At 43.2% G+C, this 138,007-nt stretch overlaps 5 protein-coding genes and 1 pseudogene across 14 annotated transcripts; 3 read left to right on the top strand and 3 right to left on the bottom strand.

Annotated features, from left to right (window-relative positions):
• Nucleotides 1-8,397: 8,397 nt before the first annotated feature.
• ZBTB8B (zinc finger and BTB domain containing 8B) lies at nucleotides 8,398-33,727 on the top strand. 4 transcript variants are annotated; one of them, XM_079778340.1, is made up of 5 exons: nucleotides 8,409-8,443; nucleotides 9,315-9,408; nucleotides 14,076-15,082; nucleotides 20,201-20,379; nucleotides 24,379-33,727. In XM_079778340.1, the coding sequence occupies exons 3-5, from the start codon at nucleotides 14,116-14,118 to the stop codon at nucleotides 24,694-24,696; spliced, it is 1,464 nt and encodes a 487-aa protein (XP_079634466.1). In that variant the 5' UTR covers nucleotides 8,409-8,443; nucleotides 9,315-9,408; nucleotides 14,076-14,115; the 3' UTR covers nucleotides 24,697-33,727. The 4 variants fall into 4 exon arrangements, with proteins under 4 accessions (XP_079634468.1, XP_079634466.1, XP_079634467.1 ...); XM_079778341.1 differs by lacking the exon at nucleotides 8,409-8,443 and adding an exon at nucleotides 8,458-8,919; XM_079778342.1 differs by lacking the exon at nucleotides 9,315-9,408 and having other exon boundaries at nucleotides 8,398-8,443.
• Nucleotides 16,307-16,902, bottom strand: LOC307102712 (NADH dehydrogenase [ubiquinone] 1 beta subcomplex subunit 3-like; annotated as a pseudogene). The gene has a single exon. The product of its transcript is annotated as an NADH dehydrogenase [ubiquinone] 1 beta subcomplex subunit 3-like (transcript).
• Nucleotides 33,728-55,621: 21,894 nt separating the features above from the next.
• ZBTB8A (zinc finger and BTB domain containing 8A) lies at nucleotides 55,622-81,433 on the top strand. Of its 3 annotated transcripts, none has more exons than XM_079777706.1 (6): nucleotides 55,622-55,762; nucleotides 55,931-56,031; nucleotides 63,318-63,422; nucleotides 66,679-67,502; nucleotides 72,952-73,121; nucleotides 74,778-81,433. In XM_079777706.1, exons 4-6 carry the CDS (start codon nucleotides 66,680-66,682, stop codon nucleotides 75,108-75,110), a joined length of 1,326 nt encoding a protein of 441 aa, XP_079633832.1. In that variant the 5' UTR covers nucleotides 55,622-55,762; nucleotides 55,931-56,031; nucleotides 63,318-63,422; nucleotide 66,679; the 3' UTR covers nucleotides 75,111-81,433. The 3 variants fall into 3 exon arrangements, with proteins under 3 accessions (XP_079633832.1, XP_079633833.1, XP_079633834.1); XM_079777707.1 differs by having other exon boundaries at nucleotides 55,756-55,825; XM_079777708.1 differs by lacking the exons at nucleotides 55,622-55,762; nucleotides 55,931-56,031; nucleotides 63,318-63,422 and having other exon boundaries at nucleotides 66,898-67,015; nucleotides 67,135-67,502.
• Nucleotides 81,434-81,578: 145 nt separating this feature from the next.
• ZBTB8OS (zinc finger and BTB domain containing 8 opposite strand) lies at nucleotides 81,579-98,079 on the bottom strand. 2 transcript variants are annotated; one of them, XM_079777709.1, is made up of 7 exons: nucleotides 97,572-98,079; nucleotides 92,159-92,183; nucleotides 91,524-91,645; nucleotides 91,221-91,303; nucleotides 89,593-89,645; nucleotides 87,006-87,042; nucleotides 81,579-83,581 (listed from the first exon to the last, which is right to left on the bottom strand). In XM_079777709.1, exons 1-7 carry the CDS (start codon nucleotides 97,702-97,704, stop codon nucleotides 83,495-83,497), a joined length of 540 nt encoding a protein of 179 aa, XP_079633835.1. In that variant the 5' UTR covers nucleotides 97,705-98,079; the 3' UTR covers nucleotides 81,579-83,494. The 2 variants fall into 2 exon arrangements, with proteins under 2 accessions (XP_079633835.1, XP_079633836.1); XM_079777710.1 differs by having other exon boundaries at nucleotides 97,580-97,707.
• Nucleotides 98,080-98,314: 235 nt separating this feature from the next.
• On the top strand, nucleotides 98,315-123,284 carry RBBP4 (RB binding protein 4, chromatin remodeling factor). 2 transcript variants are annotated; one of them, XM_079776209.1, is made up of 12 exons: nucleotides 98,315-98,473; nucleotides 99,018-99,165; nucleotides 103,019-103,164; nucleotides 111,593-111,766; nucleotides 112,325-112,440; nucleotides 112,554-112,714; nucleotides 112,828-112,954; nucleotides 113,092-113,169; nucleotides 117,922-117,998; nucleotides 118,112-118,169; nucleotides 118,257-118,367; nucleotides 122,368-123,278. In XM_079776209.1, the coding sequence occupies exons 1-12, from the start codon at nucleotides 98,458-98,460 to the stop codon at nucleotides 122,431-122,433; spliced, it is 1,278 nt and encodes a 425-aa protein (XP_079632335.1). In that variant the 5' UTR covers nucleotides 98,315-98,457; the 3' UTR covers nucleotides 122,434-123,278. The 2 variants fall into 2 exon arrangements, with proteins under 2 accessions (XP_079632335.1, XP_079632336.1); XM_079776210.1 differs by having other exon boundaries at nucleotides 98,332-98,473; nucleotides 99,021-99,165; nucleotides 122,368-123,284.
• Nucleotides 123,285-123,332: 48 nt separating this feature from the next.
• SYNC (syncoilin, intermediate filament protein) lies at nucleotides 123,333-137,712 on the bottom strand. 2 transcript variants are annotated; one of them, XM_079776207.1, is made up of 4 exons: nucleotides 137,570-137,712; nucleotides 132,056-133,460; nucleotides 126,467-126,591; nucleotides 123,333-124,814 (listed from the first exon to the last, which is right to left on the bottom strand). In XM_079776207.1, exons 1-4 carry the CDS (start codon nucleotides 137,620-137,622, stop codon nucleotides 124,754-124,756), a joined length of 1,644 nt encoding a protein of 547 aa, XP_079632333.1. In that variant the 5' UTR covers nucleotides 137,623-137,712; the 3' UTR covers nucleotides 123,333-124,753. The 2 variants fall into 2 exon arrangements, with proteins under 2 accessions (XP_079632333.1, XP_079632334.1); XM_079776208.1 differs by lacking the exon at nucleotides 123,333-124,814 and adding an exon at nucleotides 124,827-126,297.
• Between the last annotated feature and the right edge of the window lie 295 nt (nucleotides 137,713-138,007).

The following is a 138,007-nucleotide window of genomic DNA, read 5'->3' as shown; positions in this document are numbered from 1 at the left end:
TTTTTTTTCTTCACACAACTTATCACCATCTGACATACCATACTTAAAAAAAAAAGGCCTGTCTCCCTCTGACTAGAAATGTGACCTCCATGAAGTCATGAACTTTTGTTTGTCTTATTTACCTGTCTACTCCTAGCACCTAGAACAGTGCCTGGAACATAATAGATGCTTAATATTTATAATTTATTGAGCAAATAAAATAATAAATGTAAGGAGAGTAAGGACAAAACGGGACTAATTTGGAGCAAGCTGGAGTGGCTAAAATGAAAAGAAAAGACAAGATGAAGGTGAGGCTATAAAGGTCATTAGCATCTATATTCCTGAGAGCCTTGGATGTAGGGCTAAAAATTCAAACCTAATTCATGGACAGAGAGTCACTAAAGATTTTTTTAGTAAAGAAATGACTTGTGCTGTGAAAGTGACATGACCAAGTGACCTAGTACTACTATTTTTTAAAAAATATATTTTATTGATTTTTTACAGAGAGGAAGGGAGAGGGATAGAGAGTTAGAAACATCGACGAGAGAGAAACATTGATCAGCTGCCTCCTGCACCCCCCCCCCCACTGGGGATGTGCCCACAACCAAGGTACATGCCCTTGACCGGAATTGAACCTGGGACCCTTCAGTCCGCAGGCCGACACTCTATCCACTGAGCCGAACCGGCTTCAGCTCTAGTACTACTATTAATAGGTGTAATGGGGCACTTATTAAACAGGTGAGTGTTTTACACAATGTGCCTTGTGTGATCTTCCCAATAGCCTTATGAGGTAGGAGCAATTTTTCATCTCCATCTTATAGTTGAAGAAGTTGAGATCCAGAGAGATGGATCCCAAGGTCACACAGCTAGGAAATGACAGAACTCTGATTTGAACTCAATGCTGTCTAATAAAAGCAAGTTTCTGCCTAATAAGTCTTAACTTCATCCAGCTCATGTCCTGCCTCCCCAATCAGATGATGAGCTGCAGACAGGCAAGGGCTATATCCTATTGTTTGATATATTCACCTTACGCATTCTCCCACTCCCCGACCTAGCACAGTGCTTGCCCAGGAGGGCCTCAGTGTATGTGGACTGAGTGAGACCCTCTGCTTGAATATCTTTGGTCGTCCCCATCCCTTGACCCTTGGCTCCCTTCATTGACATCAAGCAAATCTGAATTCAAATCCCAGCTTAGCCACTTCCCAGCAATGAGACCTTGGGCAAGTTAACTTTCCCTGTTTTTAGTGTCTTTTTTAAAAAGTATATATTTTATTGATTTTTTACAGAGAGGAAGGGAGAGGGATAGAGAGTTAGAAACATCGATGAGATCGATCAGCTGCCTCCTGCACACCTCCTGGGGGTGTGCCCCGCAACCAAAGTACATGCCCTTGATCAGAATCAAACCCAGGACCCTTCAGTCCGCAGTCCGATGCTCTATCCACTGAGCCAAACTGGTTAGGGCTGTTTTTAGTGTCTTTATCATTAAAATGGAAACATGACTCCTGATTGTTATGAGAATTGAGTAAAATAAGTAAAACACCCAACATATATGACCAAGTCCTCAATGAAGTAATTATTATTGTTTTAGACCCTTACCAGAGCCTAACACAATGCTAGGCACTGGTAGAGCGTTAATAAGCACCGTTTGAATTAAAAGATATGTTGAGCCCTAGCTGGTTTGGCTCAGTGGATAGAGCATCAGCCTGTGGACTGAAGGGTCCCGAGTTCAATTCTGGTCAAGGGCACATGCCCAGGTTTCGGGCTCGATCCCCCAGTAGGGGGTGTGCAGGAGGCAGCCAACCAGTAATTCTCATGGATGTTTCTATCTCTCTCCCTCTTCCTCTCTGAAATCAATAAAAATATATTTTTTAAAAACTAAATGTATTATAAAAAAGAAAAAAAAAGAAACCCAAGACAAATTAGAAAATTTTAAAAAGTTAAAATAAAAATAAATAAAAGATATGTTGAAAGAAGACTGGACTGGGAGTCAGCAGGTGTAGATTTTCATCCTGGATTTGGGCGTTGGTCACTTTTTCTCTTTGAAATTGTTTCGATGCCGTCTGGACCTCTAAGCTCTCGTGTCTTAGGCAAAGTATGAATGCATAAATTCGCCCCATCCCTGACCCTCAGGTCATCCTTTTACCCACATCCCCACTCCTGTACTACTGGACCCCTCTTGGCTGAGGATACTGGTTTCCAGGATCCTCCTGGCTTTGATGCCCAGGAAGCCCTGACACCCAGTTGCCACCAGATGGTGCTGTAGACTCATTCAGGTGAAGCTGGCTGCCAGGACTTACAGGAGTGGCCCCTGGGATGTCTTTCTGGCTCCTCTAGAGAGGCTGGGCTTCCTCAGTGAAAGGCAGAAGGCCTGGGATGATCCTGGGAGGTGACGTTCCCAAAGATCACCCTATTTCTGTGGTGGAGATTCCACCATACCCTTGGCAGCAGGACCAGCTACATAATTTATGGGGCCCATGCAAAATGAAAATGCCTAAGTTGCTGGTAGAGAAAGCACAGGGCATGCCTAAAATCCAGCAGAAAGGTTCTAGTTCAGCCTTCTAGAGCTGACTATTAACATTTCACGAATTTTACAAGCTGGCTGTTTAGCACAGCCATTATTTTTAAAAATGATATAAACTTATGCCCAGCTGGTATGATTCAGTGGTTGAGCATCAATCCATGAACCAGTAGGTCACTGTTCGATTTCTGGTCAGAGCACATGCCTGGGTTTCAAAGTGGGTCACAGTGAGGAGCGTGCAGGAGGCAGCTGATCAATGATTCCCTCTCATCATTGATGTTTCTACCTCTCTCTCCCCGTCTCCCTTCCTCTCTGAAATCAATAAAAATATATTTTTAAAAAAGAATGGACTCCCTTAATATATTTTTATTGATTTCAGAGAGGAAGGGAGAAGGAAAGAGGCAGAAACATCAATAATGTGAGAGAATTGTTCATCGGCTGCCTCATGCACACCCCACACTGGGGATCAAACTGTGACCTCCCGGTTCATAGGTCGATGCTCAACCACTGAGTCACGCCGGCTGGGCAGGAATCCATTCTTTTTTAAAAAGATAAAAAACTTACAATTAAATAGATTACATAAAAAATAAAGGTAATAAAAATCCGAAACTCACACTACATAATTATTTTTATATATTTCACTATCATCTATGCTTTTGAAGTGACAAATTTATTGTATCTATATGGTGGAAATACTGTATAATACTGTGCCTCTTCCTGTACATCTCTTCCCAACTCTGCATTCAGTGGTGTTTAAACATTGATAGTTTAAAATCGATGACAGTGGGGAGTGTTCACATCATCAAAATCTACAAACAGTGCACATCATGCCCCCCTTCTAAGACAGTTGTTGAACTTTTACCAGTACTCTCCTGGTCCTGCTCTACTAACGTGCTGTGCTGTGCAGTCTTTTTTAAAAATATATTTTTATTGATTTCAGAGAGGAAGGGAGAGGGAGAGAAGGATAGAAACATTAATGATGAGAGGGAAACATCAATCACCTGCCTCCTGCACAACCACCACGGGGGATTGAGCCTGCAATCCAGGCATGCGCCCTGACCAGGAATCGAGCCATGACCTCCTGGTTCATGGGTCGGTGCTCAACCACTGAGCCACACCACTGGGCTTAATTTTTATTTATTCACTGATTTTTAGAGGAAGAGGGCAAAGGAGAAAGAGAGAAAATCCATTTGTTTTTGCACTTATTTATGCATTCATTGGTTGATGTTTGTATGTGCCCTGTCCCTGCAACCTTGACGTATCAGGAGGATGCTCTAACCAGCTGAGTCAACTGGCCAGGGCCTATGCTGTGTGATCTTGAGCCAAGTCCTATTCATTCCAACCTCCCATATGTATTCTTTTTTAAAAAATCTTTATTTTAATTTTAATTCTTTATTGTTTAAAGTATTTCATAAGTCTCCTTCCTCCCCCCACCCCTGCCCTCCATTGACCTCTCCCCGGTCCCCTCCACCCCCCAGCACATGCCCTCCCCTCTCCCCCATCTGTGTCCACCATATGTATTTTTTTATAATTTACAAAAGGGGGAGCATCCTTTGTGTCCTGTAACTTTTAGAACCACCTGGGAGGTGGATTGTTGTGGTCCAAAGAGCAAAGGATGTTGCCAAGGAAGAGCTGAGGACTGGCTCCTGCAAGGTGGCTGTCACCAAGGTTCCCAGAAGGTGACCTGTCGACTGGCTCAGGGGAGCAAGCCACATTACCCTTCAGAGCCTCTTTCTCTGCATTGATTAGATCAGCTATTTTCAACCAACAGGCCACAAGATTGTGTAAAATATTTGATACCTGACCATTTAGTCAGGGACACTGACCTCTTTCCCTTTCCAAAAAAATGACAACAGCCAATACAACAATAGCTGACCCGTGTGAATGAATCAAAATTATATCTTTTTTTTTTGTCAGATTGGTGAAAAAGATAATATATCTTTTTGGTGTGCTGTAGAATTTTAGTAATTAGTTTATGTGTGCCATGAGATGAAAAAGATTGAAAATCACAATTATTAGATAATAATAATAACAACAACAATAGTCTTCCAATGCCTCCAGCATTATTCTTGGTACTCGTGCATCACATGCCTGCTTCTTGGCTGTATCTGAGAGTAGGTAGAGGAAAGATCTAACCCGCTCTGCTTTTGCAGAAGGACACAGCAGTGGGAGATGAGAACTGGCATTTCCTTCTTCCTGTGACAACAGACAGTGTTTTTCCAAAAGGGAGACTGGGGTTGGGTGCTTTAGGAGTTCAGGAAATGCCTGCCTCAAATATGCCATGGTTGTAGGTGTGATCCGTGGTCAGGGCATATACAAGAATCAACCAATGAATATATACGTAAGTGGAACAACAAATCGCTGTCTCTCTCTCTCTGTCTCTCTGTCTCTCTCTGTCTCTCTCCTCTCTCTCTCTCTCTTCTCCTCCCCCCTCTCTAAAAGCAATCAATTTTTTAAAATTGAATAAATTTGTATACCTTTTCTCCTATTAATCTGCCTGTTGTCAGTTTATTTCATAGACTCAAATATTGAACCTGGAAAGGTATTGCCAGCAAGTTTTTCCTTCCTTACAGTGTGGGTGGCCCAAACATCAATTGCCCTATGTACCCCACTTGCTGCCAAACACATACCCCTGTGTCCCAACTTAGATTTGCTTCCCACTTAGCAGAAAGCAGATATCAGTCCTATAATTGAGAAAGAAAACAACTTAATTCCCTAGGAAGGTAGCTCAAGGCCCTGATGTTCCTCCTCTAGCTTTCTTATATTCCTTTCTCAATAATCTGCACTTTATGACTAAATGGTGGAGTTACTCTCCTTAGATGACTACCTAGAGACAATAATAGGGGAAAGGGAAAGTATTTAAAATATGTAAATATATTGCCAAAACCGGTTTGGCTCAGTGGATAGAGCGTCGGCCTGCAGACTGAAAGGTCCCAGGTTCAGTTCCGGTCAAGGGCATGTACCTTGGTTGCAGTCACATCCCCAGTAGGGGGTGTGCAAGAGGCAGCTGATCGATGATTCTCTCTCATCGATGTTTCTAACTCTCTATCCCTCTCTCTTCCTCTCTGTAAAAAATCAATAAAATATATTTAAAAAAATAAAATAAAATATGTAAATATATATTTTGAGGAAGGAAGTTCAAATAGAGACTATCATCCTCACCTCCATAACCCATTCTAAGGCTGATCTTGTATTTATGACTTTTCTTCTTCACTCTTTTTCCAGGTTTCTTCTGCCTTCAGTCAGAACAGATGGTCAAGTTCTTGGCCCACGGAAGAGACCCAACCCTTCATCCCTGAGAGATATGTGTCCTGGGAGGTTCTCTCATACAGAATTGCAGTAGTTTTGCAGTAACTTTGATGACAGGATTTGTAGTAGGAACAGGATCCTTAGGGATACATTTGAGTCTATCACTAAGCCTCGCTAACCCTATGCTATGGGAACAACTTATTTCCTCTTTTTTTTTTTTCTTATTTCCTCTTGATAGCCAGAGTTTTTAACCCCAGATAATACCTTGATTTCTTTTTTCACTTTCTGTTCAGCGGCAGGAAGTATTCAAAATGGTTGAGTGGTAAGTTCAACAGTTCAGTTTAGTGGAAAATTTGTATCCACTTGGTGGAGGCATTCCTCTCTTCGACACTAAAACTTTTAGCATTCCTCCCCTCCCTATAGCCATGGGACCAAGAAGCAAATAATTTTTGAGTGAGTCAAAAAGTTATTGTAGCCCTAGCTGGTTTGGGTCAGTGGATAGAGTGTCGGCCTGCGGACTGCAGGGTCCTGGGTTTGATTCCGGTCAAGGGCATGTGCCTTGGTTGCAGGCACATCCCAAGTAGGAGGTGTGCAGGAGGCAGCTGATTGATGTTTCTCTCTCATGGATGTTTCTAACACTCTGTCCCTCTCCCTTCCGCTCTGTAAAAAAATCAATAAAATATATTTTTTAAAAAGTTATTGTAAGTAGAGCCACTCTCCTTACATCTAGCTCTAGCCCCTTGGTTCTTGAACTATGTAACATCTGGCTAAAGGAGAAACAGCACACTGGTTGAGAGCATTACTGCATCCTGTAGATGGCTCTCTGTCTCACAGAGGGTACCTTGTCTGGGCCATCTATCGACTTTGCCACCATTTTAGAAGGCTGGCTAATGGAGTACATGGTAAGGCCAGTGAATCCAGTGGGTGTCAGATGAGTGTCTTACTTCTTTATTGTGAAATGACTTCCATGATCAAAACAATGTTGTGTGGGATTCCAAGACGGTTGATTAAGTCCACACATGGAGGTTCTGGTGGAGGCATGCAAGGCAAGGAAAGCAAATCTAAATCCAGAGTAAGCAACTCTTCTCGTGAGACAAAATCCTGTCTCCATCATGAGGGGCATGATCCTATGCAATCAATCTGCCTCTAAATAATTGGCTGGTGCCCTCAGGGGTTCAGGGCTGGTTGCTGCTGTGGGCAAACTGGGTGTCAGTAGTGGTGTTGGCAGCTGGGCTTTGGTGAGGGGATATCCTTGTTCTTCACCCCTGTCCTCATGGTCCTTTGTCCATGAACCCACTGAACAAGTTGGGGGCCCATATTGAGCATTCAGATGGCTTACCTGCTGTCTCATGATCTAGGATCATTCTAGGGAATCCATCTTTCCCAAACCTCTTTGTTGTGAACTTCTAATCTTTCTCTCTGGGCTGCTCAAATCATTAGTCACTGTCTGTGAAATGGTATAGATCTTGACCTCAGGACAATGAGATGTACTGCTTACAGTTCTGCCTGCAGTAGTAATTAGTTAAGATGGTTTTTGTACTGGAGGAGAGTAAACCAATATGACTAATGTCCTTTAAAAAAGGGGAAATCTGAACACAGATATATATATGAAAAATGGCATGTGGACATGAAGATGACCATCTACAAACCAAGGAGAGAGGCCAGGAACAGATCCTTCATAGCCCTCAAAAGGAACGAACACTGACAACACCTTGTTTTGGACTTCTAGCCTCCAGAATTGTGAGACAATACATTTCTGTCCTTTAAGCTAGTTTGTGATGCATCCCTACAGCAAGCCCTAACAGACGAATACACCCCTCGTTAGAACTAAGCTCCCTGAGAGCAGCAACCTGGTTTGTCTTGTTCACAGACATTCCAGAACGCGCCTGTGCCATTACTTAGCACCTCGTACCACTATTTAAAAATACGTTTTTACTGATTTCAGAGAGAGGGCGAGCGTTAGAAACATCAGTGATGAGAGAGAATCATTGATTCGCTGCAGCCTGCAAGCCCCCTACTGGGGATAGAGCCGCTGCAACCCGGGGCACGCCCCCGCCGTGACCTCCTTGTTCACGGGTCAGCGCTCAACCACTGAGCACACGGCCGGGCTTGTACCACTATTTAAGTGTTTCACTAGAATATATGAACCTGAAAGCCTTTCAAGGGAAGAAAGTGTTGCTAGTATTCAATCAAAACCTGTTGAGTAGATTAAACCATTTCACTCATTTCCAAATTTTTTGTGGTGCAGGGATAAGTCATAGCTCCTACTCCCTAGGTTGCATTAATATGCATGACGCGCTTTTAGCTCTCCGGACAAAGAGATCAATACTTCGCAGGTCCCTCGAGTGGGACTCAGAAGACCGAACGAAGCTCCAGCCTTTTACAAGCGCTGGTTCTTGCCCCTTTTGGCATCTTGGTACTTGTAGTTTTGTCCACGATATCTTTCACCGGAAAACCAACGCTGAGACCACAACTCCCATCACCCCACTAGCACTGGAGCCTTCAGTGCGCAGCCTCCGGAGAGGGCGCCCCGCCATTGGCTAACTGGCTGGGCGAAGGCCCACCTTCCCGAGCCCAGCCACACCCATGATTGGTTGGCTGCCCCGCTTCTCATCGGAGGAGGCGACAAGTGAATGAAAGCGGGGGGCGTGTCTGTGTGCGTAGCTTGGTGGCGGTGCTGGTGGAACCCACTGGAAGGTGAGATCCGAGAAGCGGGGTCACGCTGCCGCTTTCATTGGCTTGGGGCACCCCGAAGGTCGGCCCTGGCCGGGGGTCAGCGGGCAAGGAAGCCCCATTTAGGTCGGCCTCCCTCCGACCGCCCGGCCCTGGCGACTACGGGGATCCCCGCCGCGCAAACCCGTGCTGGATGACCGACTCCCATCCAGCCTCCCCTTAGTGTGGGGAGGGGGGTCGTGGGGGCAGATCCCTCTCCTTCCCTAGATTTGGGCTGTCCCCCGCGTGGTCCACCGGGCGGTGGGGCGTAGGTTCATCCGGATGTTGCGGGGGCGCTAGGCAGTGCTCACCGCAGCGCTGGTCACTTTGTCCGCGGAGGCCACGGGAGGGGCCAGGCCTCGGTTCCCCACCCTCCGGGCCGAAGACAGAGTCCATTAACTAGTTCCGGTCGTCTGGCTCTGGACGGGGAGGATCCCCTGGTGCTGTGAACAATGTAGCAGGTGAACCAAAGATTCAACTGACCCTGAAATTCTTTCTGTGTAAATGGAAACTTCTTCCTTGTCGTTCTCCTCCACTCCATGCGTCGGGGAAAGGAGTGACTCCCCAAAGCCTTCTTATTGTGTGCTGGAGGGTTTGGGGAGTCAGGTTGGCATGGTTAAGAATGTCAACTCTGGGATCTAACCGATCTCAGTTCCAGTCTGAGCTTTGGGCGTGTTGTCTGTAAATCTGAACTGAAATTTTCTCTGAAAAAGAGGATGTAACGAGGTAGCTACTGCATTGGGTTATTGTAAGGTTAAAATCAATCAGTGTTTGTAAAGTACTTTGTACAGTGCCTCATGAGAAGTAGTGCTCAGAGAATGCTAACAATTGATGGGCAGGTTTTTATTATTCTCAGGTCAGAGAACCTGGAGGAGTCGTGTCAGAGTCAGTGGTTGGAATTCAAGGCTGCTTTTGGTGCCTGAATGAAGACAGTCCTGTGACCTGGCTAGGTAGGATCCCCTCAGGGGACTGTGGGGGTTTACTGCAGGCTGCAGTGTTGGCATCTGCCCTCTCCTGAAGGACTGGCCCTATGTAGTACTAGATTCATTTTAATGTTCCTGGCATCTTCCTTGTGTCAGACATTGTGTATAAGTTACTAGCTACAGTGGGAAGGTTGGGAGGGTCCCTGCCAGAGTGTGGATAAATGTACTTCTGCAAGCACTGTGCCCGAAGAGCTGCTTTCCTGGGAGAGGGGATGGTCCTCAGCATGTCCCAGGGGTGCAGAGCACCGAGGACAAGTCAGATGAATGTGAACAAATTTTTCACGTTATATGCCAAATGCAGGTCTGAGGAAAGGTTTGAAGAAAGTATGTGGATAGACTTTTGCAAAGTCAGGGAGTATTTGCATGAGCCAATAGAATTTAGAGTATTTGTAGAGAGAAAGCCAAAGGAAATGGATTTGGGGTACTGTTGTTGAAAAGGAGCATCTTCCAGTGAAAAAATGAAAGTGCCCTGGGAGGAGGCCCTGAAGATAAGACCATTCTACAAGTTCAGAAGTATTGTGCCTACTTAGATATTTATCTTTCTGGTTTGCCGACTACTTACCCCATTTGCTCCTCCTTTTTTTCTTTGTTAAGAAATAAAAACAAAAGTAATACAGGTATATAGTGGAACATACTAACAGTACAGAGGTTGCAAAGGAAAAGGGAAGGTCCCTCCACACATCTCTTAACCATAGTCCCTCTCCTCAAAGGCATCTGCTGTTAATTCTTGCTTATATAACCTTCCAGAAAAAAATTTATGCATGTATCAGCAAAACCATATACACAGATGGGATCAGACTGTACAGTTTGCATCTTGTCTTTTTCTCTTTCACTATATCTTAGTGGCCTTTTCCACATAAAAACACACAACTCTAGCTCGTTAAAAACATGGTTGCACCATGCTGGGAGGCTTGGTTAGTTGGAGTGTGTTGCGGGTTGATTCTCAGTCAGGGCACGTAGATAGGTTGCAGGTTCAATCCCCGGTTGGGGCGTGTGTGGGAGGCAGCAGATCGATGTTTCTCTCATATCTATGTCTCTCTCTCCCTCTCCCTTCCCCTCTCCAAAAAAATCAATAAGACACATCCTCGGGTGAGGATAAAAAAAAAAAAGAAAAAGATGTGTGCATTTTAAGCTGAGGTAAATACTGCTACATTCCCCTCTAAAATGGTGTTCAAAATTATATTCCCATCAATAGTGGATATTTTCACATTAAAAAATGTAATTTTACCAGTCAGACAAGTTTTTCTTTAAATTCTGAGGAAGAATACAGTGTGGTATTTAGATGTAGCATTTTCCTGTATCTTGTTTTTCCTTTTCCATTTTTTAAAATCCTCACCAGAGGAGGTGATTTTATTGATTTTTCTAGAGAGAGAGGAAGGGGAAAAGAGATACACACACACACACACACACACACACACACATTGATGTGAGAGAGAAACATGGATCGGTTGCCTTCCAGAGTCACCCCGACCAAGGATTGAACCTACAGCCCAGGTATGTGACGGGGAATAGAACCTACAACCTTTCGGTGTACCAGACAAGGCTCCAACCAACCAAGCCACCTGGCCAGGGCTCCCTTACCGTTTTTTAAAAAATAGATTTCAGAGAGGAAGGGAGAGGGAGAGAGAGATAGAAACATCAATGATGAGAGAGAGTCATTGATCAGCTGCCTCCTGCACGCCCCTACTGGGGACTGAGCCCAAAACCCGGGCATGTGCCCTTGACTGGAATCCACCCCGGGACCCTTCAGTCCATAGGTCGATGCTCTATCCACTGTGCCAAACCTGCTAGGGCTCCCTTGTCATTTTGATTGTCAAAGGCAGTGGCAGGAACTGCTGGGAAGGCTTGCTTGGAGCTATTGGAAGAGGTGAGAATGACAGGGAAACCTTCATCCTGTGAAAACTTTCAGGGTTGATTTATTTGGGAATAGTAGAACTTTTCAGATATCTGACAGTTCCCTTCCTTTTTGAACCAAAATGTTAATTTTAACTACTTTCAATGAAAATTTCCAAAATTATGACATAATTTGAGTTTAAAATAATATAAAAATATAAAAGTCTCCTTGATGACTTAGGTCCAACAATGACAGCCCTGGGCTGTAATTTAGTGCTGTCCTTAGGCCATTTTGGATACTAGGAGCCTTTAATGCCCTTAGCCAAGTGGCCTCAGGCTGACACTTTAAAAATCCCTAGGTGAAGTTTTTAGAACTGTTCTACCTTTTCCCACCTGTCAGTTCTCACTTTGAAGTTTGTCAGTTTACTTGCTTATAGAGGCTCCTCTTCATTTCTCTTCCTAATTGACTCTCTAGTTTCCAAACTTAATGCATCACTTGCTATCCATATGTGTAAGTAGGTGTAAATTGCCCTTTAATAAGGTTGTGGTGGGTCTTTTATGAATAAAGTCTGTGCCATTAGTGTGTTAGGCCTCGGGGAATCTATTTTTGCCAGTGAAAGGACCCTTTTGGGGGGGGAGAAAGTGCCTGATTTCTGGTTGGGTGAGGCATTGTTGTGCTGCGTTTGTAGAAAGGAAGCATGCTAAAGAGTTGTTAGCTATGGTTGGCAGCTCTAACTAGGCTTTTTGCGATTGTAGTAAAGGGAGATGATGTACTTGGTTATAGAAACTCCTCTGAGCTCATGGGTCAGTAAATAAAAGGGGTATTGATAGATGGCTCTGTGGTTTGTGTGATGGGAAAAGATGGAGGAGGAGCTCTGGGAAGAAGGTAACTCGTGTTTATATAACCCTCCAGAAAAAATTCATGCATATTCGTGCAAAGTCATATACACAGGTGGGATTTTAGCAGAAGGATTTGGAATTTGATTTATATCGGTTCTACTTACCAGTTATGAAAACAGTATTCCGTTGTATTTAGCACACCTACCTGTCCAAAGTATTTGCCAGGTGCTGTGGGGGATATCAAATAAATAAGACATGGGTCATGCCCTCAGAGGGCTTGTAGTCCACAGACGGACAAGGGCCAGGACATAGAAATACGGAAGAGTGAACCAAGGGTAGTTAGGAGCCTTTAGTTGCAAGAGATAGAAAACCCAACTCAGATCAGCTTAGCAAAGGGACTTAATTGGCTTCTGGCACAGCAGGAGTTAGGACTCAGCTGGGTTCTATCTGTTGCTCCTGCCTGAGCTGGGCTTTGTTGGGCTGGTTCCCCTGTTGCTGTGGCAGCAGCATCCCTCACATCCCACCTGCTCACAGAGCAGAGCAATCTTTTTTGGAAGGACTAGTAAACATTTCACTGCTTTTTACTGACTCTGACCAAGCCACGTGGCCATCTCTGAGCCAATCACTGTGGTCAGAAGGTGGAGCCTAGGGTTGGCACCAGCTAGATGCAAAGATCATTGGCCAAGATTGGGGGATGGGTGTTTACAGTCAAAGCTGAATGGTGAATGCATGCTGGCAAGCCCAAGAACTTACCAATGTTTCCACAAAGTGATAATAATAGATGTGAGCTGAGACTGGTTGCCAGTCTCTAAGTTCTGTATCAGGACGCTGTAGACCAAACTGTAATTCTTTTTTTAAAATATATTTTTATTGATTTCAGAGAGGAAGGGAGAGGGAGAGTGATAGGAACATCAATGATGAGAAAGAATCATTGATCAGCTGCCTCTCACACCCACACTGGGGACCGAGCCCGCAACCCAGGCATGTGTTCTTGACCGGAGCTGAACCCGGGATCCTTCAGTCCACAAGCCGACGCTCTATCCACTGAGCCAAACCAGCTGGCCGAACTGTAATTCTTAGATTTGGATGTTATCTGTATTTTGAGCCTTGAAGAAAAGTAAGTGTAGTGCATCAGACCATGAATTCTGGAGGTTGGTTTTGAGTCCTGGCTCTGTTACAGCTGGGTCATGTCCTATCTTCTTCTTCTTTTTTAAAAAATATATTTTTATTGATTTCAGAGAGAAAGGGAGAGGGAGAGAGAGACAGAAACATCAATGATGAGAATCATCGATCGGCTGCCTCCTGCATGCCCCCTACTGGGGATCAAGCCTGCAACCCGGGCATGTGTCCTTGACTGGAATCGAACCCGGGACCCTTCAGTCCACAGGCCAACGCTCTATCCACTGAGCCAGACCAGCTAGGGTTCCTATTTTCTTTGAGTTTCAATTTCCTTATTGGAAAAATGGGGACAATATTGGTGTCTTGTCACAGAGTTATAATAAAAATTCACTGAAAGAATCAAACACTATGTACTGTGCCCACACACAATTGTTGTTTTTCACAAATTAACTCAGTTGGACAACCTCTTATTTCTGTTAGGTCCAAAACAGCCCACATCATAAAGACACTACTGAACCAATGTTTGGGAAAGAATTTTTCTTTTTAAATCGATTTTTATTGATTTCAGCGAAGGAGGGAGAGGGGGAGAGAGAGAGAAACATCAGTGATGAGATAGAATAATTGATTGGCTGTTTTCTGCATGCCCCACACTGGGGATTGAGCCCGCAACCTGGGCGTGTGCCCTGACTGGGAATTGAACCGTGACTTCCTGGTTCATAAGTTAACGCTCAACCACTGAGCCACGCCAGCCGGGCAGGGAAAATTTTTTTAAAAATATTAAAAGTAAACATCTTATTTGTAAGGTTGAGATTTGTGAATCAACTTTTTAAAAATCTTGGCAGAGATACAGGCTACTCCGGAGCAGCAGCAGCTGGTGAAGACATGGAGATGCAATCCTATTATGCCAAGCTCTTGGGGGAGTTGAATGAACAGCGAAAGCGGGATTTTTTCTGTGACTGTAGCATCATTGTGGAAGGGCGGATCTTTAAGGCCCACAGGAATATTTTGTTTGCCAACAGCGGCTACTTCCGAGCCCTGCTCATTCACTATATCCAGGACAGCGGGCGGCACAGCACCGCCTCCTTGGACATTGTCACCTCCGATGCCTTTTCCATCATCTTAGATTTCCTGTATTCTGGGAAGTTGGATTTGTGTGGGGAAAACGTGATTGAAGTTATGTCGGCCGCCAGTTACCTACAGATGAATGATGTGGTAAACTTCTGCAAGACATATATCAGGTCATCCTTTGATATCTGCCGAAAGATGGAGAAGGAGGCTGCTGTGGCTGCAGCGGTGGCAGCGGCAACTGCAGCTGCAGCAGCTCATCAGGTTGACAGTGGGAGCCCTAGTTCAGGCACGGAAGGGGCCTCCTGTGATACCAAGAGCTTGGTCTCCTCTACAGCCAAGGAAGAAGAGTGTGGGGACTGTCCAAAGGAATCCCCTTGTGGTGACTGCCACCCCCTGGAACCGGTGGTGAAAGACAGCGAGGGCAGCGGCTCAGCTGACGGTGACCTCTCTACTCTGCCCAAGCCGATAGAGCCCAAGGTGGAGTTCGATGCTGACGAAGTGGAGCAGGTGGAGGTTGGTGAGCAGCTCCAGCAATATGCTGCTCCACTGAGCCTGGCCCACATGGAGGAGGGTTTGCCCAGTAGCCATCCCATGGACATGTCTTACGGTAACTACCACGTGAAGCAATTCTTGGAGGCCCTCTTGCGCAACGGCGCTGTCCAGAGCAAAGATGATGCGGATCATCACTTTTCTCGGAGTTTGGAGGGAAGACCAGATGGTGTAGGAGGAGCCATGAGTTCCATGATGGATGTCCAGGCTGACTGGTATGGCGAGGATTCAGGTGAGTTCCATTAGCATTCATCATCTCTGCTGGTCATTTAGCACCCGTATCTGTGCCTGATAGTCTCCCATCATCATTGTCATCATTGTCATTGTCATTACCATCATCATTACCACCATCATCATCACTAATTGCCACCACTTTCACTGCATTATCTCCACCACCATCACAACCAATAGGTATTAATTGAGTAGGGCATTGTTTCTTCATGTATGTTAGTATTTTACCTCTCCAACTAGAGTATAAGCATGTTGAGGGCAGTTTGAAGAAATGGAAAGAATCTACTGTCTTCCACTAACCAGCAGTGGGACTTTGGTTAAATCAGGGGTCCTCAAACTTTTTAAACAGGGGGCCAGTTCACTGTCCCTCAGACCATTGGAGGGCCAGACTATAGTTTAAAAAAAAACTATGAACAAATTCCTATGCACACTGCACATATCTTATTTTGAAGTAAAAAAACAAAATGGCAAAAACACCACATGTTGCCCGCGGGCCGTAGTTTGAGGACGCCTGGGTTAAATCATTAAATCTCTGTGAACTTGTTTGTTCAGGAGCTAATCATCCCTGTCTTGCCTTTTTCACAGGGTTGAGGACCAATTGAGATGGTTTTCATAATTTTTTTCTCACATATAATAGGAAATTTATTCTTTGTGTCAACTATGGTGCCTGACACATAACAGACATTCGTAACGTGTCATGGTTGATGGTATGATGTATTTGAGAATATTTTAGAATTGGCATTTGGCTTCATGTGAGTAAGTTTCTGTTTTTTTTTTTTTTTTAATATATTTTTATTTATTTCAGAGAGGAAGGGAGAGGGAGAGAGAGAAACATCGATATGAGAATGCATCATCAATCAGCGGCCTCTACCATGGATCCAGCCTGAAACACAGGCATGTGCCCTTAACCAGTAATCAAACTGGCAACCTCCCAGTGCACAGGACTACGCCCAACCAACTGAGCCACTCCAGCCATGGCTGGCATGTACTCTTTATTGAATCTTACTAGTATTTTTTTTAAAATATATTTTATTGATTTTTTACAGAGAGGAAGAGAGAGGGATAGAGAGTTAGAAACATCGATGAGAGAGAAACATCGATCAGCTGCCTCTTGCACACCCCCTACTGGGGATGTGCCCGAAACCAAGGTACATGCCCTTGACCGGAATCGAACCCAGGACCTTTGAGTCCGCAGGCCGACGCTCTATCCACTGAGCCAAACCGGTTTCGGCTTACTAGTATTTTTTAAGAGACAAACAACCAGATGAGTAGGTTACAGTGAAGAAATCTCATTATTTTTTAAAATATATTTTTATTGATTTTAGAGAAGAAGGGAGAGGGGAAGAAATAGATAGGAAATCAATGATGAGAGAGAATCATTGATTGTCTGCCTCCTGCATGCCCCCTACTGGGGATGGAGCCCTGACCGGAATCGAACAGTGACCTCTTGGTTCATAGGTTGAAATTCAACCACTGAGCAACGCTGGACCAGGGAAGAAATCTTATTTTTATAAGAGAATTAAACCACTAAGATACTTCTAGGTATTATCTCAGTGATGCTTCTTATCTTTATTCTGGGATTCCAGGTAATATTCAGGCCCTACAGCTACCACAAATGCAGAAAATCCTCATTTAAATCCTTTTAATAATGAACTAACAAAGGAAACATTGTTTGCTAAGCCACCCATGTATCTCCAAGCTTCACTGCAGTCCCCATAGCCCTCATACAGCCAGCTTTTCCTGTATAGTTTTTAATGGTAACCCTTCTATCTTCCATTGTTTATAATCTGGAAGTTCCATTTTACTATGACCATGTTCCATGTTGGACAGCAATCTAACCTCTCAGGACATTCAATATTTAATTCTTCATGTGAATACATTTCTTATATACTTTTTAAGGCTTTTTTGTTTTAAGAGAACTTGATTGTGTTCCTGAACAATTCTGAAAGATGACTTAGCTCTTTGTAATAGTGAGCTAATTGTGTTGTAAAATGTCTCATAGGAGATAGAAATACACTTGGCTGTCACCTTCCTGATAAAAGTACCCTGTAGCTTCTAGAACCTGAAGCCAAGAAATTAATGAATCAAAATTCTTATACCCCCTTCAACATGGAACAGTGAAAGTATTTTAAATAAGGAAGATCAGCTGCTTTTATTTGTTACTGGTGAGCTGTCTTTAGATTTTTTTTAATTTCATTTTTTAAAATATATATTTTTTATTGATTTCAGAGAGGAAGGGAGAGGGGGAGAGAGAGAGAAACATCCATGATGAGAGAGAATCATGCATTGGTTGCCTCCTGCACACCCCTTATTGGGGATCGAGCCCGCAACCCGGGCATGTGCCCTGATCGGGAATTGAACCCATGACCTCCTGGTTCATAGGTCGATGCTCAATCACTGAGCCACGCCAGCCGGGCTAATTTCATTTTTTTGAAGCAAGAACACTGTGTATGTCTGATTACAATTAGACTTGAAAAACTTAAAAATGCTGTTTTGGGTTCTCAGAGACACTGTCTTAACCAACATTTAGAAGGTAGCAGCTGCTTTCACGGAACACACTATGGGAACTTGTTGAAATCTCATTTCCGTGTACATAATAGCACCTCACAGATTGTAATCACTCTTTAACATTCATTGGACCTTCGTCATGTCCGTGAGTTTGGCCAAGGAAGTGTAGGGAAACTGAGACTCAGAAGGGTTTGGTGAGTTTCCTGAGAATGCAGGGCTGGTAAGTGGCACAGCTAAAACCAGAAACCTGGCCTGGCTTCACTGCACTCATTAAACAAACTGAAGGCAGCTCAAGTGGATAGAGGATTTCACTGCAGTGATTTTGTCTTTCAACACCCTCTGCCTGTATGTACAAGTATCGAAAAGTAATTCAGCTGTATGCCATCTTCATTCAAGTCCTGTCTATTAGCCTATAAAGTCAGGTTTCCAACTACAGGGTGTTGTGGCAAGGCAGCCACCCTGGCCCCTGGCCATACCTGTTGTCTGCCAGGTTTTTATTCCACTCACATAACTCCAGGCTAAACTTATTCTAAGTGCCAAGGCACAGAGTAGGACTGATTTGTTTGGTCATTCATTTTTAAAAATATATATATATTTATTGATTTCAGAGAGGAAGGAAGAGTGAGAGAGAGAGACATCAATAATGAGAGAGAATCATTGATAGGCTGCCTCCTGTATGCCCCACCCTGGGGATTGAGCCCACAACCCAGGCATGTGCCCTGACCGGGAATTGAACCATGACCTTCTGGTTCATAGGTTAACGCTCAACCACTGAGCCACGCAAGCCGGTCTGGTCATTCATTTATTTGCTCAAATATTTGAGTAGCTTCTTGATGAAGCTACAAAGATAAGTCAGACATGAATCCAGCCCTTAAAGAACTTAGAGGAGGTAAGACCTGTGTAATCACATGATCTAAAGGTACTAGGGCTGGAAGACAAATGGAAGTGTTTCATAATTGTCCAAAAGCTGGAGAACTGGCTTCCTACTGGGAGATCAGGGAGGCTTTATGAATGTGGCATCTGCGGATAAGAAGAGACATAGAAAGAAGTTGACTAGAGTCAGATCATGGAAAATCTTGAAAGCTAAGAGATGAGGTTTTTATCTGTAGGCACAGGGGAGATTTTCCATAGTTTCTGAGCTTGGGAATAGACAGGAGCTGTGCTTTAAGGAGCTTAATTTGGCCTCCGCACAAGATGGTATACAGCTGGGAGACCTGGGCAAGGAGATGGTCAATAGTTCTATGTCCATGTTGCTCATCCCAGCATTCGCAGATACTGTCAAAGCATAATGTCCTGCTATAATCAATAAAAATATATTTTAAAAAACCTTGGGGCCCTGACCGGTTTGGCTCAGTGGATAGAGCATCGGCCAGCGGACTGAAGGGTCCCAGGTTCGATTCCGGTCAAGGGCATGTACCTTGGTTGCGGGCACATCCCCAGTAGGGGGTGTGGAGGAGGCAGCTGATCGATATTTCTCTCTCATCGATGTTTCTAGCTCTCTATCCCTCTCTCTTCCTCTCTGTAAAAAATCAATAAAATACATTTTTTTAAAAAAACAAAAAACCTTGGGGTTTTAAAAATATGTATATTTTTATTGATTTTAGAGAGTGGAAGGGAGAGGGAGAGAGAGATAGAACATTGATCATCTGCCTCCTGCACACCCCATACTGGGGATTGAGCCTGCAACTTGGGCATGTGCCTGACCTGGAATCAACCACTGAGCCACACCAGCTGGGCAAGATCTTAGAGTTTTTGAGGCCAAAGGAGGGACAGTGGTCTGGAATTGACAGTGAAGCACAAAAGAGACTCTATACACCTCCAACCCAGGGGTGTGGGCTATGGGTTAAGGGAAGTAGAGTGCTCAAGAGAGAGGCAGGGCTCAGGTAAAGCAACCACTTCAATCTGCTGCCTCTCAAAACTGTGTTCTTCCCTTCTTTCCCTGAGCTCCAGATATATCTATCCTGAAGGGCATGGATAGAGGGAATAAGTCTTGCTGCAGTAAGGGTAACGCCTGTAACTTGAAAGGAACAGTTTTTTTTTTTAAAAAAAAAATATTTTTATTTATTTAAGAGAGGAAAGGAGAGGAAGAGAGAGATAGAAACATCAATGTCAAGAGGGAGTCATTGATTGGCTGCCTCCTGCACGTTGGACCGAAGCTGCAACCCAGGCATGTGCCCTCAACCGGAATCGAACCTGGGACTCTTCGGTCCGCAGGCCAACGCTCTATCCACTGAGCCAAACTGGCCAGGGCTTGAAAGGAACAGTTTCTATACATGTGTCACCTTAATGGTTGTATGAGCAAGGTAAACAAACAAATAAAAAGAGTTGGAAAGAGATTTAAGTGAATTCCTGGATATTTGATGATTTAGGATATAGAGAGTTAATGTGAATTCCAACAATTTAAGTCTGCATCATAGCAAACCTCTTCTGAACATGCCTGGAAGCTCTTCCGAGGAGCTACTGTCAAAACGTGAATCCTAGTCCAGAAGTCTGATCCACCTTCATGATCTGCGCTGGTGGCATTCTGCAGCCCCAGATCCCACCCATCAGAGGCGTGGCCAATGTTGCTGCTGCTTACAGTACAGCTAAATTAATCTATTTGGTTTCCTAGGTGATGTGCTGGTGGTCCCCATCAAGCTCCACAGATGTCCTTTCTGCCCTTACACTGCCAAACAGAAGGGCATCCTTAAGCGGCACATCCGCTCACACACGGGTGAGCGGCCCTACCCCTGTGAGATCTGTGGCAAGAGATTCACTCGACAGGAGCACCTGCGGAGCCATGCCCTGAGCGTAAGTGAGCTGGCAAATCTTTTGTGGTGTGTGTGGGGGTGGCTCCTGACATTTGTCCAACGTAGCAATTTTTAACCAGTGTGCTGCAAGAGGCACATAGGTGTGCTGCAAGAATTTTTAAAACATGCAATGCCTGACTGTGTAGTCAGGGGCACTGACCTCTTTCCCCTTAGATTGTCAAATTAAAAACTGACAACAGCCAACACAACAATAGTTGTCCCGTGTGAATGAATCAAAAGTATATCTATATTTTTGTCAGATCGGCAAATCAAAGCCATAATGAAATGCCACTTTTCACCCACTAGGATGACTATCATCAAAAAATGGATAATAGCAAAATGTTGGCAAGGATGTGGAGAAATTGGAAACTTTATACATTGCTGGTGGGAATGTAAAATGGTACAGCTGCTATAGACAACAGTTTGGCGGTTCCTCAAAAAGTTAAGCATAAAGTTACTATAGGACTCAACAATTCTACTTTTAGGTATATAACCAAGAGAATTGAACACACAATCACACAAAAACTTGCACACAAATGTTCATAGCAACATTATTCATAATAGTAAACAAGTGGAAACAACCCAAATGTCCATCAACTGATGGATGAACAAACAAAAGGTGTATCTATACAACGGAATGTTACTCAGCCATAAAATGGAATGAAGTTCTGATTCACATTACAACATGGATGAACCTTGAAAACATGCTAAGTGAAAGAAGCCAGTCACAAAGGACCACATACTGTATGATTCCATTTATTTTTATTTTTTTAAATATTTTTATTGATTTGAGAGAGGAAAGGAGAGAGATAGAGAGATAGAAACATCAATGATGAGAGAGAATCATTGATTGACTGCCTCCTGCACATCCCCTACTGGGGAGGAAATCGAGCCCGCAACCTGGGCATGTACCCTTGGCCGGAATCGAACCTGGGACCCTTTAGTCCACAGGCTGACGCTCTATCCACTGAGCCAAACCAGCCAGGGCTGTATGATTCCATTTATATGAAATGTACAAAATGGAAAGACCCATGGAGATAGAGAATAGATTAGGGGTTGCCAGAGGCTGGGGGCAGGTGGGAATGGGAAAGAGGTGAACATTAGTAGGCACACGGGTAGTGAAAATGTGAAATTAGATGGTTGCACAATCTTGTGACTACTAAAAACTACTGAATTGTACACTTTTAAAAAATATATATTTTTTATTGATTTTTCATAGAGAGGAAGAGAGAGGGACAGAGAGTTAGAAACATCGATGAGAGAGAAACATCGATCAGCTGCCTCCTGCACACCCCCCACTGGGGATGTGCCCGCAACCCAGGCACATGCCCTCAACCGGAATCGAACCTGGGACCCTTTAGTCCACAGGCCGATGCTCTATCCACTGAGCCAAACCGGTTTCGGCTGTACACTTTTTTTAAAATATATGTTTTATTGATTTTTTACAGAGAGGAAGGGAGAGGGATAGAGTTAAAAACATCGATGAGAGAGAAACATCGATCAGCTGCCTCCTGCACACCTCCTACCGGGGATGTGCCTGCAACCAAGGTACATGCCCTTGACCGGAATCGAACCTGGGACCTTTCAGTCTGCAGGCCGACGCTCTATCCACTGAGCCAAACCAGTTAGGGCTGGATACTTTCAGAACCATAATTCATACCATAAAGTTTTCCTCTTAAAGTGTACAATTCAGCCCTGGCCAGTTTGGCTCAGTGGATAGAGCGTCGGCCTGCGGACTGAGGGGTCCCAGGTTCGATTCTGGTCAAGGGCATGTACCTTGGTTGCAGGCACATCCCCAGTAGGAGGTGTGCAGGAGGCAGCTGATTTATGTTTTTAACTCTCTATACCTCTCCCTTCCTCTCTGTAAAAAAAAATCAATAAAATCTATTTTTTTAAAAAAGAAAAAAAAGAGCCCTAACCGGTTTGGCTCAGCGGATAGAGCGTCGGCCTGTGGACTGAAAGGTCCCAGTTTCGATTCCGGTCAAGGGCATGTACCTTGGTTGCAGGCACATCCCCAGTAGGAGGTGTGCAGGAGGCAGCTGATTGATGTTTCTAACTCTCTATCCCTCTCCCTTCCTCTCTGTAAAAAAAATCAATAAAATGTATTTTTTTAAAAAAGAAAAAAAAGAGCCCTAACCGGTTTGGCTCAGCAGATAGAGCATCGGCCTGTGGACTGAAAGGTCCCAGTTTCGATTCCGGTCAAGGGCATGTACCTTGGTTGCAGGCATATCCCCAGTAGGAGGTGTGCAGGAGGCAGCTGATTGATGTTTCTAACTCTCTATCCCTTTCCCTTCCTCTCTGTAAAAAAAATCAATAAAATATATATTTTTTTAAAAAGAATCCAGATTGAAGATAAGTGCAAGGTTACTGCCTTTGCTGTCAGTACGGGCCCCAGCATACTTGTGTGAGAATGGCCTTCTCCCAAGGACTTAAGTTTTTGTTTGTTTGTCCGCCCCCCCTCTCTTCAGCCCCTCCCCTCCCTGCTCCTCCCAATTTATATCTACAGTCTCTCTTGGCAGCAATAGGTCCCTGGATGCTTCTTAAGATGTTTTATTGGTTGGAATCCTCATTTCCTCTCTTTTCCACATTATATAAGCCCTGGCAGGTTGAAAGGTTATAAGATACACACTCAGGTTGGCTCAAGTGTGGGGGTTTAGCATAGGAAGCCCAGGAAACCTAATGGGAACCAGGGACATTGGTCAGAGTGTAATGGCAGCTCCAGCAACCTGGGTATCATGGTTTTGGCCCTTCTTCTGCATCAGCCTCTTTTTCTCTGCTGCTTGCATGTACCCCACATCCATAGCTCTCCAAAAGAGGCTCTGATTGGTTCACAGAGCCCTTTTTGACTGGAGTTCCTGAAGAGTGCACACATTTGAAAGATAGTTCCTTACACAGGGGACCCCCTGGGGCTGTGTGGGGTAGCAAATATAAAAGGCAAGGAAGGGTGAAGCATTGGCTAGCACATCTGGGGAATACACTGTCTAGCAAATCTGCCTCCCTAATAACTAAACACCCCAAGGTACATAGAAGCCATGCCTAACATCCTGACCAGTTCACCGAGTGCCCTGAATATGCCTGGCAATAGGAATAGAGTAACACATGTGACAGAGGACAGCCAGCTTGGAACTTACAGTTTAGTGAATTTTACCCAGGATTTGTTAAAAATACAGTAGTCTCCTCTTATCCACAGTCTAGCTTTCCACAGTTTCAGGTACCTGTGGTCAACTGTGATCTGAAAATACTAAATGGAAAATTCCATAAATAAATAGTTCGTAAGTTTTAAATTGCATGATGTTCCGAGTAGTGTGATGAAATCTCTCGCACCGTGCTCCATCCAACCCAGGATGTGAATCATCTCTTAGATGGTGTCTCCGCACTATACTAGTATATGCTTCCTGCTCATTCATTAGTCACTTAGTAGCTGTCTTGGTTATCAGGCTGACTGTTGTGGTATTGCAGTGCTTGTGCACATGTAACCCTTATTCTACTTAATAATGGCCCCAGAACACAAGACTAGCATGCTGGCAATTTGGATATGCCAAAGGAAAGCCATAAAGAGCTTCCTTTAAGTGAAAAGGTATGTATGTAAAGGAGAAAACATAGTCTATATAGGATTTGGTAGTACCTGCGGTTTTAGGCATCCACTGAGGATCTAGGAACATATCCCCCACAGATATCAAGGAAGAAGCATAGGTGAGACTATAGAGCTGGGGGGGGGGGGGTGGGCCTAACCTGGCCTGGAGCATCAGAGAAGACTTCTTTGAAAGGCATTAGTAAGGAGCAGGGGTTGGCAATGGGGAGGAGGGCACATTCCACGATGTCCAGTGGCCCTGGGGTAGAAAGGACGTTGGTGAGGCTGAGAATATGGCAGATGGGATAAGGGGAAGAGTGGAGAGAAATGAGGTTGGAGGGTCAACCAGGGCCCACATCACATGGGGCCTTGAAGGTCACAGCTCAACCCCATCTCTGTGACATTAACTATATCTACTTGTGGTTTTAGGTCCACAGATCCAACTGTCCAATCATCTGCAAGGGCTGCAGAAGAACCTTCTCGAATCACCTGTCACAGGGGCTGAGGCGCTTTGGGCTGTGTGACAGCTGCACCTGCGTTGCAGACACACATGATGATGAGTACAGTTTGATGCCCATCAACCTTAGCCTGGTGGAGGCTTCATCCGAAAGCCAAGAAAAGAGTGACACAGACAATGATTGGCCAATCTATGTGGAGTCTGGTGAGGAAAACGACCCTGCCGGAGATGATTCTGACGACAGACCACAAATTCAGCCCAACCTAACAGATCGAGAGACACTCATGTAGCAGCAGATGGGTGGGGAGAGGTTTTGGAATTTGTTATTGCTCATTCTGTGGTTGAAAGACACCATTTGTTCAGTTTTGTGGAACCCTGAGATGAACATTTTTTTCAGTGTCAATATATTTGCATTTTTGTTAGATGACCTAGTAGAGGTTGGATCTTGTGACTCAAAGGACTAATGAGTTTGTAGTTTTGTGCCCTTGATTTCTGAGGGCTTTGCTGACCTTCCCTGAATTCTGAGTGAGTCCAGGCTGGCCCTCAGGCTTCCCGTTTTTCCTGTTGTGCACCTGAACTGTGGTTAGGAGAAAGATAAGAAAACCCCCATGCTTGTTCTCATAGTGTCTCAATCTCTGCATTCCTTTGTGGTCATCCTCTTCTCCCTGAAAAGGTGGGCAAGGATGTATTAAGTTTTGAGAATAATTTTACCTCTGCCAAGCCTCTCCTAATGAATTCCATATTCTAATTTTCCGAAGTATTTAAGAGAAAGCTTTATTGTACAAGGCAGGCGGGGCTGCCTTATACATGATTGTAAAAGCTACTTTCTAAATCTAAGACTGCAACTGTAAAAGCTGGGGATGTTTGTGTGCATATAAGCATGGAAATAAGCTCAAAGCCTTCTTATGGCACTTTGACTTGCCCAGTTGAATTAAATTTTAAGTTTGCCCCGAGAAGGGACCCTGTGAGCCCAGGTCTGGATGGTTTCCCTGCTTAGTTTGGTATTTGACAATTCTCTGCACACATGTAACCTGTTTTGTGATCATAAAACAAATCATCTGGGCAAAACTAAAAATCCTCCCCTGCTTTTCCGAGCCATTTCCAAAGGCCACACTGCTGGAACTGTAGCTACCACCGGCATCCTTTCACTTAGTTTATGAATGGAACTTTAATTGGAGGGAAAGGGTAAGCCTATCTAAACAAGTTATATTTCTACAGTGCTTACCTTTTAAAAGATCCGCTGGAAGGAAAGAGAAGTTTGTGGAAGTACAGGTTTTTAAAACCAGTCTGCTTTTCCCCACTTAGCAGCCATCCAGTTATTCCGACAAAAGGCCGTACTTCTTTAAAGGGCTAAAGAGCAGGAAATATTAGGGATTTAAAATATTTAAGGCACTTTCATAATTTTGTCTTATGTTAAGGTATCCAAAATGGATTTTCAAAGAAATCCCTAATGAAACGAAGTATGCAAACAAAACAATTTCCTTTGAACTTTGAAAAAAATAAAAGAAATCCCTTTTTCTTCCTTTAATTTAGTATAGTTATGTTTCAAAAGGTAGTAAAATCACTTTTTTTCTGTCTCTTAAACAAAAAGATCATCAAAACATCATAAATTGGCTTGTAAATGCTAGTCATTGAAGAGTTCAAAGGTATTTAAACTACTCAGTAGAAGTTAAAGTTTAGCTAGTGTGACTCAAACTGTGGTCTTCACACAGGTGCTGGTCTCTGAGTTGTTTGATACCAGTCCACACAGCAGGACCACGTATTGGTCTGCAGTAGATTGGAAATTTAAAAACTGGTCTTGTGCCCTGGCCAGTGTGGCTCAGTGATTGGAGAATTCAGAATGGGTGTGCTGTATTCCAATAAAACTTTACTTGCAAAAAATAGGCAGTAAGCAGGATTTGGCCCAACCTGTTTTAGATAGTACTTTTATTTTTCTCTTACTAAATGAAGTTAATGAGTCTTCAAACAGAAAATGTATTTAGTGTTTAGTGTTAGCAGTTCTATATTATTATAGGTAATCTTTTAAAAATCTATAGGGTATAGCCCAGCCAGAGTGGCTCAGTGGTTGGGCGTCAACCTATGAACCAGGAGGTCGCAATTCGATTCCCAGGCAGTTGGATGCCCGGTCAGGGCACGTGCCTGGGTTGTGGGCTCTTAAGGGCTCTTGTGGGCTCGTCCCCGGTGTTGGGGGCATGTGGGAGGCAGCCAATTGATGGTTCTCTCTCATCATTGATGTTTCTGTTTCTTGCTCCCTCTCCCTTCCTCTCTGAAATAAATAAAAATATATTTTTAAAAAATCTATAGGATATAGCCCTGGCAGGCATGCCTCAGTGGTTAGAGCATCAGCCTGGGCAATGAAGGGTCTTGGGTTCGATTTCCAGTCAAAGGCATGTACCTGGGTTGCAGGTTCGCTTCCCGCCCCAGGTTGGGTGCCTGCGGGAGGCGGCCAGCCTATGTATCTTTCTTTCATTGATGTTACTCCCCCTCCCTCCCTTCCTCCTTCTTTCCCTCCCTTCCACTCTCTCTGAAAAGCAATGGAAAAAATATCCTCGGGTGAGGATTAACAGAAAAAGAAAGAAAAAATGCTCTTTTACCACAGATAGTTTCAAAATTATTGTTCTAGATCAAGAGGTGCAAATTGGAACTTATTTAGGACCAGCAACATTTTTCTTAAACCTAAAATGAAAATATTAGCTGTTGTTTTAATAGAGGGATCTTAGCGAAAGGCAAACCTAAATGGATGTGTAGAAGCTATACTTTGCAAGGAGTTATGTTTGATTGCTTTTCTCTCTCTGTTTAAAGTATTTTTGATATTTTAAAAGACTTTTCTACCTCACAATTTCACTTCTCTGCCTAGTTTATCTGGTAGAGCAAGGAGCCTCTTCAGTGATCCCATGACCTATTCATATTACTGGGTGCAAAGTAAAAAAATTTACATTAGAGATTTCATTGTAAGGCAGTGATTCTCACCTGGGGGTGATTTTGCCACCCAGAGGAGATTTGGCGATGTCTGGAGACATTCTTAATTGTTACAACTGGGGCGGGGAGCTGCTAGCATCTAGTGGGTAGAGGAAAGGATGCTGCTAAACATCCTACAACTTATAGGATGGTCTCTTACAACAAAGAATTATCTAGCCCAACATGCTAAGAGTTCAAGGTTAAGAAACCCCAGTAAAAAGTAAGATTTTTAAAAATGACTTTGAATGAGTGAACTTAATTTTGTGTTATATTTTAAGCTACGCTACCTTTTACCTTCTTAATATAAATAGACTCTTCCCTGGCCGGTGTGGCTCAGTTGGTTGGAACATTGTCCTGTACACTGAAAGGTCACGGGTTCAATTGCCCGTTAGGGCACATACCCAGGTTGTGGGTTCAGTCCCCTGTCAGGGTGCGTGTGGGATGCAACCGATTGAGGTTTCTCTCTCTCTTTCCTTTCTGTCTCTAAAAATCAATAAAAACATGTCTTATTGATTTTTTTAATTTAAAAAATATTAATAAACGCTTATGCTCCCACAAGTTTTGGAAAATAGTGGATTAGCAAAATGTAGAGTGGAGGCCAAATTATTCCCAACTTGCCCATAACCTGATTAGGTCTGTGATATGGAAACTTAGAAATTCTGACTGAGATTCATACCCCCAGAATTACTCTAGGCTTTTATCATTTTATTAAAATTTCAAGTAGCAGAATCACTGGAAGGAAAGCGGAACATGAAGCTTACTATTTAAGTGACTCTCTTTTTCCATAGTATTTTAGATTGTTGCATTCCTGTTTGGCTGTCTAGAGTTTGTGTGTTGACATTCGTAGTAACTAAGATCACTGAATTCTGTCACTTTTAAAGGAGATCTTTGTCTGGACTATCAGGTCACAAACTGTCTTGTTTTAAATTTATGTTCACATTTGGTGATCAGTATTTATAATCTGCACAGTGTCTTTGAGGTGTAATTTGTGTTGTTGGTGATATTTTTTATAATAAGTAAATTCACAGTTGGGTCCAACACAGACTATTTGTGATTTAGGTTGTATTCTGACATCTTTCTGCCCAAGTTCACAAAGGATACTTTTATCCTGCATCAGATATATTGCATGAATGGGAACAGGATTTTTACTTCGAATGAAATTTAAAAATGGCATCCTTGGAAAGTTTTTCTCTCGGGGGAAGGGATCAGGCTTTCATAGGAAGGGTTGGGGAGGAATGTAAATAAGACCTATAATTGTAATAAATTAAGAAATGACATAGAGCATCATGACTTCTGGTCATTTGGCAGGAAGATGCCATTCTGGTGTAAATATTTTGGTAGCCGTTAGACTTTGAGTATTCCTTAAGAAAATGACTGACCCTAGTGGTCTGCAGAATGCTGTGGCATTGAGTATTCTGGTGGTTCAGAATGCTGTGATGGTTTTTTGTTATTGTTGTTAATTGATGTTGCGACAAACCCCATAGAAAGGCAACAGGTAAGGCTCCATGTGCTGATTCTGAGGGCATTGGGGGAGACTGGAGCAGCTTTTGGTCAACTGAATTCACACTGCTTCATTTGGACTTCTAGGTTTTTAATGTGTGTCCCTTGTGCATTGACAATGGAGTTATCTCTGAGAGGGGGCAAAGGGTTGGGTGGGTGAGAAATCCTATTATACTCTGTTTTGAGTATTACCACTGTACTTCCTGGTGTTGTTCTTTTATAGCTTGTCTTGTGCTTTCACGTGATCACACTATCTTCTAACCCAAAAAAAGGAGCACTTTATTCAGTTGCTTCTGAAGGGCAGTGTTTTTATTCATTTTTATTCAGTATTTCCACAACATCCCTTATTACTATGTTCCTCAAACCTGTCATTATAGTGCTGAAAATTTGAATTCTTTTCTTCAAATAATGCTTCTGTAGAGACAAATGGGGAAAAAAATTTTTGGCAGGAATAGTTTGGTTGGTTTCTAACATGTCCTAATTTTAAATCACGCCGTCATGATCACATGATATAGAACCTTCCTACGTTAAGGAGGACCTTTAGCAGAGGTAGACTCTCCAGGTAGATAATTTTACTACTGCCAATTCTTCATTGACAACTGTGATTTTTGGGAGCAATTTTTATGTTCATCACTTGAGTTTTGAACAAGGAGACGACCCACATCAGGCAAGTATGGGAGTTATCCTGGCTAAAAAGCCTCTTATCCCACGGGAGCAAGTATCTTTTCTAACAACTCCACAGTCATAGCTTCTAGGGCCCCGAAAGACATGTTTATTCCAAGAATCACTGTTCTTAGGGAAGCCCAGGGCCGTGGCTTCCTGTCAGGTACTTATAGTTCTCCCAGTCTGAATGCAATTTACCAGTTAGGGGTCATTTCTACCATAGGTAATGTTCCTAGCAATATAGTTGACATACTACTCTTTAGTAGATTGTCAGGGGAACAGAGCTAGGAAGTTAACCAGAGGTCAAATTCTCACACTGAAGGAGAAAAGGTTCTGTTAATCCTTTACCAAACAGTATGCTAAGCAATTGCACAATAGATAGTCCATCTAGTTCCTATAAAATATAACCAGGGGAATTTCCTATTAAAATATAGCCAACACCGCCCTGCTGGCGTGGCTCGGTGGTTGAGCATTGACCTATGAACCAGGAGGTCACGGTTCCATTCCTAATCTGGGCACTTGCCCGGGTTTCGGGCTTGATCCCCAGTGTGGGGCGTGCAGGAGGCAGCCAATCAATGATTCTCTCTCATCATTGATGTTTATATTGCCCTTTCCCTTCCTCTCTGAAATCAATAAAAATATAAAAATAAAATATAGCCAACACCAACTAACTTTTCCTCTCTTGAAGAGAGTTTATTCTATGTACTTAGCTGCTTGTGATTAATACACTGTTTGCAAATTTTGCTGAGATATGTGTAAGAGTTGAATAAATAGTCAAAATGTTCCTGTCAAAATGTCATGTATCCTTTGGTGCTACTCCTAGTAGGCAGGTGTAATATGACATAATAAAGGGACATTAAAGGAAATTTCTGGGGATCCCATCAGTCACACTTCGAGGGGAACCGATGTCCACCTCGCAACCACCAAACACTAGGCTCTTGTTAATGGTGCCTCTTATTATCATGTCATGTGGCACTACTTTTGCCTGCTTCTGTTGCTCCTTGACAGATCGATAAGTGAGGATAGTAGGTTATTTATTCAACAGTTATACAACTATTTATGTAGTCCTTACTATGGGTCAGGCACTAGGGCACATCAATGAACAAGCAAAATCTCTGCCCCCAAAGAACTTGCAGTGAGTAATCAGGAAGACTAGCGATTAAGCAACACAGTTTTGGGCGTGACAATAGGGGCAAGGACAGGGTGCCCCGGGAGTGCTTGGGTAGAGCACCGAGCCCAGTTTTAGGGCCTCAGAGAAGGCTTTCTTACCTAAGCCACTGCTATTGTATCTTTCCCATCCAGGAAACTTCTAGCTTTGGGATACAATTTATAAACAATTTAAACAGTGGTTTTGAACATTAACAGTGTTTAAGTTACTTGTTTCATTTAGGTATGTAAAACTACTATAAACACTTTAGAATATCCCAGTCTTTAGGAAATAATGCATCAGATGCCATGGCTTTCTTATTAAAAAGAAATAAGCAAGCAGCAGCAGCAGATAACTTTGCATTATGTAATCCAATGTAATAAGATAGAACAAAGCCATTGTTACTGTGACAGGCGTGGAGGAACCCCCCTGCATCTGGATTGAGTCTTGACTGGCCAGGTAAACTAGTTAATAGCCAGAAACCAGGATAGATACAGGACAGGGCCATTGAATGAAGGATTGAGAAATAGAAGGGACAGTAGAGATAGTAGTCCAATGCCATTTTACGGAGAGATGAAATGCCTGGTTCCTAGTTCCCACACCTCTCGCTGGGATCAGACATCAGGTCCTGCCAGGCCAGTGCTGATAACAAACGTGTTTGGACAAGCAGCAAAGAGCATCTGTGGATAGCATTTGTTTCCTTGGGATGCCCATCAGACTGAAACCAGAGAAAAGGAAAATGCTGTTTTAGCCTCATGCAGCTTTGTGTGATCATGGCCTGCATTCTTGTAGTGCTTAGACAGGGAGGGGGCAACCACATGTTGAGCAGGAGGGAATTCATCTAATTTCTTTGCCAATAATATCCACACATATTGGAAGCAACATAAACCACCATCAACACACACACACACACACACACACACACACACACACACAGCACATCAAAGTCTTTATTGTCTACTTAGTTAATACGTATCGTGTATTTGATTTTCATATACTCATTTTGTAAAAACTTTCAAAATAAAAAAATGCACATTATTTTGAAATTACTTTTGCCAACCTCTATAACTGATTTTTGAAATATAAATGGGGCATGATTCAGGGAAGTTGACAAGGACATTCTTATTTGAAACAAACAAACAAAAAACCCTAACATACATATATTTAAGTTAGTAACCCACATAATATTATGATATTAAGTGAAAATACATTTTAGGTACTTCTTGATTCAGTAAATTTTAATAAATCTGCAAAAGGCAATTTTATGTAAAGGTCTGAGATAATATATAACAGTTATTTGTAAAAACAGATTAGCCACTTTATGATCTAAAAATACCTGGAAGCAGTATTACTGGTTGTTAATAAAATATTTATCAAGTTTGGGATTAAAATGAATGCAAATCATCTTTAATTTGGTTAAATAAACCTTGAGGATAGACAGGAACTAGTCTCAAACTAAGTTTTTGTTTTGGTTTATATAAATCGGATGGAGACATCCTAATGACAAATTTAGTATAGGAACAGCCTCCGCCAGGTTCCAGAAAAAGGCTTCTGTTCCTTCGTTGCTTGTTTTGTTTTCAGGAACAAATTAATTTAACTATTTCCTGTACCTTCCAGAATTTTTAAATTGACCTAAATTAGATCATTGCAAATTTTTAATGGCTAAGGTCAAAATGTTTAAAACAGTATCTTTAGAATGAATGAAACAAATTGAGATTTGATCCCCTCACATAGGTGAGTTAATAATTCTTCATAATTTAAATTTAGTTAACTGTTTTCCTCAGTATAATTATTTTACATGAATTTCTAATGAGGAATTTTACAAATAAGATGTTAGTTAAAGAAACAAATAAAAAAGCAAGCTATTAGCCCTAACCGGTTTGGCTCAGTGGATAGAGCATCGGCCTGTGGACTGGAAGGTCCCAGGTTCGATTCCGGTCAAGGGCATGTACCTTGGTTGTGGGCACATCCCCAGTGGGAGGTGTGCAGGAGGCAGCTGATCGATGTTTCTCTCTCATCGATGTTTCTAACTCTCTATCCCTCTCCCTTCCTCTCTGTAAAAAATCAGTAAAATATATTTAAAAAAATAAAAAAGCAAGCTATTAAATAGAGCTCCAAGCAAAAGAAGCTCCATCAAACATCTTTTCCCACCTGTCTGTCCAATAGTGCTAGGACCAATTACTTCCTTATAGGAGATGGTTTCTGGGCAGAGTATTCCAAGCCAGAATGTTTTAGGTTCTATAAAAGAAGACTGACCAATGTTGGATGAATGGACAGTCATTCCTGGGATGCAATATAGGCAAAAAAACTAATGGCAGACAACACAAAAACGAGAAAAGACACAACCATGTAAACTCTGAGTTCTGTAGTCACACCGTCACACACTTTACAATAACTCTTAGAAGAAATATAGTAACTGACTTTATCTTTGGCTGCCAAGTTTCCAAATGGATTAGATCCTCTCACAAAGGCACTTGTCAAAACGGCCATCAAAAAAAGAGGTGAGCCTGGCCTGTGCGGCTCAGTGGTTGGGCATGGACTTGTGAACCAAGAGGTCACAGTTCACATGCTGGGGTTGTGGGCTTGGTTCCCAGTGGGGGGTCAGCTAGGGGGCAGCTAATCAATGATTCTCATCATTGATGTTTCTATCTCTCCCTCTCCTGTCCTCTCTGAAGTCAATAAAAATATGTTTTTTAAAAAAACATGAAGTTGGCCCTGACCGGTTTGGCTCAGTGGATAGAGCGTCGGCCTGCGGACTCAAGGGTCCCAGGTTCGATTCCGGTCAAGGGCATGTACCTTGGTTGCGGGCACATCCCCAGTAGGGGGTGTGCAAGAGGCAGCTGATCGATGTTTCTAACTCTCTATCCCTCTCCCTTCCTCTCTGTAAAAAATCAATAAAAATATATTAAAAAAAACATGAAGTTGGAAGTGATCCTAGGAGACCATTAAATCAATAGCAACTGATAACCTTTTTTAAAGAGTGAGAAACTTTTCCGCTTTTTAGAACTGGGTTGCTCTTTATGCTAAAGTGACTCTGTACCAAATCTGTTTATATGGTTCAATGTTTTCCAGGTTGTATGTTGCTTTGCTCTTTTTACTTTTTATATATAAAGAACTAAAAATAAGAGAATAAAGTAATAAATTAGTGGATATAATCTATATATTCTATACCTGACTTCTCATTTCTATTGTCTTGGTATTCCATTTTTAATATAAATCTTTAAGACATGTGCATATATATATATATATTTTAAAGAATAGTTTATTGATTTTTAGAGAGAGAGGAAGGAAGAGGAGAGAAACATCAATGTGAGAGCATAAACATCAATCAGCTGCCTCCTGCACACCCCCTACCAGGGATCAAGCCCACAACCCAGGCATGTGCCTTGACTGGGAATTGAACCAACAACCTTTCGGTGCATGGGATGACGCCCAACCAACTGAGCCACACTAGGCAGGGCAACACATGTGCATAATAGTTCTTGTTTAGCCCAGCCGGCGTGGCTCAGTGGTTGAGCATCAACCTATGAACCAGGAGGTCACGGTTAGATTCCCGGTCAGGTCACATGCCCGGGTTGCGGGCTCAATCCCCAGTGGGGGTTATGCAGGAGGCAGCGAATCAATGATTCTCTCTCATCATTGATGTTTCTATCTCTCCCTCTCCCTTCCTCTCTGAAATTAATAAAAATGTATTTAAAAAAATAGTTTTTGGTTAATTTTTTTTATTGTTGACAGTACTACAGATGTCTCTCATTTTCTCCCTTTTTGCCCCCCTTGACACAACCCCCACCCTACCCCAGGCCTTCCACATACTATTGTCTGTGTCCATGGGTTATGCATATATGTTCTTTGGTTTATCTCTTCCTGCCCCTCTTCCCGCCCCTCCAGATCTGTTATTCTGTTCCATGAATCTATACCCCTCTGGCCCTATTTTGTTCTGTTCATCAGTTTATTTTGTTCATTAGATTCCACAACATATGTGCATATTTTTGTTTCAAAAAATTTTTTGGCTTAAACAACAGTTTCATATATATATATATATATATCTACACACATATATACACATGTGTATATGTATAAAAATATATAATTTTTTTTCTTAAGAGAGATGGGAAGGGAGAGAGAGAGAGAGAGAGAGAGAGAGAGAGAGAGAGAGACATCAATAGGTTGCTTCCTGTAGGCACTCCAGCTGGGGACTGAGCCTGCAGTGTGGATATGTGCCCTGACTGGGAATTGAACCTGCTACCTTCCAGTGTACAGGTTGATGCTCCAACCAACTGAGCCACACCAGCCAGGGCTCAAATATTGATCTTTTGAAGATAGGAAGTTGGTTCGGTTTTAGCAATATATTGATATACTTTTACATTTTGAAAAAATGTTGAGGTTGGTTTCATTTAAGATTGGCTGGGCTCACTTCCGGCTCTTGAGAAAAGCATTTATAGCCCATAGACTTTGTTGTTGTTGTTAATCCTCACCCAAGGATAGTTTTTCCATTGAGTTTTAGAGAGTGGAAGGGATGGAGGGAGGGAGAGAGAGAGAAACATTGGTATGAGAGAGACACATCGATTGGTTGTCTCTGGCACACACCCCAACCAGAGCCGGGGATCGAACCTGCAACACAGGTCCTCGCCTTGGACTGGGAATCGAACCCAAGACCCTTCGGTGCCCAGGCTGATGCTCCAACTACTGAGCCACTCTGGCTGGGCTATAATCTATAGATTTTTAAAAGATTACCTATAATAATATAGAACTGCTAACACTAAACACTAAACACACTTTCATTAACATCATTTATTAAGAGAAAAATAAAAGTACTATCTAAAATAGGTTGGGCCAAATCCTGCTTGCTGCCTGTTTTTTGCAATTAAAGTTTTTTGTTTTTGTTTTTAAAATACATTTTATTGATTTTTACAGAGAGGAAGGGAGAGGGATAGAGAGTTAGAAATATCAATGAGAGAGAAACATCGATCAGCTGCCTCCTGCACACCCCCTACTGGGGATGTACCTGCAACCAAGGTACATGCCCTTGACCGGAATCGAACCTGGGACCCTTCAGTCCACAGGCAGACGCTCTATCCACTGAGCCAAACCAATTAGGGCACAATTAACGTTTTTGAAATACAGGCACACCAATTCCTTTTCATATTGTATATGCCAGCTTTTGCACTACAATGTCGTTGTGATAGACACCTTTCCTCTGCAAAGCCCAAAACAGTTACTATTTGCAATAGGTGCTTTCCATAGTTTGCCCGCCAGTGATCTACAATGTTGGTGGGGACCAGAGAAGTTATTACTTACATAGGGACGCTGGAGGTGGGATAGGTCGAACCATTCTGGTGAGCATCACTAGAATTTAAACCAATCTAGCATGTATGGACCAATCTGGGAGCATCACTACAGTTTAAACATGTCTGGTCTGTCTGAGGGTCAGTGGAGGGGCAAAGCTGATCTGTACCAGATTTTTAGGAGAACGTTGCTAGATATTTCTGGCCAAGAGAGAGAAAAGATGGTCACTTGGCTCAGCTCCAAGTAAATGTGCCTGAGCCTTCACTGTGAGAGCTACGGGCAGACATTAAAGGGACAGGATCCAAAATCTCGGTGAGATGCTGGGAGCTCCATGGACATCACTGCTTTGAACGCCTGTCGAAAGCACGAAGCGGAGTGGGAGGGCAGGAGCGCTGGCGGCATCCTCGGTGTATTCCCCGCATGGCTGTCGCTCGGAGGCAGCAGCGAGAGGGGAAATCCAGCCGGATGGGCTCTAATAGTGAGCACGGGAGGCAGTTGGGATTTCAGCTTTTCCAGGCACCACGAACTCAACAGCCAAGCGCCAGTCTTCCTCAGGGCACTTTCAGCATCAAGCTCAAGACAACAGTTCCCAATGTGTGGGCCCAGGACCAGCAGCTTCAAGCATCATCAGGGTGGGGGTGGGGGTGTGGGGGGTGTGAGTGGGTGGGGAGTTGCGGGGGGGTTCTATTGCAAATTAAGTTTGAGAGCAGTTTTAAAAAGATTTGTTTCAAGATTAAATGAAGTGATTTTTTTTTTTTATGAGGGTCCTAGGAGAGGAAATCAGCACATCTCCCGAAATGAGAACAAATGAGAACGTAAGGAGTGAGACTGTCCCCTGGCCCTCATGGTCTCTGTCCTTGCCTGGCTCTCTCTCTGCCTGTGTGAAACTCCCCAGTCACTCTCAGAAGACTGGCTTGCTTCTGCCCATTCATTAGCTGTAAATGGTTGGCCCAGCCTTGATGTGACCACTGCTCTGTCCTTTGGTTAAAAACCTCCAAGAATAGAGTGTTGGCCTGTGGACTGAAGGGTCCTGGGTTTGATTCCGGTCACAAGGGCTCAATCCCCATTAGGGGGTGTGCTGGAGGCAGCAGATCAATGATTCTCTCTCATCATTGATTCCCCTCCCCCCCTCTCCCTCTTCCTTCCTCTCTGAAATCAATACAAATATATATATTAAAACTCCAAGGAAAACACCTCAGTTTTCACTCAGCAAAAACTGGGTTCTCTTGAGTCACATGGTACCTTGGGTCAGGCAGTGAGGGGGCTCTGGATGGTGGGGGTTGGGATATGTCATTTGGAAGTTGGGGCTGGGTGGCCGTAAGGGGAACTGGTCCCCTGAGAAGGGGCCTCGGAGAGGGCGGGAATATTGACCTACGTGTCTCCTATATCAAGAACATCAAGGCAGACAGGAACACTTTCAGGTGTTCCCAGAATCAGTGGGGGGAAAACTGCTGATAGTTGTAGGGTTTCCCATTAGTAAGGGAGCAAAAGTCTATTTAGGTATATACCCCAAAGAATTAAATATGAAAACAGATGTTCAAATAAAAACTTGTATACAAGTGCAAACGTTCATAGCAGCATTATTCACAATAACCAAAAGGTGGAAACACCCAAATGTCCATCATTTCGATGAATGGGTAAAACAAAATGTGGTATATGCACACAGTGAAGTATTATTCATTCATTAGAAGGAATGAAGTTCTGATACATGCTATATGATGATGACCTTTGAAAATATTATGCTGGGTGAGAGGACATCGTATTGTATAATTCCATTTATAGAACATTAGAGGCCCGGTGCACGAGATTTGTGCACTTGGGGGTGAGGGGTCCCTCAGCTTGGCCTGCACCCTCTTGCAGTCTGGGAGTCCTCAGGGGACATCCGAATGACAGCTTAGGCCCGGGAGCAGGCCTAAGCCAGCGGTTGGACATCCTTAGCCCTGCTGCGGAGGCAGGAGAGGCTTCCCGCCACCGCTGCTGTGCTCGCCAGCTGTGAGCCCGGCGATGCTCCCCCTGTGGGAGCGCACTGACCACCGGGGGCAGCTCCTGCGTTGAGCGTCTGCCCCCTGGTGGTCAGTGCATGACATAGTGACTGGTTGTTCCCCGGTTTGGTTGATTTGCATATTAGCGTTTTATTACATAGGCTATCCAGGATAGACAAAGCCTTGGAGACACAATAAGGTTGCCAGGGACTGGGCAGGGAGGAGGGATGACTGCTAATGGGTGCAGGTTTCTCTTCCAGGAGATGAAAAAGTTGCAGAACTACATAGTGGTGATGGATGCGCCACACAAGGAAAGTATTTAATACCACCGAATTGTCCTTTAAATGGATACATTTCGTTATATGTATTTTAACACAATTTTTAAAATATATATATTTTTCACTCAATATTGTTTCGGGGATTCCCGTGTGTATTCGCTAGAGGAGCGGGGAGCGAAGGCGCGGGCGGCGGGGGCGATCGGGGCGCGGTGCCCAGACGTCCCCGGCCGGGCGAGCGGCGGGAGGCGCAGAGGCGAGCGGGCGCCATTTGCAGCCCCGGGCGCGCGGGCGGCGCCGGCTCCGAGGGCCGGAGACCGTTACAAAGGCGGCGCGGGCAGCCGGCGGCGGAGGACGCGGCCCCGGGGAGCGGCGGGCGGGCCGGGGCGCACTGGCTCCGGACTCCTCGCCCACCCGGCCATCCGGCCGCCCGGGAGGGGCTGCGAGACAAAGGGCGCGCCGTCGCCGCCCGCCTCGCCTCCCGCCCCCGGCGGCGCGGGTGCAGGCGGGAAGGCGCGCGGAGCCCCCTGGTGGCGGCGGGAAGCGGCGCAGGCTGGTGCCGGGAGCGTCTGGAGCCCACGGCTTCGGAGGGTTGGGGGCCGGCCCGGCTCGGTCTGCGCGGGGAGTGGCGGGCGGCCGGGGCGGGGCCCGCTAATTGGTACAATCTCCCTCCATTTGGTTTTGTGTTTCTAATCTTGACAAGATTCAGGTCGTGCCTTTCAGGCAGACACTCGGGAAGCGATGCCGCAGTTGCAGCCAGTCAAGTAGTCTCATTGCTGATAATCCCTCTGAGCCTTGATTAAGGTGCTGTCTGCCACCCTTCCCCACAGTCCGGTTACACCTTTTCCTTTTGTAATGATGAAGTGTTAGATGGAGGTACTTTAAAACTACATAAACCACCTACTTCTCAGCAAACCTTTTACGATTTGATTCACGTATGTTTTATGTCATCTGGACTCATTGTCATTGTAAAATGTTGCTATCATTTATTGTAATGATCAAATTGTCCCAATTTGGCCAGTGGAAGCTCATTTAAGCCAGCTTTTGAATCCATTTGACATGCCCCTACGGTCACTTGAACACTTCCTTCCTTTCTTGTACAAGATGTCCCAGGCTCTACTTGTACTTTATCCCTGTGCCAGCCCTGGAATCATACTTCTCCAAGGAGCATTGGTTTTTTTCATTTATTTTATTTTCGTAATCCACACCCGAGGATATGTCTACTGATTTTTAGAGAGAGAGAGAGAGGGACATCTATGTGAGAAAGAAACATTGATCTCTTGCCTCCCATATGGTGCCCCAACCAGGGATAGAACCCCCAATCTACATATGTGCTGTGGCTGAAAAGGGGCCACATGCTGACCTGACTCAGGGAAGGCCTGCATGGCAGCCTTGCATTCTCAGAGACCTAAAGTAACCACAAAGGATGGTCTGAAATTAAAACTTTTAAAACTAAAAAGGAGTTTATGGTGGGTTGTGATGTCCTAGGTCAGTATCTTCCCTGACAAAGGTCAGTCGTTACCTACTGAGCCTGTCTATTGTCCTTTTGCACCTAGGATAACATATCGTTGGAATGTCAAAGTAATTTTCCTTTATCTGGACCCCCTCAACGCACAGGCACCGCTCTACAGAGACCATAAATCAGCTCATTGTTACTGAGTTAATTGTTGACTGTTAACTACCTTTCACCCACCTAAGTAAAAGATGTGTCTATCATTTTACTTCTTTTCCAACCCCAGAGGTTCCCCACCTCCAGCACTTTGCTTTCTCCCACTTCCCTAATCTATCATCAGTGGATTTCATGTAACCCACTTACGTCTCCCCATTTGATTGTAATGTATAAAACAAGGTGCAAAACTGACATTCTCCAGAGCATTATCTCAATCCTTTGAGATTCTGCTTCCCGGCATTTGTTGACAGTTTGGCTCAAATAAACTCGCAAAAATTCTTCACAGGTTTGAATGTTTCTTATCTTCACAGTGCCCTGACCAGAAGTTGAAACTGCAGCGTCCGGGACAGGAAGGAGTTCCAACCAACTGAGCAGCTGGTGGGGCAAACCTTGGTTCTTTTTAGTGGAGAGCAGTCATGTAGAAACCAAAATCCGGAAGCGAGGTGTGCTCATTGCTTTTGCGGTGTTGCTGCTTTCATGCACTCTCCATGGACATTGTTCATAGATCGATGGCTATAAGGGTAAATAGAATGACAGAGTTATATCTAGATACAGACATATAGAAATAACTCCAGGTTCAATCCAATACCACAGGAGTCATTCAAATTTTCCCCCTCTTCATGATTTTTGGTAAATGTGAACACTACCACATTTATTCTTTCAAAATGTTTTTATTTCTATCATTAAAGTAAAATATTACCATCAATAACATTGGAAACTACCGAAAAGGGAATAACATTGACCATAATCTCAGCACAGCAATACAATTATATTTTATAGATTTAGTTCCAGCCTTTGTTTACGTGTAGATCTCCTTTTTTGAGTTATAAAAAATCATGCTGGCCCTGGCTGGTTTGGCTCAGTGTATAGAGCGTCGGCCTGTGGGCTCAAGGGTCCTGGGTTCGATTCCCGTCAAGGGAACATGCCCCGGTTATGGGCTCGGTCCCCGGTGGGTGGCGTGCAGGAGGCAGCCAATCAATGATTCGTTCTCATCACTGATGTTTCTATCTCTCTCTTCCTCTCCCTTCCTCTCTGAAATCAATAAAAACACATTTAAAAAAAAATCATGCTGTAATGTAACCCCCATCTTACAAAGGACGCCTCAAAAAAAGTCGAATTATGGAGTCATTTATTAAAGGCCGGCGGCATACGAGGGGCTAAAGCTCCAAATCTCGCAGCCCCGAACAGTTTGCCACCTCTGGCTTATATTGGCAGAATATCACAAAGGTATCGATTACATCTTTGGGTCTGGAATGAGGAACCTGTTTCGCGAAAAGCATTTTTACAGAAGTGAAACTGAGCAAGTTAGTTATCTAAAGTATCTACGAATCACTGAATCGACAGAAACACATTATTTGGGACCACCTGGACAATTTAGAATAATTGTGCTGTCCAGATTCTGGGATCACTGAGTCAACAGGAATGCACTATCTGTAGCTACTGAGGCAATTTAGGATAATTGAACTGTCTTGGGTCCCAGGAATGTGCTTCTATGACCAGTGAGATCACAATCAATGGGATATTCAAACCATCATCAATGGAGTATTGAGATAGTATACATAAGTTCAGAAAATCAAAATAACTTTCCATTGTTTTATCAAACAAGTAAGTACAGAACCCAAACAGCAGTTTCTACTACCATACTTCACACACAATTCAGTACCCTGTTTTCTTCAGTTTTGTAGGGGTAGGCCACAGACCAAACCAGGCCTACCGCTAATTTTTGTTCATGAACTAAAGTTGGTTTTTAAATTTTAAATGGTTAAATAAAATCAAAAGAGGAATAATTTTTGGTGATGTGAAAATTATATACACTTCAAATTTAAGTGTCCATAAATTACATTTCATTGGAACACAGTAATACATATATATATATATATATATATATATATATATATATATATAGTCTATGGCTGTTTTTTGCTAAAACAACAAAGTTGAATAGTTGTAAAAGAAACTGTATTGCCTGCAAAGCATGAGTGCTTTTTGGTCATTTACAGAAAAGGTGTGTCAACCTCTGAAATATTATATCTGAATCATGCTATTCAATTGGCGGCTAACTCTGTCCTTTGAAATGTTATGGAAGTGACAGCAATAATACTTAGCACATTGTAGGTGCTTAATAAAGGAATTTCTTCCAAATCATTCAGGAAGGGAAGGGGCTAGGAGGAAAAAGAGGAAGAGGGATAGTGATTTTTAGACATGTCTGTTTTCAGGCATCTGCTGAATTTGTTATTCCCAACCAGTGGAAAAGATGTCTTCTCACCAGTCATTAAGAAGAAAGATGTCTTTCATAAATCTTTCATGGCTAAAACATAGCTTCTTAAGTGTCCTTTTAAAAAGTTATTTGGGGCTAAAATAATCTTGTCACTACCAAATTAGCAATACATCTAATTTTAGCTTAGTTTTGCAGAAGCTTTGGTGAATTTTTTAAATGGTTCTATAATAAACATGGGAAGATGGCGGGGGGGGGGGGGGGGGGAGGAGAGCTGTTCCCCCCCACCCCCCCCAGCCCTGTGGGCTAAGCAGGAATAAATGCTGAGACACCTTCTATTTAGATCTCTTTAGCCAAAGAACAGTCATGAGTCTACTATTTTTATGATTTATGTCTGTAGTTTTTGAAAATAGCAGTAAATTATTTTAATAATTCTGTTGAGAGGTGGGGGTCTTTGTAGTCTCCCCTAGAGTCTGGGTGGGCTTGTGCTGTGCCCTGTAAATTACTGTGGAGGCGATGTTGTGATGTCTGAGGCTAGGGAAGGCCATGCACCTTCCACTTGGGTTTACTCCACATGGAACTCAACCACCGTGTGGTGAAGAGCCAAGCACACCGAGTGGCTGTGTCTATGCTCTGCCGGGCAGTTCCGGTTGAGCCCAGCCCTGGCCTGCGGGGAACGGGCCAAAACCGGCAATCCAATATCCCCCAAGGGGTCCTGGACTGTGAGAGGGCGCAGGCCAGGCTGAGGGACCCCACCAGTGCATGAATCTGTGCACCGGGCCTATAGTATTTCTATAAATGCATCCAAACTGGCATCAACTGCAAAGGTGACCTTGCCCTCTTACTTGCACCTTCTGGATTACTCTCTAAAAATGCCATTCCCTGCACTAACCGGTTTGGCTTGGTGGATAGAGCATCGGCCTTCGGACTGAAGGCTCCCAGGTTCGATTCCAGTCAAGGGCATGTACTTCGGTTGCGGGCACATCCCCAGTGGGGAGTGTGCAGGAGGCAGCTGATCGATGTTTCTCTCTCATCGATGTTTCTAACTCTCTATCCCTCTCCCTTCCTCTCTGTAAAAAATCAATAAAATATAGTTAAAAAAAATAAAAATGCCATTCCCTTTCATGTTGCATTTTCTTCTGTTTTCTTATCTCTTCCTCACTCTACACACCCATCTACACTTCTCCAACCTGGTGAAAACTTACTTTTTTAAAACCCAGTTTCAGTGGACTTCCTTTCCCCAAATCCCGGCTTCTTTTTAAAAAAAATATATTTTATTGATTTTTTTACAGAGAGGAAGGGAGAAGGACAGAGAGCCAGAAACATCGATGAGAGAGAAACACAGACCAGCTGCCTCCTACACCCCCCACCAGGTTCGTGCCAGCAACCAAGGTAACCAAGGTATACGCCCCCAACCGGAATCGAACCTGGGATCCCTCAGTCCGCAGACCGACACTCTATCCATTGAGCCAAACCGGTTTCGACCCAAATCCCTGCTTCTTGAGGGCAGGAGCAACACCTTAGGTTTTGCATAGTGGCCCCTCAACACTGTTCTTTCTTCTAATCTTCACTGAGGATCTTTAAGTGCTGGGGATACTGGGGTGAATGAGCCCCGCCCCCGTCTATCTTATGATCTGGTGGGAATGACTGACAAATCAAAGAGGCACGTTAATACAGTTTGCTAAATTTCAAAGCACTGTGCTATGGGGAAGCCAACTTTTCCTGCCCAACCTCTGAGGTAGTCCGTTCCTGTTTTCCTTGCGGAGATCACTGTGGAAATCAGCATATTGGGTCGTGTGCCTACTTAGCCTCAACCAGCCCTGGGTTTGAGTTTTATTGGGGCGTTTAAGTGGAAGTCACTGGGAAAGCGACCACAGAAGTTACACACCACCTCTTCCCCCCTGTACTAATATGATAATGTGGGTGCCTCTCCAGCAAGCTTGTCACTGGGTGAAAACTCCCCAGCAGGCTCCTCCCTTGGAAACCCCTGCCTGCACCCCTCTAAAGAAACGACTCTCCCACATTAGCAATCCTGGGGGCCATGTCTGTGGGCCAACAGCCTCATCTGCCATCTGCTCAAGGCCTGGGCCATGCAACAATGAACACAGGAGGCAGTTGTCTCCAGCTCCGGAGCCCCGGATTTGGCACTTCTAATATTATTCTCAATTTGTTTTCAGAAGCGGGGAGGAACAATAAGATGAGGCTGTAAGGCTAATTGCATATACTTTATTTCTAACTCTTCAGGATGAAAAGATATTTCTGAAGAAGGGAGGAAGTGGGAAGTGGTGTTGGTGGTTGGCAAGGGATTAATCCAGCTCCTCTATCATTTACAGAATGATTGGTGTTTAAACACCTACTCTTTTAAAATGCAAATAAAATTGCAGAAATTTAAAAATCATTCTTAACTTGTTATGAAGCATTATAGCAAACTAATCAGAATGACACCCTGAGTTAGGGAATGAGCGTTTTGATTATGATTGGGAGGAAGGGAAGAAAATTATGGATTGTGGGAGGGCTTGAAAGAGGCAGCAAGATAGGTAAACTATAAAGATAAATTTGCCACCCAGCCAGCATGGCTCAGTGGATGAGCATCAGCCTATGAACCAGAAGGTCACAGGTTTAATTCCTGGTCAGAGCACATGCCTGGGTTGTGGGCACAATCCCCATTGTGGGATGTGCAGGAGGAAGCTGATCAATGAGTCTCATTATTATTACTATATATTTTTATAATTTAATAAATCTTTATTGTTCAGATTATTACAATTGTTTCTCCTTCCCCCCCCCCATATCTCCCCACCACCTGGTTCCCACCCCCCCTCTGCCCTTACCTCCCCCCCCGCTGTCCTTATCCATAGGTGTATGATTTTTGTCCAGTCTCTTCCAGTATCCCCCACACAGACACCCTTTCCCCCTGAGAATTATCAATCCACTCCCATTCTATGCCGCTGATTCTATTATGTTCACCAGTTTATTCTGTTCATCAGATTTTTAATTCACTTGACTTTTAGATTCACTTGTTGATAGATATGTATTTGTTGTTCATAATTTTTATCTTTACTTTTTCTTCTTCTTCCTCTTTATAAAGAATACCTTTCAGCATTTCATATAATACTGGTTTGGTGGTGATGAACTCCTTTAGCTTTTTCTTATCTGTGAAGCTCTTTATCTGCCCTTCAATTCTGAATGATAGCTTTGCTGGGTAGAGTAGTCTTGGTTGTAGGTTCTTGCTATTCATCACTTTGAATATTTCTTGCCACTCCCGTCTGGCCTGCATAGTTTCTGTTGAAAAATCAGCTGACAGTCGTATGGGTACTCCCTTGTAGGTAACTAACTGTTTTTCTCTTGCTGCTTGTAAGATTCTCTCTTTGTCTTTTGCCCTTGGCATTTTAATTATGATGTGTCTTGGTGTGGTCCTCTTTGGATTCCTTTTGTTTGGGGTTCTGTGCGCTTCCTAGACTTGTAAGTCTATTTCTTTCATCAGGTGGGGGAAGTTTTCGTTTATTATTTCTTCAAATAGGTTTTCAGCATCTTGCTCTCTCTCTTCTTCTGGGACCCCCATAATTCTGATGTTGGTACGCTTGAAGTTGTCCCAGAGGCTTCTTACACTATCTTCAACTTTCTGAATTCTCTTCTCTTCTTGCTTCTCTGGAGGAGTATCCTTTTGCCTCTTTGTATTCCAAATCTTTGAGTTGATTCTTACATTCCTCTAGTCTGCTGTTGGGTCTCTGTATAATATTTTTTATTTCAGTCAGTGTATGTTTAATTTCTAGTTGGTCCTTTTTCATATCCTCGAGGGTCTCATTAAATTTATCGGCCTTTTCCATGAAATTCTTGAAAAACCTTATAACCGTGGTTTTGAACTCTATGTCCATTCGTTTGTTCTCCTCCATTTCTTTCGTTTGGGATCTGTTTCCTTGCTTCCTCATTTTCGCTGCTTCCCTGAGTTGGTTGGGTAGCTTTGTGTACTAGGTGTCCTATTGGTTCAATGGGTCAGCCTCCCAGTTACCTGAGGTGGACACTCTTGGTGTACCCCTTTGTGGACTGTGTGTACAGCCTTGTTGTAGTTAAGTCTTGATTGTTGTTGGTGTCACTGGGAGGAATTGACCTCCAGGCCAATTGTCTGTGAGGACCCGCTGTGTCTATAACGGAAGAATTGCTGTGCTGGAGACACGTTGGGGCAGGACTTGTTCCAGTGGGGCTTTGGTGCTCACTGAGTCTGCCTCTTGAATGTGTCCCTTATGAGAGTGGTTGAAATCTGGTGTTGTCTTACACCGGCCACTAGATACACTAGTGTCTGGATCTCCAATGGGGTGCAGGTCAGCTACTGTCTGAGGCCCCCCAGCAGGAGCTAAAGCAAGAACTACAGTTTCTCCTCTTTGCTTGGGCGGTTTTGGAGCAGTCTGACTGGAGCAGTCGTTTGCTTTCCTCCATTTCTTTCATTTGCGACCTATTCCTTTGTCTCCGCATTTAGGCTGCTTCCCTGAGTTGATAGAGTGGCTTTGTGTGCTAGGTATCCTATAGGGCCCAGTGGCTCAGCCTCCCCAATTACCTGAGGTGGACACACTTGGTGCACCCCTTTGTGGGCTGTGTGCACAGTCCTGTAGTTAAGCCTTGATTGTTGTTGCTATCACTGGGAGGAATTGACCTCCAGGCCAATTGGCTGTGAGGATCAACTGTGTCTATGATGGGAGAACTTCTGTGCTGGAGACACCTTTATAAGACAAGACTTGCTTCAGTGGGGCTTTGTTGCTAACTGAGTCTGCCCCCTGAGTGTGTCCCTTATGGATCTGAGGAGTTATAATCTGGATGGTCCCACTCTGACCCCCGGGTACACTGGCTCTTGGATCTCCAAGGGGGTGCTAATTTAGCCTCTGCCTGAGGCCACCCAGCAGGAGCTACGGAGAGATCTGCAGATTCCTCTTCTTTGTTTGGGTTTTGGAGGTGCCCGGATGAGGCCCAGCTGTGAAGCAATGCAAGCTGCTGTGGGGCCTTGGGTCTTCTTTTGGATGTTCTGGGTCTCACTGACTCAGCTGCAGTTTGTTAGGTAAGTTTAATTTTCAAAGGACCAGGCCATTCATATGCAAAAGCTTCTGCACACAGCTTGGATGGGGCGGAGTCTCAGGGTGGAGCAAACAGCAATGGCTTCCTGTCAGCCCTGCCCTAAGAGGCCCCCCCCCCCAGGGCCTCAGTGTCCCATGTAATCGCTGCAAGTACCTCTGAGAGAAAGCCGCCCTCGAGTTTTGCCCGCTGCCAGACAGTCCAGTTTCTCCCCGTATGAGTCTGGGTCCCCAGAGTCTCGCCCGGAACTGGAGTTCAGAGCAGTCAGGAGCTTTTGTCTGCCTCCCGATTGAGAAAACCAGCCATATACTCAGTTGCCAGCCCTCTCTGTGTGCGTGCCTCCATACCTCTGCCTTCTGCAGCTCCTGTGAGTCTCAGTGTGCTTTTCTCTTTCCTTCTAGTTGTAGAATTTCCACTCAGCCAGCCTTCCTGTGGTTCTGGATGATGTCCATTTTGTCTTTTAGTTGTAGTTTTGAAATTGTTGTGCGAGGCAGCAGTTTAGGTGCTTACCTATGCTGCCATCTTGGTTTCTCCGCCAAACCTACATTTCTATAAAAATTAAAGTTTTTGTTTTTTTGTGGCCCACATAAACTTAAACCTTGTTTATTTGGCCTGTGTTAGCCTTTGAGTCTGACATGCTTGGGCTAATACAATATACCACCCTGAATCAATACTCTTTCCCAGTATGCATTAGGATGCTACTAGACAAGATGTGGTTCAAGGACCGATTTCCCTGGTCTATGATAAGTACACAAAGTGAAATTAGGCATTTCAGAAGTTTTACACAATAAATAGGCCTGCAACAGATTGGGAACAAAAGCAACCTGTTTTTTCACCAGTTTGAGAAACACTGTATTCAGACAGAGTAGCCAATACCTCAGGGAACACGAGTTCATGGGCCAAATACAACTGACATGAGAAAAACAATAAACTAAATTACACACACACACACACACACACACACACACACACACCACTTACATATATAATTTAAGAATTATTGGAATAGAAGGATCAAAAATTTAAAATAAGAATGATAAATATACTTAGAGGAAAGATTATCCTATCTAATAAAGAGGGAATATGCAAATTGACCACCACACTGTCACAAAGATGGCAGTACCCACAGCAGAGGTGAGGTTTCCATAACACAAGATGGCTGCACCCACAGAGGAGGCCGAGTTCCCTAACAAGCCTTAACGAGCAATCAGCAGGGACCCGAGGCTGTGTGGTGCCAGGCTGGGGGACCTCAGGCTGCGCCCTCTGCCTGGCAGGGCTGGACAGGGAACCTCAGGCTGTGCCCCTCCCCCTCCAGTGCCAGGCCGGGGGAGCTCAGGCTGCGCCCCCCGCCCCAGCTCCAAGCTGGGGGACCTCAGGCCACGCCCATCACCCCAGTGCTGGGCCAGGGTACCTGAGGCCATGCCCCCCACCACTGCACCAGGCCGGGGGACCTGAGGGTGCGCTGGGGGACCTGAGGCTGCACACCCCCCGGCACCCAGTGGGGCTTGATGGAGGACCTGAGGATGCACCTCCTGCCCAGCAGGGCTTGACGGAGTTGGGGCTGGCCGGGTCTGGATCTCACCCAATGCGGGTGGGGCCAGCCGGGTCTGGGTCTTGCGTGATTTCAAGGCACGCGTGGATGGGTGAGGATTTGACTCTGGGTCCCATGGCACACCCCAGACTCTGACAGGAGGAAGGTTTTCATATACATTTTACTAATTTTCTTTCACCTCTGACATTTCTATTATAGAGAAAGGGCAAGTAGCAATATTAAAAAATATTTCCTCTAATTAATTCCCTTTCTTTATTGATTTTTTTTTTTTTTTTTTTTTTTTACAGAGAGGAAGGGAGAGTTAGAAACATCGATGAGATAAACATTGATCAGCTGCCTCCTGCACACCCCCTTACTGGGGATGTGCCTGCAACCAAGGTACATGCCCTTGACCGGAATCAAACCTGGGACCCTTCAGTCCGCAGGCCAATGCTCTATCTACTGAGCCAAACGGGTTATGTAATTCCCTTTTAATGCGCACAAATTTCGTGCACCAGGCCACTAGTCTATAATAATAAAAGCATAATATGCAAATCGACCAAACTGAACAGCAGAATGACTGTCTAGACGACCTTCTGGATGACCTTCCGGATGCACTGGTGCCAGGCCAGCCAAGGCGAGTGTGATGCGATTGGTCAGGGGGCCTTGCCATCACCCCACAATTGCCCCGCAGAGGGAGTCCCAGGCCACCCTCTGCAAGGCGATCAATGGGGGGGCTCTGCGATTGATCGCCTCAAAGAGGGAGGCCCAGGCCACCCTTTGTGTGGGGATTGATTGTGGAGACCCAGCTGGGTGGCATGGCCTCCCTCTGCGGGGAGATCGATTGGAACTCAGAGCCCTGGGATCAATTACCCCATAGAGAGAGGCCCAGGCCACCTGGCTGGCAGTGCTGCGGCAGGTGGGCATGGCCTCCATTTGTGGGGCAATCAATCTGGGGCCCCATAATTGATCGCCCCACAGAAGGAGGCCCAGGCCACCGGCCAGCGACGCTGTAGCGGGTGTGCAGGGCAGGCCAGATCGCCCCTCAGAGGGAGGCCCAGCAATGGCACCCCACTCCTGTAGCCTGCAGAGGGAGGCAACCGGTGGCGGGGGTGGGGTGAGGCAGTGCAGCACAGATGGCAAGCAGTGGCAGTGGCAGGGGCGGGGCTAGCTGCCAGAAGCAGGGGGTGGGGTGGGGGGGAAAGCCCTAATAGGCCCTAATTGCCAGCCAGGCCTAGGAGGGGTCCCATATTGCGAGAGGGCACAGGCCAGGCTGAGGGACACCCCCTCAGTGCATGAATTTTGTGCACTGAGCCTCTAGTACTAATAATATGAGACAATGAGAAATCACTTAAAGAAAAAGCCATGAAGAAATATTAGACTTGAAAATGTAATATGCCAAAACCGGTTTGGCTCAGTGGATAGAGCGTCGGCCTGCGGACTGAAGGGTCCCAGGTTCGACTCCGGTCAAGGGCATGTATCTTGGTTGCGGGCACATCCCCAGTAGGGGGTGTGCACGAGGCAGCTGATCGATGATTCTCTCTCATCGATGTTTCTAACTCTCTATCCCTCTCTCTTCCTCTCTGTAAAAAATCAATAAAATATATTTTTTTTTAAAAAAAGAAAGAAAATGTAATAGTTTCCGTTGCACGGGACGACTCCCAACCAGCTGAGCCACCCTGGCCAGGGCTAAGTTATCTATTTCTGTGTAACAAATTACCCCACAAAATAATGGCTTAAAACAAAAAACATTCATTACTTCTCAAGATTTCTGAGGGTCAGGAGGAATTTGGGAGCATCTAGCTGGTTGATTCTGACTTGGGGTTTCTCCTAAGATTTCAGTCAAGCTGTTAGCTGGGGGCTGCAGTCAGCTGAAGGCTTGTCTAGGGCTGGAATATACATTTCAAGATGGCTCACTCACTTGGCTGCTGGCAGAAAGCCTCAGTTCATCTCTTCAGGGCTGTCTGAGTGTCTCCCAGAACAACTGATCCAAGACAGAGAGAGAACAAGCAGGAAGCTGCTGTGCCTTTTTATCACCAAGACTCTGAAATCACACACTATCATTTCTGCTTTTAATATATATATATATATATATATATATATATATATATATATATATATATATATATATATTGTTTTATTGATTTCAGACCCTCTATTGGGGATCGAGCCCGCAACCTGGGCATGTGCCCTTGACCAGAATCAAACCCGGGACCCTTCAGTCCACAGGTTGGTGCTCTTATCTACTGAACCAAACCAGCTAGAGCTTTATTCTATTCTTAAAAGTAAGTCACCAAGTCCAACTCACACTCATTAGGATCAACCTCTTAAAGGGAGCAGGGTCAAAGAATATGTAGGCATTTAACCCCCCCCCCAAAAAAAAAAAAAAAAAAACAACAACAAAACTATCCAGGGTCTTCTCTTTGCCCTCCAGTTTCAATGGGGACAATGATCACTTTTCCTATCTGATGACTGTTGCTCTATTTGAGATTTTAATCCCCTCCCTGAATTTATAAAAACTCAGCCATTATTAATTATTCCTCCTTTATACTAGTATTCAGTATGTCTCATCTTTATGCTCTCCCTCAGCATTTAAACATTTTTCCTGTAGTAGTTTTAAAACTTGACCCCAAATTCTCTGACATTCTTTCCATTAAAAGGTAGCAGCTATGTCCCCTTCTGCTTGAATCTTGGTAGGCTTGTGATTACTTTACACAATGGAGTATGGCAAATGAGGCAGTGCAGCTTCTGTGGAGGGGTACAAAAGATCATGCAGCTCCTTCCCAGTTCTCTTGAAATACCACCTTTTGCAGACACTCCCTCCTCAGAATCCAGCTACCATGCTACAAGAAACCCAAGCCACATGGAGAGGCCATGTGTAGGGGCTCCAGGTGACAGTCACACCTGAGCCCATTTTTCAAGTGACCCCACCCTTGGTATCAGATCTGAGAGTGAAGAAGCCGGTAAATGATCCCAGTTCTCAGCAGTTCGTGCCACCCCCCAGCCATTTGAGTCTCTCCAGACATTGTGAAACAGAGATCAGTCCTCCCTGCTGTGGCTTGTCAAATTCTTGACCCTTGGGATCCATGAGCAAAATAAAATAGTTTTTGTGTTATGCCATTAAGATTGGGTTGGTTTGTTACCCAATAGTAACGGAAACATCCCCTTTACAACCAAATCTCTCAAAAGAGTTATCTGTTCTCATCATTTCTATTTCTTCATCCTCCACTTATTCCTCGAATCTGAACTTTGCTCCCTTCTTTCAGGCTTAATAACGGTCTGTGAAATAAATGATCTCCAAGTTTCTAAATCTAATAGACATTTTTCTATTAGACTGCTAAGAGAATTATTTAACACTATTGTCCAATTCTTCCTTCTTTTTTAAAAAAAAATGTATTTTTATTGATTTTAGAGAGGAAGGGAGAGGGAGAGAGAGATAGAAACATCAATGATGAGAGAGAATCATTGATCGGCTGCCTCCTGCTCGCCCCCTACTGGGGATCAAGCCTCAACCCCGGTATGTGCCCTTGACGGGGATTGAATGCGGGACCCTTCAGTCCACAGGCCCATGCTCTATCCACTGAGCCAAACCTGCTAGGGCCAATTCTTCCTTCTTGAATACTCTCTTTTAGTTTCTACAACACCCCACTGTCCCAGGTCTTTTCCTCGGTCTCTAACCACTTCTCAGTCTTATTTCCAATTTCACCTTCCTCTTTCCAGCCACTAGATGATGAAGTTGCTCAAGCTTGGGTCCAAGCCTTCTCTTCTCACTTTATATTCTCTCTCTCCATATCCACGGTTTTAATTCTCATCTATACGACATTGATGACAACATTTTATCTCAAACTATTTTATCTATTAAGCTACAGCCCATAAATTCAGGTGCCTTCTTAACATTTTGTACCATTCAGGGCTCTTGGCTGAATAGGGACTGGCCTTGGCTGGTTTAAGCAGAAATGGATGTATTAAACGTTCACAGAATCACAGCAAGAGCAGCGCACAGGGGTTAGAGCCTATGCTAAGCAGGCAGAGACAATAGTCAAGTCATACCACAGAACTGGCCTGGTGAGGACACCAGCACTGCTCTCTGCACACAGACATGGCGGCTGGCACCACTGCCAGCACTAGCACTGGGCAGTGAATGCTGTCACTAGCAGCGGCACTGCCACTATGGCACCTAAAGAGACTATCTTGCTGCGACCATCCCCACTGCCAGAAAAGATTCTTTGGGGTTCCTGCTTCTGGGTGTCTTAGCGCTCTCTTCAAAGTCCCTGGTGGGTACATCTGATTATCAAATGTAGACCTTGCCCTAGCCGGTTTGGGTCAGTGGATAGAGTGTTGATCTGCAGACTGATGAGTCGCAGGTTCGATTCCAGTCAAGGGCACATGCCTGGGTTGCGGGCTCAATTCCCTGTGGGGGTGTGCAGGAGGCAGCCGATCAATGATTCTCTCTCATCATTGATGTTTCTATCTCTCTCCCACTCCTTTCCTCTCTGAAATCAATACAAATACATTTTTAAAAATGTAGACCTTGACTATAGTACTAACTTAGCAAGAGATTCTGGGAAAGCAAGTCACTGACATTTCCAGGTTCTTTGCGGAAGGCAGATTCTACCTCCTACCAATTAATCATAATGGAAGAAATTCTCCAAATGTATCAATGAGTTTCAGAAGCTGGGACTGGGAAGGTGAGGAAAAAAACCCTCCACTATTTCCTCCTTGCAACAAAAAGTTTATCACGGATCTGATGTGCTCTCTTGAGGAACAAATTTGTAGAACTCTTTTGCATGTTTTAAATGACAAAGGCTAAGATAAAACCTTTTGCTATAACAATGGCCAGGTCTTTCTGGGAGAATTCTCAATGCTGATGCTGGCAGAGTAACTTGAGGACATCCAACACTCCTGATACCTAGTGATTTACAAACATGTTCCCATTTACCTTCCTGGTTTTCTTCCTTTCTTTTCTTTTTTTTAAAAATATATTTATTGATTTTTTACAGAGAGGGAGAGAGAGAGAGAGTTAGAAACATCGATGAGAGAGAAACATCGATCAGCTGCCTCTTGCACACCCCCTACTGGGGATGTGCCCGCAACCAAGGTACATGCCCTTGACCGGAATCGAACCCGGGACCCTTGAGTCCGCAGGCCGACGCTCTATCCACTGAGCCAAACCGGTTTTGGCATCTTCGTTTCTTTTGTTGTTTTTCTTTTCTCTTTATCTTTCTGAATGTGAGGAAATGCGACTACATAGTAAAACACCCTTACAGTAATACAGAAGTAATATTAAGAAATATTCTGGCCTGCCTTAGCTAGTTTGGCTCAGCAGACTGAAGAGTCCCAGGTTCCATTCCGGTTGCGGGCTCGATCCCCAGTGGGGGGCGTGCAGGAGGCAGCCAATCAATGATTCTCTCTCATCATTGATGTTTCTATCTCTCTCTCCCTCACCCTTCCTCTCTAAAATCTTACCTTATAATAGACAAATATGCAAATTGACCGCACCTTCGCTACGCCCAAACCACGCCCACCAACCACGCCCACCAGGAAACTGTTGCAGGGATGTTGGGGTGTGGCGGAGCCCAAGGCCGGGAAAGCCTTGGGCACCAGCAGGGAGCCTGCACGGATCGCAGGCAACGACCAGGGGGTCGGCTCCTACATCCGTAGCAGGGACGCTGGGTGTGGCCAAGCCCAAGGCCAGGGAAAGCCGCCCAAGGCTTTCCCTGGCCTTGGGCTCCGCCACACCCCAACATCCCTGCAACCATTTCCTGGTGGGCGTGGCTTGGTTTGTGGGCGTGGCTTGGGCGTAGCGAAGGTGCGGTCAATTTGCCCGAGGCTTTCCCGGCCTTGGGCACCAGTAGGGAGCCTGCACGAATCGGCTCCTGCGGTCCTTAGCAGGGATGCTAGGTGCCTTCGAGCCCAAGGCCACCGCCCGGGGCCAAGCCCCAACCCTGAAAGAAGGCAGAAGGCGGTGGCAGAAAACTGGTGCAGACAGCCAGGTGAATGAAGGTCTATTGCACGAATCTTCGTGCAAACGGGCTACTAGTCAATAATAAAAAAAAAAATTTCTGACCCTGACCAGTTTGGCTCAGTGGACAGAGTGTCGGCTTGCACACTGTAAGGGTCCCTGGTTCGATTCCGGTTAAGGGCACATGCCCAGGTTGCGGGCTCGATCCTTGGTGGGGAGCGTGCTGGAGGCAGCCATTGATGTTTCATCATCGATATTTCTATCTCTCTCTCCCTTCCTCTCTGAAATCAATAAACATATATTTTAAAAAAAGAAATATTCAGAATATTTGGATTATCATAGAGCAGTATGACCCTCAAAGTACATAACTAATGGTTGATGAAACCAAAGGGATAAACTTTGTCCAACAGGACCATGTATGACACAGGACAGGAATCTATAAAAACACACACAACTAAATGTTTTAAAAATGTGAGTCTTTTTTTCACTTTTACTACATCACAGTACTTTTCAGTACCTGACCCCAGCATAGAGAACTAGAAAACTAATTTATAGAATTAATGTTTCTGTAGCAATAGTGACAATTTACTAATTTAAGATTTTAGCAAGTATATAACCTGTTTGTACCTCTAAATTTTAGGGACATAAATATGTAAGAAGAAAGGCTTGATGTACAATGAATTTTTGTATTTGAAAACACAAAACCTACTATTTTTCCTGAATTTAACCAAGAATTACTTTCTCTTCCCTCAGCCTGTCTGGGTTTTTCCTCTTTGAATAAATCGCTTGTGATCTGTAGAGATTTAGAAAAGGTTTTCCTCGACTAAAACAAGTGCTTCAATAAAGGAAGAATTCTGTGGAAATCGCTTACAGTTGACATTGCTAAACTTAAGTACAATAATGTCACATGTACTTAACACAGTAATTGTGGACACGCCTAAGTCCCTCCCACTTTCCTAAACCAAATTCCCCAGATCCTAGAAATCCAGCCCTTCTGCCCTCCGGAGGCGCCTTTCCCAACGTAAAATGCAATTTTAAATTTCAGCTCCTGACTAAAGGATGATTCGTAGCCAACGGCTAGGGAACCTGGGCACCCAGTGCCTCTGGAGGGTGCGCGGGGCGTAGGCGAGGGTAGGGGGAGTGGGCGAAGCTGCTGGTTGGTGCCTGAAATCTGTGCGTTGCCCCTTTAATTGTGTCCTTAGCCCTCGGGCGTTTCTGTCCAACGCCCACGTCAGCAAATACCTTTTGTTTCTCTCACGTTGGGGCTACATGTTTCAGGGCGCAAAGGAACGGCTTCGAAAGGGGGCATTTCCCCGGCGGAGGACCAGGAATCGCCCCCCAGCCCGCGCGCACGGCCCGCCGGTGCGCCGCGGCCCGCGGTAAGAGGCTGCGGGCGGCGCGGGCGGCGCGGGCGGAGGGCGGGCGGGGCGTCGGGGCTGCCGGGACCGGCTCGCGAGCATCGTACGGGCGGAGACGCGGGCGGCGGCGCTGCGGGCTCCGACCACCCGGGCGGCGGCGGCGGCCGGGGCGGCCCGGAGCGCGGTGCCCAGACGTCCCCGGCCGGGCGAGCGGCGGGAGGCGCAGAGGCGAGCGGGCGCCATTTGCAGCCCCGGGCGCAGCGGCGGCGGCGCGCCGGCTCCGAGGGGCTGGAGACGGTCACAAAGGCGGCGCGGGCAGCCGGCGGCGGAGGACGCGGCCGCGGGGCGGTGGCCCGCGGGGAGAGGCGGGCGGCGCCGGGGCGCACCGGCTCCCGGACCCCGCGCCCGCCCGGCCTCGCCGCCTCGCCCGCCTCGCCCGCCAGCCCATCCTGCGCGCCCGGGAGGGGCTGCGGGACAATGGCCGCGCCGTCGCCGCCCGCGCCCGCTTCACCGCCCCCGCGGAACGCAGGGTTCGCCTCGCCTCGGGCCGGTGGCGGCGCGGTAAAGGCGGGAAGGCGCGCGGAGCCTCCTGGCGGCGGCGGAAAGGCGGCGCGGGGACGATGCCGGGCGTGTCTGGAGCCGTCGGGCGCCGCGGGCTCCCGGAGGTTCGGGGCCGGCCGGGCTCGTGCCGGTCGCCGGGTGACGCGCGGGCGGCGTGGAGCCCGGGCTTCCCCGGGGCCCCGCGCACTTGCTTCCCCAGGAAGGCGGCAAGCTGGGCAGTAGCCCGAGTTCTTCCGTGCGTCCTCCATCCTTTGGTTTTCATATCAGGCGACAGGTCCAGGCTCGGAACCGCAGGCGCCGAACAAATACTGAGCTGTGATCACTGTTTTCTGACGGGACCACACACACGCTCCTTGTACGGATAGGCACCTTCTGCTGCCACTTCTGTAAGCTTTAGCCTCATCGCCTTAAAACGTCATCGTGCCAGGAGCCAAAGGCCACCTCTCCCAAAAGGCGGAGATTTAAAAAATGAGATAATAATGGATATGTAGCATGGTAATAGTTGACGTCTATGTATCAAGTTGTGTTTGGAAGCGGTAGGTTGTTACTTCTGTTCTTAAGAAACGTTTATATTCGCTGAACTTGAGTGAAGCGCGGAGCTTCCCCTCTGAGCCAGGCGGTGACCGGCGGCGGCCTCGCGGCGCCCTTTGCTCCCGTTCTTGCCCTTTCTTCCCTCCTACCGTCACCTGCAGCCTGCTGGAAGGACAGTCCGCCTCAGCGCTCCCCGGTCTACAAACCTCAGCCGATCCTTATCAGAAAAAAAGTTCAAAATCCGCCGCGGAAGAAACAATGGCCCAATTTTCTCTCCCGTCCCATCTCAGAGCCTCAGTTATGGGTGGGTTTGTGGGACCCCAAGAGCCCTTCCCTGATAACGAGGAATCCCCTATCTTTATTCCTGGGGAACTGCTGGGCCTCACCTGTGGTAAAAGGGAAGTGAGACTCTAACCCGCCACCCCTGTCCACATGGGCGCCTGTGGGTTAGGCTGTGTCCCTAGGCGGCATCAGGAGCTCTGGGCTCCTCCTTGGTTTTGTCAATTTCAGGCGCCAAGAAAGAGGGCACCCTGTCAGCTCTCATCTCCTGGACTGGAAATCACCAGCCCTTCTGATGGTAATGACTTGGGGCCGGCAAAGAAACTTTGTAAGATATGGTAACACTTAAGTCATTTTAGATAATTTAAATTGTGTTTTCAAGATGCACAATTGCCCTCTAAATAGGCTTAACCCTTTCAGTGACATAATTTTATGTGTAGAATAAAAGATTTTATCTAAGTTTATCTGATTCCCCTTGAGGGGATTTTTTTGACACTTTTTTGTTCAAAATTGGTCAGTGGCTCCTCATTTTACTCAGATTAAAAGTCGAAGCCCCACCCTGGCCAGTGTGGCTCAGGTGGTTGAGTATCCTTAGGTGCCTCAAAAGGTCGATGGTTGAATTCCTGGTCAGGGCACATGCCCAGGTTTTGGGTTTGATCCCCCACATGGGGTTCCTGCGGGATGCTACCAATCCATGTTTCTCTCTCACATTGATGTTTCTCTTTCTCTCTCTAAAATCATTAAAAACATATTTTTAAAAAAGTCAAAGCCCTGCCCTAGCCGGTTTGGCTCAGTGGATAGAATGTTGGCCTGTGGACCAAAGAGTCCCCGGTTCGATTCCGGTCAAAGGCATGTACCTTGTTGCCGGCTCCTCCCCATAACCAAGGGCCCAGGTCAGGGTTCCTGCAGGAGGCAACCAGTCTATGTGTTTCTCTCACATCGATGTTTCTCTCTCTTCCACTCTCCCTAAAAAAGTCAATGGAAAAATATCCTCTGGTGAGGATTAACAAAACAAACAAAAACAGTCACAGTCCCCCAAACCTTTGACGAGGCCCTCCGGGAACTCCTACGGGCCTCAGAGTCTGCCCTCCTTTTCTGACTCAGTTTCTCACTCTCTCCACAGCCCTGCTTGGCTGCTCCACCCAGAGCCTCCGTACTTGCTATTCCATCTGCCTGGGGTACTTGCCCCCTAGGTACCTACATACTCTCACTTCTTTTGGAATTAACTTAAATGCCATTGTATCAATGAAACTTTCCCAACTATGGTTTTGATTCTTTTTTTCCCCCCTTGAAATATGTTTTTATTGATTTCAGAGAGAGGAAGGGAGAAGGATAGAAACATCAATGATGAGAATCATCCATCCCCTGCCCCCTACATGCCCCCCACTGGGGATCAAGCCCGAAACCCCCGCATGTGCCCTGACTGGGAATCGAACCCTGACCTCCTGGTTCATGGGTCGACACTAAACCACAGAGCCACACACCAGCCAGGTGCTGTTTCAACTTTTATTGTCTATCTACTGAATTAAGAAAAATTTAAATTTATTACCAATTTCTCTGATTTAATCACATATTTGAAAATAAACCTCTCTTGATAACTTAAGAGTATTATTATGGCCCTGGCCGGTATGGTTCCGTTGGTTGGTGTGTTATCCTGTGGTACACCAATGGGTCTGGGTTCAATTTCCAGTCGGGGCACATAACCAGGTTTTGGGGTTCGATCCCTGGGCAAGTATGGGAGGCAGCTGATATGTTTGTCTCTTGTATTTGTTTCTCTCTCTCCCTCTTCCTCTCTTTCTAGAATAAATAAAAAGCAACATATCCTCCGATGAGGATTAGGGAAAGGAAAAAGAAAGAGTACTATTTTTTAAAAAATATATTTTATTGATTTTTTACAGAGAGGAAGAAGAGTACTATTTTGAATGCAATTTGTGTTAATGCCCTATGGATGTAAATGTTGTCAAGTTATAACTGATCCCAATTTATAGGACAATTACTATTTTCTTGGAAAGCTTCCTGTTTCTTCTCCTCCTTTGTCTCCACTGTCTTAGTTCAGTGCTTCACCATTTCTTGCTTTGATATTTGCATTTAGCCTTTAAATTGGCCTCCCTGGCTCTTCCTCTCTATCATTCTCTTGCTCCATGCTGTCTCAACTTTTCTTAGGGGTATGTAAATTGAATCATAATAACAACAGTATCTACTTTTTTTTTAAAGGAGTGACTTTTAAAATATGTATTTTTTTATTGCTTTCACAGAGGAAGGGAAAAGGAGAGAGAGAGAGAAACATCAATGATGAGAGAGAGTCGTTGATGGGCTGCCTTCTGCATGCTCCCCACTGGGGATTGAGCCCACAACCCAGGCATGTGCTTTTGACTGGAATTGAACCTGGGACCCTTTAGTCCGCAGGCCAATGCTCTATCCACTGAACCAAACCAGCTAGTTGTATCAATGAAACTCCCCCTGCTACCCTCCCCTGGGACGCCAGGGCTCCTGTGCCGGGGAAGCCTCTGTGCTCAGGTGCCGGGTGCCCGTGAGGAGCCCGCCCCGCACCTGCGTGGCCTCTTCCAGGTGAGCCGGGCCGCAGCCGCCAGGACTGGTCAGGGTCCCTGTGGGTTTGCACAGGAGCCGGTCTGTGAGGCCGGCCGGGAGAGAGCGCGCTGCCCGCTTGGCTTCCGTGTGGCGCTGCTGGGTGGCCCAGAGGCTCATGCTGCGCCCTGGCCCGTGGCGTCTGGCCATGCTCACCGCATATGCCCTGACCAGGAATGGAACTGTGACCTCCTGGTTCATAGGTTGACATTCAACCACTGAGCCATGCTGGCTGGGCAGTAATTTTAGTTTTTAGAGAGTTTCTATGAGTTTTTTTGAGCCAAACATGACGTATGCCAGGGATCAAGATCTCAGATGCTCCAAAGAATAACAGTTTTGCAGCTTCTTTTATGCATTTGAAATTAAGGAGGTAGGAAAAAGTATGGCAGGGATTGGATTACCACAAGTTTTTTTTTTTGTGTGTGTGTGTGTGTGTTTTTTAACTTCAGAGGAAGGGAGAGAGAGAAGCATCAATGATGAGAGAGAATCATTGATCAGCTGCCTCCTGCATGTCCCCTACTGGGGATCAAGCCCACACCTGGGAATGTGTCCTGACCAGGAATTGAACCCTGACCTCCTGGTTCATGGGTCAACACTCAACCACTGAGCCACACAGGCCAGGCAGGGTTTTTTTCCCCAGTTAAAAAATATTTTTTTAAATTGATTTTAGAGAGGAAGAGAGAGAGAGAAACATCAATGATGAGAGAGAATAATTGATCGGCTGCCTCCTATATGCCCCCCACTGGGGATTGAGCCTACAACCCAGGCATGTGCCCTGACCAGGACACCTGGTTCATGGTGGACCCTCAAGCACTGAGCCGCACCAGCCGGGCTCCATTTTTAATTTTCTGAGGTTACTCCATATGGCTTTCCACAGTGGCTACACCAATCTGCATTCTTACCAACAGTACACGGGGGTTCCCTTTTCTCCACACCCTTGCCAACACTTGTTTGTTTATTGATGAAAGCCATTCTAAAAGGTGTGAGGTGCTATCTCATTGTGGTTTTAATTTGTATTTCCCTGGTGATTAGTGACGTTGAGCATCTTTTCATGTATCTGTTGGCCATCTGTATGTTTTCTTCGCAGAAGTGTCTATTCTGGTCCTTTGCCCATTTTTTGATTGGTTTGTTTGATTTTCTGGTGTTGAATTTTGTAAGTTCTTTATAAATTTTAGATATTAATCCTTTATCATATGTGTCATTGGCACATATGTTCTCCCATTCAGTAGGTTACCTTTTCATTTAAAAAATATATATTTTATTGATTTTTTACAGAGAGGAAGGGAGAGGGATAGAGAGTTAGAACTATCGATGAGAGAGAAACATCGATCAGCTGCCTCCTGCACATCCCCTATTGGGGATGTGCCTGCAACCAAGGCACATGCCCTTCAGTCTGCAGGCCAATGGTCTATTCACTGAGCCAAACTGGTTAGGGCTACCTTTTCATTTTGTTGATGGTTTCCTTTGCTGTGAAAAAACCTTTTTAGTTGATGTATCAAAAATTTTTTATAAACCTCTAGGTCATCAGCAGTGTTTTGAATGGTTTAAGTTGCCAGAATTCAGACCTCCTCAAGAGTGGGTAGTTGATGCATACGTTTTCTTCATCTTCTTTTTTAAAATATTTTTATTGATTTCAGAGAGGAAGGGAGAGAGAGAGAGAGAAACATCAATGATGAGAGAGAATCATTGATTGGCTGCCTCCTGCACCGCCCCCTACTCGGGATTGAGCCTGCAACCCAGGCATGTGCCCTTGACAGGAATCAAACCTGGGACCCTCCAGTTCACAGGCTGACACTCTACCCACTGAGCCAAACCAGGTCGGGCTTCTTCTTTTTTAAAAAATATGTTTTTATTGATGTTTAAAGAGCGTGGAAAGGAGAGGGATAGAGAGATAAAAACATCGACAAGAGAGAAACATCATCGATCAGCTACCTCCTGCACGCCTGCACTGGGGATTGAGCTCACAACCTGGGCTCATGCCAGACCGGGAAGTGAACCAGTGGCCTCTTTAAAAAAAAAAAAAAATGTATATATATATATATATATATATATATATATATATATATATTTTTTTTTTTTTTTTTTTTTTATTTTATTGATTTTAGAGAGGAAGGGAGAGTATGATAGAAACATCAATGGTGAGAGAGAATCATTGCTAGGCTGCCTCCTGCATGCCCCCTACTGGGGATTGAGTCCGAAACCCAGGCATGTGCCCTGACCTCCTGGTTCATAGGTTGATGCTCAACCACTGAGCCATCCCACCAGGCAGTCAAAATTATTTTGGTGGTAATTCTTAGCTTAATTGATTAGTTTTAAAAAGCAAAAAATTCATTTTTCCACTGCCTATGGATATAAACCTTAATACTCTATATTAACAAAATCAATGGTCAATGAAAATAGTGGGATAGATTTTGTTGGTGGTGGTAATTAAAAAGGTTTGGAGTATAGTAGAAACTGAAGTTTTCTATAGCAAGACTTGTTGCAGCTGCTGTTAAAAATTGTGGTATATTATATGCCCTAGCTGGTTTGGCTCAGTGGATAGAGTGTTGGTCTGCAGACTAAAGAGTCCCCCGGGTTCAACTCTGGTCAAGGGCATATGCTTTGGTTGCGGGCTCGATCCCCAGTAGGGGTCGTGCAGGAGGCAGCCGATCAATGGTTCTCTCTCATCATTGATGTTTCTATTTCTCTCTCCCTCTCCCTTCCTCTCTGAAATCAATAAAAATATATAATTTTAAAAACACACTTTAACTCTTAAAAAAAATTGTGGTATACTCTGGTGGAATCTGGCAAATCAGATTAAGAGTTATGAAAGATTTGGGTGACTGCAGTGGGGCTTTCTGAACATATGTAGTAGGATTCTTTCCCCGACTTCTCTTGTAACCTTACAGTTTTTAAGTAATGTTGAATTTTTCAAGTTGAGTCTTGAATGCTATTCTGTTTGTTTCATTTTGCAAATCATATGTATGCCACTTGCAGGAAAAGGGTAATATGTGGTATCTTGGTATCTCATCTGCTGGCCTGTCTTTGAATAGCTTTTGTTTTAAGAAGTTTATTTTATTGTCAAAGTTAAAAAATATGTTTGCTTTCAATTTACCATAATATATTTTTAATATTGGAAATCTCTTCTTGCAGATTTAAATATTGAGGTTCAGGGAATAAGTTATTTCTTTAGTTATACATTTCCACTCACTAATCATCTGTGCCAGATTATCTCTTTTTACATGCTAAAAAAATGATACCTGATAAATGCTCGCATGTAATTTATTTAAATAAATATTTATTATGTACCCTAGCAGATGTTTGTCTTTTATTACAAAAATACATTATAAATAATTATTTTCTCTCTACAGGATAATCCTTCCTTCACACACACTGTGTTTGACTTGGAACCTTCCCATTTTTACTCTACTCAGTTGACGTAGCAGGGTTTTAGAGCAGCATTTGTAAATTTCCAGGTATGAAAAATTTTAATTCTTGCTATTATACCTAACTTAAATACATAGATAAAAAGTATAACTTTGCAATGGTAGATTTTATGTACCCGAGAGGGGATTTATTGCTTGAAAATTCACTGTATAAAACTTTCAACATGTGGATCTTCTTGGCCAGTTCTCCCTGTTCACCTATTGATAAATTTTAATTCATTGCCTCTGTTGTGTCTTCTGTTCCATCTTAATCAAAGACTCATATTACATAGGGCCAGAGATTATCTAGACCAATCCCCTCAATTTGCAGAGAAGGAAATTAAGCCTAGAAAGGTAAAGTTACTTCTCATGACATATAGCTAATGCAGTGATAGAACTATTGTCAGCACTCTGATCTCCCAGCACCCCCTTTCCACCTCACCCCCCACCCCCAGTGCCGCAGTAGTATAGTTCAGTAGTTACAGGCTGCAACTTTGGAGTCACTGTCTGGGTTAATACCCTTTTCTGTAAAATGGGGATAGTCACCCACTTAATAGTTTGTGTGGGGACTACAGGAGACAGTACATATCGCTACTATTATTGCCTGTGGCCCTTTTATTTTTCCTCGTATTGACCCCTTCACTGCTTCTTGAGACTCCCCACCGTGGGCAAGGTGTCACAGTGTTCTGATTCTCCCTGCAGTGCTATCTGTAACACTGGCTCTCTTCCCCATCCTGCTCTACAGTCACGGGCAATCCACCAGGTTCTCATCTCCACCTGTGTTTCCTCTGAGCCCCTTCATCTCTATTTGCAGACATCTCCTACATCTCTATCTTCAAGTCTGGCTTCTCCTCTGGACTTCAGATCAGCATTTTCGGGCCATCTTTACCTGATTTCCCACTCTCCTCAAACACAGTGTACTTACAACCAAGGTCATTGCCTCTTAACCCGTTTTCCCCTCCTGACTTTCTGATTTCTGTTAGTGATACAACTAAAGACCTAGGCTTTAAAAACCACTGTGTCTCTCTAGCCTTCCACAGCCAGTCAGCCATTAAGACCTATAGATTTATTTCCCATCCAAGTCTTTCGCAACTTTTCCTTCCTTTCCATTCCTGCTGTCACAGTCAGTTCTGGATCTGCCAAGGAAGTGCCACTTCTATCAGAGGCGGAAAGTCCAAAGGGTGGGAAGGCTACTGCAGTCCAGAATCGCCCCAGCCCTGCAGCCACTACACCAACAGCCAGCAGTTGCAGCATTTTTACTGCCCAAAGCAGGACATTTCTTTTCCTTTTACTAATTTTCTATCAGTTCCTTGTATTGATAGAATCTCACAGGAAGCCAGCTGCAAGGAAGGAAGCCTGGGAAATAGTGTTTGCAGAATTCCATCAGTAGTGAGTAGAGTAGAGCATGAAGGATGTAGAGCTGAGAGACGGCAGGCAAATGACCAACATAGTCCACCATTTTGGCTACTTGGCATCCATACACCGCTCTTCCCATATTTAAAATTCTAAACAAGTTGACTAGTTTGCCTTACAATATGCAGCTTTCCTTCATACAAAGACTCATGCTCTTCCCAAAATGGATGATATTAATTCTTCTTTTAGGTCAGTCACAATCTAACTTAATGGAACCCTGCAGTGTTTCCCTGGTGCAGGCGTTCCCATCTTGGGAGCTCCTAGTAAGACCTCAGCAGGGAGAGGAAGCAAAAATTCTGTAAGTGGGTTATTAAAGGTAAAAGTGAAAGGAGGAACCACCACTTTTTTTTTCTAGAAGTGAGTATTCTATCTATGGGAGAAATAGCATCATATTACGATGGTGTTTAAAAGCACCAGTGGTACATTAGTAACACTTCTTCCATTTGGATAGCACCTTAGTCTCTCATGGTGTCACCTGCCAGATGGGGCCAGGATGGAATTTTCAGTTGGTTATTCCACCATTTTATCAGGCAAGCTGCTTCTGGGTGATGGAGTACGTGGCAAGCTTCATGGTGAATAGGGAAAGAGCCAGCCAGCATCCACAGCACAGGTCTTCTTGTCCACCTGGTTTCTGAGAGCTCCTCAGCAGCTGGTACCCTTTATTCAGCATTCACACAAGACACTAAAACCTCTTACCCTGTGCCCATTCCAACAGGTATATCCATCTACCTTTTCTTCATATGCCTTTCCATGACTGATGCTTATATATGGTTCTTTCTAAATCCTTGAGCATTTGATCAACTGGTTAGGCATTGTCCATGAATCAGGATAAAATCCATACCTGTGTCTTATCTCTTCGTCGAGGCCAAGTGGACAACCAGATGCCCAATGGGGATATTTCCCTTCCCATTGCCTTTCAGGGACATTCCTGATTGGAGTCATGATGTTTCAGCCATCCACTTCCAGCTGGTGCCAGCATACTGTGCAGAACCTCTACATGAGGCCTTAACTCTTTCTTCCTCAGTCAGCTAGTTGTAGGGAACTCACCATGGGGCCATATGTGTGAGTTGAGGAAGGCAGCAATGTAATGGGAGTACTAGTAGGTGTGTGGAAACTGTGCCAGCTGCTCACAAGCTTATTTGTGGATTAAGGACCTGTCCAGTCTAATCTTGTACATAACACTTTCTCTTGATGGAGTGCTGCTGCACATGCCCAAATGTATAATTTGGTACATTAGTAACACTCATGTTAGGCAACTCAGGCATGGCCACTTGGTGTTCCATGGTCAGCATCAAGCTCTAAGAGAGCCTGGTAGCGTTTGAAAAGCTCTTTTTCAAAAGGGCAATAGCTGAAGGGGTGTGATGATTAATTTTTTGTGACAACTCAACTGGCCTGCAGTGTATAGGGGAGCTGGAATTGCAAATCAAGCTACCTGGCTCTATTGTCGATGCTTATAACTATAAGCTTGTCTATATCAACTTTTATCTCTTTGACTATTTAAAAAATTTTCTTTTTAATTGATTTCAAAGAGGAAGGGAGAGTGAGAGAGAGAGAGAAACATCAACGATGAGAGAGAATCACTGATCGGCTGCCTTGTGCACACCCCATACTGGGGATCGAACTTGCAACCTGGGCATCCGGGAATCAAACCATGACCTCCTGGTTCATAGGTCTATGCTCAACCACTGAGCCACACCGGCCGGGCATCTTTGACCATTTTTAACATGCAGTGTAGTCTGAAACCTATATTCTTTGTGTCTTAGAGATTGGATTCTTTAAGAAGGAAGTGGTTTTCATGGAAAAAAGATAGGGGTTTCTGATTGTAATTTTAGTTGACTCTTAGAAAAACAATGTGATTTTGTGTTTGTTAACCACATGTGTCTTCTCTCTTCAGAATGGAGATTTCCTCCCATCAGTCTCAACTCTTGCAACAACTGAATGAGCAGCGCCGGCAGGACGTGTTTTGTGATTGCAGTATTCTCGTTGAAGGGAAGGTCTTCAAAGCACATCGAAATGTGTTATTTGCTAGTAGTGGCTACTTTAAAATGCTTCTTTCTCAGAATTCAAAGGAGACAAGCCAGCCGACCACAGCCACGTTCCAGGCTTTCTCCCCTGACACTTTCACAGTCATCCTAGACTTCGTCTATTCCGGCAAACTCTCTCTGACTGGTCAGAATGTCATAGAAGTGATGTCAGCTGCCAGCTTCCTTCAGATGACCGATGTCATTAGTGTATGTAAGACCTTTATTAAATCTTCGTTAGACATTAGTGAGAAAGAAAAAGATCGCTATTTCAGTCTCTCCGATAAAGATGCCAATTCTAATGGTGTAGAACGTTCCTCTTTTTATAGTGGTGGCTGGCAAGAAGGAAGCAGCTCTCCACGTTCTCACCTAAGCCCAGATCAAGGAACAGGTGTGATAAGCGGGAAACCTTGGAATAAGTATAATTACCATCCAACCTCCCAAAGGAATACTCAGCAACCCTTGGCCAAGCATGAACCAAGGAAAGATTCCATTAAGAAGCCCAGACATTTGAGATTGTCACAGCCTTCTGAAATTGCTCATTATAAGTCAAGCAAGCGAGAAGCACGAACATCTGATTCGTCCAGCCACATTTCCCAATCTGAAGAGCAAGGACAGATTGATGCTGAAATGGACTCTGCTGCTGTTGGCTATCAGTACGGTCAAGGCTCTGATGTCACATCAAGAAGTTTCCCAGGTACCCAAAAAGAGAATCGGTCCCCTCACTCAGGTTCCAGTTCTATAAAAATCAAGCCTATCTCAACATACTCTTTCTTTTAGGTGTTATAGGCAGTTGAACTAAGTGAATTTTAAAATACATATATTTTTATTGATCTCAGAGAGGAAGGGAGAGAGAGATAGAAATATCAATAATGCGAGAGAACCATTGATTGGCTGCCTCCTGCATTCCCCTACTGGGGATCGCTGAGCCACGCTGGCCAGGCTACCCCTAACCTCTCTTTATTATTTTTAAGCAAATCTCAGACATCATATGTTTTAATCTGTAAATATTTCAAAAAGTAATCCTAAAATATAGAATTAAAAACCCCCACACTCCAGTACCATTATTATACCTAAACAAAATTAACAAATTCTTTTCTTTTTTTAAAAATATATTTTATTGCCGAAACCGGTTTGGCTCAGTGGATAGAGCGTCAGCCTGCGGACTCAAGGGTCCCGGGTTCGATTCCGATCAGCTGCCTCCTGCACACCCCCTACTGGGGATGTGCCCGCAACCAAGGTACATGCTCTTGACCGGAATCGAACCTGGAACCTTTCAGTCTGCAGGCCGATGCTCTGTCCACTGAGCCAAACTGGTCAGGGCCAAAGTTAACAAATTCTTAATATCACTAACTAGCCTGTCAATATTCACATTTCCCTTGTTGTCATACAGATTTCAAAAAAATTTTTTGGTTGTAGATAACATATTTTTAAATAAAAGCAACATGGTTGATTTTTACTAAGCACATTTTCCTGTAGGATTCTAACAGGAAAATGTATGAAATTGTATTTTCATATTGCAGAGCTTACTAAAAATCCTGCCGAGTTCTAACCATTGACCAAGGCAAGCAAATAGCATAGAAAAATAGGAAATCTTCTATTTTTAAAATAGCAATAGAGTCCCCTTGGCCAGGTAGCTAGTTGGTTAGAACATTATCCTGATATGCTAAGGTTGGGGGTTTGATCCCAGGTCAGGGCACATACAAGAATCAGCCAATGAATACATAAATAATGGAACAAGCCAGTGTTTTACTCTCTCTCTCTCAAATCAATAAATTAAAAAAATAAATAAATAAATAAAACAGCCATAAAGCCATGCTTTTTCTTTTTTTATCCTCACCCGAGGATATTTTCACATTGATTTTTAGAGAGTGGAAGAGAGAAGGAAAGACAGAAATATTGATGTGAGAGAAACATATCAATTGGTTGCCTCCTACATGTGCCCTGACCAGGGTCCCGGCCGGGGAGGAGCCTGCAACCCATCTAAAGTATGACGTGCCCTTGACCAGAATCAAACCCTGGATTCTTTGGTCCGCAGATGATGCTTTATCCACTGAGCCAAACTGGCTAGGGCAGTGGTCGGCCAACTGCGGCTCGCGAGCCACATGTGGCTCTTTGGCCCCTTGAGTGTGGCTCTTCCACAAAATATCATGGCCTGGGCGAGTCTGTTTTGAAGAAGTGGCGTTAAAAGAAGTTTAAGTTTAAAAAACTTGGCTCTCAAGAGGAATTTCAATCGCGTACTGTTGATATTTGGCTCTGTTGACTAATGAGTTTGCCGACCACTGGGCTAGGGCAAGCCATGCTTTCTTTATTTGGGCTCAGCCCTTTTATAATTCTAGTTATTTAAATCTAACTTCAGTAATTAACAGTTGAATTAATAGCTATAAGTTGAGGTTTGCTTCTGGTCACAACTAACATGTTGAATACATGACATCCTACCTAATAAAATGGTAATATGTAAATTACCATCACTCCGCTACGCCCACGATTGGGCCAGTGGGAGGCGCAGGGGGCGGGACTCGGGGTGGCCGGGGTAACTGATTGGGCTAGCGGGACGCTGAGCTCGCATTGCCAGCGGCGGCACGAGCTCAGCGTCTGCGCCATGGCTGTGCTTCGGAACAGAAGGGGCCTCTGGGGCAGCGAGCTCATGTCCCGTCGTGGACCATCAAAAGCGTGGGAGCTGGATGCCTGTCCGCTCCGGCACCACGCCTTTCGGAAGCCTCCGCCGAGCTGGAGGCTTCCGAAAGGCCTGGTGCACTAGCAGACAGGCACCCAGCTCCCCCGTGATCGAAAGCGTGTAGAGGACCCTACACGTGCATGATTCAATCATGCACTGAGCCTCTAGTTTAAAATAAAAAATTAGACTGGCCAGCATGGCTCAGTGGTTGAGCATTGACCTATGAACCAGGAGGTCACAGTTCGATTCCAGGTCAGGGCCCATGTCCAGATTGCAGGCTCAATCCCCAGTGTGGGGCGTGCAGGATGCAGCTGATAAATCATTCTCTCTCTCATTGTTCATGTTTCTATCTCTCTCTTCCTCTCTGAAATCAATAAAAACATATTTTTTTAAAAAAAGGACAAGATAGAGAACAGTTCCATAACCACAGGATCACTCATGCTGCCTTTAAAAAAAACACAAAAAAAACAGCCCTCACCGGTGTGGCTCAGTGGATAGAGCATTGGCCTATGGACTGAGGGGACCCTGGTTTGATTCCAGTCAAGAGCACGTGCCTGGGTTGTAGGCTCGATTCCCAATAGGGTGTGTGCAGGAGGCAGCCGATCAATGATTAGTGATTCTCATCATTGATGTTTCTATCTCCCTTCCTCTCTGAAATCAATAAAAATATATTATAAAAATAAACAAAAACATAGCCCTGAGTGAGGATTCAAAAATAATAATAATAATAGCCCTGGTCGGTTTGGCTCACTGGACAGAATGTTGGCCTGTGGACTGAAGGGGCCCTGGTTTGATTCCAGGCAAGGACACGTACCTCAGTTGCAGTCTCCATCTCTAGCCCTGATCAGGCCATATGGGAGGCACCCAATCGATGTATCTCCCTACAGTGTTTCTCTCTGTCTCTCCCCTTCCTTTCACTCTCTCTGAAAATCAATGGAAAAATATTCTTGGATTAACAATAATAATAATAAAATAAGAGAGTTTTATGGTACATTCCAGAATTCAAAACAAAGATCATGAAAGTTTTTCAACTTTATTTTATTATTATTATTTTTTAATCTTTATTGTTCAGATTATTACAATTGTTCCTCTTTTTCCCCCCCATAGCTCCCCTACACCCGGTTCCCACCCCACCCTCTCCCACCCGCTGCCCTTATCCCCCCGCCCTGCCACTGTCCTCATCCATAGGTGTACGATTTTTGTCCAGTCTCTTCCTGTACCCCCATACCCTTTTCCCCCTGAGAATTGTCAGTCCACTCCCTTTCTGTGCCCCTGATTCTATTATATTCACCAGTTTATTCTGTTCATCAGATTTTTAATTCACTTGATTTTTAGATTCACTTGTTGATAGATATGTATTCGTTGTTCATAATTTTTATCTTTACCTTTTCCTTCTTCTTCCTCTTCTTAAAGAATACCTTTCAGCATTTCATATAATACTGGTTTGGCGGTGATGAACTCCTTTAGCTTTTTCTTACCTGTGACGCTCTTTATCTGCCCTTCAATTCTGAACGATAGCTTTGCTGGGTAGAGCAATCTTGGTTGTAAGTTCTTGCTATTCATCACTTTGAATATTTCTTGCCACTCCTGTCTGGCCTGCATAGTTTCTGTTGAGAAATCAGCTGACAGTCATATGGGTGCTCCCTTGTAGGTAATTAACTGTTTTTCTCTTGCTGCTTGTAAGATTCTCTCTTTATCTTTTGCTCTTAGCATTTTAATTATGATGTGTCTTGGTGTGGTCCTCTTTGGATTCCTTTTGTTTGGGGTTCTGTGCGCTTCCTGGACTTGTAAGTCTATTTCTTTCACCAGGTGGGGGAAGTTTTCTGTCATTATTTCTTCAAATAGGTTTTCAGTATCTCGCTCTCTCTCCTTCTGGCACCCCCATAATTCGGATGTTGGTACGCTTGAATTTGTCCCAGAGGCTCCTTACACTATCTTCAACTTTTTGGACTCTTTTTTTCTTTGTGCTTTTCCGGTTGGGTGTTTTTTGCTTCTTTGTATTTCAAATCTTTGACTTGATTCTTGCGATCCTCTAGTCTGCTGTTGGATCTCTGTATATTATTTTTTATTTTAGTCAGTGTATGCTTAATTTCTAGTTGGTCCTTTTTCATATCCTCAAGGGTCTCACTAAATTTATCGGCCTTTTCTAGAAAATTCTTGAAAAACCTTATAACTGTGGTTTTGAACTCTATATCCAGTCGTTCGCTTTCCTCCATTTCTTTCATTTGTGATCTGTTTCTTTGTCTCCGCATTTTGGCTGCTTCCCTGAGTTGATAGAGTGGCTTTGTGTGTCCTATATGGCCCAGTGGCTCAGCCTCCCCCAGTTACCTGAGGTGGACACTCTTGGTGCACCCCTTTGTTGGCTGTGTGCACAGTCTTGTGGTAGTTAAGCCTTGATTGTTGGTATCACTGGGAGGAATTGACCTCCAGGCCAATTGGCTGTGAGGATCAGCTTTGTCTACGCTGGGAGAACTTCTGTACTGGAGACACCCTTATGAGACAAGACTTGCAAAAGCCTCTGTGCTCAGCTTGGATGGGGCGGAGTCTCAGGGCAGAGCAGACAGCATTGGTTTCTCATCAGCTCTGCCCTAATAGGCCCCTGTGTCTCAGTGTCCTGTGGTAGTCGCTGCAAGCACCTCTGAGAGAAAGCCACCTCGAGTTCCGCCCGTTTCCAGACAGTCCAGTTTCTTCCCTTATGAGTCTGGGTCCCCAGAGTCTCGCCCGGAACTAGAGTTCAGAGCAGTCGGGAGCTTGTGTCTCCCTGCGGCTTTAAAAAGACAGCCGCCTACTCAGATGCCAGCCCTCTCCGCACGTGCCTCCGTACCTCTGCCTTTACTTCCGCAGCTCCTCTGAGTCTCAGTGTGCTTTTCTCTTTCCTTCTAGCTGTAGAATTCCCACTCAGCCAGCCTTCCTGTGGTTCTGGATGATGTCCGTTTTGTCTTTTAGTTGTAGTTTTGAAGTTATTGTGCGAGGCATCAGTTCAGGTGTTTACCTATGCCGCCATCTTGGTTTCTCTCCAGTTTTTCAACTTTAAAAGTTCTACAAGTGTATGAAAAATAAAGGCAAGGGGAAAAAAAAAGAAAAAAAAGAAAAATAAAGGCAAGGGGAATAAAAACTTGTAAGTAAAACAAGTTACTTAAAAGCTTCAATATTAAATATTTTTACTTTTGGATTCTATGTACAGTTTTAAAATCCAGTACTATCTTTGTACATTCAATAGCTATTGACTCTATGACATTTAATAAGAAGGTAAGTGTGACAGTCTAAATGTACCAGACTGTAAATATATCAAATACTGAATACTGAAGTTATAGTTCTGTACTTATTGTTACATCAACAATCAAGTCTTCATTGCTTTCTCTTTCTACCTTTTCAAGATTGGACTCACCAAGTCTTTCTGGATATTTTCGTGTGATTAGAATTGTTATTATGAACTTTCCAATGATTTAACCAGACTGTCCCCCGACAGATGATTTGCCCAGGATGAGGTTCAAGTGCCCATACTGCACACACGTGGTGAAGCGGAAAGCCGACCTGAAGCGCCACCTTCGTTGTCATACCGGAGAACGGCCCTACCCGTGTCAGGCTTGTGGGAAAAGGTTTAGCAGGCTAGACCACCTCAGTAGCCATTTTCGAACAGTATGTATTTGATTTTTCATTCAAATTTTACTTCTTAAATACATGCAATTAGGAGAATCTAATTTATGATGGAAATCTTTTCTCACAGCTCTACCATAGTAAAAATTTTTCTAACTTAATGTTTTTACTTTGCACATAATGCATAATTCAATTTTTATGTATTTTTGTATTCTTCGAGACCTTGAAGTCAGTGATATTCTTTTGAATATTCACTTTAATGTATTTTAAATCTAACAGGTTTTTATAGACTGGTCTTTTTGGAGCCAGTGTAAACTGTAAAAATGTTTTAAATGTCTGGGTCAGAGTCACTACTTCAGATCCTCAGCATCTACTGCTGACTCTTGAATCCTTATCTGGTAGAATTTCTGGTTTCACCTGTTGGATATCTCTGCATGACACCCCCTTTCTAGTGTCCCTCTAGTTTTTTTCTTTCTTTTTTTTTTTTATAGACATAGTTTTCTATTTTTTAAAATGTATTTTTATTGATTTCAGAGAGGAAGGGAGAAGGATAGAAACATCAATGATGAGAGAAAATCATTGATCAGCTGCCTCCTGCATGCCCTGCACTGGGGATCGAGCCCACAATCCAGGCATGTGACCTTGGCTGGAACTGAACCCGGGACCCTTCAGTCCGCAGGCCGACACTTTATCCACTGTGCCAAATCGGCCAGGGCCCCTCTAGTTTCTTTATAATATCCTCAGGGAAGGCAGCAAGGTGGGTAATAGAACCACTCCCAATCAAGGCCTGGATTGTCAGAGTCAGAAAAATCTCAGGGAATTTGCTGGTCAGTGCTCTAGTGGTTTAATACTGTAGTAACATTGGAACATTGTTCTGCTGATCATCTTGCAATAAGATTTTTCCCCAAAATCTGTTCTATTACTTGTACTTAAATCCCATTGATAAGAGATCCTTTTAATTTTAAAGGACACTGGGTCCCTTAAAGTAATTTCTTCATGCATTGCTTTATAGTTATTTATTCAACAAATATAACAGCACCTACTACATGTCAGACCCTTTTCTAAATGCTAGGTATACAGCAGTGAGCAAAACAGACAAAATGTATGCCTTTATTAATCTCATGAAGCTAACCCCTGAACTAAGATATGTAATATCACTAGAGTAGTACATGGCATATATTAAGTGTTTGCAATTATTATTATTCTGAAAAGGTGTCCTGTATTCCCTCAGATATCAAAATACTATTGGATTAATACTATTAGCCATTATTTAGAGAAAACTGGTGTGTAATATTTCAGTGACATCAATTTATCACCAAAATCTTTATCTTTTTCTAATAACTAGATGCTAATTTTTTTTTCAATTTAAAGGTCGTTGAGATTTAATCCTTTTTTTAAGTACATTTTTTAATTGATTTTAGAGAGGAAGGGAGAGGGAGAGAGAGATAGAAACATCAATGATGAGAGAGAATCATTGATCGGCTGCCTCCTGCACACCCTCCACTGGGGATCGAGCCTGCAACCCTGGCATGTGCCCTTGACCTGAATCAAACCCGGACTTTTCAGTTTGCAGGTTGACACACTAGATGCTAACTTAATAGGCTTTGAACGTCTTAAGTTTATGAACTGGTACCTAGAATATCAAATTGTCCTGCTTTTAAAAAAAACTTTTTTATCACTATTTAAATGTCTACACAGATTCACCAGGCATGCAAACTAATCTGCAGAAAATGCAAACGCCATGTGACTGATCTAACAGGTCAAGTGGTCCAGGAAGGAACCCGGCGCTATAGACTCTGTAATGAGTGCCTTGCTGAAGTTGGCATAGACAGCCTCCCCATTGATCTGGAAGCTGAACAGCATCTTATGTCCCCATCAGAGGGCGATAAGGACTCCAGGTGGCACTTGACTGAAGATGAGAATAGATCGTATGTGGAGATTGTAGAGGATGGGTCTGCTGATCTGGTCATACAACAAGTTGATGATAGTGAAGAAGAAGAAGAAAAGGAAATAAAGCCCAACATTAGGTAGCTGTAATGTGAACCAACAGAGCTGGCATGTCTGCAATTTACATCGACTTCCTATATCTCTCTTTTCCATGGTCAGAGACTGGTTAGCAAATTGTCAGACTGACTTAAAAGTAATGGCCTACTATAACTTGCATGCTTTCTGAACAGGCCATTGTATCCATTCTGAACTTTTTTGCCCTAAAACATGTTGCTGCACTGGAAAGAAAGACTTAGCTTGAGTTGGCATGATCGATGAACAGTTAATCGTCTTACTTTTATTACAGAGATGCCTTTTTTCTTTTAATATTGGAAGATCTACTTAACAGACCTTTTTCAAATAAAATACTTTGTAAATATTTTTATTGATTTCAGAGAGGAATGGAGAGGGAGAGGGAGATAGAAACATCAATGATGCAAGAGAATTACTTATCAGCTGCCTCCTTGCACGCCCCACACAGGGGACCAAGCCTACAACCCAGGCATGTGCCTTGACCGGGAATTGAACCGTGACCTCCTGGTCATAGGTCAACGCTTAACCACTGAGCCATGCTGGCTGGGCTCAAAGAAAATATTTTAAATAAATTCACCAAACTTCATGTAAGGTAGTTTTAAGGTGTTTCAAAAACAAACTATTGAGTTTTCATAGGGAACCAAGTAAAGCACATTTAAGAGTTAGGCACCCAAACCTGACTGAACTAATGTTATTCTATCAACTTAAGGTCCACACCAACCTATCATTCCGATATCCTCAATGTTTTAGGATTATGGCAGAAGACAAATCTAAAATGTTTGAAATCGTTCATATTTGAACTTTTTTTAAAAAAAAATATTTTATTGATTTTTACAGAGAGGAAGGGAGAGGGATAGAGAGCTAGAAACATTGATGAGAGAGAAACATCGATTAGCTGCCTCCTGCACACCCCCTACTGGGGATGTGCCCACAACCAAGGTACATACCCTTGACCAGAATCGAACCTGGGACCCTTGAGTCCGAAGGCCAACGCTCTATCCACTGAGCCAAACTGGTTAGGGCCATATTTGAACTTTTTGCCATTAAGTTAAAAAATTACTCAGGCCGTTAGTAGTATTAAGAAAAGCAAAAACAGTACATAAAGTAGAGGCTGACCAGAGATTATATACAGATATCATTTTCTTATAGCAGGAAACTAATGATGCCTATAAGTCAAGGTAGTTTGTGAATATCTGTCAATATAGTTCTCTTCCTCTCTAAAGAAAAAAACAAGAAAACTGGAGGTTCCTACCAGTTCTTAAGAGCAGTTTCTAACATTTATGTACTGCTTGCTACATTTTGCTATCTCACACATTTGCTCACCTAATGAGCAAGATAAATATTGTCTTTGATTTACAAATGAGGAAATTAAGGTCAGAAAGTTTAAGTGGTAGGACTGGTGACTGGATAGGTTTTGATTTTAAACAGTTCTCGCCGCCGAAACCGGTTTGGCTCAATGGATAGAGCGTTGGTCTGCGGACTGAAAGGTCCCAGGTTCGATTCCGGTCAAGGGCATGTACATTGGCTGTGGACACATCCCTGGTAGGGGGTGTGCAGGAGGCAGCTGATCGATGTTTCTCTCTCATCGATGTTTCTAGCTCTCTATCCCTCTCCCTTCCTCTCTGTAAAAAATCAATAAAATAAAAAAATATATATATATTTAAACAGTTCTCGTTCAACCTTTTCTCCTCATAGTGTCCCCTGAAATGGTGAAGAATTGAAGTTGCACTTCACCAATCTGCTGTAGTTATAAAAGAAGCCTATCAGAATTAGAAAGTATGAAAAAAGAGGAATTTAATCATCTTCAACATATATTTTGAACTAGTTATTCATATAGTGCTAAGTAATGTCCCTACAGTATCTATTGACGTTTTTATGTCGTTATTTATATGTAAATTTTATATATAAAACAATTTGAGCAAGTTATCTTAAACACTTTTAAGCATTTTTGCTTATCCTGTGTATATAATTTTTCAGAACAAACTTTTCTTATAGGATAGTTAATTTTAAACTCTTCCCCTGTGTGACTTATGAAACATTCCAAAATTAGTTAAATTGAAGAAGCATTATTTTACTTTACTTCTAAAGATAAAATTTATATACCAGAAGTAAAGAACTGACCTTTGCAAGTTATCACCATAAAGCTTGATATAACTGAATTTTGATAGAGGCTCCATGTATTATAGTGTATTTTTATTTTAATTCTCACTTGAGGACATGTTTAGAGAGAGGAAGGAGGTGGGGGGGAGGAGGGGAGGGATCGATGTAAGAGAGAATCATTGATCAGTTGCCTTCTGTACATGGCCTAACCAGGGATCAAAGCTGTGACCCAGGTATGTGCCCTGACTGGGAATCGAACCGGCAACCTTTCAGTGCACAGGACGATGCTCAACCAACTGAGCCACTCCGATTGGGCTATTACACTGTATTTTTAAATACAGCCCGACATACCTCAAGATGATACTTTTTGTTGTTCTTTTTTCTTATTTAATTAAGGATTGTCCTTGATGCCAATTTGTGGGCTAAAATGATTAATTTCTAAAAAAATTTTATAAGTAGATAAATAACCATTTTGTTTTATGGTACTTAATTCTGAGACTTTTTCAAGATTCCTCTGATGGTAAATTTCTAGTTGCTTCAAGACTGGATAGTGTGCATTGAGTTCATTGCTCTCCCAACAGTACTGTTCCTGAATCAGGAGTCATCAATATCCCTGTGAGGGAGGGAACAGTTGTCACTCACCAGATGGTGGTAACAGCTTTCCAAATTATAATCTGATTTTTTAGTCATTGGAGCCAATAGGAAAAATTACTGATTTGAGCTTTATTCATAGAAATGAAGTAGTGCTTGCATGTGTATATTCTAATGCACTTTATGACCTAAATGCTCTTTTATGCTATTGTCTTCTGCATGCAGACTTCACATACAGCAGCATGACTGTCAGCAAGGCCCACTGAACACAGTGCCTCCAGCACGTGCAGAGCCTTATCAGAAATAATGCTCTCTTGCATTTGTTTATAACAAGCATCAATCCTAACAAAACAGCTACCAAATTCGCCTAACTACACAGCTTATCTGTTCTATCATCTTAGTATCATAAAAGAACGTTCCTGACATGTTTGCAAGTTGTAAATAATATTCCAGTTATATGTCTCTAAGACTTTAGAGACCAATTCTTTTCTAGAGTGAAACTATTTATTGGTTTCTGAGAAAACTAAGTTCTTAGGCTTTTAAATGTGGGAAAATGTTACATAATGGTATAATCTGTTAATATAAGCTTTATTTATGCCGATGACTTTTTTTAATATTTGGAAAATAATGGGAATTGTTTAGACCAGTTTGCTCTTGCAGGAGTGCTGTTGATCAGCTTTTGAACATCCTAACTCTATGGTCCTTACGAGTGTCTTGTTGACGGGATGAAGTTTTGCAAAAATAAAGCACCACTGCAGTCGTGCCTACTGTCCGGAGGAAGCAAAATAGACTAGCCAGGGGTCCTCAAACTTTTTAAACAGGGGGCCAGTTCACTGTCCCTCAGACAGTTGGAGGGCCGGACTATAGTTTAAAAAAAACTGAACAAATTCCTATGCACACTGCACACATCTTATTTTGAAGTAAAAAAACAAAACGGCAAAAACACCCACATGTGGCCTGTGGGCCATAGTTTGAGGACGCCTGGCACTAGACCAATGTTTTAAAAGATTTTTTTTTCACCCAAGGAAACTATTTCTTCTCATGAATTGTTTCATAGAGAAGGCAACATTTAAGGTAGAAACTCTAAAATCAGAGCTGCTCTGGTTAAAGTCTCCTACATGCCTTTCCCTAGGCACCTTGGTAGCTCTCAGGAGTACAGTATTGAAAACCGTGGAGCTAGATAACTCTTCTTTTCTCTTTAGGCATTAGTCTCACTTTATTACTCCTATTATTCACTGCACTTATACGCTGGCAACCAGAGGTTCTCTTATAGCAGCAAATCATCCTTATTATACAGAACTCAATTTATTAAAGTTATTTTGCCAAGTCATGCTAAGATATCTTGACATTTCCACTCATAGTATATATATTTTTTTGAGTCCTAAAATTAATGCTGTGGAAAATCACTAAAAACAGTACAGCATAAGTAGATGTATTAACTGGGAAGGGTAATAATAGGTACTGGAGGACCAAAATTTAGATTATAAATGGAAAGTTCTGTTATTTTATATTAGAGTGAATCAGTATTACTATTTATCATTTATATAGCATTTTATATTTGCAAAGTATTTAATAATTTTTGTTATTCTTTACATATGTATGAAATAGGACAGTTATCTCACATGAAAAGTAAAGAAATTAAGGCACAGAAATTAAGCAGCCAGTGAAACAGGCAAAAATAGGAACTAGAATGATCCAATTTTTTGAATCCTGGAATATCAGCTTAATTCAGAGATGTGTTGTTCATTACTCTATTTTATAAGATGACTTTATACAAATAGCCAATTGTTTTAAAGCTGACATCGTTGTATGTGGATAAATCCTATACAGAATAAATATTATGTAAAGTATGTGACTTTAGCTACAAGAGTTTTATTTTTAATTTATTTATTGAGATGAAGGGAGAAACACTGATTTGTTTTTCTACTTATTTATGCATTCACTGGTTGATTCTTGTATGTGCCCTGGTTGGGGATTGAACCCGAAACCTTGGTGCATCGGTACGCTGCTCCAACCAACTGGGGAGGGCACTTACAAGAGTTTTAATGATAAAATTCAGGGTATCACAGAAATGATACTTTTAGCCAGCTTCTTTATATCTTGTGTAAAATTATAATTAATACCTTATTTTGATACAGGAGTTTATTCATACAAATGAAGCCACAAATATACTAAGAAAAATGGAAAACTTCATTTTCTAACATGTCAGTCTTCTCCCTACAGAACTTGTATTAATGCCAACAAAAAGTCAATTAGGTTAATAAGCAATAAACCACACACAAAAGCAAGGGAAGGTTCAAAGAAGGTACATAAAATAACCAGAAGCCTGTTCCTTTTCTGTTTAAGGTGCTTGCTACTTAAAAGTTGTGAGTGCAACATGTACTCACGAAGAAATCTTGTGCAGCAATGTATCCATAAATTTAAAATTCTAAGTATTTCACAGAGAGGATCCAGTATAGTAGGGATTAAGCAAGTGGGATAAGTCCAAATAGCTTCCAAGAAGTGTTTCCAGTTATGTTGAAAAAGGACAAGACCACCAGGTGAGAATCTGGGTAAGACAGTGGACTAGTGGTTGCCCCGTAGAGTTTGGAGGGATGGGAGAGATGACTGCTTAGAGTGGGCTTCTTTTTGGAAGAAAAAATGTTCTAAAATTGATTGTGGTGATGGTTGTATAACCAATACTAAAAACCACCAAATTGTACTTTAAATGGGATAATCATATGGTATGTGAATTATATCAATAAAGTTGTTATAAAAATGAGAAAGAATCTGAGCAAAAATTCAAAGGTAGGAACTGATGAGTTACATGATCTTTGCTGGTGCATGTGGGTGGGCTGCACTGGTAGAGAGCAGGAGAGGTCATGGGGACAATGATAAAGGCAGAAACAAAGCTGCCCAATAATTTGTTCATATTTCTTCTCAATCTGATACAGACCCTGAATGTTTCGTACCATGGGTTACATGGAATCAGTTAGGGACAATAAATGGAAGGGCAATTGGTTTGGCATAAGGGGATGGGCAGAGCTTTTGAAAACAGATGCTCAACTTGGATGTTAAAAAGAAAACCATTAACACAGGAGACTTGGAGTAGAGAAGAGGGAGTGGCTGTTTGCCCTTCTAAATAAAGGGAGACCAGAATGGCACTGGCCACACCCCCTAAGCAAGCACTGTGGGCTTCTTTAAAATTAAGGAGAAAAAGGGGCTGTCAGCATTTATGCTTGCCTCAATAACAGTAATGAATACTAGCCCGAGTTTACTGAGCATTTACACATAGGCACTGTCATAAGAGCTTTATGTATGTACATTTATTTAATCCTCTCAACAACCCTGCAAGTACTATCATCACTACTTAAAATGAGGAAATTAAGGAAGAGAGATTAAGCAACATGCCCAAAGTGGAGTTACTAAAGTGGTAGAACCAGGACTTGAACCCATGATCTGGCTCGTTTGTGCTATTGGTCACTACAACCCTAAAATAAAAACATCAGCACAGTCGTGTTTAAACTCCACAGTTCCAAGTATCAGTCCAAGATGACTCCCTCCCTCTTCATTTACAAAATGATTCTTAACTATCCTAGGAAAGCTGGGGGTACTTGTATGCCAACTATAGTTTGATAAAATATTAATTTAAAAAAATGTATCTGGCCGAAACCGGTTTGGCTCAGTGGATAGAGCGTCGGCCTGCGGACTCAGGGGACCCAGGTTCGATTCCGGTCAGGGGCATGTACCTTGGTTGCGGGCACGTCCCCGGTGGGGGGTGTGCAGGAGGCAGCTGATCGATGTTTCTCTCTCATCGATGTTTCTGGCTCTCTAGCCCTCTCTCTTCTTCTCTGTAAAAAATCAATAAAATATATTTAAAAAAAAAATGTATCTGAAAAAAAGGTGAGGGGAGGAACCTAACTCATATGTAAAGGGCAACATTCATTTTCCTTCTATGCAGTATCTTCATTTTAGCCTATTTTAAAACAAACTAATTTTTTAAATAGTAATGAATTATTACTATTATACATTAAAAAGATGTAATTTATATTGCATAATTACACCTTTTTACTGAATCCCATTATCTAGCACTGGAAAGAGAAATGGCTGTGCTTTTTCTCCTAGTCAAGTTTGTAGCCTACTTGGCTTACTACATCCCGAGAGGCCTTGCTCCAGATGTGGCTCTCCCACTGCCCTCATGGTATCCCCTTATTCATTTCCACAATCAACCCAAGTAGCCCAGGATGTACAAAAGGGTCCATGAAAAAAAGAGCTCCACCTCAGTCTGGAAACTCATTCTAACAAAGGAAAAGAGATTCCACACATTTTTTTTTGCTTGGAGATCCACAATCCAAATTTGAAAAATGTGTTAAAAGGTTAAGAAGCACTACCCCAGTGATCCTGCTAGATATTAATTTGAAGAGCTTGCTTAGCCTTCCAATACCCAGGGAAAATAATGCAGTGCTCAGAGAGAACACTTAGAAAACTCACAATCTCTTCCTCTTAGGTCAAGTTCAACCTACTATAATGATATATGGCACCACGCAAATATCTTTTCTCATGTAAGTGTGAATAAATACCAACTTTGCAAACACTTGTATCACAGGAAAGAATACCTCAATTAACAGAATAATGTTGCAAATAAAACCAAAGCAGTTCCACTTTTTAGAAGTAATCTACTTTGAGAAGTTCAGATAATTTTATTTTACATTTTAAATATACTTTTATTGATTTCAGAGAGGGAGAGGTAGACAGAAACATCAATGATGAGAAATTACTGATTGGTTGCCTCCTGCACAGCCCCTACTGGGGACTTAGCAGGCAATCCGGGCATGTGCCCTCACTGGTATCGAACTGTGACCTCCTGGTTCATAGGCTGATGCTCAACCACTGAGCCACCTTGGCTGGACAAAAGTTCAGATCATTTTAAAGTTGTTTTCCTGGCCTCCTGTTTTCTCAGAAATGAAGAGCTTAAATAATTTTTAAAAACAAACAAAAAAATTAAAAATTCTCCCATTCTTCTCTAACTATAAATATACTGGCTTTAATATAAAATTACATGATAGAAGGGCCCATTTTTAAGGGCATTAAATTTTTCTTGTGGAAAAACAAGAAAATGTCAGTATATCAGTGTTTTAAAAAAAGTGAGATAGAAAATCAGGGCTCTTTCTAGAGAAGTCTCCCAATTGTTCAATTACAATTATTTCTTATAAGATATCCAACTGGAATACAGGATGGCTCTGTCCTACAACAATCTAAAATACAACCTCTTAATATATATATAGAAAATATATGTCTTAACCAATTTGGAGGGAAAGCAAAATCTTGATTGTAAAATTATCATTTTTTATCCCAAAGTGGATTCGATAAGAGTGGAGGCTTGAGTCTCTCGGGCTGATGTTTACATCAATGATCCCCTTTGGGACCAGCTGGAGGGCTGGCATTCCATTGGAAGGGTGTGAGGGACCTCCTGCTACAGAAGGAATTAATAAATAAGGAACCATACTTGCCACCTGAAGAATTCTTCAACATTTGAATATCTAGTTAGTACAGAACAAGACTATGCCTTGATTTTCCATTTGTGGGAAAGTCATACTTTAAGTCAAAAATTTCTGTTCTGCAAACCCAAACCATCATATATGGTCAGAGACTGTAGAATTTATATTATGGTATCTTCTCAAAAGGACGAGAAATAAACAGTTCTGCATAGGAGTTTTTTCTTTGTCTTAAATGTCGATGATCACAAACACTTCTGGCTTCTCTTCAGTATAGACCTGCATGGCTGAATACGTTATTGCCTTGACTTCAGTTCCCTAAAGTTGGGGTTAGAGAAAAAACAAGTAAGAAACAAAGGACAATGAAATCAGAATCATTAATTCTAACAACAACTGGAAGAAAGTCAAAATTTTATTATTATTATGGAAAAGTAAAAACAGTATCAAATTGGCTTAATATTATACATTGATCCAATAAAAAGAACAAGTACACAGTAGAGAGCACTGAACTGGGGTTAAGAGATGGAACTCTAATCCTGGCTTTGTTTCCACCTGGATATGGAAGCTGTCTGACCTCTCTGGGCATCAGCTTTTTTTATTTATCAAACTGGTTGAATCAAACAACACAAGTCTTCCTACTGTTTGCTCACGGCTCCTCAAAACTCCTCCTTGCAGTCTAACCCGGGCCCTAGGAACTCGGCTTATTCTCTTCTCAGCTGCCAATACTCACTCTACATGGAAGGGTCCTTCTCTCTCCACATGTTTCTGATACATGACAACACCCTGCCCCAGTTTAGAGCCACAGGATTTGATATTCTCTTAGTTCCTTCTACAATAATTCTTAAAAAAAAAAAAGGAATATTTTTGAACATTTTTTATTTATTGATTTTTGAGAGAGAGAAACATCAATGGTTGTTTCACTCATTTATGCATTCATTGGTTGATTGTTATATGTGCCCTGACCAGGGATTGAACACAAAACTTTGGCATATCAGTATGATGCTCTAATCAATTTAGCTACCCGGCCAGGGCCCTCTACAATAATTCTGTGCATCACTAAATGTATCAGAGAATAGGGAACTGGCATTTGCTAGCTCTATGGCACCAAAGAAATTTCAAGATTTCAATGGATTTGAGTGGCACCCGAACCTCTGCTTTCCCCGCCCGCTCTGTCATAATCCCCTCAGGAAACAACCACCTCAATCAAATTCAACTTTCTGCCTGTGGAAGCATCCACCATGCTGAATGGTCTCACCCTTAAAGTCTGTCCACAATTCTCAAAAGGCTACTCGGCACTGACCAGTAATCCTACTTTCTCACTCTGAAGCAACTGAAACTTCACATTCTTCACCTCTAGCCTCCCTCCTTTATTCTCATTCTCTCTCAACTATGCTTTCTAGAGAAAACAAGAGCAATCAATAAGAACCGACTCATCTTCCCCACATCAAAACTACCATCCAACTGTGTCTGTACTCCCACCAGCCTTTCCTCCTGTTATAATGGGCAGTCCCTGCTCCTATTAGGAGGCCAACTTCACTTCAACACTATCCCATACTCCCCCACTCCCCGCCCTTACCGAGTTAAGGTTTTTGCTCTGAAATCATTCTCTCCCTCTCCAGCATGATCAATTTTCCTCAATATACTAGATCATTTCCACTTAGCATGCAATGATGCTACAAAACCTCCTGGTTAACACAAGATAAGGCACAAAACTTCCTTACTAGCCACATCCCCCTCTGGTTAGTACTGTTCTATCCTTTTGTTCCTCCTTTCTGCAAACTTCAAAATAATTTTCTCAATATACTGCATCCATTTTCTCACCTCTCATTCCTTCTATGACCCACCCCAAATATTTATGCAAATATTTGGTGATAGTTAATCTATGGTCAATTCATAATCCTTACCTTACTCAACCTTTGCGCAGCCTCAAGAGCATTAGATACCTGGTTTCTAGGGCAGCCCTGTTCTCTTGCTCCTCTCAGAAGGCTCTTCTCCTCCCTCATTTCCTTTTTGGTTCTTTCTCTTCCAAACTGTGCCTAGGGCTCAGTCTTCTCTCTTACTCCCTTTTTGGTAATTTTTTTCCTAGTCCTATGGCTATAAGTATCATCTATTCAATGATGATTCCTAAATCTGTATCTCTAGACACATCCATCTCCTGAAAAAGTCATTCTATAGGCAAAGGCTATTACCTGATATCTCCATTTGGATGTCTAATAAACATCTCCTTTATAACATGTTCCCAAAAAATCCACTGTGCCACTATGTTTGTATTATAAACATAATGTTTTCAACTCACACACTCCACTCCCCTCTGCTGGTTTTTCTGAGGCTCCTGTACCAGGCTTCATTCCATTACATTATGGTTGAAGAAATGAGACTAGGATTTCCTAGTCACCTCCAACTAATTTAGATCTCCTTGATCTAAACACAGGGTCAGCAAACCAAAAATCACAGGCCAAATCGAGCCTACCACATGCTTTTTGTACAGACCCATGAACTAAAAATGGCTTTTACATTTCTAAATGATTGGGGGGAAAAACAAAAGGAATATTTCACAACATTTGAAAATGATGTGAAATTCAAGTTTCAATTCATTCATTTATGTTTTGTCAGTGCTGCTGCAGTGTTAAAATAGAAGAGGTGAAGAGTGGTTCTTCCAATGTTCTCCGCCCACAAAGCTTAAAACATCTGGCCCTTTACAGGAAAATTTTGCCTGCCCTATTCCAATAGACTTAACTAATACAGAGTGAAGCCACACAGATTGGCAAATACAGAATCTAGAGAAGCAGAGGTAGAAAGTCCTTTAGAGAACATCTAGTCCAAAACCTTCTTTACAGAGGAAGAAATCAAAGCTTGAAAAGGCAAAGGGACTTACTTTTTTTTGGTTTATTTGTTAATCCTCACCCAAAGATATTTTTCTATTGATTTTAGAGGGAGTGGAAGGGGGGAGGGGTAGAAGGAGAGAGAGAAAAACATCGATGTGAGAAAGACACATCGATTGGTGCCTCCTGACGTGCCTCAACCAGCGCTGGGGGTCAAACCTGCAACCCAGGTATGCGCCCTCAACTGGGAATGGAACCTATGATCCTTCAGTGCGCAGGCAGATGCTCTAACCACTGAGCACACTGGCCAGGGTGGGACTTAAAACTTTTAACCTTTTGCACTCGGATGTCGAGTGTGACTCGACAAGGTTAGCATCGGTAGCAGCTCGAGAAAAAAAGTGAGCGAGTGCAAAGGGTTAAGTCCCACAATAATCAATAACAAACCTGCCCCTAGAACCCAAGTGCTGACTTATTTTTTTGGTTAATCCTCACCTGAAGATATTTTTTCCATTGATTTTTAGAGAGTGGAAGGGAGCGAGGGAGGGAAGAAGGAGGAGGAGGAAGTGGAAGAGAAGGAAGGAAGAGAGAAACATTGACATGAGAGATAGAGCAATTGGTTGCCTCCCGCACAGCCCGACATGTGCCCTTGACCAGGAATCAAACTCGAGACCTTTGGTATGGGCCAACACTCTAACCACTAATCTTCACTGGCCAGGGCACAAGTGCTAACTCTAAATCCATCAAATCAGATGTGTGAAATCAGTGTTTTAACATAATATGTCCAGATAGGTCAAAGACAGCGGAGAAAAACTTATCACTTTACACCAATTTATTAGAATTCATTGAAGTTTACTATCACATACACCAAATTTTATGGTTAGAAAGTATAAAATGTTTTAGTGGCTGGATTAAAAACATACCTGAGGATGCTTGGACAATGAGAATTCTTCTCCCCACCTTGAAAAGGAAAATTAAAACATGATTAAAATTACCCAAATTTAGTATTTGTTCTCTCTTTACATATTTTAAAACAATCCTTACAAATATCGTTAAGATACTAGAAAGCCAAGAGATGGAAGGAGTATTAATTTGTTTGACTGCTAGCAGATACAGCTACTGAGGGACTTATGTGCAACAGCCATTTCAACAAAGTTGATAGTTAAACTAAAAAACGGTGCCCTAGTATAGTGTACATAAGTAGACTCTCAACAAACACTCTGTAGTTAATCCAAAATTTTCACTGTACTCAAGGCTAAAAACTAATTAAATATCACCTCCCCCTTGGGAAAGCAAAATAAAGATAACAGATTCTATAAGACAGTCTGAATTTGGTTTGCATTTTGTAATTTTTAAAAAAATATCCATGGTCTGTAGATAGAAGGCCTACAAAGGTACTCACTCTCCTAGAACTTGGCTGGAAGTATTCTCTCTCCCTTCCACACTAATGCTGAAGATCACAGTAACAGAAGCAGCAGCAGTAGTAGAAAGAGTTAAGTTTTAAAACTCTGTTCAACCATTTATTAGCTAAGTACCCTGGACAAGTCTATTTCCTCACCCTAAAAAAAAGGTATTAAGTCCACCTGGTGTGGCTCAGTGGTTGAGTGTCGACCCATAAGCCAAAAGGTCATTGGTTCAATTCCCAGTCAGGGCACATGCCCGGGTTGCAGATTAGATCCTCAAGAAGGGGTGTGGCCGAAACCGGTTTGGCTCAGTGGATAGAGCGTTGGCCTGCGGACTCAAGGGTCCCAGGTTCGATTCCGGTCAAGGGCATGTAACTTGGTTGCGGGCACATCCCCAGTAGGGGGTGTGCAAGAGGCAGCTGATTGATGTTTCTCTCTCATCGATGTTTCTAACTCTCCCTCTCTCTTCCTCTCTGTAAAAAATCAATAAAATATATTAAAAAAAAAAAAAAAAAAAGAAGGGGTGTGCAGAGGCAGCTGATTGATGTTTCTCTCTCATCGATGTTTCTATCGCTCTATCCCTCTCCCTTCCTCTCTAAAATCAATAAATTTCTAAAAAGAGGAGTTAATAAAAGACTTCACTTTACAAAAAGAAACATAAAAATAAAATTCAACATGAAATGGAAAAGATAGGCTTTATATAAAAATAATACAAAAGATATCGAGTGACTGAAGAAACTTGGGAAATACCAAGGCAATTAAAGTGACCTAATCAAGAGTTCACAAAATCTGGAGGAAAAGAATCCTATCTAATAAAGAGGAAATATGCTAACTGACCCTCACACTGTCGCAAAATGGCAATAAGGAGGGAATATGCTAATTGACTGTCCCACCCTCAAAGATGGTGGCGTCCACAGCCAATAAGGAGGAAATATGTTAATTGACTGTCCCACCCTCTAAGATGGTGACGCCCAGTCCCCTTAGCCCCGTCGGGGCGCCTGCCTCCGGAGTTCCCAAGTCCACTCAGCCCCCCAGCTGCCCAGGGCTGGCCGAACCTCGGCTGCCGGCAGTAACAGCAGCAGAGGTGTGATGGGGCATTGCCTTCCCCTGATCGCCGGGTTGCCTCCCACCCCTGAGGGCTCCCGGACTGTGAGAAGGGGCAGGTCGGGCTGAGGGACCCCCGCCTCCAGTGCATGAATTTTCATGCACCAGGCCTCTAGTAATTTAATAGAAGAAACTGGTTTGAATGGAGTACAGGTGTGAGGATCTGAGAAAAGACAAATCAGTTTCCCATCACCAAGCTAGGCTTTATGCAAATATCTGTGCCACCTAGCAATTATATTTTTCATGCTAAAAATCAACAAATTGGCCCAGCCAGTATGACTCAGTGATTGAGTGTCAACCCATGAACCAGGTTCAGTTCCTGGTCAGGGCATATGCCGGGGCTGCAGGCTCGATCTCCAGTAGGGGGTGTGCAGGAGGCAGCCGATCAATGATTCTCTGTCATCCTTGATGTTTCTATCCTTCTCTCCCTCTCCATATTTCTCTCTGAAATCAATTAACAAATGATAATTTAAAAATAAAATAAAATAATTATAAAATAAAGGCCATGTGCAGGGGATTAAAGTTTTTTAAAAATCAACAAATTGGACCCAGCCCAAGTGGCTCAGGTGGTTGAGCACTGTCCTGTGCATTGAAAGGTTGCTGGTTTGATACTCAGTCAGGACAAAGACCTGGTTTGGGGGTTTGATCCCTGGTTGGGGAGCATACAGAAGGCAATGGAAGGATGTTTTTCTCTCACTTTGCTGTTTCTCTCTCTCTCCCTCCCTCCTTCCTTACCTCTCCCTAAGCATATCCTTGGGTGAGGATTAAAAAAAATCAACAAATTGGGAATCAGGCTTAACAACTCAAATCAAGTTTGTTCTGACAAGTTTCGGCCTCCAAAGTTCTCCCTCCGAAGTCTCTAACAAAGCTTAACTAATTGAAAAGCCCCTACCTACTAGGATGCAATTGGTCCTCTGACTTCTCTATCTTCCTGTCTGGTAAGTTCAGTGAAGAATATAACTTAACATCTTTCATGACCTGCTAGTTAGATTTTCAAACTTACCCAATTGATCGTAATTTGAAATTTACTTGATCAAGACTAAGTACTTTCACTTCCTAAAAGAGAAGAAAAAAAAAATTATTTTAATGTTTTAAAATGATCATTACAGACCATCTGCCAAACACACTTCTAGGTTATCACCTCTTCTAGATAAAATAGCATACAACTTCTATGATGCAAAGAAAATTAAAACGTTAACGAATATAGAATTATAAACTAAAATATATTTCATGGAGATAATGTTTTATTTGTACACTAGAGGCCCGATGCACGAAAATTCGTGCAAGAGTAGGCCTTCCTTCCCCCCGGCTGCTGGCACCGGCTTCCCTCTGGCACCTGGGACCCGGGCTGCTTCGCTCCAGCCCTGGCTTTGTCCGGAAGGACATTTGGTCTAATTAGCATATTACACTTTTATTATTATAGCTATTCAAGGGGGGGTACTCTTGAAAATGTACAATCTAAACACTTGAGTCAAAAGAATTCTTCTGTAAGATAGAGGATGACATAAGATTTTAATCACTCTCAGTCTATTTTTTTTCAATTTTATTGAGATATAATTGAAGAACTCTCAGCCTATTTTTATTTAATATTGTAGGCAAATGAACTCTGTAAGATGAATGACCCAGATGGAAGGGTATAAGCTGGTAAGGGAGAGAATGAAGGAATTATGGAAGCAAGATAACAATGATATGCGCTAGATAACAACAATGCTGGCGAGGTGTTCCCTTCTAGAGATTGATGGCTACAAGCAATTTCCATCTGGCCTTTCCTTTTTCACATTAAGGAAAACTAAAAGCACCAATTTTTAAACTTAGGCCAACATGGCAGAGCTGCTAAATTTCAAATGGGGCAAAAAGAACATAGAAATGGACATAAATATAGCTCAAACTTGGGAGACATAAAAAGTGTCAATAAAGACAGTAGGTACATTCTTTTTTTATTATTGATTTTTTACAGAGAGGAAAGGAGAGGGATAGAGAGGTAGAAACATCGATGAGAGAGAAACATCGATCAGCTGCCTCCTGCACACCCTCCACAGGGGATGTGCCCACAACCAAGGTACATGCCCTTGACCGGAATCGAACCCGGGACCCTTCAGTCTGCAGGCCGAGGCTCTATCCACTGAGCCAAACCAGTCAGGGCAGTAGGTACATTCTTATCACATAATCCTGATTAGTGACATATATAATAAGAGACCAGCCCAGCTGGTGTGACTCAGTGGTTGAGCATCCACCCATGAACCAAGAGTCAGGGCACATGCCTGGATTGCGGGTGTGATCCCCAGTAGGGGGTGTGTAGGAGGCAGCCAATCAATGCTTTCTACCTCTCTCTCCCTTTCTCTCTCTCTAAAAAATCAATAAAAACATTTATAAATAAATAAATAGATAGATAGATAGATAGATAGATAGATAGATAGATAGATAGATATGGCATATACATAGGCAAACTCAGGTTAACCAAGAAGAGCCTATGGCCATTATAATCATCATAATCTCTGCAAATCAATATCATCATTACATATCTGTATGGCATGGTTTACATCACAAGTTCTACTTTAAATCACTTGTTCTATTTTAAAACATGAACTAAGAACCCATTTGCTCAGTTAAAAATGAAAACTCCTTGCTTACCCGGGGTATGAAGAATTCATCAGCACTGAACTTATAAAGCCACTCATCCAAAAAGTGAAACAGAAGAGACTGCAAATCATCTCCTACACAGAATCAAAGAGAAATATAATAATACGATGCTTAATAATTCTCATCTCCAATAACTTGTTCGAATTTAAAAGTGCAATGAATTTCTTAGGCAAACTGAGAGAGGAAGAACAAGCTCATAATCAATTTGTTGTTCTCAGTGTGAACATATTCTGAAATTATGTAGAATACTGCACACTTGTATAACAATTTCTTCCTTGTAAATAAACTGGTTACCTTGTGTTTCTACTTCTACTGTTTGGAGGGGCTCCACTGTGTCAATATCTGTCATGTAACCAAACATGGCCATTGCACATTGCTCGAAAGCTTCCTCCAGAGTATCTCCCCATGCATGTAACCTAAAGAAATACATTCATGCCCTGAGTAACATAATCCACTGCAAGAGAGAAAACCTGACAGCAAAGTCAAAATAATATCAATATGAAAAATACAAAAACCAAAGGCCTCAAATCAACTTAACAGCACTGAAACTGGGTGCTAGTAAACCACCATTTTCACTTTCAAAAGTAACCAAAACAAGAGAAAAATTAAAACTGGGGACAAGATTAAAACATCAGCCTTCTTGCCCTGGCCGGTTGCACAATGGTTAGAGTGTCAAGCATCAGCCTGCAGACTGAAAGGTCGCGGGGTCAAGGGCATGTACCTTGGTTGCAGATTCTCCAGCCCCAGTAGGGGCACTTACTGCAGGCAACCAATCAATGTGTCTCCCTCATGCTGATGTTCCTCTCCCTCCCTCCCACTCTTTCTAGAAATCAATAGAAAAAATATCCTTTGGTGAGGATTAAAAACAAAACATCAGCTTTCTTGTGTAAGTACATGGTTTTAAAAGCATAAACTCAGGCTATACTCACTGGACATCCGCTGTATGGTCCAAATCTGAGGAAGAGAATGAAAAACACTTGTAAATAACTAAACTTGATCTGCTAATCACAAGAAAAGAACTCTAATTCATTATTAAGAACATCAACCTTGAAGAGAGAGAAAATGTGGGCAGACACCTTACCTTTTACTATCCATTTACATAAAAGTTAATTGCTTTAATAAGGGTTATTTTTAAAATTTCTTCTAAGCATTTACAGTTGTTATTCTGTTAATATGAATTAAATAAATAGCTAAAGAACTAATAGCAAGCTCCCACTGGATCTGTTATCTCAACATTTCAGTCTATTCTTCATTCATATTATGACTTCCATCAATTCTTTCCACTTAGGATCACAGAATATTTGGGGTAGAAGAAGTCTCGGAGATCATTTAATATATAATTCCTTCACTTACAAGAAAAACCCTGAAATATAGAGATTGTGTGACTTTTTCAGGACTACACTGTTGATTAGAGGTAGAGTTGGGACTAGAATTGAGATTTTCTGACTTCCAATTTAGTGCGGTGTAAACCATAACACCATCTTCCAGTGGCACTCAAGGTTCAAACTCATCTCTAATTCACTCAGATACATTACTGAGGACTTAATGTTTCAGGCACCAAGGAGCTCATGACCAGCAAAGATGACAGGTTAAAAGAAAATGACTAGTATTAACTCTAGAGAAATGAAGCATGTATTCACAAAACAACATGAGAATATTCACAGCAATTTTATTCCCCCAAATTAAAAACCCAAGGTCTGTCAAGAGAACAAATAAAACAAACTGAGGAATACAAAGCAGTACTACTCAGCAATAAAAAAGTGTGGCCCTAGCCGGTTTGGCTCAGTGGACAGTGTTGGCCCTCGGACTGAAGGGTCCTGGGTTCGATTCCAGTCAAGGGCATGTACCTTGGTTGCAGGTTCTCCGGCCCTAGCTGGGTGCGTGCAGGAGGCAACCAATCAATGTGTTTCTCTCACATCAATGTTTCTCCTTGTCTCTCCCTCTCCCTTCAAATCAATGGAAAAATATCCTCGGGTGAGAATTAAAAACAACAAAGTGTGAACTACTAATACTCTATTATTAACAGGAACCTCAAAAACGTTAAGTAAAAACTGCAGAACTCTCAGAACCTAACAACTCCATCTACACTCTGCACTAAGAGACATGACAAAACTTGAGTATGGCTTCTAGCAGCATAAAGTCACCCAACTACCTAGAATTATACACGCCACCCCTACCCATGCCCCCCATTACAATGTCTGCTTGAGAAAGTGAAAGACGGTCTGAAGAATTTACTGTTCATTCTAGCCAACACCTGACCATAGGCCCTTGAACTCCATTGCTTAGAGCATTTACTAAAATGGGCTTATGTTATGAGTATTTATCTCTTACAGCTCAGAAGTGTCTTTCTCAAGGACTCCACAGTCATTCCTTTGAAATGTAATCACCAGGAAGGACTCTCTCTGTGGGAGGATAGAATCCTCACTTTGACAACTGCCAGCAAGCAAACACTGCTGGCCTAATTGAATTTACACTGACCCAACCTTTTGTAATTTTTCCCTTCTCAGTCTCTACTCAGTTCTCCCCTCTTGCTCCCCCCTCGTTCTCCCTTTAAAAGGCCCAATCAGTTCTGCACAAATCAGAATGGAGCTCAGGTCTTCTACTGCCAGTAGTTACTAAATAATATCCATTCATCACTGTAACGTCTGGCTTTGTTTATCTTTAATACTGAGTGAATAAGCCAGATATTAAAGAATCTATACTGTGATTCCACTTATATGAGACTCTAAAACAAGCAATAGTAAGCTACGACAGATATCAGAACAGTGTCTACATCAAGGTACAGAAGAAGGGCCTAGGGCACTCACTGGAAAGGAGCAAAAGGGAACTTTCTAGAGTGATGGAAATGTTCTAGCCTTTTGCACTCGGATGTCGAGTGTGACTCGACACGGTTAGCATTAGAATAAAGGAATCGAGAAAAAAGCAAGCGAGTGCAAAGGGTTAAAGCTTGATTGGGATATTGGTTACACAGTGTATCTGAGTATCAAAATTCAATGGGCTTTATTTTACACTTCAGATCTCAGTATCTTTACTATATGTAAAACATACAAACATTTTAAACAGATAGATTGCTATAGGGCAGTGGTTCTCAAATTTTTTGGTCTTAGAACCCTTTAATGATTGAGGACCCCAAAAAGCTTTTGTTTATGAGTTGTACCTGGCAATATTAACCACACTAGAAATTTTAACTGAAGAAAATTTTAAATACTTATTAATTTAAAAATAACAGTAAGCAGACAGCTCTGGAAGCAGAGAGCACAGAGTGAAGGTCACTCTGTGGAGCAGACAGGTGATGTTCGGGAATGTGGCCACGGAATTCACTAAGGAGCAGAGAGAATGCCTGCATCAGCTCAGAGGGACTTGCACAGGGATGTGATGTTGGGAAAATCACATCCCTACTCTCCCTAGATGAGGAGCTCCTAGGCACAGAGTCCAATAACCATTCCAACTCACATCCCCCTAAGTGACATTATCAGAAACAGAACCTGTTTTCTAGCTGCAAAGACAAGCCTCTTAACCATGATGCTATATGAACAAAGGTATTCAGTTTCATACTTAAGTCTTCAACATCTGTACTTATCGTTGCTGATGTCCTTTGCCATTTTAAATGGTTTTATCCTCATAATTAATTGTGACTGTGGCAATTCATAATTATGTCTATAAATTTATTTTATATGCCAATATTACCTATGACTAAATACTTAAGAGATGCAAATAAGATGAAAATGCACTGACTACCATACAATTATGTAAGAAAGATTATCCAAGACTAAGTGTTGCGTTTATAGGGGCCAGAATGGCTCAATATTCTGATGATCACAGACGATGCATTTGTCCTCACCCCAGGAACAAGTGTACAATAGTAGTAAACACCGAAATCTTTGTACCATAATATGGTTGACTAATCTATGAGTTTTGAATTATGTATGAGAGACAAAACACTGTAAGCTAGAGGCTAAATTACTGATTATCCTATATAATAAAAGGCTAATACTCAAATTGTCCCCTCGACCAGGAGTTCAACTGGGAGTTTGACCAGGGGGCGGGGTGGCTGACCAACCGCCCAAGGCCCCTCCCCCCTGCCCTGCTGCCATCCTGGCCCAATTGGCCCCTGGGATGGGCCGGTCAGACCCCACCCAGGCCTCTAGTATCTATATATATTTAAAAGGCTAAGCGACCATCTCATCCGAAACAACTGAATGGACAACCGAACAGGCTGTGTGCGATGACCAGGCCGGCAGGGGGGTTAGTGAGGGGCGACTAATCGACTGAGCAGCAGGCTGCGTGGGCAACCAGGCCAGCAGGGGGGGGGAGGGGCAGTTGGGGGCGACCAGACCGGCAGGGGGCAGCAGTGAGGGGTGACCAGGCCAGCAGAGGGGGGCAGTGAGGGGCGACCAGGTTGGAGGGGGGGCGGGAGGGGACGGACGGACAGTTGGGAGCCATTAGGTAGGCAGAGGTGGGCCGTTGGGGGTGATCAGGCAGGCAAGCAAGCAGTTAGGAGCCAGTGGTCCCGGATTGTGAGAGGGATGTCCGACTGCTGGTTTAGGCCCGATCCACAGAATCGGGCCTAAACCAGCAGTCGGACATCCCCCAAAGAGTCCCGGATTGGAGAGGGTGCAGGCTGGGCTGAGGGGGACACCCCCTCCCTGCACGAATTTCATGCACTGGGCCTCTAGTATGATATAATTGATTAACAATGAAGGATTATGTGACAAAAAATAAAAAAAATACGTGTATTCTATTTAACATTAATTACATATTTTATGAAATATAAAACTATTTTGAAAAAACTTAGTGAGAAAAGTATCACTATTTAGCATTTTTGCAAATATTTTAATGACTGACTTTCAATGTGTTGATTTAGGTGGAGAACACAAAACCCAACCTCACAGATATGCAGAAATAAAGGGAGGAATATTTTAATAGCTTTTCAAAAAACTCTATGTAGTCTCCCTTAATGTTACATCAAAACTAGAAAAGGCCCAGCCTGTGTGACTCAGTGGTTGAGTCTCCACCCATGAATCAGGAAGTCACAGTTCAATTCTGGGTCAGGGCACTGCTTGGGTTGCGGGATACCCTGTAGGGGGCGTGCAGGAGGAAGCCCACTGATGATTCTCATCTTGATGTTTCTCTCTCTCCCTTCCTCTCTCTGAAGTCAATAAAAAATATTAAAAAATAAAAGAAACTAGAAACGTGGTAGTTTTTAAAAGGCTGGTTAACAATGTCAAATCCGAGGCTGTAACAATGAACTCTTACTCTATCTTGTGTTTTAATAAAGTCTGTAGCTACTGGGAAACTGTCATGATCATGATGGCAGATACAAGTTTTCCACATTTTAATTTCACTTGCAAGCTTGAATTTTACCATTGCCAACAAACATTGTGTAATTTTCCTTGATGGAATGAATCACTTTATTTTCAAGAAAACATCTGCCCAAATACTCATGTCTGAATAACAATGGTATTGATGGGGAAAATCAGACATTTTTTTTGGGGGGGGGGGGGCGCTAGCAACCTGAATCTGTGCCAGTAACCTAATGTACATTCTTGACAGCCTATAATTAAGTCACTGCCACTTTCTCCACAATCTGGTCTAGCAAGACCAGTTTTCCTAATTACTCCCAATTTACAAAGGGGCCACAAACAAAGAATGTAACAGCTTAGCTACAGGGGAGGTCACTGACACCTTCCAGACCAGGCATTTAGGTACAATCTAACTTCCCCTCTAACTACCTCGGAGGGGCTGTGGGAGCCCACCACAAAAGCCTGGTAGTTGGGAAACAGAAAACAAAGAAACCAAAGGGTATAAAGAGAAAGCTTCCTCCATACCGGCTTACACAGGATTTGGAGAACTGACCCCCTGAGTCACTGTACCAGTACATGTGAAACATCTGAAAATAAATGGGTTTATCCTGGACGTCCAAGTGCTCCTGTGTATTTTTCGGTCGCCTGGAAAATTCTGTAACAGTATGTCTTTCAGTCACTCTTTTGAGAAAAAAATGTTGTTCTGTGAAAAAAAGTTCTCGGAGTCCTCTAACCTAGCCACACTCTAGCCCACTGTTGGGATATACAAGGGGGCGACAAATCCACGCAAACGCCTGAAAATACGGTTATCTTTAGAATACACTAGAATTCCCACAAGACAAATGTGATTAGGCATATGTAGAAAACGTTCAGGAGATTGTAAAAGCCCAGGTTTACCGACTCTGCCTCCCCGAACAAGTACAAATGAGACTACAACACGGGGCGAAATGGGATCGCGCCTGAAGCACCGAACGCAGAAAAGTGTAAGCGAGGCCAGAAGGCAGGGAGAGGAGAGGAAAGAAGCGAGCCACACACTCACACTCGTACTTCCGACTGACTGGAGGATACTTGGCCTTGGTCGCCTTCTGCTTCTCATTCAAATTGTAGTCCCGAAGGTCTTCCTCTTCCTGCGCCATGACTGCAGCCTGGGACGTGCCACTTCCGCCTTTCATCAGGAGGACTTCGGTCCTGATTTATAACTTCCGCTCTAGACTCCGCCCCTTGGCGTGCACCCTTAAAGCACCAGGACGTCTCAGGGATTTACTTTATCCTAAGACTTCCGATTTAGGCCTCCTCCTTTGAAGCACATCTTTAAAGGCCCCATTTTCTGGGCTTGCGCCATCAGTGGTTCTAAGGACTAAGGAAACAACTAAAGGGGAGGATCTGCGGAGTAAGGGACACTTGAATTAGACACTTCTAGGTCTCAGCGATAGAAGCCTTTTATTGTACCTCGGTTGATAACTACTAGACTGGAAAGAACCCAAGGCTTCTCATCTGAGTACTTTGAAGGGGTCGTTAGCGTAACAGCCTTTAAGAAAATGGCTGCCCCCGGGAGAGTGCGGACTAAACCGCTCACGTGACCCTGATGGAAGGGGGGGGGCGCACGCCCACCAGCCCTGCGCGCGCGCAATCGAAGGAAATCGGCTCCCGGCCGGGAGGGGGGAGGGTAGGAGCGAAGCGTGCGCCTCCGCTCCGCGGAGAGCGACTCCGCGCGTCTGGATAGGCTGCGAACGCGATTGCCCGCCCACCTGGCCGCTCGATGCGCTCCGATTGGTCGGTGTTGGCGCGAAGGTCCGCGAAGCAGCCCTCACGCAGGGACAGCAGGAAACAATAGAGGCCGCGCGCGGAGAGCGAGCGTTCCGTAGCTTCCCCGCCCCTCCCGCAAAACGGTAGACCTCGGGATCCCCCTGGCTTTCCTGCACGCCATGGCCGACAAGGAAGGTGAGGGTGCCGGAGTCACCCCAGGAGGCGGAGGGGTGCCGGACTGGCGCTGCGGCCTTTACACGGCCTAACAGCGAGAGCAGGCCCGACTCTGCTGAGTGCGGTCCGCACCATCGGAGGCTTGAGGCGAAAGAGCCCCGCGAGGCGGGCTAACGGCGCGCGGCTGGCGGCGGGGCCCCGGCGGGTGTTTGGTCCCTCCTTGCGCTTCTTGTCGGTCTACACGCCTCTCTCCCGGCCGGCCCTGCACCGCTCCCTACACCCCGGGCTCGGTCCTCGGGCCTCCTCACAGGTCCCGTAGACGGGCGTAGGGTAGCGTGCTTGCGCGGCCGGGCGCCGTTACCCGAACGGCTAACGGAGTGTCTGGCCGGGTGACGCGAGAGGAGTTCCAACCCGCGGAGGTGGAGGGGGTGTTGGCGCCTCCGCATAGGGGAAATGTGGACGGACCTGCCCTGTCTCAGGACTCGGGAGCCGTACCGGTCGCTTTGGAAGTGTTTACGCGGTTTCTGTTGTGTTGGCTAATTTAAATTTATTTTTAATTTTTTAGCAGCCTTTGATGACGCAGTAGAAGAACGCGTGATCAACGAAGAGTACAAAATATGGAAAAAGAACACCCCTTTTCTTTACGATTTGGTGATGACCCATGCTCTGGAGTGGCCCAGCTTAACTGCACAGTGGCTTCCAGATGTAACCAGGTGATGCGAATCTCTTGAACATGGTTTTGGTGTGTCCTCAGTGTCGGTTTGGCACATTGATTTTTCCCTATTTTTTCTCTCCAGTCACCCTTACAGGGCATATGATCAAAACTTATTGGTGACATCTTTTTCTAGACCAAAGAGTGGGCAAAATGTCAAATTACTTTATTTTCACTGATAAGAGAAAACATGCTGTTCTTTTTCTGATACTGGGTTGAATAGCCATATAACTTGTCATCTTACAAGAAGTGTTATGATGTGTCCAGTTTTTTTAATCTCACAGTCTTTGGTTGTAGCTGGTTAATACAAAGATGAATACAACACGGTACCTGCCTGCAAGGAGCACAGTCTAGTTGAAAAAGCTGGTGTAACTAGTATAGTTGTATGTTCTCAGAGCACTTTTAGAAAGATGCTTAGAATTAACACCTGAAGGTGGGATGTTTTGCATATGAGGAATTATGCATGGTGAGAGATTAATCGCATAAATTTCTTACTCAGGTACGTCTAATAGAGGAGATAAAATACTTAATTTGGCTTATGTTTATTGAGGGTCTAGGTGCCACTTATCAAGGCATACAAATTTAAATAAGATCCTTCCCTGCCTTGACTTCGCATGTATAACCTATAACATTAAATTATCATGAGAGTGGCAAAGATAAAATGATAAGAGGAAGGAAAAATTACCTCAACAGGGTATGAGGAAAGGCTCAAGTTTTAGTAAAACCAGTGTGCCAGTTGGAATAATGGGTTTTCTATTATAAAACTCTTCTAGTTTTGGAACAACATTTAAAAATTATATTTTATGGTGCTCGCTTCGGCAGCACATATACTAAAATTGGAACAATACAGAGAAGATTATCATGGCCCCTGCGCAAGGTTGACATGCAAATTCGTGAAGCGTTCCATATTTTTTTAAAAATTATATTGTATGTATACTAAAAAATAAATTCTATCTTAGGTCATTAGAAGTCTATGCTTCACTCAACAAGTAATAGAAAATTGATATAGATTTTTAAAAGTTTATATAGATTTTATTAATAAGTTAAGAATGAGGCTGTTACCTTTGCAATAGCATTTTAAAAATGGGAAATTCTGTCATAAGGTTGTTAAACAAAACCATAATAAATACCTAGAAATTTAAGAGTTGGGAGCTTTATCATTACCAGGAGTTCCCATATTCAACTGATCATCAGAATCAGCCATAAAAAAGAATGAAATCTTGCCATCTGCAACAATATGGAGGGACTTAGAGGGTATTGTGCTGAATGAAATAGTTAAGAGAAAAACAAGTACCATATGACTTCACTTATGTGGAATCAAAACAAGCAGAACAGAAACAGACTCAGATACAGAGAACATTTTGACAGTTGCCAGATGGGAGGGTGGATGGGGAGCTGGGTGAAAAAGGTGAAGGAATTAAGAAGTACAAATTGGTAGTTACAGAATAGTCCAGTGGATACAAACTACAGCACAGAGAATATAGTCAGTAATGTAGTAACTATGTATGGTGTCAGGGTATTAGACTTATCAGGGTGATCACTTCATGTTATATAATGTCTAATCACTGTGTTGTGCATCTGAAACTAACAATATTGTTAAATAAAAAATCCTGCCCTATATAATAAAAGGCCAATGTGCAAATCGACCGAACGGTGGAACTACTGGTCGCTATGACATGCACTGACCACCAGGAGGCAGATGCTCAATTCAGGAGCTGCCCCCTGGTGGTCAGTGCACTCCCACAGGGGGAGTGCCACTCAGCCAGAAGCTGGGCTCACAGGTGGTGAGCGCAGCGGTGGTGGCAGGAGCCTCTCCCTCCTCTGGGGCAGCGCTGCGGATGTTCAACTGCTGGCTTACAGGGAGCGGGCCTAAGCCATCAGTTGGACATCCCCCGAGGGCGCCCAGACTGAGAGAGGGTGCAGGCCAGGCTGAGGAACCTCCCCTCCCACCAGATTTCGTGTACCAGGCCTCTAGTTGAAAAATAAAAAATTATTCAAATGTTTAGAAAAATTACTTGAGTTCAGCAGAAGTGGAGTTCTTTCTGTCAGGGGTTCTCATATAGAACTTGAACCTATAAGTTCAAAGCATTCAGGAACTTGTTGCAGAATACTTGATGAGAAATGGTTGGTGATTCCAGATTTACCAGTCACGTGCCAAATTATAGTGAACCAGTGGGTCCCAAATATTGGTCACCCCATACCTACTAAATCATTCTGGAATCCCAAAGCCTCCCATACAGTGTAGTGATTAGCTAGGTTTGCAAAGCAGTGAATTAGAATAAATTCTTAAAGGCTAAAGTCTGTGCTATCATCTTAGTTGCTTTCTACTCTAGCAGATAGATAAACCTTTCTGTAATATTTGACATTGATCCAAATACCCTACCCTTTTCCTTCCCTTTTTTGTATTCTCATATAACAATGTTCTGTTGTTGTTTTAGTAATGGTAAGGATTACTTATAAGCAAGCATCTCTAATGCCAAGTGCTTAGATTTTTTGTGTATATGTTTTGATTTTGATGTTTATTCGCATCCTTTAAAAAAAATAATTGTAGCTCTATAAAATTCCTTCTTCCCTCACTTCCTCTGATTCTTTTAACTTTCTAACCACAGGCATTCCCAATTTTCTGTTGACAGTCCTCTTTTCTTTCCTATACTTTTTCTATTTAATATATAGATGTCCATTACCTCTTTGCAGAGGAATTCATATTGGTTATCTTAGACCTAACTTCTGGCTCTTGGTGGATTTTCAGCTGCCTAGAGTCTAAATTTAATCTGTTTCTTAGCCTTCTCTCCCACTGTGCTTTCCCATACCTAGAGTCAGATTTGGACTTGTCCTAGTTCTGTTACTTAGTAGTTGTGTGATCTAAGGCAAGCTGTTTAATCTTTGTAGTGTTATGGTATTTCAATGATAAAAATTATATTCAATGCCTAACATGGTGTCTGGCACTTGGTAGACCTTCCCCTTTGCTTAGTTCCCTTTTTTTGGACTACCTGCTTATCTTCCAGCTGTATTCCTGTGTACCTTTCATGTGGTGTATATTGACTTGTGTTTTAGTCATTTGTGTACATGACTGCCTAATTGTCCCGGGTTTTTGAGGACAGGAATCATGTCTTAATCATTATGCGTCCATTATTTTTGGAGTAGTGTGTCCAAGCAGTTAGGAAATATTTGAGCAATTAATTTACTAATGTTATTTCCTTTCCTTTTTGATGAGGTTAACCTAAAATGTTAGTGTACCCAACAATTTTTTCTTTATATCCAACCAGTGTGTAATAGATGAGTAATTAATTCCCATTTTATTTTGTTAGACTTTTCCCCTAAAACAATTGTAAATTTTTTATCAAGTTAAATACAGCTGGTCCTTGAATAATGTTTTGTTCATTCTCAAGCTGATGAGATGCCATAGGAACTTAACTTTTGTTTATATACTTTAGCATGTGGTAAAATTGGCTTTATTGTATATGTAATTTTGCTTAAAGTCACAGAACCTATCCATGTTAACTGAGGATTTACTGTACTTAAAAAATTTAGGGCTGTGTAATCTTCCTTGTACTTGGCTCTATGGAAGTTACATTAAAAGTAGAAAATGACCCTAGCTGGTGTACATCAGTTGGTTGAGTGTCATCCCATTCCTGTCCTGGGTTGCGGGTTCGATTCCCAGTAGGAGGCATGCAGGAGGCAGGCAATCAATGTTTCTCTCCTCCCTTTCTCTCTCTCTCTCTCTAATAAAATCAATAAAAACATGTTTTTTAAGTAGAAAATGATTTTCTCTTCCCAAGACCTTGTTGTAATAGTGCTTTTGCATAGATGTATTTGTTACTAATTTGAATGGTGACCATATATTGCTATTACAGACCAGAAGGGAAAGATTTCAGCATTCATCGACTTGTCCTGGGGACACACACATCGGATGAACAAAACCACCTTGTGATAGCCAGTGTGCAACTCCCTAATGATGATGCTCAGTTTGATGCTTCACACTACGACAGTGAGAAAGGAGGTAGGAATCTTAAAAGTGAAAGGAGTCTATAAGATATATTTTTCATATCTTTGAATTGTCATAAAAAGAATGTTCATTATGATAAAGGAGTCTCAAGATAGAAACAAGATGTTAAGCTTTGGAAAGCCTGATTTTGCAGTAGAGATATTAGCTGTCAGAATACATACTTAACACAAAGTTGGTTCTGTGCCTTTTCTATAAACCTTCCTCTACTAAATTTAGTGCTGGGGGTATTTCTAGAATTGAAAGAAGCAAAAATCCACCATATATTATTGCTGTTCATGCACACATTTTCAATGTGGTGAAAATTGGTTTTGGGGGAAAGGTGTGGTTGAAAACAACCTTATTCTTTGAATGTATAAAGCACAGATATACAGAGCATATGTAAATAGATAATACAGTATATCTGGTATTAAAATTTCATCATGGATGTCAAGAAAATGTCTTATAAGGTTTCTTAGAGGGGCAGTAATGGAAAAAGATTTGGAAACACTGGCTTAAATTACCCTTTCTAGGTTTGAAGTAAAAATGACAACTATGGCCCTCGCTACATACATAAAAATTAAGTGAGCCATTAATTATATCCTAATTTTAGGAGATACGGGTTTAACTTTTCATGAAATACTTTTTCTCTTAGAAGAGGTACAGTGAGTGAGTTTCCTTTATTGTCTTTGAACTCAAATTATTACTGAGAAGTAGAAGATAGCCTCTAAGATTTGTGCTCTAATAAATAGATGTTTAATTTTTATTATTTTAGATTTCTTCTGATTAGCAGAATCCATTCTTTTATCTAAGTTATCTTGGGCTCCAGTTATTTTCCAGTATTGTAATGTGTAGTTGATCTTTTGAGCATTCCATATTTAGCTTAGGATGTGAGAGAGGCACATTGACTGGTTGCCTCTAACACGTGACCCCGACTGGGGTCAAGATCGAATCTATAACCCAGGTTCATGCCCTTTATCAGTAATTGAACCGAGACCCTTTGGTCTGTGGGCCTACATTCTAACCATTGAGCAATACCAGCCAGGGCAAAAACCTACCTCTTTTTGATGGCTGTATACTATACCATAATTAACCATCCTTATTTATGGACATTTAAGTGGTTTCCAATCTTTTGGCTTCAAAAACAATTCTTGTGCACACAACTTAGGTAGTTTTGCTGTAGAATAATTTTGAGTGTAATGTTTATCATAGAGCAAGAACATTCTCAAGTATAATTGATACTGCTAAATTGCTTACCAATAGCAGAAGTATTTGTGTTTCTCTATGCCCTCGCCAACATTGAAGTTAATACTATAGTCTTATTTCATTTTGCTTTTTAAGTTATTCATGATATTGAACTTGTTTTAAAATATTTGTCTTTGTCTATCTTGATCTGCCTATTTATGTTTTTTGCTCTTTTCTTTTTTCTACTATTATCTATGTACTAGAGGCCTGGTGCACGAATTTGTGCATCAGTGGGGTCCCTCAGCCTGGCCTGCGGGATTAGGCTGAAACCGACTCTCCAATATCCCCCAGGAGTCCTGGATTGTGAGAGGGCGCAGGCCAGGCCAAGGGACCCCACCGGTGCACAATCAGGGCTGAGGAGGAACGCGGGAGGTTGGCCAGCTGGGGAGGGACCACGGGAGGGCTCTAGGGCGTGTCCGGCCCATCTTGCTCAGTGCCGATCAGCTAGACCCCAGCAGCAAGCTAACCTACCAGTCAGAGCGTCTGCCCCCCCATGGTCAGTGCACATCATAGTGAGCGGTTGAGCGGCCTTAGCATATCATTAGCATATTACACTTTGATTGGTTGAACGGACAACCAGACACTTAGCATATTGGGCTTTTATTATATAGAAGGATAGAGTAGGTTATCCCGAATAAATAGGCTGTGGATTATTTTTCCAGGTTTATTTTATAATCTTAAAGGCTTATCTAGAAGCAATGTGTTTTTAATTGTCCAACATTGTTCTGATATCCTTCAGATTTTGAAAGACCTTATTCCAAGATTTTTTAAAATAGTTAGCTGTTGTTTTCTGGTACTTTTAAGTTTTGACCATTAAAACTTTAATCTTTCTGGTGTTAGTTATGGAATTAGGGATTCAAGTGTTTTTCTCCGTGGTTAGCGATTTTTTAAATGCCATTTGCTGGCTAATCCATTTTCTCTGCTAGTTTTTGAAAATGGCCATCTTTTAACCTGTATACTCAAGTATTTTTCTGGTAACTGAGTTATTTGAGTGACATCAAACCAATTCACTTATATGTTCCAATGATACATTTAGCTCTCTTACTAATGCTTATTAGTAAAAGAACAATGAAAAAAAAAGTAATGTGTATGATATATTTGTATGATTATACAGTATAAATCACCGTAATTAATCCTCAAGGAAGCTGATACTCAGATGTTTTGTAACTTGCCCAAAGGTTACACAACATATCATCACCCATTCCTTTCTCTTCTCTTCTTTTTACTTCTCTTCTCCCCTCCCCCCACTTCACCCCCAAAATCTTTAGATCACTGGATAGCCTTGGTGCTTAAAGTGTGTGTTGGGGAAGGGGGTCCTATCTCCATATGGTCTCAACAGTGGTAGAAGTAGATAATAACCTAATGTCTACTAGATAGCTTCCTAGTGTCTCTCCTTGGCCAGATAAAACGTCCTTGTCTCTTACTTAGCTTGAACTATTATAATTGATTATGAGCTAATTGCTCCTATTTGATTTGAGGTAATTGATGGCAGATAGCTTCAAAATATCGTTGAACTTTCAAAGTGAAAGAAGTAAAAACTGGCTTAGTCTGTTTTGACATTAGAAAGTATATTTTTAACAACTTATTTGGGGAATTAGCTTTGTGTATGTGTTGTTTTTAAGATAGCTTTAAACTTCTGTCTCAATTATATATAATAAACTATTATTAAATTCTGATAAGATAATTAAATATTTGACTGAGGATGTTAGAACTTCTTAGTTTCAAAATACTTATGGGCTCAAAAAGTGACTTGGTATAGTAGAAATCAGAATGCTGGTTACCTAAGTTTGTAGAGGGAGGAGCTTGGTTGGGAAGGACATGACAGTGCCTGCTAGGGGGCTATATGTTCTATATTTGATGGGTGGTGGTTCCCTTGATGTATTATACTTATGTAAAAATTTGTCAAGCTAGACATTTAACTGTATTATGTTACACCTCAAATTTTTAAATGTTTTATATAGAGAGCAACAAGATAGGGATACAGTTAAATCTTGATAGTTTTCATTTTACTATTCAGTCATGCTCCACATGACATTTTGGTAATGATGAACCACATATACGACGGTGTTCCCATAAGATTATAATGGAGTTGAATTTCCTTGAAGAAATGGAAGGATATATGGTTCAGGAATTTTTTCCTCTGTGACAGGTACAATATCTGTGGGGGTTGGCAGTAGATTCCCTCTCACAGCACCTCAGTTTTGAGTGTGCAGATTACATCCCAGTCAGTTAGCCACTGACTGTTGTGGCACAGAAGAGGCTGTCCTCCCAGCGCTATATATACAGAGGACATTTACCTCCCTTCCAGTTCTAGTTTGAATGGTCTTCAGAGTACATTGCTGTACGTTTCTTTGTTGAGGACCTAAGATCCTGTACAAGCACACAGGTCCACAGGATCTACCTTAACAAGTATTAAGTGCCACTGCCACTTTAGTAAAAGCTTCCTGTAGTAGTATGAAGCCATCTGGTCCCTGTACTTTGGAAATATTTTCAGGTTGTGATAAGTTTTATTTCTTCATCAATTTAATGCCAGAGAGAGTCCTTTGTGCCAGATAAGTTTAATGAAGCCAAAAACAAATTTCCAAAGTCAAAATATTGAGCCCTGGCCCAGTGGGTCAGTTGGTTAGATTGTTGTCCTGTACACCAAAAAAGGTTGGGGTTCGATCCCTGTTCCGGGTCAGGGCACGAATGGGAGACAACCAATGGATTTTTCTCTCATATCAATGTCTCTGTCTCTCTCTGTGTGTCTCTCTCTCTGTATTTGTGTCTCTCCCCCCTTCCTTTTCTCCCTTCTCTCCCATCTATCTCTCTCTCTCTAAAAATCAATAGAAACATATCTGTGGGAGGCCCTCGCTGGTTTGGCTTAGTGTAAAGAGCATGGGCCTGCGGGCTGAAGGGTCTGGGATTTGATTCTGGTCAAGGGCACAGACCTGGGTTGCAGCTCGATCCCCAGTCAGGGTGTGCAGGGCGTGCTGGAGGCAGCCAATCAATGATTCTCTCTCATCATTGATGTCTCTATCTCTCTCCCTCTCCCTTCCTCTCTGAAATCAATAAAAATATATATTTTTTAAAAACTAAAAAAAAAACAGATCCTCAAGTGAAGATTAATAAAATTGAGTCCGTAGTTCTACACTCTCCATATTAACCACTTTTTCTTTTTATGAGTACCACAAAGTTCCTTAATCTAACCGCTGTTTATGCAAGAGCCAAAACCACATTGCTAAGACAATCCTCAGTGTTCTTTTATCTTTCCATCTTGATTTTTTTATTCCTGCTAATCTTTAGGCCTCCTGACAGTCACTGTTAATGGTCATCTACACTTTACCTAGCCAGTTTCTCCTCTGTATTTCCAATCCAGCCCACATCCCTGTTCACAAAGCCGCATTGACAGCTTTGATGTTCTATTTCTGACCCTGTCAAGACAGCAGGGGCAGATCTCGTGGGACAGTGTTATAAAGTCTGTGGTAGTGTACAGTAATATACTAGGCATTCACTCATCAGCTCACACAGAGCAACTTCCAGTCCTGCAAGTTCCGTTTATGATAAATGCCTCATTCGGGTCTACCATTCTTTATCCTTTATACTGTATTTTTACCGTATCTTCTCTCTGTTTAGATACGCAAGTACTTACTATTGTGTTACAGTTGCCTGCAGTGTTCAGTACAGTGACATGCTATACATACAGGTTTGTAGCTTAGGAGCAGTAGGCTATCCTACCTAATAATAGACAAATATGCAAATTGACCGTGCCTTCGCTATGCCCGCGATTGGCCAGGAGGCGCGGGGGGGCGGGACTCCGGGTGGCCGGGGTGGCCGATTGGGCTGGCGGGACGCTGAGCTTGCATCGCCAGCGGCAGCTCGAGCTCAGCGTCTGCGCCATGGCTGTGCTGCGGCACAGAAGGGGCCTCTGGGGCAGCGAGCTCACATCCCACCGCAGACCATCAAAAGCGGGGGAGCTGGGTGCCTGGTGCACCAGCGGACAGGCACCCAGCTCCCCTGTGATCGAAAGTGAAAGCCTGTAGGGGACCCTACACGTGCATGATTCAATCATGCACTGGGCCTCTAGTACCATATAATTAGCCTAGGTGTGTAGTGGGCTAGATATTCTAGGGTTGTGTAAGTGCACTCTATGATGTTCACACAATGATGAAGTTACCTAACACATTTATTAGAATGTTTCCCTGTTGTTAAGTGACCCATGACTACATTAGGACCACAGTCTTTCTACTTCAAGTTTGGCCTTTGACAGATCAGCTTCAACTTGAACCTCTAATTATTATTATTATTATTATTTTATCTTTATTGTTGAAAATCCCCCTTTCCCCCCCCTGATTGACCCATTGTAGCATGCCCCGCCCCCTCACCCCAGGCCTTTCCACCCTATTTTTTGTGTCCATGGGTTATGCATATATGCATACAACTTCTTTGGTTGATCTCTACCCACCCAATCTCCCTCCCCTGCCTTCCCTTTGAGATTCCACAGTCTGTTCTGTGCTTCTATGTTTCTGGATCTATTTTGTTCATCAGTTTATTTTGTTCGTTATATTCCACATATTCTAATTATTTTTTAATAGATAAGTCCTCATCTTTATAAAACCTCAATTATCTATGCTGATTTTGTTGTTGTTGTTATTTTTTTCATTGATTTTTAAAAAGTGGAAGGGAGCCCTAACTGGTTTGGCTGAGTGGATAGAGCGTCAGCCTGCGGACTGAAAGGTCCCAGGTTTGATTCCGGTCAAGGGCATGTACCTTGGTTGCGGGCACATCCCCAGTAGGAGGTGTGCAGGAGGTAGCTGATTGATGTTTCTCTCTCATCAATGTTTCTGACTCTCTATCCTTCTCCCTTCCTCTCGGTAAAAAATCAATTTTAAAAAAAAGTGGAAGGGAGAGGGAGAAACATTGATATGAGAGACACATCAGTTGGTTGCCTCACGCATGCTCCCCAACCAGGACTGGGGATCGAGCCTACAATCCAGGTACATGCCCTAGTCTTAAATCGAACCCGTGACCCTCACTCTGAGGGCTGACGCTCTAACCATTGAGCCAAACGGCTAGGCCTATGCTGATTTCTTACAGTTAGGGAAGCCCTCTGTTTAGTATATACCCAGTACTGAAATAACCCATATTTTGTAATGATTACTTACTGCTCTGTGGGCTCCATGCCAGTTACTGCTCTTCCCTTGTTATTGGTATCTCTTTTCTGACTGTTAAGCTTTTTTCGTCTGTAGTTATGTCGCCATGTTTGTTTGTTTGTTTTGTTGTGTATGTGTGTGTGTGTTGTTAATCCTCACCTGAGAATATTTTTCCATTGATTTTTAGAGAGAGTGTAAGAGAGAGGGAAAGACAAGAGAGAAACATTGGTGTGAGAGAAACACATTGAATGGTGGCTTCCTGACCTGGGCCCAGGCCCGGGCCCGGGAGGAGCCTGCAACCAAGTTCCGTGCCCTTAACTGGAATCAAACCCAGGACCTTTTGGTCCGCAAGCTGACGCTCTATCCCAGTGGTTGCCAACCTTTCGAACCTCGCGGACCACCAGTGGTCCACAGACCACAGGTTGGCAACCGCTGTTCCAAAGATTTCCTTAAACCTGGGGTCGCCAACCTTTCGGACCTCACGGACCACCAGTGGTCTGTGGACCGCCAGTTGGCGACCGCTGCTCTATCCAGCTAGGGCTATGTCCCCATGTTAGGACAAAAAGTTCCTTGAAATCATGCATCATATGCCTTCTTTTTTTAAATTGTAGGTGTTCCATGATCTACAGGTCTTTAAAAAAAACTTGTTTAATATGGGTTTTTCTCTATTTTTAGGTTTTTAACTTCTTTGAAAATTTTGGTTTTCAACTTGTAAAAGTTATTTTAAAGTTGAAAGTTATCTAATCTGCTAGCCATATTACTCATCTATGTCTTTGCTTTTTAAAAAGATTTTTATCCTTCAGAGTATAATACTTGTATAACAGTGCTGTTGATTGCATTTTCATTTACTCCCAGAACTTGCTTTTTGGATAAGGTATTTGGGGCTTAGAAATTGAAGGCCTTCCCCAAAACACTAAGCTAGTAAGCGGCAGAGTCAGTCAGGCTAAGGTGTGACTCTTACTTAGTACCTTATCATGCTGTCTTGTATAATTCTTTTGACTAATCATTGACTGCTTTTGTTTATATTATGTTTGCCAAGATTTACATAATCACAAATAATGTTGTGTTTTACATTTTATAATGGTACTTGGGAGAACTCTAAGGGCATGCAATAGTCAAATATGAATTTTAAAAATGCTTTTGTCTAGTCCTTGCCTACCTGGTTTATTTCAACCAGGGACTATGGTTGCCAAGTATAAGTGGGGGATTGGAAAAATGAAAGAGCTCTTGTGGCTCTGTTTTTCCTCACCGGACTAAGAGAAACTGTGTAGGAAGAAGATACGGTGTGATATTTCAGAAAGATTACCCCAAACTGGAGCTTTAAAAATAGTATAAGAGGGACTCTTTAGTACCAAGCACATTGTGTACTCATATTCATTAAAATAGTAACTTGGGTTTTATTTACTCAGCACACTTTTTTGGTACTTTAAATGAGATTTGAAAACTGCTTATTGAGAACCTACTTTTGAAGTGGAGTCCATAGTGTTCCTTAATTTTATTTATTTTTTTAATATATATTTTTAATTTATTTAAGAGAGGAAGGGACAGGGAGAGAGAGAGAGAAACATCAATGATGAGAGAGACATTGATAGGCTGCCTCCTGCACACCTCCTACTGGGGATAGACCTGCAACCCAGGCATGTGCCCTGATTGGCAATCAAACCATAACCTTCAATTTCACAGGTTGATACTCAACCACTGAGCCACAACGGCCAGGCTGTTTCTTAATTTTAGATAGTAATATATACTCTTATTAGGTATATAACTACGAGAGCTAAAAGTGTACTAGGCTCAGAATCAGAAAAATAGGAATTCAGTTTATGTTCTGCCATAGTCATGTCACCCTTCTGTGTAAAATTTTTGGAGATAATAACTATCTTCCCTACTCTGTAGGGTTGTGGTAATCAAAATAAAGGATGTGAAAGCACTTTATGGTGCTAACAAATGTCTAGATTACTTCGAGTATTATGCCAACTCTCTGATAAAAAGCCTTGTCTGTAATGCTTTGAATGATGTATAGAGAGTAGTTCTTGTTTTGTCTTCATTTGCAATTAATTTCTTATTTACAGAATTTGGAGGTTTTGGCTCTGTTAGTGGAAAAATTGAAATAGAAATCAAGATCAACCATGAAGGGGAAGTAAACAGGGCACGTTATATGCCACAGAACCCATGCATCATTGCAACAAAGACTCCATCCAGTGATGTTCTTGTTTTTGACTATACAAAACATCCTTCTAAACCAGGTACCTGCTCTCTTCATTTCAAATACAAATGAGTCACTGTGGAATACATTGCTCCACTCAGTCTTTTAGTTGCTTTTGTTATTCCTTGCATAACTTAATATCTTGTCATTTATATTGATATGTGTGGGTATTCTTCATCTTTAAGTGAAAAAATGCTTCTTTACATAGAACAGGATGATGGTGCAGCTTAAGCATTGTATATTTGGTCATAATGGGTCTGTATTGCTTATAATATTAAGAACTTTAGAGCTCCTTTTAAAATATATATATATTATTGATTTCAGAGGGGAAGGGACAGGGAGAGAGAGATAGAAACATTAGTGATGAGAGAGAATCATTGATCGGCTGCCTCCTGCACGGCCCACACTGGGGATCAAGCCGATAACCTGGGCATGTGCTGTGAATCGAACTGTGAACTGCTGGTTCAGAGATTGATGCTCAACCACTGAGCCAAGCTGGCTGGGAAAGAGCTTTAGACCTCTTGATAAAAATTTCATTATGCTCAGTAGATCCATAGAGGCAGTGAAATGGATAATCTTGATGTGTCTTACTTTGCAGATCCTTCTGGCGAGTGCAACCCAGACTTGCGTCTCCGTGGACATCAGAAGGAAGGCTATGGGCTTTCTTGGAACCCAAATCTGAGTGGGCATTTACTTAGTGCGTCAGATGACCATGTGTGTATCCTTTCAATTTTGAAGCAAATCTGGGCTTGTTACCAGTTTCTTTTCTGGGGTATGTGGGGAAGTGAGAATCTTCCTTTTCTATAATAGTTAATTTTGCATTTAAGACCATCTGCCTATGGGACATCAGTGCTGTTCCAAAGGAAGGAAAAGTTGTGGATGCGAAGACCATCTTTACAGGACATACAGCAGTAGTAGAAGATGTTTCCTGGCATCTGCTCCATGAGTCTCTGTTTGGGTCCGTTGCAGATGATCAGAAACTTATGATGTGAGTAGAATCCATTTTTAAATTTTTTCTTCATAAATTATCTAAGTTTTATATTTAGTTGCCCATTTCAACATTTTTTTCCTGTTTTTTTGTTGTTGTTTTTTGTACTAAAGCTGGGATACTCGTTCAAACAATACTTCCAAACCAAGCCACTCAGTTGATGCTCACACTGCTGAAGTGAACTGCCTTTCTTTTAATCCTTATAGTGAATTCATTCTTGCCACAGGATCAGCTGATAAGGTTAGTTTGGTTTATTTTAAAAGAAAGCAGGGTGAATTTCTCTGGCTTCTTTTGAATGCAGAGATCTTTTACTTAGGGGTTTGTTTTTTTCTCATAAAAAAAATATTGATTACTCTTTCTTTTCATTCTTTACATAGACTGTTGCCTTGTGGGATCTGAGAAATCTGAAACTTAAGTTGCATTCCTTTGAATCACATAAGGATGAAATATTCCAGGTAAGAGAAGCTAAAGCTGCCCTGACGGTTTGGCTCAGTAGTTACAGCGTTGGCCCACCAACCAAAGGATCGCTGGTTCGATTCCTGCCCAAGGTCACATACCTCGATTGTGGTGTGAGCGGGAGGCAATCAGTCGATGTGTCTCTCTCACAATGATATTTCTCTCTTTCTCCCCCTCTCCCTTCCAATCTCTCTTAAGAAAAAAAAAAGGAAAAAATAGCTTCAGATGAGGATTTTTTTAAAAAGGAAGCAGCAGTTAAGGCTATAATTTATTTTTTAAATTTTTTTATTTTATTGATTTCAGGGAGGAAGGAAAAGGGAGAGAGAGAAACATCAATTATGAGAGAGAATCATTGATCGGCTGCCTCCTGCACACCCTGTACTGGGGATCGAGCCTGCAACTCGGGCATGTATGTGCCCTTGACCAGAATCGAACCCAGGCCCTTCAGTCCCGCAGGCTGACACTCTATCCACTGAGCTAACCATCTAGGGCAAGGCTATAATTTTTTTAAGCAGAAGACCTTGATGTACAACTAGGCATGGTTTATTCCGTTGCTATATTAGTAGAAATGTTCTATGTGCCTATGCTAATCTCTAGGAATTGGGGTTGTTTTTCCTCTATTCTATACTGGCTCCATATTTTCTGCGTCAGCTTAAGTTTTTTTTTAAATATATTTTATTGATTTTTTACATAGAGGAAGGGAAAAGGATAGAGTTAGAAACCTCAATGAGAGAGAAACATCGATCAGCTGCCTCCTGCACACCCTCTACTGGGGATATGCCCGCAACCAAGGTACATGCCCTTGACCGGAATCGAACCTGGGATCCTTCAGTCAGCAGGCCGATGTATCCACTGAGCCAAACCGGTTAGGGCAAGCTTTTTTCTTTTTAAAATGTATTTTTAGAGAGAAAAAGAGAAACATTGCACATTGCTGCGTTTCCTCCAATGACTGGGAATCGAACAGGCGACCTTTTGGTGCACAGGGCATCACTCAGCCAACTGAGCCACACTGGCTAGGGCTAAAGCTCCTTTCTTTTTCTTTTTTTTAATCCTAACCCAAGGATATGTTTTCTGTTGATTTCTAGAGAGAGTGGAAAGGATGGGGAGAGAGAAACATCGATGTGAAAAAGACACATCGATTAGTTGCCTCCCACATGTGCCTAGGCTGGGCCTTGGGGATTGAGCCTGTAACAGAGGTATGTGCCCTTGACCGGAATCAAACCTGAGACCCTTCAGTTCACAGGCTGACGCCCTAACCACAGAGCCAAACTGGCTAGGGCTAAGCTCCTTTCTTAGCATGCAAAGCTCTCTAGCTCAATTCAAGAAATAATCTTTATATTCAAAGCTTATAGCAAGGGTACTGTGAGAAATGTTACAGTCTTTGCTTTCAAAGAATTTAAAATGTTATAGTGAAGAAAGGCTCGTTTTGTATCACTGTAGTAAAACATTGGCCCTGGCCAGTATGGTTCAGTTGGTGGAACATAGTCCCGTGCACCAGAAGGTGGCAGGTTCAATTCCCAGTCAGGCCACGTGCCCAGGTTTTGGACTTGATCCCCAGTAGAGGGCCTAAAGGAGGCAGCCAGTCCATGTTTCTATCGCACATTGATGTTTTTAATTTTGGTGTGTGAATATGGCATCCAAACTTGGCTCTGTGTGAGCCATACTCTTAACACACTTAGTCTCAACCTTATTTTCTATTCTTCAGTTTGCTCCAAGGAACATTTTGTCTTCACCCTATCTCTCTCTCTCTTTTGTTGTTGTTTTAAATATACATTTTTATTGATTTCAGAGAGGAAGGGAGAGGGAGAGAGAGAAACATCAGTGATGAGAGAGAATCATTAATTGGCTGCCTCCTGCATGCCCCCACTGGGGATTGAGCCTGCAACCTGGGCATGTGCCCTTGACCAGAATTAAACATGGGACCCTTTAGTCCGTAGGCCGACGCTCTATCCACTGAGGCAAACCTGCTAGGGCCTCACCCTATCTCTTTGTCCTTGTTTATAATGGTGGTGTTGCCTGGAGGGTATCCAAATTCTTCCTTAAATACTGGTTGCTAGTGCCCTCTTATCTGTACCATGAAGCTAGGACTTTCTTACCAAACAGTTTATTATTATTATTATTACTACTACTGCTACTACTACTATTAAGGCCTGGTGCATGAAATTCGTGCACAGGGGGCAGGGAGGGTCCCCTCAGCCCAGCCTGCACCCTCTCCAATCTGGGAACCCTGCGGGGGATGTCTGACTCACAATCCTGGACCGCTGACTCCTAATCGCTTACCTGCCTGCCTGCCTGCCTGCCTGATCGCCCCTAACTGCCTCTGCCTGCCGGCCTGATTGCCCCTCACTGCACCCCTGCCATCCTGGTCGCCCCTAACTGCACCCCCTGCTGGCCTGTACACCCCTAACTACCTCTGCCTGCCGGCCTGGTTGCCCCTAACTGCCCCCCCTGCCGGCCTGGTCACCCCACGCAGCCTGTTTGGTCGTTTGTTTGTTTGCGATGGTCGCTTAGGCTTTATATAGATAATATGCTAGAGGCCCGATGCACGAAATTTGTGCACGGGACGGGGTGTGGGGTGTCCCTTAGCCCAGCCTGTGACCTCTCTCAATCCGGGACCCCTTGGGGGATGTCCAACTGCCGGTTTAGAGGTTAGAAAAAAACCTTGTGAGAGAAAAAAACAAAACAGGCCACTCCAGGGAGGGTGGGTTTGAGGAGCTAGGGTATGTCTAAACACAAACCATCATGTACTTCAAGCAACGTGTATTAAGGAAGGAGAATGCAGCCTTAAAGCAAAGGTGGGGGTGTCAGAAGTAACTCCTCTCGTCCCCCCAGCTGAAGCTCCTCGGGGGCCTGCCTGTTTGTGAATTCACATTTATCTCGGCACGTGGGAGGTTAGGGAACACAGCATTTATCCTTGGAGGGGAAGGTTGCGGGGACTGCACCCGTGGTACTCGCCCCAAGTTTCATTTCCTCACCCTCCCGGGTCACTTTCTACCCCACCACTGATCCAGTTAATGGGGTCGGAGGTCTGCAACTGGACACCTCCAGGCGGAGAGCACACTGGGGGTCAGGTGGTCCAGCTTCAAGGCCCCTGTGTCCATGCCCGACCCCCGCCAGCTTCCCGCCTGCGGGCAGTGGCTCGGGGTGGTCCTCCCTGCCATGCCAGACTCAATCCGACTGGGTGTGGGGAGGGATTGGGCAGCTCTGTGGCGGGCAGCTCCATGGCAGGCGGCTCTGCGGCTAGCGCCTTTGAATTGTGCGCTGCTGGAGGGAAAAGGAAAGCCTCCCCAGAAAGGTTTTTCAAAAGCCTTCAGGGACCAGAAGGTTGGCCAGCCTGGGCCTTTCTTCCCCCAGCAGCTGGTCCCGCTCCCCACCCACACCCACCTTGGCCTGGTGCCACCCGTGTCTGCCCCCATCCATCCCCCATTCCCGTTCCCCATCGGGCAGGCAGTCAGCACCCACTGGCCAGGGTAGGGACCAGGAGGTTGGCCGGCAGACCCTGATCAGGCAGTCGGGGTGGTCAGTGCGTGTCAGTGACTGGTTGTTCTGGTGGTTCCACTGTAAAGGTCGCTTGGGCTTTTATATAGATAGATAGATTACTAGAGGCCCGGTGCACAAAATTTGTGCGCGGGTAGGGTCCTTAGACCTGGTTGGCAATCAGGGCCAATTGTGGCCTCCCTGCTGCTGGCTGGGACCTTCCTCCATTCCGCGCTGCCCCCTGGTGGTCGGCGCACATAGCAAGCAATCAAACTCCTGAGGGGACAATTGGCATATTAGCCTTTTAGATAGATATAGAGATAGATAGATAGATAGATAGATAGATAGATAGATAGATAGATAGATAAGATAGATGATAGGTAATTTTATTTCATTATTTTAATCCTCACCTGAGGATATTTTTCCATTGATTTTTGAGAGTTGAAGGTTGAGGGAGAGACAGAAAGAAACATCAATGCAAGAGAGACACATCGATTGGTTGCCTCCTGAACACACACTGACCAGGGCCAGGGACCTGTAACAAAGGTATGTGCCCTTGACCAGAATGGAACCTGGGACCCTTCACTCTATTCACTGAGCCAAACCAGCTAAGGCTTACCAAACAGTTTTCACAATTATGTGAGTTGTCTATGTAGTAGCTAACTTTATTTTAATAAAATAATTGTAATGAGTAATTTTTAATCTTATGTACAACACTGAATTCATAATAAGTACTTGGGAAATAGTGTGTGTGATCTGTACTATAGTTCTTAGGTCAGAATTTGATTACATTTGGCTAGAGGCCAGAACAAATAAAAAAGTCTTCAAAAATATAAGATCAAATAGAGTAAAAGCTGATATCCTAGGTCTAATGGGTTATTTTCATACCAAAAATTATCTTGTCTGTCAGTTTTAACTTTATGTCTAAAATACTTGGAGGCCCTGGCAAGGTAGTTTTCAGTTGGTGAGAGCATCATCCCAATACGCCAAGGTTGCAAGTTTGATCTCCGGTCAAGGCACATACAAAAAGGAACCAGTGAATGCATAATTAAGTGGAACATCAAATCTCTCTTTCTCTCTGTCTCTCCCCCTTCTTTTCTCCCTCTCCCCCCCTCTCTTCACCTCTTCCTCTCTTTTTCTGTATAAATTAATTTTTTTAAAGTACTTTGAATTCTTCCTTTTTATTTACAAAAATGTAAATTGTTAAATATAATTTTAGGTGCTTTTCACTCAGTTTTGTAGTTGAAAACTTCTGTTTCCTTCATTCTCTATAGGTTCAGTGGTCACCTCACAACGAGACTATTTTGGCTTCCAGTGGTACTGATCGCAGACTGAATGTCTGGGATTTAAGGTAAGTCTTGTATTAGTTACTTTTTTGTGGAATTATTTCCTTTTATTTACACTTTGCAAAATTAGGTACTCAGGAAAAATTCGTTTTAACTTTTGAAAATCTTTTTGTGCTAGTAAAATTGGAGAGGAACAATCCCCCGAAGATGCAGAAGATGGGCCACCAGAGTTGTTGGTATGTACAAACATTGAGCAATTGAAATAATCTGTAATTTAATATCCTCTGTCTGCTTTTTATATCTTGTTTTCCTCCCTTCTTCAGTTTATTCATGGTGGTCACACTGCTAAGATATCTGATTTCTCTTGGAATCCCAATGAACCTTGGGTGATCTGTTCTGTGTCAGAAGATAATATCATGCAAGTGTGGCAGATGGTGAGTATTTAGTCATTTTGGGGAAGTTAAATAAAAGAGGTGTACTATCACTTCATATTTATATACTTAATGAATACAACTGGCATTTCTCTTCAGTGTGCTCCTTAGTGTGACTTTAGTGCTTGTCCGTACATTATCATATCATTTTCAACTACCTGCTCTTTATCTTCATCTCGTTATCCCACTGGTATCTCAGACTCAACTAAACTGAACTTTGCTTCTTTCCCCAGTCTCCCTACTCCCCTTTCCTTCTGACTTGACTGTTTTCCATATGGCTTTAGGATTTCCCCATCTCACCACACTTGAAACTTGAAGTTCTCCTCTACTATCTATTCACCTTTAGGTTAGTTCACTTACCAGACTTTATGTTGTCTATCTCTGCAGTGTTTTTCCAATCTATACTCATCTTACAAATACATCCATTCCCAACTTTCCTGTCTATTCCACACCCTAGTTTTTTGCTCAGGTTCTCATTACCACTTGCTGGACTATTGAAGTAACCTCCTATTTGTTGGTTTGCCTCTTGTTTCTCCCTCTTAGCTAGCAATTGAATATCTAGGAATGGTTATTCCCTTGAAATGATCTGTGAACATGCCTAGCACAGTTTCTACCACAATGTCATTTTTAGAGTGCTTGAAATTTAATGGGGAAAACTGTAATCTCTAATATATAGCAATGTAATAAAACAGATATATTCTAGAGATGGGTGATAGTGATATTATGGTAAATTTTATGTTTGTGTTTATTTTACTACAATTTAAAAAACAAAACAGTTGTATGGCTTTTCAGTGATGATACTCTGATAAATGAAAAGAATTCCAAAAAAACTTTTGGTTTCTCAGGATAGATCTAGAGCCAAGAATAAACTCCAGGGGAGTTTTTGGCTCAGCATGAGGAAAAATGTTTTAAAACTTTACTACAGTCTGGCCAGTGTGGATCAGTGGTTTAGCGTTAGCCCATGCACCAACAGGTTGCTGGTTCGATTCCCAGTCAGGATACATGCATTGATGTTTCTATCTCTCCCTCTCCCTCTCTCTCTCAAATCAATAAAACATAGTTTTAAAAACTGTATTAAAAAATATAAACCTTTCCTACAGAATTGCACTATTGATGAGAGTGTTTGTGACCTATGAGATTAACAAATGATATACTACATACATACTTGGGAATAGTATATATCAAGGAAGTATGCTTAGCTTTGTAAGATACTCATGACAGTGCTATTAAGTACAGAAAAGGCAGGATGCAGAACAGCATGGTGGAATCCCTCGTTTTTAAATTATGTGTATCTGGTCTTCTGTTTAAATACTTGTAGGTATTTATTTAGAAGTCTGTTTGCCAGAATATGGTTGATACATTTAGAGAGTTCTTGGTTTCTTTGTATACTTCAAGGATGTGTTACATGTGTAAACAGAAAATCCACCTAACCTACAGAAAATTAATATAAAAAATTGATTTCTAACAAGAAGATGAAATGGGCTGCCTTCGATAATCTCTCAATTAAAGGTATTTTAGTAGTTGCCATGGAAATGTTATAGGATATTGAACTCCATAACCTTCAAGGCCATCATTTCCAGGCCAGGTTGTTACTTTACTCTGTGTGTGTGTGTGTGTGTGTGTGTTTAAGAATTGTTGGGGTTATAAAAGAAGAAGAATTGTGGTATAAAAAATATTTGGTCTCTGTTCTAGTTTCTGTTACAAAGTGCCTAAAACCCTTAGCATTTCCTGATTGGTAGGAGTCTCTTGCTATTTTTAAAAAATAATTTAAAATTTTTTCAATTACAGTTGACATATAACATTGTATTAGTTTTGGGTATACAACACACTGATTAGACATTTATATAACTTAAGACAGTGATTTTCAACCAGTGTGCCACAAGAATTTTTAAAACATGCAATACCTAACTATAGTACCTATCTGACACCAGGCATAATTATTACAAAGGAGTCTATTGCTATTTATAAGGAGTCCCTTTGGGACACACCTTAGTTTAGGGTAAGGAGGTGACTTAAGGGGCCCCTAGATATAGCCTCAGGATAAGGCTGGTCTCCAGAAAGACCAAACACTTTATTAGAGTTAGAACTTTAAGTTCCACTAACCCGCAGATAGGGGATTGAGCTCTATAAAAGTCTTGGAAAAACCTATAAAAAGCTCTTGATCTGATGAACTTCCAGGTTGATGAACATATTGATGCCACCCAGAGATGACATGAAAGCTCTGTCTCCCTCCTCACCTTGCCCTATGCTTTTCTTCCATTTGTTCTGAGTTCTAGCCTTTATAGTAAACCAGTAATCTATATATATAAAAGCCTAATATGCTAAGTGTCTGACCGTTCAGTAGCTATGGTGCACACTGACCACTAGGGGGCAGATGCTCAACGCACAGGCATGGAAACATGGAACAGACTGATTAATCTCAGAGGGAAGAGATTAACCAAAGACCTTATATGCATATTAGAGGCCTAGTACATGATGCACGGATTCATGCACCGGTGGGGTCCCTTGGCCTGGCCTGCAGGGATCGGGCCAAAACCAGCAGTCTGACATCCTCCAAGGGGTCCTGGATTGCAAGAGGGCGCAGGCCAGACCCAGGCACCCACTGGTGCACAAATCTGCACCGGGCCTCTAGTAGTAAATAAAGCACTTACCTGAATTTAATGAAGTCATTCCAGCATAGTATCAAACCTGAGTAGCCAACAAATTTATTTATAAGGGACTCCTTATAAGTAACAAGTAGCCTGGGTACTCAGAGCACTCATTATCACTGGTGCCCAAATGAGGATGGTCTTGTGGCACTGAGCCCTTAGTCACATCCCTTAAACCTGTGGAGTCTGGCACTACCTCTAATTAGTTAATGTCAGGATTGAAGTGACTTGTTGGATGCCCAGTTGGCATTAGAGAATTGATGTCAGGGAAAAGACATTATACATTCATTGTCAGGAAACATAACACAATTGTATACGTTTCCCTGCGGTCAGAACACAAGCTCTTCGAAAACAAGTCTATCCCATACTTTGTAGCACCTAGCCTGGTGATTTATGCATAGTAGGTACTAAACTAAGAACAAATTTTTTCTAAATGAAAGTGGTGTCTTTAACATTATGCCTTTATATACAGATGTTTCATCAAGAAATAGAGGTAGAGTTTATTTTATGCAAGAGCAATTTTCATTTTAAAAAATTAAGATTTGGAACATACAGTGTTGGTGGGGTGGCGTTTCTTTTTTCTTTTACATAATTCAGTGATTTTTGTATATATACCGAATTATGCAACCAGTAGCCCAGTCAGTTATGCCAAAAAGAAGCCCAGTAACCACCCATATCCATTAGCCATCACTCCCCATTTTCCTCCAATCCACCTAGCACTAGGCAACCACCAATCTACTTTCTCTGTGGATTTGCCTATTCTGAACATTTAATATAAATAAAATCACAATATGTGACTGGGTTTTTTGTTTTTGTGACTGGTTTTATTATCAAAAATTTATTCATTAGTCTGTGAACATTTATTTATTTTTAGTGATTTTAGAGGGAGAGGGAAAGAGAAAAATGTCCATTGCCTACTGGGGATCGAGCCTGCACCAAGGGTTGCCCCAGAATCAATTTCTGGTGCACTTCTCAGTGCACAGGATGATGCTCAACCTATTGGGCCACACCAGCCAGGGCTTTTTACTATGATGAATGATGTCTGACTGAAGGACTCAAGAAGGTTGATTATCAAGACATTCAGTAACCATACTTAAGTTTTGTGGGAATGCCCTAATCCAGGGTGTTGGCCTGTGGGCCAGCTGTCTACTTTTATTGGAGCACATACATACCCATTCATTTGCAGATTGTCTAGGCTACTGTCATCCAAGAACTGCAGAGTTGAATAGTTGGCAACAGAGACTATATGACCCATAACCTTTGACCTGACCTAATCTATTTTTTAAACCTTAACTTCAAGAACTTGCCTTCATGTTTACTAAATACCCTTTTCTCTTTTTCTTGTTTTTGGACAGGCAGAGAATATTTATAATGATGAAGACCCTGAAGGAAGTGTGGATCCAGAAGGACAGGGGTCTTAGATTCATCTGCACTTGTAATTTTAGACTGCCCTTTTTTTCCTCTCAACCCTGATAGTGATTTAACACTGGTTTTGAGACACAGATTTTGTTCAGCTATCCCTCTATAATAGGTACCATCAACAATGCTATTAACCCAAACCAATGGGTTTTCTAAATATTAACTGAGGGGCTTGATTCAGCAAAGCCACAGACTTATATTTAAATTTTTTTCAGGAATTTTCTAGTATCAAAGATCTAAAGTAGCCACTGAATGGGGAATATTGTGTGTGGTTATTTTTCTCTGTATGCCATATCCCCACGTTTTTCAGGCTCATTTAAGTAAAGGCTAGAAGTAAATAAGGAATAGAGCCAAGAGAGGTAGGTGTGTGAGCCATGAAGTGTAAGTACTGCAAGATGTTTTTATTCAGGAATTAGGGGAGATTCGAGTCATAAATTCCTACTCTAAAATGTTCACACCTGACTTTTCCAGGATGCACATTTCCTACGTAGACTAGTCTCCTCTCAGTTTCTTAAGTCAAAAGTACGTGTTCCTGTTTTCCATATATTTTTGCTTGTTAGTGTATTTCTTGAGCTAATTTCATATTATTTCTTTCCTTTCTGTGAAATGGTTTTTTTAAAAAACTTGGGACCACCAAGTTGTAAAGATGTATGTTTTTACCTGACAGTTATACCACAGGTAGACTGTCCAGCTAAGTTGAGAAGAGTGAATCTATAGCTTGTATTTGTTTTTAAAATTAAATTAATCCTGGATAAGAGTTGCTTTTTTTTTAGGAGTTAGTCCTTGACCACTAGTTTGATACCATCTCTGTTTTGGGTGACCTGTTTCACTAACAGGCCTGTTATTCTCTATGACTAACTGTGTAAGTGCTTATAATGAAATAAATTGCTTTTCTACATAACCCCATGCTGATGGGCTTTATTTAGTATAAAATATCAAACACCAGTCTCTGGCTTCTAGAAGAATTCTTCAGATGACAATTATTTTCTGTGGTTTTTGACTATCAAGAGCAGAATCCTATCTTCTAATAAAGAGTGAATATGCTAATTGACCCTCACACTGTCTCAAAGATGGTAGTGCCCACAAGACAATAAGGAGGGGATATGCTAATTACTGTCACGCCCTCAAAGATGGCGACACCCAGTCCTCTCAGCCCCCCAGCTGCCCAGGGCTGGCCGAGGCGCTGTATGCAGTGGCAGCAGCAGAGGTGTGATGGGGCGTTGCCTTCCCCTGGTGACCAGGTCGCCTCCCGTCCCTGAGGGCTCCTGGACTGTGAGAAGGGGCAGGCTGGGCTGAGGGACCCACCCCCCCTCCATTGAATGAATTTTCATGCACCGGGCCTCTAGTTAATTATAATAGACCCAGAGCTGTAGAAAACAGTTTTACTCCTTCCCAGGGAAAGTGAAAGACATAAAACATTGAATCATAGGTGTACAGATTAATCTTTGATAAAATAACATCTTTTTGAAGTCTATCCATAGAGAACTACATGGACTTTCAAGCATGTCAAAGGCAGTGTGGCAGCAAGATTTTAAGGCAAAATTTAAATTTGGAAAAGGTGTTGGAACCTTTTCTCATAGAGAGGTTGAATCTCCCCAGTATGTTTTTCACTGGGGCCTGTTCTTAGAAGTGAGAAATAAAGGCTGAAAGCCTTTATAGCCAAGTGCCATAACCAGATAAAATGCCTGGTTCTTTGCAATCACTCAGTTTAAGTAGATTACTCTGTCCAAAAATCATTTTCATGAGGCATGATCTTTAGGGAAATCTGAATATCCTTAACCTTCAGATTCAAATTTAGTTCCTTTTTTTCAGGAACTTAAGTTCTTTTAGAGTATAGTGAAAATTAATCTTGACACGAGTAAACTGTATGCGTCAGCATAAAAAGTAAACTTTGTAAAAGGATTCATTTAAAGTCCAACACTCATGGCACAAAATAATTCAAATTATAAACCCATATGATGAAAATTGGCTGCCTTTTGACCCCACCTGTGCTCCAAAAAAATGTTTTTGGTTTAGGTCAACACAAGGCAAGTTTCATTCTGCACAAGACTGCAAGGGTGCATAGATTCATCTTTTGCTGCTGGTGGACAGGAGGCTCTTTTTTGCCGTTCCTCCGTGCATTGAAATCATTACCAGCAGCCTGTGAAATAGAATCCAGCTAAGAGCTGGCTGGTGTGTTCTGCCTCCAGCCAGCCTAGAATCTTTTTAAACAGGTCAGCCAGTATTTGTATCTTCCCCAGGGTGAATTGCTTGCCAAGTTCCTGGCACACTCTTCTCTGTTTGGAAAAAAGTATGTCCAAAGGATACTTAAGTGATCCTTTGTTAGGAAGCTTTTTTGGTTGTTTCTGGGTTACAGATTCGGCCATACATTTCTAAACAGCTCCTGTAAGATTGAAAGAAAAAAAGAATAAATTTATTATTTCTGCAACTTGAAATAATCCTATATAATAAAAGGCTAATATGTAAATAGACTGAACTGCAGAATGACCGGTCACTATGATGTGCACTGACCACCAGAGGGCAGACACTCAACACAGGAGCTGTCCCTGGTGGTCAGTGCGCTCCCACAGGGGGTAGCGCTGCTCAGCCAGAAGCTGGGCTCATGGCTGGCGAGTGCAGTGGTGGTGGCGGGAGCCTCTCCCGCCTCCATGGCAGCACTAAGGTTGTCCGACTGCCGGATCCTGGACTGTGAGAGGGTGCAGGCCAGGCTGAGGGACCCCCCAAGTGCATGAATTTTGTACACCGGGTCTCTAATATAGTATAAAGTTTATAACTGAACTTATGAAATTTATTGTAAGTTTTGATGGGGAGAGAGATTGCTAGACTGACTCATATGATCAGGGTTGACTTTCCCCTATGACATATTTGGGTGATTCTTATTTGCAAAGTAATGAGTGTTAATCTATGTGATGGTGATGGGAGGGGCTAGCTAAAATTTTTCTCTGTCCAGGTTAAATTTACACAGGTATTACAGTGCCTGAAATTCTGTAGTTTTGTTTCTTTGAATTGTTGCTTTTTCCCTATTGTACTTTTAATCTGATCCACACAAAGGTGTTTAGCAGATCATTTTCCTCAATTACGAGATTCTAGTAATCTCCCAAACAATAAGCGTAATCTGTTATGCCTGGAAAAAACACAGTAAAAGAAAATCCTAGTGAGTTAGGAAAAGCATTAGTTACAGTAGTCATTTGTGAGTCTGTATCCAAGCTGTAAGATGAACTAGGAAGTTGAGAATAAAATTTATGGGCATGTAACTAGTATATACTTCACAGACCTTTTTTATTCTTAGTTTCTTTATCCAAGAGAATCTAAAACGTGAAAAATGAGAACATACTGGTATATAGAGAAAATAATGGATAGGAGTGTTGCTTGTTTCACATACTAAGCAATAATCCTGTTCCTCCGCTTATAAACAACACCCTCTTCGGCTTTTCTATACAGATTAATTTTGCTGCCTGGGCCTCTTTTGTCATAGTTTGAATTTAGGTAGCATAACTACCTTCTGCTATTCTAAGGAAACTATGAATAGCAGGTGGGGTAAGGTGGGAGAATGCAGAGCTTAGATGTTTTATCCTGTTACAGAATTCCTGGTGATAATTAGGGCATATTTTTTTAGTCCTATCAGAAACAAGCATTCCAAATGAACCCTGAATGCTTGAGCCAAGCAGTTTGGAGGTACATGTTATCCCTACATGATTTGTCATTAGACACACACTTAAGTTCTTTTAAGGCATTAGTATTGTTAAGAAAGTAAAATGCAAACTCCACTCTTGTATCTACAAGGATCACCTTGAGACTGTGTCTCGATTCCACCTGCCTGAGAAGTGGGAGTATTAGCCTGTTCCAGGCTCTTGGGTAGCATAGCCCTTAAAAAAAAGAGAGAGCCATTTTCTATCTGTTCATGGATGAAAAAATTTCCCAAATCATTTGTCTCCCACTGTTGAGTAAAATTTTCCTTGAGCAACATCTACCCTCCCCACCATCCATCCCTTCAGCTAGTGATAGTTGAGATTTGGATAAGCAGCGAAAACTGACTTATAAGTTGAAAGCTCTTCAGCAAGACTGATCCTTAGCTGCTCCATCTCTTTGTTCTTCTGTTGCTGGAGTTGCACCCCACTTCTTAACTGTGTCTGTTGTTCTTCCATTTTCTCCAGCTGTTCCTGCATAAGAGGGCCAAGAACATATCTGATGAGCCGAACACTAAAAATCTTACGTTGTCCGTTAGAGTTTACAAAGCACTTCCTTGTACATTGTTTAATCTTCATAGAAGTATTAAGGTTGGAACAGATTAAAGAGGTGTTTTGACAAAGTGATACTCCATTTGCAGATGGTGAAGAAAGGAGTCTTGTCTGTTAACCACAACTTAATGTAATCCTGTGACAGTAGTACTCAGAGGGACTTTTAGTTTCACAATTTTAAGGAGTGTTGGGGAGGATTTTGGTCCTCTTGGTGAGCTAGGAATTTTATACACCTCTTGCTTTATGTGCAAGTTTGTTTCCATTAAGACTGAATTTGTTCAAAAATGTTAAGTTGGAAAAATATGCTAGCCCTAGCAGGTTTGGCTCTGGATAGAGTGTCGGCCTGTGGACTGAAGGGTCCCAAGTTCGATTCCAGTCAAGGGCACATGCCCAGGTTGTGGGCTTGATCCCCAATAGGGGGTGTGCAGGAGGCAGCCAATCAATGATTCTGTTATCATTGATGTTTCTCTCCCTATCTGAAATCAATAAAAATATATATTTTTTTAAAAGAATAAGAGAATTTCTTAAAAAAAAAAAAAAAAGATGCTATGCCCTGTGGGCCCTCTGGAGCTTTCAGATAACTTTCCCATTCTGCCAACAGGCAGGGTGCATTCTGTAAATTGTCTCTGCTGAGGTTTAATGCCTGAGGAATGAGGTAAGGAAGATGTCAGCAAATCAGTCTGGTGTTTGTTCCTAGCTGGCATGGATCCTTAGGAAGTGTGAGGGAGTTGGGAAAGCATTAAAGTTTAAAGGCATATTTTAAAGGGGCAGTGACTTCTCAAATTTTGAAGAATAGTAAGATAGGAATCCAGCCCTAGCTGGTTTGGCTCAGTGGATAGAGCTAGGGACTGAAGGGTCCCAGGTTCAATTTCCTTCAAGGGCACATGCCTGGGTTGCAGGCTCAACCCCCAGTAGGGGGCGTGCAGGAGGCAGCCAATCCATTCTCATCATTGATGTTTCCCTCTCCCTCTCTGAAATCAATAAAAATATATTTTAAAAACATAGGAATCCAGTTTGGATACATGCTATTAGAAGTATCTAAATAATTTGTTCTCTGAGTCATCCTTGATATACCTGTGGCACATCAATCTGCAATGGTTTATAGTCTGGCTGAATCTCAATTTACATAAACCATTACCAAAAGGCCTTTTTTAGTGCTTAGTCATGCTTTACACCACACAGAAATGGGGCCTTACTCTCTAAGTGAGTCAGCCAAAGGGAAGTATTTGCATACCTCTACCCCGATTTCCCAAATTCCACTAGCAAACCTGTTATTTTGACAAGGCACAAAAGTACATGTTTGAGAAGGCAGTCTGTACCATCAGTGCTCTGACAGGAAGAAACAGTGAAGGATATATTGCTACAATGACTGGAGTTAAGGACAGTCTCCAGTCTTAATCTGATGTAGCACCAATAGTAACTTTCTAAAAACTGCTCTATCTCAGTCTTCCAAAGGCTTCCCACTTCCTTTAACCTTTTGCACTCGGATGTCGAGTGTGACTCGACATGGTTAGCATCGGTGGCAGCTCGTATGTCGAGCCACACTAGACACGTAGTTTCACCACAGGAGGAAGGGGGATTTTTGTCTATTTTTCCAGTATCTTTTCTTGTTTTCATTAGCATGAAAGGACAAGTAAAATATAAATGCCGTCTCAACTGATGCCACCACCTAAGCTTCACCAATGGCATCTTCAAAGGCTATTTGTTTCTAAGACACATCAGTCACGTGAAAAAGGTTAGACCAGTACACTAACTTCCAGGGGTAGATTATTATCCACTAACTTAGAGCAACGTTTCGATGGAAAGCTCCATATAATCACACCTCACCCTAACAAAAAACACAAAGATTGTGTTGTTTGTTCTAACAGAAAAATCAAAGGAGGAAGAAGAGAGACGATTTATATTTGCGAAACATATGAATGTAAACCAGGTCTTCATGTGGGTGAATGTTTCAAAAAATATCACACCATGAAAAATTATAGAGATTAAAATTACTCTTTGAATGTATCAATAATTTGAAATATTAAAAAATCCAAATAAGTTTGTATGAAAAGAAACTCCAGTTTTTTATTCTACTGCCGCGCTTTGTAAAATCTGGGGTATTTAAAAAATTAAATCCCGAGTAGAATAAAGGAATCGAGAAAAAAGCAAGCGAGTGCAAAGGGTTAATCTAGACGCCCTCCAGTTTTACCCCTACCTCTAACTAGAACCTCCATTACTCTTTCAATATGAACATTTTCCCCTATCTTGCACTATCCGGTATGCAAGTTACTAGCCATGTGGGGCTAGTGAGTACTTGAAATATGGCTCGTCCAAATTGAGATATCTGTAAGTGTAAGATAGGTTTCTAAGACTTGGCATAAAATGAAATACCTCAAAATTTGATATTGACTACATGTAGAAATTATGTTTTTATATGCTGAGTTACGTTAAATATTTCATCTATTTTTTTTAAGTGTCACTAGAAATTTTACATGGCATCCGTGTCTTGCATGAGACTTGGGTTGGACAATGCTGCTCAAGCCTGACCAACTCAGATCTCTATGCCTTTACTTCTGTCACATAGATAGCATCTGCTGTTGTATTGCTATTTATCTTTTAAATTCATGTCTAACTCCCAGATTGTAGGTTCCTGGGAGTACACATAATGCTTGTTGATGTGAAACTTGCAGATAGTAAGCATATTCCATGTTTCAGCATTAGCAACCTACCAATTTCCAGTTAAAAACATCATTCTCAGCAAATTTCTCACCCCACCCACTGTAGCCAGTCACCAAGTCCTACCCATTTTATCCTACGTATCTCACATCTCTCTCTCATAAAGTTTTGTTTCAGGCTTTTTCAATCCACCCACCATTTTAAAAGTACAGCCCTGACTGGTTTGGCTCAGTGGATAGAGCGTTGGCCTGTGGACTGAAAGGTCCCGGGTTCGATTCCGGTCAAGGGCATGTACCTTGGTTGTGGGCACATCCCCAGTAGGGGGTGTGCAGGAGGCAGCTGATCGATGTTTCTAACTCTCTTTCCCTTCCTCTCTGTAATAAAATATATATTTTTTTAAAAAGAGTACATACCTATGGGCCAGGCACCATTGCACATGCTTTACAAACATTAACTAGTTCATTCCTTGCAAAAGCCCTTTGATGTGTATTACATGTGAGGGAGCAGAGCCATGTGGATTAAGTAATTGTCCAAAGTTCCCCCCAGTTAGAAAGTGGTAGAGCCAGGACTTGTGCAAGTCTATTTCCATTAAGACAAACTTGCACAAGCCATATTCTTAAGGCTCGTTAGTGATCTTCAAACTTTCCCATGAAACCCAGAAAAAAGCCAAAATGAAGTGCCCTTGCCACTAATTTGTAGGTCCACTTTTGCCTGTTTTATATATTGGCATTTCATCTAAAATTCTATTTTGTGGAAAGGGCCTGGCTTTGGAGGAAACTTATTTTTGCATAAAGCCCTTTACATTCTGATCCCCATCTACCTCTCCAGCCTCATCACTCTGCTCACATTCCTTATGACCCAGCCACCCTCACTTCCTATAACATGTCTTTGCGTTTTCATGCTTTTGTGTAGGCTGTTCCCTCTGCTTGGAAAGCCTTTCCCTTGTCTACCCCATGAATTCATTTATACAAACACATTGTGGTTGACTGGGCTTGAGCTAGATTGCTCAGGGTTATTATATGCATCACGTCTAGATGCATAACCTTGAACAAATTACTTCTTTCTCACCTGTTTTCTCATTTTTCAAATGATGACAGTAGTTCATACCTAACTTAGGTAAGAATTAAATGAATTACTACATATAAAGAACTTAAACTACATGCCATCTATTAACCAATCCTCATAAAATTTCTAGGCAGGGGTAATTGTACATGCTTCAACAGTATATGCCTTATTCCTATAACTATTCCAGTGTTTATCACATTGAAGTCTTGTATTTCATTGATTCTAAAGCTTTGACATTTTAACATCAGAGTGCATCTTAAAATCAAGTGTCTTAGGTTTTATGTAATACGTTCATTTTATCTGGTACCCTTCCTAGACTGTAAACTGTTGGAGAGCAGGAACTCCTCCCCCTCCCCATTTCTGATTTCTTTTGTCAGCACATAGTTCACTCCCTGGCACATAGTAAGTAGATAATATCTGTTGACTATTTGGAAGAGGCAGTGTTTACAATTTTAAGAGTGAAGTGTACCTTTGAAAAAAGTAATCAGGTGCCATAAGCGACCTTTGACAATTTAGGAAGCCATTTCAGAAAGAATTAGCTCCTTCAGACCTTGATTCCTTTAATTATGGTAAAGCTATGAAAGACACTCATCGAGAGGGTTTTACCCCGGTTGGAGTGGCTCAGTGATTGAATGTCGGCCCATGAACCAGAAGATCACAGTTTGATTCCCAGTCAGGGCACATGCCCGGGGTTGTAGGCTTGATCCCAAGTGGGGGGCATGCAGGAGGCAGCCAATCGATGATGGTCTCTTATTGATGTTTCTATCCTTCCCTCTCTGAAAACAAAACATTTTACAAAAGATTACTCTGGCTCACTGAGCCTGTTTCCTCAATAATAATGATGATGATGATGATGATGATGATGGCTCTGGCCAGTTTTTCTCAGTGGTTAGAGCATCGGACTGAAGGGTCACAGGTTTGATTCCTGGTCAAGGGCACATACCTTGGTTGCAGTTCAATCCCCAGCCCCAGTTAGGGTGCCTGCGGGAGGCAACCAGTTGATGTGTCACTCGCATCGATGTTTCTCTCTCTCCCACCTCCTACCTTCCACTTTCTAAAAATCAATGGGAAAAATATCTTTGGGTCCGACTGGCATGGCTCAGTGGTTGCGCATAGACCTATGAACCAGGAGGTCACAGTTCGGTTCCGATCAGGGCACGTGCCCTGGTTGTAGGCTGGATCCCCAGTGTGGGGCGTGCATGAGGCAGCCGATCAATGATTCCCTCTCATCATTGATGTTTTATCTCTCTCCCTTCCTCTCTGAAATCAATAAAAAAATATTTTTAAAGAAAAAAAATATTTGTGCTCGCTTCAGCAACACATATTCTAAAATTGGAACGATACAGAGAAGATTAGCATAGCCCCTGCGCAAGGATGACACGCAAATTCGTGAAGGGTTCCATATTTAAAAAAAAAAAAATTCTCGGGTAAGGATTTAAAAAATAATAAAGGATTTGGGGGATTAATAAGAGGATCAAATGAGATAATTGGTATAAAAGGGTTTAAATTAAGAGTGCAAGTCATTTTCAGCCTCTACCACAGACCTCAAAGAAGTTCCTACATGTGACAGTGAGTATCCTTCAGCCCAAAAGATATTTGACCCCTTTCCTTCCCCTTCCCCAAGCTAAGAGACCGAAATTCCTTTCATGCCCAATGGGCCTACCCTGTACTGCTGCACTTCCTCGTCGCGTTTTTGCCTCACAAGTGTGATCTGGTCCTCCAGATTCCTGTTTAGCAGGTGGAGCTGCTGGGCCTCTGCTTGCAGGGGCCTCAGAGCCTCCTTCATCTGCTGGATCTCTGCCTGGGTTTTCTGCAGGGCTTTGGCAGCGGCTTCTTTCCTCTCTAGGAGCCGCAGCAGCTGAGGCTCATACTCCTCCTCCAGGCCCTGGCGGCTCTCTGCCATGAGGTTCTCAAACTGGGCAGAGAGCCGCCGGCTCTCCTGCAGGAATTGTCCGTCCCCATGGCTTGGAGGTGCTTCTATTTGTTGCCGTAGCTGCTCCTTCTGCTTCTGATAGGCATCCCGGAGCTGGGCCAGTTCCTCTGAGAGCTGGGCTGCCCGGGCCGTCAGCACTTCCCGGAAATCAGCAAACTGGGCCACGTCCTGCTGGCGGCACTCCAGCTGGTATTGGTAGGCCACACATTCCTTGGTCACCTTGAACAGCTTCTGCTTGACCAGCTGGATCTCCTCCCTTAGCCCATCCCTCTCCAGCTCTGCTTGAGCATGCAGTTTGTAGGCATCCAGGATGTCCTGATGGACTTGTTGCACCTCCTGGAGAGCTGGTTCCCGGAGCAACACAAGCTCATGGATGAGCTGATCCCTCTCCTCTTCCAGCTGGGACACAGCTTGGACACATTCCTGGAAACGCCCCTCGAGCAATTCTAGGTCCTCTATGCTCAGGCTCTCCTCTGTGCTGGGACTAGGCCCGGCTCCAAGGCTCTCGGGGTTAGGCTTCTCTTCGTTTGTGACCGTCTCTCCCCCATAGGCCATCTGCTCTGGGCTTGTCTCCTCCGGCTTCACAGGCTCCTCCACACACAGTGTGTCCTCCGGCTTCACAGGCTCCTCCACACACAGTGTGTCCTCCGGCTTCCCAGGCTCCTCCACACACAGTGTGTCCTCCGGCTTCACAGGCTCCTCCACACACAGTGTGTCCTCCGGCTTCACAGGCTCCTCCACACACAGTGTGTCCTCCGGCTTCACAGGCTCCTCCACACACAGTGTGTCCTCTGGCTTCACAATCTCCTCCACACACAGTGTGTCCTCCGGCTTCCCAGGCTCCTCCACACACAGTGTGTCCTCTGGTTTCAAAGGCTCCTCCACACACAGTGTGTCCTCTGGCTTCACAATCTCCTCCACACACACAGCCTCATCTGGCTGCCTGTTATCCTCAATATACAGTGTCTCCTCAGGCTTCTCAGTCTCTTCCAGATACAGTGTGTCATCAAAGTCACCTGTGTCCCCCAGGAAGAGAATGTCCTCTAAATTCAAGATCCCCTCCAAAGGCAAAGTGTCATCCAGGCATTCAGAGTGTCCCTCCTCTTGAAAAGAAGTGGCCTGTGCTCTTGTTTCCCTGCAAAAGAAATGACTTAAAGTGAGAGGGCAGCCACAATCCCAGGATGGTTGGTGGCTGGAGCCGTTAGGCCATAGACCTTAATTATATCAGGTTCTCACATCTCAGCACTTGTCTGCTCCCTTCCCTCCACTGACTTATCCCCACACAGCCCAGTGCTTAGATCCCCTGACTACATACCCATGATGTCAATGTCTAGTCTGCTACATACCTTTAAGGACAGGAAACTAACACCTGAGCCACCACTATTTGTTTCGCTATCATAAAGTTCTAATGTTGAGGTAAAACGTTTTTTACCTGGACTTGATTCTTCTTTCTAGAATCAGAGAAGTCTAACTCCTTTCCCATATAAGTTCTCTAAACACTTAACAAGAACTAACTTGTCTTTCAATTCCATGCATGCCAAGTTTTCCAGTGCCTTCCTCATTTGGATCACTTCTTTCCGACCAGGCTCCAAATTGTCACTGTCCCTTGGGGTTGGGTATTGGAGCAATACCCAGGTGTGTTCTAAGCTGTCAATCTCTGGACACTACTGATGCAGTCAAGATTCCCTTAGCATATAGGGCTGGCCATCATGTTCTTGACAAATGCTGAGTTTAACTAAAATCTTAAGACTTTTTCACAGCAAGTGAAACCACATCTCTTGTTCCTGTAAGATGTCAATCATCCTTCTAGCCTGTAAAGGCTCTTAGATTCTGTGATTCTAACAAATGAGCCCGATAACCCAGCTGCCCATTGCCTGCTAGCTCAATCAGTTCCCGCCAAGGAATGCTCCCCTGTTTCTTTGGCCCTTGAGTGGCTTTGTCTTTCCTGTTTCAAATGCATCTTACCTACCTTGGATCTCTAAGCAATTCTTTGAAAATATAAAATACCATGGAAATAATAATTATTCCAGAGGTCTTATGTGTGCCAGGCCCTGTTTTAAATGCTTTATGTATATCAACTTGTTTAATCCTCGTAACAATTCTATGAGGTAGTTAGTTACATTTATCTCCATTTTACAGATCAGGAAACCGAGGTTAAAAATGATTAAGTACTGCCGAAACCGGTTTGGCTCAGTGGATAGAGCGTCGGCCTGCAGACTCAAGGGTCCCATGTTCAATTCCGGTCAAGGGCATGTACCTTGGTTTCGGGCACATCCCCAGCAGGGGGTGTGCAGGAGGCAGCTGATTGATGTTTCTCTCTCATCGATGTTTCTAACTCTCTATCCCTCTCCCTTCCCCTCTGTAAAAAGTAAATAAAATATATTTTTAAAAAATGATTAAGTATTTTACTCAAAGAAACATATTTAATGTATACCATTTATAAAACAAACTAAATTGGACTATAGCTTTCAAGAAACACTTTTTTCAGACATAAAGTATAAGTAAAAGTAAAAAGTTCCATATATCAAAGATTTTGATTGCTCTGTTTTGAAAACGCCTACTTGTGCCCAGGTTTTAAGCTCTATATCTTAATTCCAAGTTCCCAAAGAAGATTATTTTTACTCTAAATCATCCTGTACTCTGTCCTCTCTAACACCCAGGAGTCCCTGGATTCCCTTTGTTTTCTCATGTTGGCCCTCTGGAAACTATAAAAGTATGGTTTCATCAGTCCCCCAACATCACTGGCCGCCTTCAACCCAGCACCCACACCAAAACCTAAAGTTCCAAGACAACCTCGACAGTCACCTAGTCCATTCACATCACTTTACCAGAGAGAAAGTGCTTCTTAGATATCTTTACCAGATGTTACTTTGCATCTCAAACTCAACTGCCCCAAATTCTTCTTCTCCTTGAGCTTGCTGCACCTGTATTCTCCAGCTCAGTGAAACATATCACCAGCTTGATGAAACAAGAAATCTTTAAACACCTCTTCCCTCCCCTATACAGCCAACTTACCGAGAACTAACCCTTCTATCTCCGAGAGTCTGCAGTCCCCACCCCCCTTCTCCATCCACTGCCAGGGCCCTAGTCCAAGTCATCATCTCTCACCTGCAAATCTGTGCCAGCCTTCCGACAGGCCTTCTCATCCTCGTCTATGCTCTACAGCGCCACAACTTGCTATAACATAAAGCAAACCATGTCGCCCTACTTCACCCATAAATAACCAACTGCTTAGCAGAGATTCAAGGCCCTTAAAGCTGTAGCCCCATCATATCTTTTCAGCCTCATCTCACTCCCCAGGAGCCCACCCAATGCTTGACAATCTGGAACATGCATTAACTTTTTTATACCTTCTACCCGTAGCCCACAATGGCTAAAGGATCCAGCTGAGAAAACACTGCTCTTTGTATACCACCCGACTAGAGAACAGTTCTGGAATGGTAGAGTTTCCAGTGCCCAGGAAGGATGCACCTGCTCAGCCAGCCAGAACCCACTCTGATCCTCAGCAGCTAGCAGGCAGACCCGAGATCACCCTCCTGCGGAGTCCTCCGCCCTGGAATGACATAACAGTGTTCGTGGTAGTATTCTACATTTTTTTACATGAATACTCATTGATATGATGCTCATCTATTACCTCCCTTTTATAGATGAGGAAACCAAAGCATAAACAGAGTAAAGAATTCACTCAAGGTTCCACTCCAGAGCCAGAGCTGTTTTTGTTTTCTTATTTACTTTTGTGTTTTATTCAGACCTCCTCTTGACCACTCAGCTCTTAGAATAGGCATGAGGTCTAAAAGAGGGGAAACAATGAGGGCAGGTACTCTAGAGCTTGGCCCATAGCATTCAAAATGAATTTGTGTATATGTGCCTAACAAATTCCTACTCACCATTCAAGCCCTGCTAGAGTCCATCTCTGTGAAGTGTTTCCCCGACCACCCCAAAGTGCCTTGCATTCCCCAGGCACTTGGTATGCCGCTCATCTCTGCACTTAGTGCTCTGTGCTGTGAGAAGTGCACGTCTGTCTCCTGTGATACTCCATTTTCTAAGGACAAGTGAGCTCTCATTCTCTCTGTATCCCAGGGTGGGGCTCAGTGGAAGGAAGGCAGGCAGAATCCGACTGAGGTCCAAGGAGGAAACTTGCCCAAGGTCGAGCAGCAAATCTGGAAGTAGAACCCAGGCCTCCTGACTTCCAGGCGCTGCTGTTACCATACACCACGCTGTCTTAGTCACCCACCCACAGTGCCAGGCCCAGGCTAGAGGCTGCCCTCACACAGCTGCCTCTCTGTAAGGACGGGGGAAAGTAGACTAGGGGAGGCCCAGGGGCAAGGGAGCCAGTTCAGCTGGGGCCGCTGACCTCAGGCTTCCTTGGCCACAAACAGCCTGCCTCGGCCACCCTGTCCCTGTCCCCAGCGGCTCCGGCCGCGCCCAGCCCTGTCCACTAGGGCTGTGGCTGTACGCGTGGGTGATACTGTGCAGGCATGATTGGTGTGTGTCTGACTCTGTGTACCTGCATGTGTGCATGGCAGTACGGGTGAGGGTATGTGTGAGACTGTTCAGCTTTGTGCTGTGTGTGACAGTGAGGGGTGTTGGGTGTGTGCATTTGCACCTCCACCTCTTGGTACAGTGGGAAGTGCAGGACGACAGTCTGACCCGGGGTAGAAACAGCCCCTGTTCTCCCGGCTCCTCAGCCACAGGTCCCTGCGCTCTAACCAGCGGACAGTGTGGATGGGTGCAGGAGGGCCTCAACTCCAGGGCCCCCCTGCTGGCCTGGGATAGTGGACCCTGCACCCCCTTTCCAGGCCCCAGACAGCTGGGGACAAGCGGCCTGAACAGACTTAACTCCAAGCTGGCAGATGCCCAACCTTGCACCAAGAGCCGTCCACGCAGCGACGGCAGGAGGCCTCCACCTCCAGCTGTGTTTGGGGTGAGGATGGACAGAAACAAGTAACTTCTCTGGCCACTACGGGCCCAAGGGCCTTTGGGGGTTGAAAGGGTTAATTCTCACATGGCCCGAGGAAGGGGAGGGGGCATTATAAAAAGCCGCTGACTAACGGACGGAGGTGCCAGGACCCCTCCCGGGGACCCCTCCCGGGGACCCCTCCCCCCCCCCATCTCCCTTGGCTCGTGGCTCCGCCCCGCGCCGCGCCGCGCCCCGCTGGTCCCCTACCCCCGCTCGGCAGAAGGTGCTGGTGGGTGGGGGAAGGGAATCCGTCCAGCCTCCCCTCCCCACGGGGACGGTCCTACCTCGCGGCCGGGGCGGCGCCGTGCCCGCTGCGCCGGGGCTCCGAGCTGGCCATGGCTGCGCGACCCGCCGGGCAGCCGCGTTATTAATAGGCGGCCCCGCCGGCCGCCCGCTCCGCGCCCGCCGCACTGACAGCTGCAGCCGACACCGGATCCCGGCCGAGGGCGCGCCCACTTGGCCGGACTCCTGCCGCGGGAGGAGGGAGCCGGCCGCGCCTCCCGAGGGTGGGGAGGGGCCGCCCCTCCTGGGACCAGCCTGCGGGGGGCTGGGGGTGGGGGTGGGGGTGGGGGTGGTCATCCGGGTCCACAAAACCGGCCAGCCCGGACATCTTCCGGAACCTTCTCCCTCTCCACCCTTCCCCGCCCAGGGTCTCCGATGCGGGGAATGGGGAGAGGAGGTGGCTCTGCAGGTCCCGGCCTGGCCGGTGGGGGAGGCGGGCA

This window comes from Cnephaeus nilssonii, assembly GCF_951640355.1.
Source record: "Cnephaeus nilssonii genome assembly, chromosome: 7".
NCBI classification, from domain to species: domain Eukaryota; kingdom Metazoa; phylum Chordata; class Mammalia; order Chiroptera; family Vespertilionidae; genus Cnephaeus; species Cnephaeus nilssonii.
This window is presented reverse-complemented; position numbering and strand designations above follow the sequence as displayed.

What these genes read in the sequence shown, in the direction of transcription:
- ZBTB8B (XM_079778342.1), top strand. Translation starts at nt 14,116, where the DNA reads ATGGAGATGCAATCCTATTATGCCAAGCTCTTGGGGGAGTTGAATGAA. An exon ending in CTGGTATGGCGAGGATTCAG is followed by an intron (nt 15,083 to 20,200) that starts GTGAGTTCCATT and finishes TTGGTTTCCTAG; the next exon opens with GTGATGTGCTGGTGGTCCCC. An exon ending in TGCGGAGCCATGCCCTGAGC is followed by an intron (nt 20,380 to 24,378) that starts GTAAGTGAGCTG and finishes TTGTGGTTTTAG; the next exon opens with GTCCACAGATCCAACTGTCC.
- ZBTB8A (XM_079777706.1), top strand. Translation starts at nt 66,680, where the DNA reads ATGGAGATTTCCTCCCATCAGTCTCAACTCTTGCAACAACTGAATGAG. An exon ending in CACATCAAGAAGTTTCCCAG is followed by an intron (nt 67,503 to 72,951) that starts GTACCCAAAAAG and finishes GTCCCCCGACAG; the next exon opens with ATGATTTGCCCAGGATGAGG. An exon ending in TCAGTAGCCATTTTCGAACA is followed by an intron (nt 73,122 to 74,777) that starts GTATGTATTTGA and finishes ATGTCTACACAG; the next exon opens with ATTCACCAGGCATGCAAACT.
- ZBTB8OS (XM_079777709.1), bottom strand. Translation starts at nt 97,704, where the DNA reads ATGAAAGGCGGAAGTGGCACGTCCCAGGCTGCAGTCATGGCGCAGGAA. An exon ending in AGTCAGTCGGAAGTACGAGT is followed by an intron (nt 92,184 to 97,571) that starts GTGAGTGTGTGG and finishes TCTCTTCCTCAG; the next exon opens with ATTTGGACCATACAGCGGAT. An exon ending in GACCATACAGCGGATGTCCA is followed by an intron (nt 91,646 to 92,158) that starts GTGAGTATAGCC and finishes GTATTTCTTTAG; the next exon opens with GTTACATGCATGGGGAGATA.
- RBBP4 (XM_079776209.1), top strand. An exon ending in TGGCTTCCAGATGTAACCAG is followed by an intron (nt 99,166 to 103,018) that starts GTGATGCGAATC and finishes TTGCTATTACAG; the next exon opens with ACCAGAAGGGAAAGATTTCA. An exon ending in ATAAGGATGAAATATTCCAG is followed by an intron (nt 113,170 to 117,921) that starts GTAAGAGAAGCT and finishes CATTCTCTATAG; the next exon opens with GTTCAGTGGTCACCTCACAA.
- SYNC (XM_079776208.1), bottom strand. Translation starts at nt 137,622, where the DNA reads ATGGCCAGCTCGGAGCCCCGGCGCAGCGGGCACGGCGCCGCCCCGGCC. An exon ending in GGCGCCGCCCCGGCCGCGAG is followed by an intron (nt 133,461 to 137,569) that starts GTAGGACCGTCC and finishes TTTCTTTTGCAG; the next exon opens with GGAAACAAGAGCACAGGCCA. An exon ending in GAAGAGCTTTCAACTTATAA is followed by an intron (nt 126,298 to 126,466) that starts GTCAGTTTTCGC and finishes CTTTTTTTTAAG; the next exon opens with GGCTATGCTACCCAAGAGCC.